The sequence below is a fragment of the Aptenodytes patagonicus genome, chromosome 1 (genome assembly GCF_965638725.1).
Source record: "Aptenodytes patagonicus chromosome 1, bAptPat1.pri.cur, whole genome shotgun sequence".
In the NCBI taxonomy this organism is placed as follows: domain Eukaryota; kingdom Metazoa; phylum Chordata; class Aves; order Sphenisciformes; family Spheniscidae; genus Aptenodytes; species Aptenodytes patagonicus.
Window position 1 is genome coordinate 76,697,286 of NC_134949.1, and position 138,488 is coordinate 76,835,773.

The following is a 138,488-nucleotide window of genomic DNA, read 5'->3' on the forward strand; positions in this document are numbered from 1 at the left end:
ATAAGGAATTCCCTGCGCAACACTCGGCGCTAGTATCAAAAGGGTGTCTTACTCCTTTCCTGGGATGCTTTAATTACCTCTTTGGCAAAAATGAAGCAGGATCTTTATGGGAAATCTGCCTCCCAAAACATCAACCAGCGATACAGATCTTAAAACATCTCTGGCTATATCCTCAAGATTTCCACATAAATGTAAGGATGTGCTTAAATGTTTTACTGAATTAAAGTCCCTACCCTTCTCCAGCAATGTGCGAAGGAAGGATTGACTGAAGGTGAATAAAACACAAATTATTTAGGATTACACATAATGTAACGAAGTTAGGAAGCAACTGGGGTGGGCACTGAGAGCGAGGAACTGACCATCACAGCAGAGACATCCTACAAGAGCACAAAGTCATGTCCTTGGCTGGTACAATTTAGCATCACTCCATAATATCTTCCTAACCAATTTTCTGGAGAAACAAGGCATCTTGTTCTTTCAATATAGCTCAAAGAACAACTAGGCTGCTATGTTACATGGGGTGGTGGTGGTGGGTGGTGGTATTTGTACAATTTTAGCCCTGTTTTATGGCTGGATTTGAGGCTAATTTCCCCCCTTTTTTCTTAAATGACCATTGTCATCTTCCCTGTTGGAGATGGCCTTGGTCAGATTCTACATGTTTATGCAATCCCAGCAATATAGAGATTTGATTTTCTCTTTTTGCCACCACCTCACCTTCCCAAAGAGTTCCATTTTTGATGTGAAAAATCACTCTCAAAAATGTATTTGATGCCCTCCCTGGACATACTGGCTTATCAACCTGTGCAAAAATTACTCTGAAAATTTCACGAACATTATTTTGAAGCAGCAGAAATGTGTTCTCTTCGGTGCCTTCGTTACTAAATTACAAAAGGGAAATAGGAAAAAGAAGACATTAGAATATTAAAAATGCCAATGCTTTTTATAGCTACAAAAGCTCTGTCACAGCCAGCGAGTGAAATACCATGGCAATAGCGAGCATAAACATTTTATGCCTTGTTATGCGTGTTCTGAACGTCTTAGTTATGGCCATCAATTTCTCCTCTATAAAAGGGTGGTTTTCATTCACCAATGTAAACTTTCTAATAGGGGATTATACAGCAAGTGTATAAAAATTATTTGTTGGGTTTGAGAAACTAATTGGCAAGCTAGCTTTCAATAGAAAATGTATGTTTGATGTTCTGGCTCCCAGTTCTGCTGAACACCTGGAGCGGTAAACAATACAAACTCAATGACTTATCAAGTACTTGTTTTCAGTAAACCATTAACTCCTTGAAAAAGGCTTTTCTCCTTCTCGCAATAACTTCCCAGGTCATATAGTTTCAGTCGTTTCCCAGATCACTCGCCTTCCTTCGTAAGAGTCCCTGAGAAGCCTGGATTTTGAGAAAGGAACTTCCATGAGTTTTATAGCTCTTGTTGTGTTTACAGGCTTCATGAACAAAGGAAGCAGCGGTATTCTGAGCTGCTTCTGAGCTGATCCCAAGTACTTCTTGGGATCTTTACAGGAATATTTGGTTAAATATTTGCAACAAACAATCTACCTGGAAAACACATTCCTTTTTCCTGCTTTTAAGTTGTCTGCTGACACTCTTGAAAGTCATAGTAAAAAATACTTAGTGCAAACAGATCTCATCCAGTAGATTGCAGGAGGACTGGTCATCAGCACCATTCCTTTCTCCCAGAGGTATCCTTCCAGTGTTGGGTTTTTTCAGTTTCTGAAGGTGAAGGGGGGTGTGTATGTAGCTGATGATGTAAACCACATGCTCCCCAAGAGATTCACCTATTTCTTCCTAACCATACCTAATTTTATGTTGTGCTTAAGGTCTTTCTCACAGACTGCTTGGCACCTCTTCCTGTCTGAAAGAGCATAAAAAGGCATAGATGCAGGTCAGAACTAGAAGCGACGACCTTCTGTGTCCAGACGACTTTTTCAGCAGGAACTTTACATCTTGCCAGGTGTGCTTACAAAAAACATACTCAGTGGTATAAAGCCATGAAGGAATATGTGATCATAACCCAAAATCCAGACCCACTGGAAATATTTGTAGAAACATCCCCGAACCCAAATCCTGCAAATACTTATATGCTTGCATTTAAATTGAAGCATGTGTATGCTCTTGAAAGTGTTCTTCATGTAGCATCAATGTAGAGTCACGTGGAAGCAAAATCCTGCTCTCATCTAAAGGATCGGGATTTAACACCAAAAAAACAAAAAGAGAAAGCATGCTACACTCGAAAGCCCACAAGAGGAATGGTACGGGAATACTGTTAAAATGGTGATAACACAACCAACCCAAAAAGTTCTCTTGATGAGACTCTTCTTTAAATGACCAGTGTGTCCTGATCTCTGAACCTGGTGCACAGGCAGTTTTGAAAAGGCCACCAGCCCAGGGAAGAGCTGGGAATGACTACTGCTGCTCTGCTGCTGCTGCTGGTGGCTGAGAGCAGACCCAGCGCAAATGTTCGTAGACAGTGAAAAATGTCCGTGAATCACAGCTCTGAAGTTCATTTTCAAATAGGTTTGGCCGTTTTTTTAGAAACGGTCATTTTTCCTATTCCAAGTTGCATAAACACAAAACTGATTAAAACTCCTTATTCAAAACTTTCTGCCCAAAATAGCCGCCTGCTTAGGAGTCTTTGCTGCTCTGAGGTTTTTTTTCCGGGGAATTTTCCATCATCAAAACCCAAAACAGAAACAATAGAAAACACTGCCGGCTTTCCACATTTCAGTTAAAAATAAGCACCAAAGGCATTCTTGCTTCTCCCAGAAACAATAGAAAAATCTCAGGGAAAACAAAAAAATCCCCCCATGCCTATGTCCCAGCCAGAGTTCTCACTGGTCCTCCTCCTTCGGGACCAGAGCTCTCCCCCAGCTCCTGCAGCTCTCCCTCCGGCGGGACCCCGGCTCCCTCCCGGCCGGCCGGCCGCCCGGGGTGCGGGCTCCCTGGCCGCACGCCCCCGCCCCGCCCCGCCCCGGGACCGGCCCCGCGGCCCGCCCCGAACTCCCACCGCCCCCGCCGGCACCCGCTGCTCCCGCATGCTTTATCGGCCGGTCCCAGGGACTCCTCTGGGGGGTTTATTTTTAGGGAAGGCTGTAGCGCCTCTCCTTTAAAAGGCTGCTGCCGCTGCCTGCCTCGCTGCCTGCCCGCCCGCCCCCGGCGGCAGGGGAGGAGGACGCGGCGCGGACGCGCCCTCGCTCGGACCGGCGGCGGGGAGCAGCGGCGGCGGCGCTGGCGGCGGGGGGCAGCGGGCGGCTGCGGCTTTAAGAGCTCCCACAATGCCGTGCTGGCGTCCCAGTTCCGTTACATGTCTCTCCCGGTGAAGGGGAGCGAGGGAGAGGCAGGAAGGAGGCGGGGGCGGCCGCTCCAGGCGGAGGGCACCCACGCGCGGCCGGGCGAGAGGCGGCGGCGGTGGTGGTTGCTTGGCGGGGCCGGGGGAGGAGCGGGGCGCCCCGGAGGGCCGGGCCGAGCCGAGCCCCCGGGCGCTGCGCCGCGGGCCGGCCGCGCCGCCCCCCGCGGGGCGCGAGGCGGAGCCGGCGGCCGTTGGGGCCGTTGGCGCTGCCCGGGGAGCCGCCGCGGGACGGGCGCCGAGCCGCCGCCGGGAGAGCGGTAAGTGCGCGGCCAACTCCGGCGCGGTCTCGTCCCGCCGGAGCCCGTCCTCCTCCCTTTCCCCCGCTGCCCTGCTCGCTTCTCGCCCTCCCCAGTTGCAGCCCCTCTCCCGCAGCCCACCCGGCTCCGCGTCCCGCCCCGGTCTCTTCTCCTCCTCGGCGTCTTTCGGTTCGTCCCCGCTGCGGGGTTTGTGACCCTTCTCTGCCGCCTCTCCCCCCTTGCCTCCTTCTCCCCTCTGCTTGCACTCGCCAACTTTCCCGTCCGTGTTGCCCGTTTCCCATCTCCCCTCGGATTTCAGTTTTGGGTGGGGTTTTAGGGTTTTTTGCGTTTTCGGCTCTCCCGTTCCCCCTTACGCGTCTCCCCTGCCCGCTCGCACTCGTTCCTGTCTCTTCGCTTCTTCCTTCGCTACTTCCCCAGCTCCCTCCAGCTTTCCCTCTCTCCTGGCATTTTGTCTTTCTCCTTCCTTCGGGCATCGTGTGGAAAAGTAAGGAGTATTTCTCTGTGTCCTTGAGGAAGGGAGTTCAGAAGCTACTTTTCTTACACAGGGAAATCTTTGTAGTAGTTTTCTCCCCCTCCCCCCCCCCCCCCAAGAAAATTAAACCTGTTTTTCTTTTTTTCTTTTTTCTTTTTTTTTTTTTTTTTTGCGACGTGGACTGTTTGTTTTAGTCTTTTTTTTCCCCTTCGCCAGACAGTACCGATTTGTTTCACGATTAATCTCTCATATTCCTGCCCCAACCCCTCCCTCCCTCCCTCTTTCCCCCAGTAAGAAAAAAGATTAAAAGAAAATCTGTTTTGCCAGGAGGGAATGTATGAGATTTGTTGTGTTTTGTTTTTTTTTTTGGGGGGGGGAGTATTGATGAGAAAAGCTTAAGCAAATACAGTACGGTAGGACAATACAGAGGCATGAACTTTAAAGGGTAGGAAAATGGATTCTGCTCCTTGGTTTATGCAGCTCTAAACTATTGTTGGGAAGGTCTGGTCCAGGGTCCGGTTTGGGGTTGTAGTACTCCAGTGTGTGCCAACATTTTTGTGTTCAGCAAAGTGGCGTTTTAATATGCCGACAGAGCAGCGTGCTAAATTGCGGTTCAATATTGCTTGTGGGTTTCATCAGTGTGGAAAATCAGAAGGAGGGAAGGTTACAGATTTCGGCGTCCCCTTCAGAATTACACCTGTCACACTTCTCATTTCAAGACTGCAGATATATCAGAGGTTGATATATTAACAAAATTGCTGGAAACCGCTTACATCCGTGTCAAAAAGTGCTGTCGTGTGGTTTATGGAGTCTGGTTCAGACCTCACAAGCTTCTGCCTCAGCTCTATTCAGCATCACATGTTAAAATTAAGTATGTGCCGGGCTGTGGAGAGCAAGTAAATCAATTGCCTAATGATTTCTGCAAAGACACCTGTTTAAGGGTTTTCAAGCTCCCAGTTAATTGTGTTTGGTAGTGGTGTGACTGTGTGAAGTGATGTAAAAAGTAAGGAGCTATGTCTTTTTCAGTAGAGAATATGTAGTTCATGAATAAAATGTCAACTTTCTAGGTCAGAGGGAGACTGTGGATGTTGGTTGTGTTGCATTACCTCTGTTGATAGATACCATTCCAGAAGACCACAAGGTTATGGGGCTAAATTGCAAATTAAGTAAGCCCTACTTTTTTTCCTCTCTCTTTAAAGAAGAGAGAAAATACCGCTTCGGATTGAATTTTGTTTGATGATATCTAATTAGAAAGTAGGCTAGACATTAAACTAGAAGTACTTCTCTTTGTATCTTATAGCAAAACATTATTTGATATGTGATGAATTGCTGAGGGAACTGAAATGACTGCTTGGCATTTGCAGTGTTTAGTTATGTGCCTTTTAGGACAACTGAGAGAGTTAAGGTAGTTCACTTCTTACACTTAAGTAATCTCTCTGTCCTTCTCCTTCCCCACCCCCGCAAGCCCAACAGAATTTGAGTTGTTTGAATTAATCTTCTTTTTTATCTTTGGTGGAGGTGAAAAACTTCGGGATAGGGGGAAATAAAAGGAGAAGAATAACAAGTCATATTAGCAAGAAGTTTGTCTTTTAAAACATTACCTTGGACTGTTTCTGAAAACACCACCAATAATTCTAAAGAGCCAAATTAAGTTGATTAGCATCGCTTTTTAAAATCCTTTTGAGGGAAGCCCTGAAAAGGATCATGTTAGATAGAAAGAAGGAGATTTAGTTGTTGAAATGCAGAGCTGAGGATGGTGGGTTTGGTTCCTGCTTCTGCCATCGCATGGCAGTATGACCTCTGCCTAAGCTGCCTTCCTGCCTGCACCTCATAGGATATGGGGATTTTCCTGAATCTCTGTTAAGTGCTTTTACACGTGATTTTAAGAATAATTACGTGTAAATGTATTACTCCTTGTTTAGTTGTGCTTTTGAATGCTGGTCGGGTGGTAGTTTTGCTTGCGCTAATATTCATTCTTCGAAAGTTGTAACGTATAACTCTTGATCATCACCATTTATTTTGAGCAGCATAAGATTTTTTTTTGCATTGCTGTAATGGTTTTGAGACTAGAGTTATTTTTATCCCCTGTATATCTCTGACAATATCGGTGCATACTGCTTCTGTGGTACCTTAACAGTCTGCGTCAAGCTGAATTTGAAGGGTACTGTCGGCCTCTCCAGAAAGAAACTATTAAATTGAATTGCAGGGTGGAAAACTGTCTTGTGGGGACTGGGCTGAGGACCCCCCTCAGCGTGATGTGTGCAGTCCTGGTATTTTTTTTTGTGAGCTCTGTAATTATGAGATTGGTTTAGTACACGTGGGGTTTTTTGTTGTTGTTGCTTTCTAATTTTAAGTTTTTGCCTGGGTTTTTAAGTCTTTAAGATCTCTATCTTGAAATTAAATGTTGTGTGGTTTTCTAGGGCTTTTTTGAAAGCTCAGGTTTTCTATTTTTTTTTTTTTCATGCTGGGGTTGGGACTTTACAGTGCAATGGGATGTATTGTAATCTCAATGCCTGCCTTCCTGTAATGTTTGAGACTTGTAAACTTTGTAAATACAAGGCCCTACCCTGTGGCAGGTAGTTCTCTCTCTCCAGTGAAAATGAGACTTGATTCTGTAGAGGCTTGCTATTAGGCAGTTGTATCAGCTTTGGGTTATAACTTACTGTCCTCTTGCATATGCACATAGCTAGCTCTGTGCTTCTGAATCTGGACAGTTAGTCTAGTTTCAAATTCAGTTTCATAAATAACTGATTCTTTCTATCCTTCCTAACCCCCTTCAAAGTGTATGGTGATCTCACAGCTTTGACAAGAATAGTTTTCCTGGCTGATGAGAGGATATTCATGTTTTCTCCTGTTACTGTTCTGAGGACTGTATGTCATCTTTCTCTGTACTGATAAAGCATGGGGAGGGGGGAGACTGGCCTGCGTGTGCTGAGTGGTGCCGTGCTGCTGCTTCTCTCTCCAGTTCATTACCTGTGAAGTTGTGATCACAGAACTTGTCCTGCTTGGGAAAGAAAGGTGGGTCTGAGCTGTAGCTTACAGGGTCACATCTGCCACGGGGACTGCAGCCTGGGCCCTTCTGGGCTGTTACTTCCCTTGGATCTCTGTAAGCATGTAGTTGTCTTTGTGATAACATAAATATGGAGAGCGGTGAATATATCCGAGAGGACTTGAGGACATAGGCACTATAAGCTTTTCAGATGGGAAGCACTTGAAAAATCTGCTTAATTCACCTTTTTACTTTTGAGTGACTCCTTAAAGGGGGGAGGATTCTGTTTACTTTCCTGTAGTACTTGGAAAAAGGCCTTACCCACAACAAAAGACATTGTAATGCTTTCTATAGTCCAGGATTATTGAACAAAAGCGTCTTGCTGTGCAATATTGTTGCTGCGCTCAATGTTGTATGATAACACATGTTTCTCAGCTGTTGTTGATTCCTCAGTGGCACAGACTTCAAAGGAATGTGCTGAAAGAGAGCTGTGGCCAGAGAAAAGAAGAGTTTGGTTCCAGTGGCCTGTACCATCCATCTGTTTAAATACTTTGCTGAACTATTCCAGAGTGTTCAGGCATCCAGTTAGGGGTGACAAGCAGTTACAGTTGGGAATGGAACTACCTAGCGAAGGCTTAAATGCTACTCCCCCTCTGTGAGTCAGAGCGCCCCTGACGTCCCAGCCAGTGAGAAGAGATAAGGCTCATCATTTAGGGTATCTTTCAACATGACATTGTCTAATTCCTAATGCTATTGAGGATTTATTTATTTTTACTCTATGCTATCTTTAGCACAAGAAGGGAAGAATGGTAATGAGGACAGAAGGTCATCTCTGTAGTCTCCTTTTTCTATGTAACAAACTACACCTGTAATTTAAATGAATAAATATATATGTATTAGTGAATACTTTTTCCCCCAAAACACATGGGACAGTTAACAGATGACTCAAGGGTTTGCAAAGGTAGCAATATACATTACTGAATTAGTTTTAGTTCCAAAACATTACTAGTAAAGTCCTCTATATTGAAAGATTGGAGCCAATTACGTTGTGCTATTTCAGAATGGGTTTGGGGAAATATTCCACAATTCAGTCCACAGTAACAGATTAAAAAAAAAAACTGTGTATACCTATATATATAAACCCTGTATTGGGTGCTACCAATGCCTAGTACTATAACTTATGTTTTTACTTAAATTCTGATATTGGAGATCACTGTGCAAGACAGGTCTCAACTTGTGGTTGCCAACTGAATCTTAAAATCATGGCCTGTGTGCTCTCCATAGTCCCAGATACTGGAACTCAGAGGAGAGTATTAACAGAGAGACTACAAGTAAACTGTTGATAACCTGTAAAGATCCTTGAAGTTTTTTTGTGTGGGACTGACATTCCTTTTGAGGATTGGGACGAGTACTGTAGATAGAGTAACGTGTGTTTCAGTTAAGAGGGTTTAACCTTCTTTATGAATGGAAAATGATGATGCAGATGGACTAAGAGGATATCTGAGCTTTGATAAATTGTGAGGCACTCCAGGATTTGTTTTTCACCTGAAAACAAGCAGCACAACTCTAAAGGTAAGCTGAACGTTGTCCTCTGCTGTAGTATTACTCCTGCCTTTGTACTGTGATGTGACATTTATGCCTTTGAAAGGATAGTTCTTTCTCCCAGTGTCGTGATGGTTTTTTGGTATTTTGAGTCATCGGATTTTAATGCCTTACTAGTTCTTTGAGCGGAAAGGGGAGGGAAAATTCTAGAAATGTGTAATGTAACTGACTTCCATCCAGCTTCTGCCTTTGCTCCAGGGTTGACATTGTAGTTTGAATTCATTTACTTGCTTTGAAAGCTGTACTAGGTGTAACCTTGCATCTTACTTCTCTTACTGCAACAGTACCTGATGTGTTTCCAGCATGCACCTTGCTGTGTCTCTGGATCATCCAGTTTTAAAATGGTGAGGCAGTGTTGGTGCTTTCTTTTTATTGTATGCTTCCCTTTAATCTTAAGAGCTGTAACTTCTTTTTGTTTCAACTCAACGGAAAGTCTTTTGCTAAAAGATTTTTGGACTCCTGAAGTGTTTGTCAATGTTTTCAAGCTGTTATTCAGAGGGGGTTTGGAGTTTCCGGAGCAACCTTTTGAAACTTTATGTTTTATCGTCAGTCAGCAGTTTCATGAGCACGGATAAGGAAAGGCTGATGTTTTGTGTCTATGCCAAAGTGGGGAGACAGTGTGGCTTTAGGAGTTGGAGAGTCTGTTCTTGTCACTGGACTGCTTGGGGATCTTCAACAGATCGTATCTGCTTTCTCTCCTCTCCCTTCCCCTCCCTCCTGCCATGCCTGTACTGATTGTGATCACCTCCTTTTAAGTAAACTGAGATTGAGAGTAAAGCATTCTTTGTTGCTTTCTAAGAAGTAGGTATTTTGTTGTCAGTTTGTTTCTTAATATTAAGCTTAAAGCCATAGAAAAGCTGCATATAATTTGGCAATTAGTGAATTTATAGCTATTATCCAGTAGATTAATACTAATGTTAACTCTGACTAGTGTGGCATTAAGTGAACAATATAAAGAAAGCAGTTTCTGATGCAAATAGAGGGGAGAGTACTCTTGGAGGCTCAAATCCCCCAGTTCTGTAATAAATTGCACCTTTTTTGGCCAGTACTTCTTAAAGACTTGTAAGATTCTTGGAGATCCTTGTCTTGCTTCTCATGCTTCTATGTGACATGTGAAGGAAAGACAGACAGTAAGGAACTCATCAGATGTCTGCACATATCAAACTCTTCCTGGAGAAGAAAGTAAGAAGATGCCACAGCTAATAATATTTAAAAGTCGATATTAGGAAGCAAGATACTAAATGCTTAAATGTGCCTTTGCAGCTTATGGCTGGCAATATTAACTAGCTCTACTACCTGGAATAACTGGCATCCGGAGAGAAACATATGGCAGTAGTGGAATGCCCTTGTCCTTGCTCATCAGAAAGTGATTGTGTGGCTTTTTAAAACATGTTCTCACTCATCAGAACTGCTCCCTCCATGTTGGGGGTGTGTGTGCTTGCTTTGGGCTTCATCCATGGCTCCAAGTCAATCAAAGCCTTTGCACTGGTTTCATTGGGAGCAAGGACAGAAACTTCAATGAATAAGCTGTGTGTTTGAGACTATGTATTTCAAGTAGCGGAATCAGCACTGATGAGCAACAGGACTAACAAGGAACAGTTGCTGAATACAATGCAATGCTTTCAAGCATTGCATTGGGATTGGAATTGGTAACCTGATACTCCAAAGAGATAACAAAGGCTATTTATCATACAAGGGAACACTGATTTTTTTTGCTTTGAAGGAACTGGTAAATAACGTAGTAAAGTCTTCCATCAGAACTCATTCTAGTGAACAAGATCTGTCAGAAAATGACTGAATTAACAAGAATTTACAAAGTAATCTGAATAGAAAAGTAATTTTCTGTCTTATTACCAGTGTTCTTTCACTGCAATTCCTGTATTTTCTTACCTGTTTACCTGCTCACCTCATGTCCTGTGAATTTAGCCTTTGTTTCAAACTGAGGTATAACAAAGTGCTTGGGCTTTTCTTCCAAGAATGGAAGACTTAAGGGGATGACGAAATATGTGCAAAGTTGATATAACAAATATGGTATGTGACTGTTCCCTTGTTTCCCAGGAACAGACCAGAAGGCAACCAACTTGATTACAGAACACAGCAGTGGTACACGGGTTTAAGCTGTTATGTGTGAGATTGTGGAGAACTCTCTTCAGAGGCCTTTTAATACAAGTAGGATGGGCATCTGCAAGGGTGATCTGGTGCAAGAAAACTCAGTCCAACCTCGTAACTCAAGAATTAAGATAATATTCTACCTCAGGCCTGTGGCTTGCTAGCAGGAAAAGCTGACTTCTTGACTCCTTTGTGTTTTTACTTAAGCAGAGGAACCTGCAGGCAAGGCAAGAAGATAAAGGGAACACACCTTCAAGAGGTGATATGTGCTATGGAAGAAGACTTGATTGTGAGTTTGCTGTTGGTGAACTGAAGTTCTATGCACAATGGGTCGTGTTCCATAGCAAAAGTAAAGGGAAGAGGCTCACCTTGCCTAGGTAGGGTGGGAGGGACCTGGGCTCTCCCCAGCAGCCAAGAATCACACTTCAAAAAGTACTCAAGTGGTGGTTTTGGTTTACTTAAACTTTTAGCAAGACAGAAATTTTTTTGGGTGTTTGGTCTCTTAGGACTTGCTTGTCTTCTGTTTGTGATGCATTGCAAAACAACTCATCAGCAATGATTTGTTACTGTAGTATTCAGAGGCTTTGAATGAGATCCCGACCTCTACTGCTAGGCTCTGTGTGAGTGCTGGTGAGATGAGCACTCCCCTCCTGTCGTGGCCGGAACGGATGGCTGGTGAGAGCCTTGGCGTGACCTGTCCACGTGGCACAGCAGGGGTGAGCTGGAAACGCAGTGTGGGTCTGCTGCCTTCCAGACCAGTGTCCCCCTCAGAGGCCCCCTCAGTCACTGGCCTGTGTCATCTGTTGCGGGTGTCTCTGTAGTCCAGAATATCCTCTCCTGGTCTGTCTTGCCAGATGTTGAATTTGCAATGTGCCTGTTAAAATATGGGGCTCACTCTCAATCTGATGTTGCCAGTTTCCCACTGCACCTGCTTTCATTCTGTTAACACTTTCAATTAGTGAATTGTTTGTGTGCTCTGTATATCTGATGGCACTGCCACTTTTCTGCTCTGCCATATGGCTTCCTGAATACTTGTTCGTGAACTAGTGGCTTTCTAGGTGTTTCTTTGGTTGCAGTGCAAGCACTTGCTTTTTGATTGGGGGGGTGGGGAAGATACTGGGACTTCATCCTCTTCATTTCTCACAGCTGCAGATAGAGGCATTCCTCTAATTCCTCTGCTGCCGAGCTGTTTGGAGCCAGGGGTGGGGGGGATGCTTGCTTTGCTGTTTCTTTGTCCTGGAGTTGGGTTTAACTTACACGGAGCACCTGTCCTGTTGTGCTCCTGACATCCTGTCAGTACTCATTCCCTCTGCTCCCTGGGAGATAGCGTGTTTGTTTCTGGCAGCTCTCTGCTTCACCCTTATAGGAAACCCCAGCCAGGAATTTTCTAGAACTCTTCCCTTCCCTCTCCTTGTCCTTCACTGACCTCTAACCACGTTTTTATCTTTCTTAACAAGATTCTTGGTTTCATTTATCTACTGCTTTTCCCTTCACTCTTCAGCTTTGATTATTTTTCCAGCAGCTGCTTAGAAACATTAACCATTACAGATGTGTAAAACAGTCAAATTCCTTAGGTTTTTTTTTAGCTTGACTCTAATACTAAAATGCCTATGGCAGGTAAATATTTTCTATGTACGCTACTTGTCATGACAAAAATATCTATCCTCAGCAGAGGGCAAGGAACTGCAGTGGCTATATTTCCATATTACGATATACCAATATTACCTGTTGTAAGAGCCCTATGTTTCCCTCCCTGAGCATAAACCACTACTACAGTAAGGGCATGTAAGTTCAAACTTTGTTTTGTGTAGTAAATGTTAATGACTTAAAATGTATTTACACACTGTAAGATAAAAATGTGACATAAGCAGAAGGAAATGGCAAATGTACTTTGCTGTCTTAGGCTTATGGCTTCCTAACTGCTTGAGAAATGCTGTGTCACCTCTAGACAATATTATTTTGTTCTAAAAGACTTAAATCATTTACTTCAACTTTGAAAAAACATACTTGCTTTAATTATGTGGATAGCAGAGAAGAGGATGACTGGATTTATTTAAATATATGCAGCAAGGGTATCTTTTCCTATTTTGTAGTGCCCTTCATGCTTGTCATTCTAAATGCATATGCAAAAGCCTAAATAATTAGAAGTCTATATGCTTTCTGACAGTGATTACTTTAATAGTCCATAATGATCTCTGGACAAACTGTATTTTTACTTTGGAAGACAACATTTCAAATTAACCTCCATTATCTTCAGCTTGACTAATATGAATGAGAATAGCATTCAATGTATACACTATTTTTAAGAGTACCCTTCTTATTCCTCACGTGGACATAAAACATGTGGCAGGCAGAAGACAGTTTTGCTATAATGGAGTGCAAAATTAAACAAGAGGGAAGATTGTGCTGTAGTATCTGAAATGCCTTCCCTACATTCCTGCTGTAAAATGTTCTCTGACATGAAAAAGGTGGGTAATGGCTTCCCAGCTTTCCATCAGATGGGGTATATCTCATCATCCCCCAGTTTTGAGAATGGATCCTATTGCTCAATAGAGTGACATGGGTAGGTGGCTTCTGTGCCACAATGCTTCCCTCATGCACCATGACCCATGTGGAATCCCAAGCCCAACAGGACTTCTGTTTCAGCTGTGGGGCTTACAAGAAGAGGTTGGCTTCTGAGACCCACAGTTAGGAAATGGAGCTAACAGAAGTTTGGACACCATCTGAAACTGGGATCTCTGGAAAAAAAGAAAAAACAGTAGTGGGGTTTTTTTTTTTTTAGATCAGTGGATGGTGTTATCTGAATCCCTTTTGATGATCATAAAAAGTGTGATGCCACGATGTGTAACACTACTGTTGAGTCTCTTACTTCCTGGGATTTCAAGTACTGGGCAGATGAGAATTTCTCTGGTTTGATTTTAATACTGAGAGGGCAGCTGTCTCAGATGCTTCATTTGTAGTACAAACCTTAGTACAAGATTACAGGGCAAACTTCCTTTGGATATCCACCACTACTTCTCAGCAGCTTTTTTTGTGAAAATGTAAAAGGTATAGCTACTAATAACTAATTAGACCTGAAACCAGCAGCTGATACATGTATGTCCCATCCTGAGTCAAGGAGACTGTTAGCAATCCCAGCAAGATGTTGCTGTAATGAAGTCCTGCTCTGCAAACAAGTACTTGATTAACTTGTGTGTCAACGTGACCACTTCTGTCAGTATTCTGAAATGCTTAACAGCAGGTTGCTATTCTGAAGTTGCAAAGGCATAGATGTAAAGTTATGATGGTCAAACAAGGTGCCACCTATGAGCATAATTGTTAGTAACCATGCCTGTGTGCTGTGGCTGTCACATCAGTCAGGGAAAACTTCTGTAAAAGATGTTAAGCTTACCTGATTTACCTAGCACCTTGAGTGAGATAATAGCATGCACATAGCATCTCTGCTAGCAAGAAGCTCAAGCAAAGAGAAATCTAAAACTTCATGTTCTTATGGCGTACTTAACAACAGTACTTTATGAATGACCTTTTAAGGAACAAGTGCCAAAGGAAAGGTTCATCTTGTAAGTGGACACAGCTATGTCAAAAGTGCTAACTAGAAGACTGTATTTATGTTACAAGCTTGTTAATTGGTTTCGGAGGTAGTGGTAAATTGTTAGTTTGCCTTGTTGATCCTAGCAGTTGCGAAGTGTGCATGTAAAGTGGAATCTAAGAGTTGGTACCTAGATGCCGTGTAGCAAATAAGAAACTACTGGCTACTCTTATAGCATCTTTTCCTACAACTCCTACTTTAGCTTTCCCTACAAAACAGTAACTGTAATGACCAGTGCTCTAATACTGTTAGAGCATACAGAGCTTTTTTTTTTATGAGGCTTTGTGTGTTTTTATGCCTGATGGAATTTCAAAATAATCTTACTGTGTGTCCAGTGTTACTATCTTGCTCTGTGGTGTGTTCCATGTCTTACTGACTTCTGCAGCCAGTTTTAATAAAGTCAGTCCTGTGCTTGTTGTAGTGTCATTAGAAAAATGGAAATAGCTGTATGGCCCAACATGGGTCACAGAATCATAGAATAATTTGGGCTGGAAGGGACCTCTAATCCAATCTAGTCCAATCCCCCCTGCCATGGGCAGGGATATCTTCAACTAGACCAGGTTGCTCAGAGCCCCGTCCAACCTGACCTTGAATGTTTCCAGGGATGGGGTATCTACCACCTCTCTGGGTAACCTGTCCCAGTGCTTCACCACCCTCAGCATAAAAAAAATCTCTTCCTTATATCTAGTCTAAATCTACCCCCCTTTAGTTTAAAGCCATTCCCCCTTGTCCTGTCACAACAAGCCCTGCTAGAAAGTCTGCCGCCAACTTTTTTATAAGCCCCCTTGAAGTACTGATAGGCTGCAAGAAGGTCTTCCCCGAAGCCTTCTCTTCGCCAGGCTGAACAACCCCAACTCTCTCAGCCTTTCTTCATGGGAGAGGTGTTCCATCCCCCTGATCATTTTCGTGGCCCTCTTCTGGACCCGCTCCAACAGGTCCGTGTCTTTCTTATGCTGAGGGCTCCAGAGCTGGACGCAGTACGCCAGGTGGGGTCTCACCAGAGCAGAGTAGAGGGGCAGAATCACCTCCCTTGACCGGCTGGCCACACTTCTTTTGATGCAGCCCAGGATACAAGTGGCCTTCTGGGCTGTGAGCACACATTGCCGGCTCATGTCCAGCTTTTCATCCACCAGTACCCCCAAGTCCTACTTGGCAGGGCTGCTCTCAATCCCTTCACCCCCCAGCCTGTATTGATACTGGGGGCTGCCCTGACCCAGGTGCAGGACCTTGCACTTGGCCTTGTTAAACCTCATGAGGTTCACATGGGCCCACTTCTCCAGTTTGTCCAGGTCCCTCTGGATGGCATCCCGTCCCTCTGGCCTGTCGACTGCGCCACTCAGCTTGGTGTCATCTGCAAACTTGCTGAGGGTGCACTCGATCCCACTGTCTAGGTCATTGATGAAGATATTAAACAGTACCGGTCCCAATACGGACCCCTGCGGGATGCCACTCGTCACCCATCTCCATCTGGACATTGAGCCATTGACCACTACCCTCTGGATGCGACCATCTAACCAATTCCTCACCCACCGGACAGTCCACCCATCAAATCCATACCTCTCCAGTTTAGAGAGAAGGATGTTGTGGGGGACCTTGTCAAAGGCCTTACAGAGGTCCAGAGAGATGACATGTGATGCCCATCTACAAGAAGGGCCGGAAGGGGGATCTGGGGAACTGCAGGCCTGTCTGCCTGACCTCGGTGCCGGGGAGGATGGAGTGGTTCATCTTGAGGGCGCTTGCAAGGCATGTGCGGGACAACCAAGGGATCAGGCCCAGCCAGCACGGGTTCATGAAAGGCAGGTCCTGCTTGACCAACCTGATCTCCTTCTATGACCAGGTGACCTGCCTAGTGGATGAGGGAAAGGCTGTGGATGTGGTCTACCTGGACTTCAGCAAGGCCTTTGACACCGTCTCCCACAGCATTCTCCTAGAGAAGCTGGCAGCTCACAGCTTAGACAGATGTACTCTGCGCTGGGTCAAAAACTGGCTGGACGGCCGGGCCCAGAGAGTTGTGGTGAATGGAGTTACATCCAGTTGGCGGCCGGTCACGAGTGGTGTTCCCCAGGGCTCAGTTTTGGGGCCAGTCTTGTTCAATATCTTTATTGATGATCTGGATGAGGGGATTGAGTGCTCCCTCAGTAAGTTTGCAGACGACACCAAGTTGGGTGGGAGCGTTGACCTGCTCGAGGGTAGAAAGGCTCTGCAGAGGGACCTGGACAGGCTGGATCGATGGGCCGAGGCCAACTGTATGAGATTCAACAAGGCCAAGTGCCGGGTCCTGCACTTGGGTCACAACAACCCCATGCAGCGCTACAGGCTTGGGGAAGAGTGGCTGGAAAGCTGCCTGTTGGAAAAGGACCTGGGGGTGCTGGTCGACAGCCGGCTGAACATGAGCCGGCAGTGTGCCCAGGTGGCCAAGAAGGCCAATGGCATCCTGGCCTGTATCAGAAATAGCGTGGCCAGCAGGAGTAGGGAAGTGATCGTGCCCCTGTACTCGGCACTGGTGAGGCCGCACCTCGAATACTGTGTTCAGTTTTGGGCCCCTCACTACAAGAAGGATGTTGAGGTGCTGGAGCGTGTCCAGAGAAGGGCAACGAAGCTGGTGAGGGGTCTGGAGAACAAGTCTTATGAGGAGCGGCTGAGGGAACTGGGGTTGTTTAGCCTGGAGAACAGGAGGCTGAGGGGAGACCTCATCGCTCTCTACAACTACCTGAAAGGAGGTTGTAGCGAGGTGGGTGTCAGTCTCTTCTCCCAAGTAACAAGCAATAGGACGAGAGGAAACGGCCTCAAGTTATGCCAGGGGAGGTTTAGATTGGACGTGAGGAAAAATGTCTTTCCTGAAAGAGTGGTGAAACATTGGAACAGGCTGCCCAGGGAAGTGGTTGAGTCCCCATCCCTGGAAGTATTTAAAAGATGTGTAGATGAGGTGCTTAGGGACATGGTTTAGTGGGCATGGTGGTGTTGGGTCGACGGTTGGACTCGATGATCTTAGAGGTCTTTTCTAACCTTAATGATTCTATGATTCTGTGATTCTATGACATCTGTAGCCCTTCCTGTGTCCACTGATGTAGTCACTCCATCATAGAAGGCCGCTAGGTTAGTCAGGCAGGACTAACCTCACGTCCTGTGGTGTGACTGACCTCAGGTCCTTTCTGCTAAACTTCAACTAAATGTTGAAGTGAGACATTAAAACCAAGGCAAATTTAGTGAGTATTTTGACTTCTGTGCATTTCTGTAGCCCTTTTTAAAAAAAAAGTCTTGATCATATGATTTCCTGCAATGGGTTTATTCCTGATGTTGAGAATTAATACAGATTTTCGAAGAGATCACAAATTAAAGAACCAACAATACTAACCTACAAGCTTTTACTGTTTGTTTGGGGTTTTAAGTCCATATAGTAGCAAATTGATGAGAGTACCCTTTGAGAAATTCTTTAACAACAGTTTTACAGGAAGAACTTTAGGTTCTATTTTGCTATGGTGAGCCCATGATTGGCGTGTCTGCCTGGTTACCTTGTACTGTTTAGCACTCTTGAGATGCAGATGGTTTCTGTTAATCTCAAAGGCATTACTCACATTGACCCCTGTGGATGTATTGAGATATGTTTTTTCCGTGTTTTGTTCATGTGACTTAATTTCACTAAAATGAAGGCCAAGCATGTCTGTGAAATTTGTCTGTAACAATATTGTTTGCACTGCTAGTACTTATTTACTCAGACCAATTTGAGAATATGTGAACCTGAGGCAGGGCTTGAATATGTCTGAACTGGTGACTTGTGTCTACATTTGCCTCTTACGTAAATTTCAGGTTTTTTGGTTCAATTCCCAGTTATTTCAAAATTTCTATCAAATAAAAGTAAGCATGTTAATTAAATAAGACTTATATTGATGACTCTGCTGATGTGGAATATAATACCTTAATCCAAAATGAACTTTTTGGAGGATTGTAAACATATATGGTGAATCTTTGCATAAGCTTCAACAGCATGAGTTGCCTGGGAGACTTTGAGGAAGAATCATCCTTAGGAGGTGAGTGGAACATTCTTCTCTGGCTAAACTGGATTCCCTTACCCGGCAGCACTTGTCCTTTGTACTACTTGGTGGGAGCACAAGGATCTCTCCGCAGTCTCCTGTGCTGTAGGAAGCCCTCAGGAAAGAAGCCTGCCTTCTGACCTTCTGTGCTGCTGTTGGAGAACTGTGTGGTACCAAGTTGCCTGCCTCTTACACTCTTGCCTTTTCTGGTTTGGTCTTGAGAGCAGGCTGGGAAGAGGAGATGCAGTTTGTGATTATGGGCTAACGCTCAAAGATAGATACCCTGCTGGCTGTGTTTCTTTGTCTTTTCTATTTTTTAAAATTAATTCTTGCCAGGTTTTGGTCAATGAGTATTGAAACTCAAAACATCTCAAGTCACCTATTTTTTATCTTTCTTATACCTCCTGGGATTTGTATATGACGTGAGCTGCTTTGTGCACATTTAACAGATGTGGGGATTTTATTTGAAAAGAAAAAAAGCTTAAAGTATGGATTTATGTAGGCCTATAAAAATGTGTTACTTTGTCAGCTTATGCTGTTAAAAAATATACTATATGTAAGAATAAATATGTTGGTCTTCATGTGAGATGCTCTTACATTTCGTCAATAAATGCTGAAGCTTATTTGAAGCATCACAAATGTAGGTGGTAGAGAATGAGGTAAACAGTGATTCGGTGCAAGTCTATTAGAACCATCATCCCCAAACAAATATTGTAACACAGATCACTTCTTATGTAAGTTTGCTTTTGTGTGTTTGCTTATTTGGGTTTGTCTGTGGTAACTGATTAGCATTGTATCTTGAACTGGGGAAAAGCAGTGGAATTGTGACAATTCACATTAAAAACTAATGTGCAAACTTATTTACATAGTCATCCATATGAAATTCCAGTTGACTTATTCCACTTAAAGACACTGGTCCCAGGCTGTGAGAAACCCAGTTGCTTTTTTTTAATGAGTCAACACTAGTCTTCTGAGACTCGACTTCAACTCTGCCTGTATAGATTTACTCATGACTCACTTGTAAGTGAACATGACTTGATTAAAAATGTATTAAGCATTAATAACAGGGGATACTTTTTGGACTTTAAGAAAAGTTTTTAGAATGTTTTGGAAAACTGGAGTAAATCAGTGGCTCTGAATTTCATTAACTGTAAAGGTATTTAATGAAGAAAAAGATCAAGATTTGTCACTGGCTTAGGGCTAATCTGAGTGAGTGATCTCTGAACCATGTTGTTATTAATGACCATATGTAAAGAATCAGAGGCTTTCATTTTGTAGAGAAGCATCTTCATCCTTTGAGTCAGTTTTCAAGACCCAGCTGGTGAAAGCAACCTGGTCTGAATTGACTGTTGGTCTTGCTTTGAGCAGGAAGCTGGACTCCTGCGGGTCCTTCTAGCCTGAAGGATTCTGTCATTTTGTTTATTTTCTTTTTTAAGAGGTGTTTGTACCACACAACCACCTTCAGCTGTAATGGGATTGTCTTGCTAACACTTCAGCAATTAAAGCAGAGGTGTAAATAAATCCTTGCTCTTAAGTGATTTTTTTTTTAATAACATTTTTTGCTTACCTTTATAGCACTTCTACCGGATAAATACAGAACATCTAGGACTTTCTCTGCATCTCTTTTTCTGGCCACTGCAGAATCTTTGTTAAAGAGATGGAGTAGGGCAAGTTGATGTGACCTTTCTCTAAATTCTAGGGTAAGTTCTCAGCTTTTCAGAGCTGAATTTTATATGGAATGTAATGATTCTGTACTTGAATGCAGCAGGCAAACAAACTGTGCTTTAGGGAAACTTGTCACAGAGGTATAATATATTGAAATTCCCTATGAATTATTTAATAAAAAAAGGCTATAAACTGAATGAACATTAGAGATGATAACGCAAAATCTATTGACTAAGAAGAAAAATAAATCTTTTATTCAGGATACTTCTGACAAAACTTGATTTATACATTCACCTGAAGAGACCTATAATGAGGAGTTAAAAATACAAACTTTTTTTATCGGAAAGGAGCAATGAGATCTGTCTCTTACTTGGTGTGCGTGCGTACTTGAGTAAGGTGCATATGTAAAAAACAAATGCCCGATAATGGATGCAGGAGTTCAGGTCTGCTTGTTCACATACCACTTCCTTTGTAAAAGGAATAGTAGAGTGGCTGTTCCTTTGTATATTTAGACTTCTGCAGCCCATGTCACAGATAAGCCTGTAATTCACTGATGATAATTCTGAGACTTACAGAAACATCCCATTCTGGCCCCAATATGATAAATCAAGCTTCAGCTACAAGCTTTGAAGGGGGAGCAGAAGAACAGATTTTTAATGAAGTTGAGGAGGAATAATTGATTAATACCCTGTGCTTCACTGGATGCTATATCACCAGAATTTTCTTCTTGAAATTAAATCCTTGATCAAACCGTTCTACTGTCACTTTATTTGTTGAGGCAAAGGGTTCGCCTTCGGTTCAAGTACTGACTTACAAATTTTATACAGTTGATAAAATGTATCAACTCAATGTATCCTCAAGTATGTTGAGGAGGTTGCTTGGTGTACCTTTTTCATGGAAACCTTATTTTCTTACTTTCAATTACCTGATTTTTTTTCTGGTAAAACAGTGCTAGAAAATGCTATCAAGAGAAAGGGGGGAAAGTTAATTCTTCACAATTTTACTTATAGATGAAGTAATCTTGCAAGAAGGCAATAGTAGACGGAACAGAAATGGATGAAACTTTACAGGAGTAAGAACACAAAAGAAACTCGCTAAATGGTCACTTGTGCAAAAATACTCAGCAACTAAAGCATCAGTTCTTAGAAAGTTTGGCAAATACCCGAGCATCACAGCATGTGTTTAGTTACTTATGTATAGGCACCTGAATTTCAAAATCTTGAGTTTCTTAATTTAAAAATCAGTAAATTAAAAGTTAATTTAATAGAACCTACACTGTGAGTCAGGGGGAGATTTAAAGGGAAATCTCAGGATAGTGGTATATTCTGGCATCCTCTGCTGATTGTTTAGTCGTATGCATCAATAGTTACCCTAATTATAACTTCTATTTTCTAAATCAAGATTAGATAGTGATTTGGAGTCACTGCGGTGTCTCAGAATGGTTTCTTGAGGAATTTTTGGTATCTCTTGCTCCCTGATTTTGGTAAAAAGGTAAGACTTGATCTAAGTGCTTGCTAGCTTGTGTTGGAAGCTCATAGTTTAGCTCCTTAGTTTATTCACTAAAAAGCAGTGTATTATGAAGAAGTGAAAAGTGACTGACTATTGAAATTTGAGCATGGGACTCTTGAATATGCACACATTATGCTGATTCCAAAGTCAGTGGCCTGATACCAGTTCAGGTGGGCTGCGGTGGAACTGAGCCACTGCTAAGTACTTTCACAAATACGATCATCTGTGCTGCGGAAAGCCGGTGTGCAGTGAACACAGGTTATTGTGTGCAGGAGTGAGAGGACACGTAAATTGCTCTATATCTGTGTATTGCTTGGATTTGATTTTGGGATTTTCTTGTAGAAGATGGATGGGAATAGAAGAGTTAATTGTAGTAGGCCCTGTGTCTATAGGGATGTGTAGTTGCAATACTTTCATTTAGAGTTGAAATAAACATTATAGTACTTCAGTGCTACCAGCCTTACAATAATATGCAGGCTCATTGCCAGAGCTGTTGTAAAAGCAGTTGTACCAGCTTTCATAAGAAGGTCTTGGAGGTCAGTTAAGTGTCTGCCTGGGACCAGTAAGCCCTTATTACTGACTATGTTGTGGAAGTAGGACGTACTAGATCTTGGAGAGCCTACTGTAGTAGTAGCGGTTGCAAACCATAGTATTCATGATCTTGGAGGCAACGTGCATGGAAATGCACTGGTATTATTGGAAACAGTTTTCTAGATGGCAAAGGTTGTTTAAAGATCTGGGAACTCTGAGCTTGTAAAATATTTATGTAGCATACTTTGGCTATCTTTTAGCCACTTGTGTTGGTAGTCTGCTGAAACAAATGGCTTCTTGATGGTGTGTTTCTCTTAAAGGGATCAATTGATTAAAGCGTTTGTTAATTCACTAGTCAAGCAATACCTATAAATCCTGTCTTTTGATATAACTTTAAATAACAGAGCATTTGTGTGCTTGTATATATCTTTCTGAAAGAGGAAAAGAAGCTTCCATACTTCACAGCAACTGTACTTTAAAAATACCCATCATTGCCTATGGAACGCTTTCTAACTGTGTCTTTTCACATAAGAATTTTGCACTTCCTTTACAGTGACAATTTGCAGTAGAACAGCATGCTTTATTTTTGGCAATCTTCTTAAAAGGGCCTAGATTAAGATCTCTGACCTACAGTTGTTGTAAATAGAAGTCTTTTTGTTATAAAGCCTTTTAAAGTTGTTACCTTTTTGTGTTAATTGATTAAAATATGTACTGTGTTGGCCCAAGTTCCTCTTGCTAATTGGATAAAATGAAACCAGAGACTAGATATAAAAATCAACAATATAACTTCCTTGTTGGGAAGGTTGACTATTATTTTGATAGGCTCTGTTTGCCTGTTGTGGGCATGTATATATGTGTGTTCTAGCCCCGAGACCCCTGAGACTGACATCCTGCTTTACTAGGTCTGTCTGTCTAAATGTTACAGAACAGATGGTTAATTCAAAAACAAGAGTATTAAAGCTGAGTAGCTAAATCTGATCTAAAAATGAGGTTGCCAAAACAAGCTGCTGTATTTGATGTAGCTGCTGAATTGGTCTTTTATTTGATACAAAGGCAAACCTCAGTCTAATGTCTAAATGCAAAGAGGTTGGTCATTTCAAAATTTTTTCAGCTTTTAATTTCTCTCAGAACGTATAACTTCAAGCAGTAAGTTGCTTATATATTGTAGGGCTCCCAGAAGATAAAAAGGCTTATTTCAAATCCATTGTTTTTTCTGGGCTTATCACTGTGGTCCTGGGTTCTAAAAGTAACAAAGACAAATTGCAGCAGTGGAATAAGGCTGACACCCGATTTTCAACTTGCCATGATTTGTGCTTTTTTTTTTTTTCCTATTTAGGTGATCAGTGAAATGAGAAGAAAAAAGCAAATTGTTAGAAGAAAGCATTATTGTGTTTACAGGCAAATTCTTTCTCTTGTTGTCAACAAACAGGATAGATAATTTGAGACAGGTATTGTGCCAGAAGAAGCCTTTAGATGATCTAATCCAACCTGCACACTACAGATCTGAGTTATCTCTGGACTGGGCCTAATTGTAAATGAATCTACATGCATGTGTACTGATACAAAAGGGATTAAAGCATTTATTTTCTGCATTCATCCTGTTGGGATTATTTCTTAGGGACACCATTTCACACTAACCCGCTTTCCTACTTTCAGATGAAACAGATGAGCAGACTGATGCTGTTTATCTCAGCCCTTGGGGGTTTAAATACTTACGATTCTTCTATGAGCTGCTGGAAGTTATAGTCACTTTTCAGGAATCTCTGACCTTGCAATCCATTTTTCTATGGTGGATTGAGTATTTGATCTTAAAAAGAGTTCTGTATGTGACTTTTGGGGGGTTATTTTTCACTTATGTGATGCTGTAAGATGAGCTATTACATTTTTTAGGAATACTTTATCTCAAATCTTAACGCGTGACATAAAGGTAGCTTGATCATTGTGTAAAAGTTGGAGAAAGCAGTGAAGTTATTTGTATATGCTTCTGCCTTGATAAATGCCTTTAAAGTTAAAAAAATCAGGCTTTCAAATCTTTATTTGCTTTTGCTGGTTCTTCTAATGTTTAACTGTGTATGAAAGGTGTCAGGCGAACAGGTGGAAACTGGATCCTTCCATCTGTTCAATTTACACTGCAAGTTTTGTGGGTAGAATTGCACTTGCTGGGTAAGAATCTAAAATCTCAACTTCTTGTGGGGTAACCCACTATTTGCTGTAGAGAGGACATTGCTTTACTTGGCTGCATTTTTAAATGCTAGGTGAAATCTTGATTTCCATGGGGCTTTTGGGTTTTTCTTAGAAGAATGAGTTGGTTTTGGTTCTTTTAAAATTCTGCTTCTCCTAACTGGCCTCAAGACCCTTTTATTTCAGGGACTTTGACAGCTCTGTTGAAGCTATCGGCCATATCCTCAGGCTTCTGGAAGTGATGGTCTTGAGAGGGGGAGTCATTTGAAATACCATCTATTTGTCTGCTGATCTGTGATTAGGGCATAGGGTTAGATGTTCATACCTCAAGTTCTTGGTCACAACTTGAAATGGCCCCTTCAAACCTGGTGAAAGAACAAAGTTCAGGAACTAGAGAAACCTTGGCGAAGCTTGGAGAAAGCAATACATCAGGGAAGAAATTGGCAGAGGCACCAAAGTGACTGAGAGCAGATGGAGTGTTGTCATCAGTTGCAAAATCAGTGTAAATACTTCCAGAAAATTACTCTTTCTCTGCTCTTGCCAAACACAAGGAACAGGAGCCATAAATACCATTGGCAAATTGTTTTAGCTGCCAGTGAGCATCCTGCAGTTGTAATCAACAAGTTGGAATTCTCCCTTGCAGTGCTGGGCAACGGCTGCTGCGGAAATGTTGCATTAGTGGTGATAAAATACACCTTTTTGGTTCTTGCCTAAAGACAATGGATTTTCACAGTTGTCACAGTTCTGTTGCTGTGCTATTCTGGTGGGTTATATCAACAGTAAAAATGAGATCTGCCCCCCCCCCCCCAGATTGTTCCTTGTGGTTGTGTTGTATGGTACGACTTTCCTGGTTTAGTGTGGTTCTGTGCTGGGCTGTAAGTTATTTCATATGTATTACCATTGCATAACTGGTAACCGATCTGTCCTCCCAAATGCGCAGTTTTGGGATCCTGTCATGTTTATAAAATGTGTCTGGCTGGCTGCCACTAAATTGACCACTATGGTGCATGGTTTATAAGGGGATGGCTACCTCTAAATGAAAATGAGCCACAAGGCATGATGAGTTACTAGATCACTAATGTATGAGACGTGTGTCTCTCTTGAACCCTTGTTACCCAGGAAAATGAATGTTGGAGTAGAGAATGTAAGATGGAGAGTGTTTGGTTTTAATTTCTGAAATCTCTGTTTGTACTGATCCAAATTCCATTTCCATGGAAACTGGAAGTTTAGTACTCTCGCTTGTCAACTTCAGCTGCTGGCTGGCTTTGGGGAGACTAAATTGTTCCCTTACACTAAACCTTTCAGAATTGAGAGTCATGTTGGTATATTAGCACCATGTATTTTGTGGAGACTGAGAAATTATAACTAGAATTACTTCATGCATTTAATTTCTGAGAGATGCTTAACTTTAACTGCTTACAGATCAGAGATCTAAACGTTCAGAGCTCGTGACAGGTTATTTAATTGTTGAATTGTCACGTACATGATTTATAAGATCATAGTTTCTTTCCTGATGGGGTGGTTTCTTCATTATGGTGTAGTTTTACAGATTATGAAGCAAACCCAATTCTTTTATTAGCTGACTGTGCAGTAATGCAGGTGTCCTCTCTTGCCTTGTACCAGCCGTGGAATGCTGTGCATGCGTCAGCTACAGCAACAATTTACACCTAAAGATATCATGAATCTGCACTCTAAGTGACTCTGGGGCTCAACTGCACTACCTCATTATGAAAATTTTCTAACTTCTGGTTATGCTCTTGCCAGCAAGATGGAGCTCCCAGGCCTAGTCTGCGTGGAGTTTATAATGGCAGAGCGGCTATGCCAAATCCAGGGGGGAAGTAGGTGAAGGCTTAACTTTCTGGAAGAAGCCCTGAAGGAACTGATGGCTCTCCCTGCTTCGAAGTGGAATAGGGCTGTTGAGAAGATCATGGAGAATATAAAAAATGTACCACTATATTGTGTTCAAGACAAGAGTTGATAGGAGAAACTTAGAATCCTTTGGTTGATCAGTAAGTGTTCTCTATTGTGAGAAGGTAACTTTTCTGTTCTTGAAGCTTTGGCTGATTGAGTGAAACTTTTTTTTCCTAATAACTTAGACATACTTTATCAGCGTTCCACTTTCTCTTAGAGCTGCTTTGGGGAGCATTATAATCACTACAATTACTATTTGAAAGCAAGTACTCTTTATAGATTGGCACTTCTGTATTTCTGCAACTTGTACCGTTCACTTTAATGTACAAGAACATGACACAGTAAAAGTATATTGAGTGTATGGGGAAACAGCATTATGTTAGAGATTTGTAGCCAGAAATGTGTTCGCTTACTCCTTCTTCGGTGTAGAATAGATAGTAGTGTAAAATAGTAGTGTAGTAGTGCCTGTGTGGGCTATTAACTCTATATGTTTGGGTCCTGATTCTGCATGTAGAACAGCTTCACCAGAAACACTGATGCCGATTTGGCTTCCAACAGGTGCACTAAACTTCAAGTCCTCTTCTCTGTAGGTAGGTATTTGAGGCTTAAAATATTCAGTTGTCAGTCAGGGCAGGTGACCTGCTTCCACGTAGGTGATGTATTCTGTGAGCACAGCTGGCATGCAGGCTGTGCTGGATGTGTATGAACAGAAACAAGGTTGCAGAAAGAGCTCCTCTCAGTTTTTTGTGCAGTAATATGGCGGTTTGAAAGAACATAAACTGTTTTGGTAGGTAAATAGTACTACTTTTAAAATAAAAAAGTTAAAACTTTCAGCTTTCTAAATAAGCTACAGCAAGGTGCCATTTTGATTTCAAAAAATGACTAAGGTGGTTCTGAAGCAGTGCCTGAGATCTTAGCTTAGCAGAGATGTCTCCCAAACATTTAAGAAAAAATTGTTTGCACTTAAGAACTTAGATCTAATTTTGTGCATTTTAGGGTTTCTTTTATCTGACAGAAGTATCAGTTTGTTCATTAGTATATTTTTTCCTTTAATGATCATGAGGTCAGTAAACTAAGTAGTATCAGGAGTGAAAAGGGAGAATCATTTGATTTGGACATACTCTTCTGTCATCAGCTGAAATCTTCTGGAGATCTGTCTTCCTGCCTGGATGCCCGTTTTAATTCCAGATTTTACTGTGCTTGCTTGTTTAGGTGCAGTATAGCAGGCTTGTTTAAGGGGACATTGTCTTGGGAACTGGCAACATCGCTGCTGTGATGGCCTTGTCCGTTGTCTCTTGAGGTAGGAGGTTCCAGGTTCATTCTAAAATATGAGGGACTCTTCCCCTGCTGTGATGGCTGGAATTCAGTTGGAATTTGCCAATATAAAACCAGGAGCTGGTAGCAAAAAAAGACATGCGGTTTTCTTAGAACATAGATACAGGGTTGGGGGAGAAAGAGCCAGAAGTAACCATAATTGAATAATTTCGTTGCTACCTGTAAAGACTAGGTGTAGCCAAGAAATCTTGTTTGTATTAAGAAGTTTGCCTTATGTTTGAAACGTGTTGCCATAATGATTTTTTGGGAATGACTTTTGTTTTCTGTTCCAGCAGTCAGTAAGTCTAAAAGCTAAAGATGAGTATTAAGAAGGTACACGTACAAGGTAAACCTTTACTTGGGGAAAATACTCCCAAATTACCTGCAGCTAAATGCAGAAACAGTAAGTAACTGTTGGAGCTGTAACAATGGAGCTTCTAATCTTCTTTAAAACGTTACTTGAAGAGGTGCTTTAACATACAAAAATGCTTTCCTCCTGCTGGTGTTTCTTATCTTGCACATGAATTTAAATGAATAAATATGAAAACCTCAAGTAAACTTAAGCACAACTTCTCTTCATGTGTAGCAGGTGTTATTTAAAGGGCCAAGCCAGGATATCTGTGTGCCCAGTCAGGCAATTATTCAGCTGCTGCTTATCTGAGTGAGGAGGTTATTCAGCTGCTTGTTTCATCCCTGGTGTTCAGTTCTCCCATGATTACTTGACTTCTCTCCACTTATATAGGTTACAGATTTAAAGAAAAATTTTAAATCAGTAACAGTGGAAAAGATGAGTATTATTGCATAAAAGCCTTGTGTGATGCAAGTTTATTGTAACTGACTGATTCAAAATCTTGTGAGGTTTCATTCCTCTCACAAGTGGGAATAATCTTACATTGTTCTCACTGAAAATGGTTTTCTGTCCATGTTGTACAATGGTCATGCAGTTTGAGCGTAACAGGTGATGTTTACCAGGGATTTTGTTATTTATGCTTTGTTCAGTGTATGTAGAAAGCTAAGATGCAGGTAAACAACTTCAGAAATACATAAATGCTGAACTTTTTTCCTTTTTTCCACCTCCATGTAATATGACTAGATAATAGACATAAACATAATCATATATAAACATAATAAATAAGATAATCTGGTTTCTGGTGCTATTAGTCAGTTGTTGATACCTGTAAATATCTATCCCCTCCGCCCAGAATCTAAGAGTTAAGATTCTCATTCATGTCATTCTTGGACGTAATTTGCTTACCAATAGTCACGCTATTTACATTATACTACTTATTTTTAGAAGGCTCAAGGAGTTATGTTGTAATTGAATTACTGTGAAGAGTGATCTGATCCATTATCTACCACATAGTCAGGCCTGGTCAAATGGCTTTTAATGGCATTAAATAATAACCTCATTAGTACTAGGAATATACATGTTTTCCCCAGAATCATAGTTTGTTAAGAATCACAAGCACATAAAAAACTAGCAGCATCTCATAGTCTTGTACTGTAACACAGCTGAATGCGAAGGAAAGCACTCGAGCTGCTCTGGGTCGTAAACATTTGGCCATTCTGTCCCTAAAGTAGATAGGGGCTTATACTTGGCTGTAACTGATTTTACTTTGTATGAGGACTTATGTACTATGCTATCAGTAAAAGCAGACAAAATTAAAAAGCTCTTTCATGCCTCTTGTGTTTCTCGTAACATGCAAATGTTAGTAGTGGCAGACCTGCAGTTATATTTGCTTTCAGAAGAAGATGGTGACTTCTAACTCTCATCTTGAAGAGATGAAAAGCTCCTTTCGCTGAAGACAGTAGCACCAGTTCATTCACACCTTGGATTAAAAAACTGGTTTTGTCTTGGTGACTTAGCTCTAAATCTTATGTTTCTAAGACTTATGTAGACCATAAACCATGCTATGAAAATAACTTTTGGTTGGCTTTTCAACTAATATACATAAGAAGCCAATTCTGAAGTCCTTAGAATAGTAATTGTGGTTGGTTTATGAGCGTACTTCTTAAACTGATGGATTTCCCTTGCACCCCTTTATAACAATGTACACTTCTATGTGTGTAGTTCCAGGTTTATTTTAGGCAATATGTATTTAATTAATGTAGTTGGCTAATAGAATCAACCTCTGTGCCCCAAATGATATTTCCTTTTGGTGTCTTAATAGCTATTCTGAGGTATTGTGTCCTGTTATGTTTTTAATGTGAAACATTCTTAGAGCTTAATATTGATGTCATCACTGCTTAGTCTGTTCTCCTTCATAGGGAATACAGATCTGGGATTTTCCCTTCTGTAACTGCATTGTAACTTGCCTTATGGGGTGCTTCATATTTGCTTTCACATGATGCAGTAGACCAAGGGCCAGCAATGTTGATTCTGTACTTTCAAGGGATGACTGTTTTGATATGTATCTGATGTAAGCAGTGAACTGGATTGCATGTGGATTACTTCTTTCTGCTGCAAATGGAAATAAAATATTTCATCTTGCCCCTTCCTACAGCAACAACAACTAAAATAGGGTGAATGATGATGAACAGATCCTAATTTGCGGTTTATCCAATGAGCCATTTGGCTACAGCGTACTGATAGGCACACCTTTCATGTTTTTGAGATGGCCGGCATTTTGTTTAGAAGAATGACATACTGTACTTTTACATGCTGCCCAGCGTTTTGCACATGGTTTAAGTTTAATGATTTGTTCTTTATTTTGTTTTGCCTGCAACTCACTTTAACATTTCCTGGAAGGTATTCCAGAATGGAGTAGCTGTGGGGAGAGCTATGTGTGCTTGTCAAAGACACCTCATTTGTATGGCCTTGAAGACTCGTGTTGCTGTCTGTGAAAGGCAACTCTGCAAGTTAAGAATGAACTGGTTTGCAGTTTCAGTAGTCATGGAGATCTGCGTCCAGACATTTACGAGGGCTGAGGCGTATTTGGTGACAAACACTTAAGTTACCTTCTCCAGCTTGGTCCGTGTTGACCTCTCCAGTAAGAGACTAGCAGCACTTTCCTGTATCTTCCAATTTCTGTGACCTTCTGCAGAACATTGCAAGGTTCTCAGCTTGGTTTTAGGTGAGGCTTTTTGTAGGTATGTATTATTGCTGCGATTTTAAATGAGAATAGGTGGTGGTCTACGTATATGAGGAACTTTTCTGAACTCTGCATTCAGTCTAATTTTTGTGTTTCTTTTTGGATAAAACATGCACAAGAGAGATTTCTGGATACATTGATTTATTTTGGTGAATGAACTTTCAATTCTGAATGATGCAATGAAAGCAAATATTTGCAAGGCGAAATGATGGTGTAGGTGTGTTTTACTCTTCAGGTTTCCCTGTGAGGCTGCCATCTATGCCTTAGGTTTGCCATAGATGAAGTCTGCTGCTATGATCAAGGGCTTTTCTAGGACATAAGATGCTACAATATTAAATATTGTGGAAGTTTTGTGCATACATATGAATTATATTTGTATTTCAGCTATGGAGTAATATCCAATGGATGATGTACTCTTATAGTCAAGTGACATCAGTCTCGCTTTTATTGCATTAGTCAGGTAATGTAAGCCAATTTCAATTAATGTTGGGTAGGAACAAGCTTGAAACAGAATAACTTTTCAGTTGGATTGCTACTAGCTTGCCATGCTGGCAGTACTACTGCAAAAATGAAATAATTGTTGGTCTGTCAATGGTAAACTGCCAAGAAAATGCTGATGCTGATTTTAATGCATTTAAAAAATTTAACAATTATGTAACAGCATATTAACAATTACTTATTAACACTGCAGCTTTGGTAGCTTGGGAGGCTTCACTCTAAAAATTGATTTTTTTAATTTTTTTTTTTTAATTTTGTTTCCAAGAAGCAAACATTAAGAATATGGGTTTTGAGTTGTATGGTTGTTTTTTTTTTTTGTGTGTGTGAATATGATAACTTAGTGAAATGTCTTAGCTGTGAAATCTCTTTTTTTTATTATAAAGAGTTCTTTTGGAGGTGACTGAACCAATGTTTTTGTCCTATCTTACTTCCATCTTAAAAATATTTTGTGTAACAAAGAAATAATTGCATGATGATGCCTGGTCACTTTTTATGAAATCTAATAATTGCTCTCATACAGGGTATTAAGTCCTATGCAAAGTATGTGCTTTCCTCCATCAAATTAATCTCAAGGGCAAGAAGGACAAAAATGACTGGAATAAAGAGTAGAGAAATAAGATTTTTATTTTCAAATGAAAAAAACAAGCAATGTCCTTTCTAAAATGTATCTGAGAAATGAAAGTGAATAATAAGGGTGTCTGGGCATATTAATGCTGGTGGGGTTTGATGTTTTTTCCTCTGCTACGCATCAAATATAGATAACTCTTGTTGCTGCTAATCCTCTGTTGGACATAGCCTTAAAAAATTTAGCTACGCCTTCTAAAGATCTGGACTACTTAAACTTTAATTCCTCTTCTGAAAGTTTTTCTGTTGAAACAAAAAAGTAATGTTTTGCTCTGCTATTGGCTGGGTGGCTGCAGACAGCCCTTTTTGCCTTCTAGTGGAGAAGGCACAGCGAGTACGAGCATGCACCCAATGTGCGGGGAGGGTGGGACTCCTGATGTGTTTTGCTGAAGACCTAGATATCAAAAGCATCTCTTCTTTCCATCAGTTGAAAAGTTGCTCCAGGTTGTATAATGCTTTGCTGTCTAGGTGAACTCTGCTGTAGCCGGGAGTGCATCACTTCCACACTGTCACTGGTGGTGCCTTATGCCACTGGGCTCTCACATCTGCCTGGTGAACGCTTGAAGAAAAGCTAGTTTTTGCCTTCTGCAAATACCACCAGCACAGTGGGGTGCGGAGATATCTTAATTTCTGAAGTAGTATGCTCTCCATATGCTACGTAAAATCTTTTAAAGTTTTTTTGTTGTTGTTTTTTTGTGTGCAGTGTTGTAAAAGCTGTGGGTCAGCTATTAGATTTTTCTGTCAATTCTAGCAGTCTATTACTTGCGGTAAGGGAAGACTTGCTCCTGAAAATGCTGATAAAAGGCTGTGCTAAGCAGTGAATGCAGTCACATTTGATTTCTGTGTAGCACAGGTTTGAAAGCCAGTGGTCTTGCATTGCTTTGTTTATTGTTGTTTTTTCCCCCTCATTTCATTTCTGAATGCCTCCTGTGAAAGTTTTTAAAATCTTACTGAATGCTTTGCCGACTATGTTTTTCTAGTCCTTTTGTGGGAATTATTAGCTTTCCTGTGATAATCATATCATACATAGAGAATTACTTGAAAACTACTTACCTGGCCTTTGTATCTTTTGTTTTTCTTACAGTCCTGCCTGCCTTGCAGATCTGGACTAACACAAAGAACAATTAGCTACAGTGTTCCTGAAAGAAATTTGGCGAAGGAAGCTAGTACTGACCTAAACTGTTGGATTTTTGGGAGCAAAATATGTCTTTTATGTCAAATGATACACTTTGGTTGCAAGTTAAAGGTGCTTCTGCCCAACAGCGTTACCCATTCTTTCTTTAGCACAAAGCGTCCACTTGGCAAGTCAAGATTATTAAATAGCGTTGCTGCCCTTGTAGCTGGTTTGTAGAACTTCACTCCAAAAATTATCTACTTAGCAGTAGTTTCAGTTAAACTCTGGTATTGGAAATACAGAGAAGTCTCAACACAGGCAGTTGGTGCTATGGCAGAAAACCACCTTTCATTCTACAATATAGAATTATTTAGCTGTAGTCCATCAGGTGAAAAATCAATCATCTTTTGTGCTTCTGTCTGCAAAGAGAATGCTTAATCACTGCAGCTGAATGTAATTTCATGTGCAACTGGTGTGTTATATCACAAAAAGAGCTATAGGTTGATACTTTTCTTCTTTCGTGGAGCTGAATAAAATTTTCATTGCTATAGATGTATTTCTTCTTTCCAACTGAAGAGATTGTCTGAACTTGGACATCTTTCAGTGATTATAAACAGCAATAGCTAGTAAAGATGTTTGAATGTCGGTTTTAACTCAAACAATTAAGATGTCATTAATGTATTGAAAAGTGGCCCATTTTCTAGCTGTAAAGTGGTATTTTCACTTAATATTTGGTTAATCTTGGAGACTGTGTAAATGTACTTTAAAGCTTTTGATAGTTTTAAACCGTAAACATGCTAATACTAAGTCAAATGAGTTGGTGCATTCTTAACATAATACTTAATCCTTAATATTAATAACTGAGTTGTAGCTGTGTTTTTTCACAAAGCATTTATTTAAAGAGGAAGCAGTATAGGTTTTCACTTGATGAGGCAACAAGAAGCACACGATAGAAGAAAAACAAATGCAGACCCTCTGGGGATATTTGTACTCTTTCTTCCCAATGGAGGTTTAGGTGTCTATATGGCAATTCCATAAGGACCACTTAAGGGCATTATTGAGGCTCTTGTGGGCATTACGACTCCCTGTTTGATTTGGAAATGGGTGCTATCAATGGGGTAATTACTGTTTTGTGCTGGTCTCTGGAAGTAGAATTGTCTCATGTCACTGTGGGAATTAGCGTAGGGAAGAAGGAACTGGACAAATTCACGTTCAGTATGTGTCTTGAGTAAATATGAAAACCTTTGTGTGTGAATTCTTTTGTTCTTTTGTCTACAGAAGATCATAAACTAGAAATCGGGGAGCATTTAAAAGTACAGCAAAACGTGATCAAGTGATTTGTGTAAATGGTGAAAAGAACAGTGTGCAGGTGAATAAAAGCACCTTCTCTAGCGTGTGGTACACCAGTGATGTAGGACAACAACAGATTTCTTTGGAAATGCTGTCAATACTGCTCACTGCTCCTTATTGCTCTTACAGAATCATAGAATCATTTAGGTTGGAAAAGACCTTTAAGGTAGAGTCCAACCGTAAACCTAATATTGCCAAGTCCACCACTAAACCATGTCCCTAAGCACCATGTCTACATGTCTTTTAAATACCTCCGGGGTGGTGACTCAACCACTTCCCTGGGCAGCCTGTTCCAGTGCTTGACAATCCTTTTCGGTGAAGAATTCTTTCCTAATATCCAATCTAAACCTCCCCTGGCGCAACTTGAGGCCATTTTCTCTCATCCTATCACTTGTTACCTGGGAAAAGAGACCAACACCCACCTCTCTACAACCTCCTTTCAGGTAGTTGTAGAGAGCAAGAAGGTCTCCCCTCAGCCTCCTTTTCTCCAGGCTAAACAACCCCAGTTCCCTCAGCCGCTCCTCGTAAGACTCATGCTCTAGACCCTTCACCAGTTTCGTTGCTCTTCTTTGGATGCGCTCCAGCACTTCAATGTCTTTCTTGTAGCGAGGGGCCCAGTCTTGCAGCATTATAAACTGCTTTAACCTTGGAAGAAGTGAATCTGAATTATGGGTAAAGGCCTACTGATGGGGAAAAAAAAAAGAATGGTATTATAAGAAGAGGGGATAGAGGTGGTGAAGTATCCTTCAACCAGAGAAGTTATCTTCTTGGAATACAGGGGTGAAGTACCTGTCTTACTATGTTATCTCTGTAGCATTTCAAAAGAGACTTGAGAGGCTAAGGATTGTGACACACTTGAGTTACAATAGTTTAACAAGCTAATATGCATCTGCTGAGCTGTGGTAACTTTGTGCAGGTTCTTACCCATTCTCATTCAAGTTAAAATGCTTTGGTATAAACTTCTTTGCTTGCCTTTAAGCTAGTATATTTTACCTCATACTTAGAGGGCCGAATCTGGCAACTGCTAGCTCATTAATGCTCTGCCTTCTTAAGCTTGGTGTTTGTCTCGATGCATAGCAAGTTAAAGTCATTTGGAAACTTCACATGTCTTTAGGTTAAGTCTTTGAATGTGAGCCTGTAGCCCTTTCTAATCTGCCTTCTTAGTGAAAAAGTCCAAAGAAATCTTGGCTAGTGTTCATATAGTTCATACCATGGTTCCACTGTGAAACTGCTCGTGGTTAAGCTGTTAAACTCTTGCTGCAGTGTCTACATGCAGTTGGGAGCCTTACTCTGGCCACTGTGTCAGATGGGGTACTAGGTTAGCTGAATATGTGATCTGACCTACAGCTAGCTTTTCTTGTGTTGTTACTGGCAAAAGTAAGCAGTTAGTGTTTAAGGTAGAGCTTCTCCCTTAATTTCTTGTTTTGAAACCTTTAGGCCAAGGATAGTTGAAACACTCTGGTTTCAACCCAGCGCTGACTGAAACACCAGTGCTGTGCTCAGTTGCATATTACCTTTAGCAGGAATTATATTTGTGACCTCAGTTAAATTCTTATCCTGTCAAGTTCTTATCACCTTCAGTTGGAGCAAGACCAGCATCTTGTGTGGCGTAGTGACCATGCACACACAATATCAAAGACTCCTTTCTAAAAGAGAAGAGAAAAATAAAGTGCAACGAGATAGGAATGAGGGTTTTGAGTAACAGATGGGAGTCGAACAGGGGAACAATGAATCAGACTAATTTAATGCTGCTGATATTAGCCAAAAATGCTTGAAGCATATTGAAGGAAGATATTGACTCTATTTAAAGTAGTAAAGCCAGATAGATCTATCAGTTGGGAAATGTTTTATCGTCATTTTCTCTTCATTGTTGGAATCTGCTGGTTTAAGTCCATTTGCAGTGAGGTTTACCTAGTGAAGGAATAGGCTGATTAGCTTGTAAGGCAGCATGCAAGAAAGGATCTTTTCTCTCTTCTCCAATTTGAAAGCCTCCAAAGACTTTTCAGTAGAGATGAGCCCAGGCGTTAAACACTTACACTTGCTTATAACTATAGCTGTATGTGTTTTGCTCTGGTGGGGACTGTGGAAGGGAAGTTGTATATTTACTAGTGGTCTATTTCCAAAGTTTTGCAGTATCAAATGCTGGTGTAAGTCTTGCTTATAATGCAGTATTTGAACTGGCTGTCATGGGAAAGCAATCCTATCATGGGATAGCTCAGGTCTGGGGGTACCTTTTCGTTCAAGTAATTTCATTTGTTTCCACTTGGTATCTTAAGATCCTTTCATTAAGTCATATGAAGCATAAAGGGGAAAAATCACATTTTCATCAAATAATTTGCAAAGAGGTAGCACTGTACTGCAGCTTTGTGATGAAGAGTTTGGTCACTATGGAACTCTTGTACTCATAGTTTGGTTGTTTCTATGTCACGACTGTCTGGTGTACTCATAGTGCTACTGTTTGGATGTAGTAGCAAGATAGTATTTTTAAATGGGTTGGGATTATACTTTTCTTTTTCTAGAAACAAGCTGTGCATCTCTTATGCTCTAAAAGCTTTTTAACTCTTCCTGTAGTGTTTGTCATTTTCCAAGAAGGTCAAAACATCCTATTCAGCCTCTTTTGTCTCTGATATTTTCCATTTCAAAAACTGTTTCATTGTTTGTGGATGTTGGTTTTGAAAATATGCACACTTTGCCATTGACTATTTTGAAAGTTTTTTATGTAGATGGATTCCATTTGCCCTCAAGGAAGAAGCTATCCTAAGGCCTTAATTAGCTGTTTCTTGGTTTTCATTGAAATCCTGGAAACTGCAAGTGAGGGCTCATCAGAATTAGTGTAATTTGCATGGGATCTGAATCAGTGTTAACTAAAAACATCTCCAAATCTTGGGATGCTAATTTCATTTTTCTTCTGATCTGTTCCTCTCAGCTATATGCTGGCTGAGGAGGAATTAGATTTGTAATACCTTATCAAAAATGTTTGCAATTTTGCAAACAAAAAAATAACTAGGTTTGGGGAGGAGGGGAGGGGAATTTATTAAACCGTGTCTAGATGTAGTTGAAAAAAGAGCGTTGATAAAAACACATAAAAAGTTGGCAAAGTAGTGACTCATCAAAACAAACAGACTTATTTTCATATATTAGCAGATCTGGACGGCGTATTTTTGGTCACTTGGCTTCAGGTCTCCCTTGACTGAGCAGTACTCTGAAGCCGGTGAGGATCTTCAGATCCCAACGCAGATTCGGGGGTGGGTGTTTGGAACTGCTTCTTTCACCCCCCTCTAAGGGTCTTCACATTTTTTTGGGAATTGGCCACACCTATTGAAGCCTTATGCGTTCCATGAAGCATGTTGTTGCGGTGAAGGAGTAAAACTTTCCATGTGCTGGTATTTACATGTTGGCACATTAACATTGCGATACATCTTTACAGCATGCTTGCCTTGTGAGTATTTGCAGCTTTTTGGCTTTGAACTGCAGAAGTTTGATTAACAGCTGTAGTGCGTGTGTACCTCCCACACGTTGTTACAGTGCATGGGACCTTTTCAAAGGGAATTTGAGGGGTTTGCTGGCCAGTGCTCTAAATCAAGAGAGACATTGCCAAAGAAGTCTGAAAGCAGCATAACAGACATGACAGGCTTTATTGCTGCTTTTCTCTTTATCTTGATTCTTTTTTTGTTTGTTCTGCTAATGGCAGCAGGATCTGAATCCTGCTTTTGAACTTTGAAGAAAAGCTTTCCATTTCCTCTGGCCTATGTTGAGTGCTTAATTTTAAGTAATGAGTCTGGTCCCCTCCCCCAAAAAAAAGGTAAATCGTTGTTCAACTGTAAGGAAAGGTCTTTGAATATAAGTGGTGACTTCTGCCTTAGCCTGACTCTGGAGGTAACATGAGGATTTCATTAGTCAGTTAGAAAAATCTAAAAAAGAAAGGATTTCCTGACTTGAAGTTCTCATGAAGAAAAGGCTTTGGGGATATGAAAGTTGTTTCTATTTCCACTGTTCCAACGCTTGGAGAGTCTGGTTAGCCTAAGCTTTATTATATGTATTTTCACTTTGCTATACAACATACTTTTTAACCAACCCATTATCTTCTTTATTGTAACATACCTTTTTGTGGTTACTTTCTTTTTTATTTGACCTAATAATCTTGAGCAGTCATCTATAAAAATAGCTTCTCCCTGTCTCCCATCCCATGCCTTGCATTTACCCAAAAGTGTATATCCACTGATTTTTTTTATCTTTTTCAGAGAATTAAAGTACTGAATGGTAGGTTGTGTAAGAAAACTTGTTTTTAGTGTTTTCATTATAGCCACAATTAATTATTTGCATTTAACAACCACAGCGGTTTGAGATGTGCAGAGATTGATTTAAAAGTGACAGCACCAGCCCGTACCATAAGCTGAACTGTAGAACCTCTTACAGGAGAGCAGAAGCAGTGAGCTAGTAATCTGCCATGTTCGGTTTTATTTTTTCGTAGTGATGTTATACTTATAAAAATGTAACAACTTATGATCCATCTTAAACTTTTGCTTAAATTAATGCCATCTACATACATTTAGAGTTTGTTTAGCTTCATAGAAATATCTTCAGGGTTGGGTTCTCCCCCCCCCCCCCCCCCCCGTAGACAGAATATCTTGAGATTTGTCTCTTTTTTTTGCCTTTGAGATGAGCAGCCTGATATTTTCTCTAGTCAATTACTGAACACATCTGATTTTTCTATACTTTTGAGTTAGGATCTTTAAAATTAGCCCTGTGGTTTCTTGGTTGTGGTTCCCCCCACCCCCACCCACCCAAGTGAGTTAAGATGTAATTGTCATCCTAGGTGATCAAAAGACATAGTCATCCTGTTGTTGCAAACTAGGAACTAAATCCAGACATGTTTTCATTAATTGTAAACCTAATGTAATTTTGGACTGTAAAATGTTGCTTTCTTGGTTACTAGTGGCCTTTTAAATGTTGATTTATGTTGCCAATGACACAAACTAGGTTTTGTAGTAGACAAAGCAAAAACTTTCTATTTACCTTTATACTATCAAATAAATAAATTGCAAAGACTTTAATGGCATAAATTGCATCTTGGGCATTTCCTGGTAGCTGGTGCTTAGTTGGCCCTGGTTCTACCAGGTGGTAATTAACTACCACTAAGTCTCTAACTAGAGATCATCATTACTTCTGAAACTGTTGTGGGAGTCTTGATTGCTTTCGACAAGGTTTCTCCTAAGTTAATATCTTTACTGAGACAAATGCTATGGCTTTACTTACTGCTGTTTGAGATAGAGGTAATGGCTTGTGATAGAGAAATAAATTTTTCTCCATCTCTCACATTTGTCTCACACTTGCACCTATGCAAGGTCCAAGTATACTTGAAATTCATTGCGCTGGGAGGATTGCTTCCAGAGGGTTGATTAAACTTCTTTTGAAAGAGTGCAGCAAAACCAGCAAAAATCAGCTTTCTGGTTGTCTTCCATTGACTCATTGCTGATTGCAAGGAAAGAAATAGGTAGTTTGGATTCTATTGACTACATGATGAAGTAAGAAATTAAAGCTCCAAACAAAAAGAAATCTATGATTATATAATAGCTGTTATAAAATGTTTATTCCTTTGATTAGTAACAATTAAGAAATGGTGTATTATAATCCCACTAATAATGTTTCCTCACATACTTGGGGAGGGGGGACGTGACAACACAGGACACGCAGCTGTTGGTTGAAGGTCTGATGGAGGATACTCATTTTCAGCAAGGACAAATGCTTGTGGAGGAAGCTAGAAATCTGCAAGCTTTCAGGCCCAACTTTGCTCTCTGCAGGTGTCATCTGTGACTGTTTTTACAGCCATGAAATGCGTAACAGCTGTATACTTCAGTATTTTACCTATTATAATTCAGTGTGTGCTTTCAGTTAGAGACATTTGAAGTTCATTTTATAGAAGCTGACTACTTGCAGACACAAGTTACCTGAGACTGCTACTTAACAAACTTGCTGTATTATTCTTATACTGAAATTGAGTTACTTTGAGTGTGTTCCGACATATACAACAAAATGACATGTTGTCTTCTACTTTTTCACGTGTCAGCACAAAAAACCCTAAACTACTGAGGCTTTTTCAAAACTTCTTTTGAAATAAAGATCTCTTAACATATTGATGATAACATAAAAAGTCTATTTGGCCCTTGAGCACTTTAACTTTGCCTTGTCTGCAAATGACACAACCAAGAGGTGGGCTTTCTGGCATCTTTCATGACTGGAAATTTTCTGTCTTGGTGTAGTCCTTTTCTTGTAGATGAACACTGGCAAGCACAGGGAGGAATTCACTGGCTCTTTTTATCCTTTTAATAGGATATTCATATTTCTGATATATTCAGAAATATCCTGAATTTCTAGGATATTCATATCCTATGAAATAGCTTGCACTGTAGTTTCATTGGCTTGTGTGTATTGCTGGACTGTTTGTGTGCTTTTGGCTCTTATAAATCTGGATTTGATTCCTGACCTTGATTTGGTTCACTATAAATTGAGGGGTGCCATGTGAGGCAGGAAGAAATGGAGCGGGTAGAGAGAATGGTACAATTTTTGGCTGCAGAGCTGACTTCTGCTTTAAAGTGTGAATGGAACTATGTGCATTTGAAATAGGAAAAGATGTGTTTGTGGAATCAAATGTGAAGGCTGTAGTCCACTGCATGCAAGATGGTAATCACAAAAGAAAGCACTGAAGGCCTTTAGAAAAGGCCCAGGTTTCCTCTTTCTCCTGCCAGTTTTTGCCGGTACTGAGCACTGTCTTTACTTAGGTGCTTCACTTTGTCCTGTGCAATTCTAAGAAGGCTGGAATCGGGAGGTTATTAGGAGTGGCTTATAACCCTTTTTGCCAAGGAAGGGTAACTGAAGTTAACCTTTAAACCCTCTGGGAAATCACTGTTTTGGATGAGAACTTTCTTGTATTGAAAGGGTTAGTTGGAAATGCAGAGCGACGTCTAACGTTCCTGCTAATGTTAAAGACAAAACTGACTTGAAACTGGATTTTTTTGTTGGTTTGGGTTAATGCTAAACTGAACCAATTTGATTTTACAAATAATCTGCAGTGGCTGTTTAATTCTGATATCTTAATTATTTTCTGTTCCTGATGTGGATTCTGCAAACTAACTTACGTCAGTGCTCATATAAAAACAGGCTAAATCATCATACAAAATGATGCTGTGTAAACAACCTATGGAAGCAGAAAAGAACGGCCTTTGCTTGCAAAGATGACAGCAGCCTATCAGGATCTTTTTTAATAGAACAGGCTGTCGAGAACTGACTATAAATTGCGATGATGTGGAAATAGAAATTGTCTGGCAATGCCTAAAATGTGAAGAATTGTTTCCTCAAGAATTGTAATATCGACTGTTTGAGGGAACTGAAGGGACTGTTGGATTCTGTCTGTATTGTGAAGACAGGCTGCATGCTAAACTACTGCTTTGCCACTAGTTCAGTCGTTATGCTGGTTGGGTCACATGCTGAGTGGCTAAGGAAGAGAAATTGGGTTTTATTCTTCATTAGTTTTACTTGCATGCATGCCCTTAACTACACTAAGGCAAGTAAAACAATTTATTTCCAGTTTTTTTCAGTTACTGTCAACCAGACTTATCCTTAAGGAAAGAAATTAAAGCAAATGCCACATCATTGTGCTACCATTTTTATATGTTACCGATGTGCTACCATTTTTATGTTGCCTGAATACCTGGATGACTTGTCCAAATATACTTTTTCAGAGATGTGCATTGTTAATGCACATGTTTTAACTTGAATTGTTCTTTTAAAATGTCTTCCTATGGTTCTAACTGCTAGGATTAATGACAACAGGAGCTAACTCAACACACTTTCTGGTAACCTACAATCCAAACAGGTCAGTGGATATGTGATTACACAGACCTAATGCCTATTTCTGCTAAACACTGCTTGACTGTACTACCTCAGTCTCTTTTTCTTTAAATATGCTTTCTCATACATGCTTTTCAGAGAATCAATGCAAAATATTTAGTCATATGTAGGCAAGGCAAGAGTTTGATGCTGTTTGAAGAATTAATAGTCAAGGGTGAAACTGTACAGTTTGTTTCAAATAATAAGGCAGGCATGTAAAGTGGTGGAGCTGCTCGTTGTACTTTAAATGTACAGAGCAGACTTGGGTTGATCGTGAGCAAAAAAGACTATCAGCAAAAAAGAAATTTTCAACAACAAAGCAAATTCTTGCTATGACTTCACACCTTCTCTATTGCTGTGTTTGGTAATTTTCTTGTGAGGTGAGCCTGAATGCATCTAACTACAGCAGTATGTTTTCTAACAGAGGTCTCTGATCAGCAATCTGCAGGAACCTTTGCGCTTCTGAGACTGCTGAAGGAAACAGACAAAAGCATGCCTCCTATCAGTAAGCATAACGTTGCAATGACTGCTGTCTTAAGAAAAAACTTGCTGACAAGCAGAAGAGAAAATTGCTGGGGTTTTTTGCTATTACTCTAGTGTTCTTCCAAATGGAGTTGCGCAGAATGTGCAAGGAGATGAGGGAGTAGTGTAGTACGTGCACAGTCTGTGGATGAGTCTTGATGGCTCTCTGTTGTATCAGCATACCCTTTTGATCTTGGGTTAATTGTTACCGTGGGCTTTAAGGATAGGTTTTGCCAAGTAAAATGTTAGTAGTTTGAAGGAAGAGAAAACAATGTGCCCTACCTGTAAGTATTCTACTTTACATGATGATGTCCTCTTAGCTTATGTGTTGGGGCTCTCTTGAATATGTTGTTTAAACAAAAAGAAAATAAATCACTTCAAGTGTTTTTCTTTCCCTTTCTCAACAACTGGAACTCTAAAGGTTTAAAACTATATTAAATGAGTTCAAGCCTGTTGTTCCTGGAAAGCAAAGTATGGAAAGCAAATGCCCTTCACATACTTGCAAGGAGAAAACTGACAGGCAGAACTCTTAAGATCATGGTCAAGACATTTTTTTTTTTATATCAAGCTGCTTTATTATTTTCATTTAATTCTTTTTGGTTTATATATCAACATGGTTTTTGTAGCACTTGCTTTTCAACACTTCAGTAGAGCTTAAAGAACTAGGATACCATGTTTGTGGAGTGAAGAGGGAGTGATTTATGATTGGATTTGAAGAGATCATTATCCAATTTTTTTCTCTTCCTGAGAAAAGCTAAATAGTAGTAACAAAGAGGTGACTTCTTTTCTGACTGATATAGAAAAGGATGTTAATGCTGTTGCTCCTGCTAACAGAGGGTATAGTTTAAAAAACAAACACGCACAAAACTACATGGGAATCGTAAGCTGCTCACTCAGATGTGACCACAGGCTAGTGGTAACATAGGCAGGACTTGAGTGTTCCAGACAAAATGGACACAAGCAGCCATGGGACTGAATGATGCAGTGAAGTCAGGGTTGGACGATTACTCCATCAATTCTGTTTAAGGAGTTAGGTTGCTCTGGGGAAGAGGGGGAATAAACTTTTTTGATCTTGCTGTGACTGGCTACCTTCTACAGTCAAGTGAAGACATGAACAAGTGACTACAGTCAGTGAAGACATGAACAGGTTGATGCTCCTTATATTCTCCTAATAATGTGTCTTGCTTCCAGTTTGGATCAGTCTTTTCCCCATAGGTAAGAGCAGTAGCCAAAATAGGCTGATACAGATACTGTTACTTTGGGAGCACATGCTGTTTATCAATAGGGTCAGAAAGGACAGAATAGTGAGCTAGCAGGAGGGAGAACTACCTTCTCTCCACTGGTATACCCCTAAATTTTCTTGTTGACCTTTCTTACATTCCGACACTTGATGGGAAGACACCATCTCGCACCTGCAGACTTTCATACAACAGGCTTTTTAATGAGACTTCAATCAAGGATGCTTCTTGCACTAACTGATAACAGGGAAGCTTTTCCTTGCTAGGAGCCAGACACCAATCCCAGATTTATTTTTACATAGGTCATTATATAGCTGCTGAAGGATAACTTTTGATTAACAGTGATGAGAAGATAATTGGGACCATCTGACCCGAATGTGGTGGAAGGCCTCCCTAGCTCGCAGCACCTGATCTTCCTCACTACTCTGTCCAAAACAAACATACCTTTCACCACTACCTCAAGGCATTTACAAATCCATCTGTACTTTGGATATGATGGTGTATATTTTTAGATTGTGACCTCAAGGCTAATAATTCATAGTGGTAGGCTACATGTGATGTCTGCGGTCTTTCAGAATTGTCATTACGTTGATAGCAACATAAGCTAACATTTTGTATTTCCCATTATCCCAAAGAACTGACCAAAACATTCTAACCTTGTTAAAACTACAGATGTGTCTCCTTGGAGATAATGACTCAATCTTTTGAGATTACTCTTTCCATACTTTTTTCCTTTATGGATAATTGCTGCTTAACTTCAAAAAAGACAGAAAAGGCTTTCATTTTAAAGATTTCCTGCTTGTAATCAAGGATGCTGCTTTCCTGTTTTGTTTTTTTTTTAAAAAAAAAGGACTTTTGAAAAGCCAACTTCATTCCTTTTTTAATGCTGTTTCTCCACAAGGTCTTTTTTAGTGTCATAAACTGCTTTGTGTTTCTCCTCGTGTTGAACTTCATTTCAACAGAGGATTACTTTAGCTTCACGTGAGTTGGGACACAGTTTTGGTCATCCACTAAGCTATAGAACATCTGTGAAGCAAATAAAACATGATTTAAGGTAAAAAGATTTGTTACCATGCCAATCCTATTTTCCTTCTATGTGAGTGGAAGGGTTGCAGTTGCTTTAGAAATGTTTGACTGAAAGAGACCACCTGAATTTGGAAGTAATTTCTTGTTCTTCCCAGTCTTCCTCCTGCACTGCAGACTATTGAGCAATAAAAGTTTAGTCAAAGAAGTTTTGGAAAAAACATCAGTGGGAACAGATCCTCAAAACAGACACTTTGCATTTTCATATTGTCTAAAGTGGTGACTGACACATCAACCTTGTTCAGTTTGCTTTTGTTGGTAATGCCATCATATACTCAGATGATGAATTGTCTTTGGTTCTCCCTTCTTCCATCATCACTAGGAAACCCCTTTCTTCTTTTCTGCATAGGCTTCAAGGTGTGAGGCAAATAGTTGCTTGGGATAGGCAGGGATAACATAGACTCCACATGCGTCTCAAAGCGACATCTGAGAGTACAAGAATGGTCTGATGTTGCAAAAAAGCTGTTGCAAGCAAAGAAAATTAGGTCTTTGTTTCTTTTGTTATCTTTTCTGTGCTCTTGAATTCTCAGCCTCGTACCCTCTTTGAGCCTATTGATCGAATAGGAAGAAAGGGAAGGCTTTGCCATACTTTCACTTCTTTATGTGCTTGCCCAACAGCGTATATATATTCTTTATGAACAGAATTTTACCCTGCAGCAGTGTGAAGCTGGCATACTCCTGTGCCCACTGGCACAGAGCAGAAGAACTGAAACTGAGCAGTCTCTCAAGTTTATGTTTGGTTTGGTGAAGCAATGAGCCTTGCTTAGGTTTGGTTTTAATTCTTTGCTCCCCTCTCCCACAGGAGAACGGGATCTTCCCACCTGCTAGAAAGGGAGTTTCCCACCTACAAGAGCTAGAAATCTTACTCATCTTTCTGTGTTTCCTCCCTACCATGGAGTTCCTTGCATGTGCAGTGTTTATTTCCTCATGATCTGAGACTAACATGATCACCTGCATGATTTTACCAGTTTGGAGCTGCCAAACAGATTATGTAGCTTATTGTGTGAAATTGGTCATCTTGGTTCACCTTGCTAAGAAATCTGGCCTCTGGGGAAGTCCTTAGAATAGAATCATAGAATAGAATCATAGAATCATTGAGGTTGGAAAAGACCTCTAAGATCATCGAGTTCAACCGTCAACCCACAATCCTTTATTGTGGCATCTCTTAAAAGAAGCTCTTCCTTTCAGCTGCTTGTGGCCTACTTCTGGCATTTGCATGCGTGCGTCTCCTCAGAGCCTTGTAGGAACAGAAATGACTTTTAATGCCTCTCTTGTTCTACCTACTTCTATTAATTAAAAAAAAAAAAAGGTAGCTTTTGTTACTTTGTTTCTTCACACAGTATGTTAGGGAGCCAAGGCAGCAATTTATACTGTATCCCTACTAATAGATCCAATAAGGCTGGACCCCTTTCTTGTTGACTTGACTGACTTCTCTGTATTCCTGTATCTTTTTGCATTTTAACATGTCAGGAATCTCCTTCTACAAGTACGTACTGGAATTGGGGCTCCAGTCTACACGGCTGCAGTGTGAGAACAAAGAAGGCTTTAGTATTTTCCTTGGGACTTCCATAAAATAAAATATATAAAACATCTCCATTAAAGTGTCTGAATTGATGAAGGGAAGAGGAAAAAAAAAAAAAGCCTTTTCCTCCAACAGTGGCTTGATTAATGGATTTATTGTTTGTACAGATTTTGTCAGGAAGCCATATGGCTTGAGGAAAACGAAAAGGAAGTGGCTGATGTTGAGAATCTGATTTAATAAGGGTCCCTAAGGACAGAATGTGGCTCTTATCCTTACTCCTTCCCACTCAGTTTGCAAAGTGGTCTGAGAAGAGCTTTAGTGCTTCAATAGAACTAAAGATAATGCGGCTCTGTCTGAGTGGAAGTGTTGGTCCTTACTGCTGGATCAGCATTTCCATTCTCAGGTTAAAAATCCACTATTCTTTGCCTGTTGTGCAAACTATTCTGGAGTAGTTAACAAGGAACAGTAACTCAAATGTTTACAACTTGTGTCTTGGCAGTTGGTCAGTTTGCAATAGATGAAGACAACTTTAGCATCTTGAAGCTGAGCTCTCATAGTTTGGGGTGAGACGATATTTCTCTCCTCTCTACCTCTCCCTCCCCAGCAAAATTCAAGCATGTATGTCTCTGGATTAACTGAGTAACCATCTGTATCCTACAACCAGATTTATTTTCCTAATCTAGCATGTATATATGGGGACTGATAAGTAACTGGGGCTCAAGCACTGGTGACTTAACCTTTATGTGGTGGGTTAAATGAATGTTCAGCATTATCTACAACTGTTTGACCCTAGTTATGACTACATGGTGAATAAACCCGAGCAGAGAATCTAAAGCAATGTTCTATAATGTAACTGCAAGCAAATATATTAAGGATGTTTAACAAGCACTTCTTCCTTGTATGAAATTACATCTTCTCAGCTGAGAGGCATAAACTCACCAAAAACTGGTTATGGTCATTTCAGAGCTAAAGTAAAAGGCTCATGTGAACCATTGGTAATTGTTAGTGGGTTCACAGAGTGGAAAGCACAAAACATCACAAAAGCATTTTCTGACAACTTGGGAATTTAATGAATATTGGTTTGTGAATGAAAGCTATGTATTCAGCTGGTGGTGGTGAAAACGATTTGATATGTGCCTGAGATCTCTGGAGCTCCTGAATGTCCTATTTTGAAGTTTTTGGCCATAATGAAAGAAGTAATTACTCCTATAGGGCTTCGATGCATAGTGCGTGTGGTCTAGTATTTTACAACAGGCCAGTCTTTTCTTTCCAGATCTTTAAGAGGTTTTTATTGTTTTCTGGACCCTTATGACATGCTTACGCTGGAGTTGGTGCTTATTGAATCTTTTCATGTAGCTCTGACAGCTACTAGGAGAAAAACAGTTTGTCTTGACAAAGTTCAATGGCTGACAACAGTGAAAGAGGAGACACTAAAAGACTAGAGGAAAGTCTTCCTGACTTAGATCTATTCTTCTATGCTTCTGTCAGACTGTAAAGTTCCCATTTAGTGTTATGCATAATAGGTATGTTCCTTTAAAATTTTATTCAGAAAGTCTTTGGTGGTGAAGGTTTAAAAATAACGACTTCTCACATGTTCTCCTTGGCTATGACATAATATTAGGCAATGTTTGTAAGTCTGTCACAATGATGCTGTTAAACATCATTGTAGTAAGCATCCCTTCCAAGCTGATTAATATTAGTCTTAATCAGCAGTTTGGGATTTGTTACCCTTTGCCTAGTTTGTTTGACTTCTTATACATGCATTGGCCGTGATTCACTACTGCAAGGGAGTCAGGGTATGCAGTTTGAGAGCACTTGGAGGTTTTTATGTCTGGAAGACCTCCAGTTGGAGGATTATTTTCCTTAAAAAGAAAATTAGAAAAGAATATTGTGAAATAATCTCCTATATTTACAATTTAGCAGTGGTAGATGCTCGTGACTACCTAATACAGTGCTTAGTTTTTCCTAATGTTCTGGAAAGCTGTTGAAATGTTGTTTACCACACTTAGTTATTTATAGCAGGAAAATGTCACACCAGGTATAAGAGCTAGCAAATTAAGTGCAGTATTCCACATTTCTTTTGAACTAACTTTTAAAAAATAAAAAAACTACTTGTATGTAGCAGGCTGTTATATATCCATATCTATAGGGGCTAGGTGAACACTGTGTTTTTCCAAATCATTAAAGGGAGGAGGGGGAATAGGACCTTTACCCTCAAAACTACCAAGAAGGTAGTTTTACTACTGTATAACAATGTTTCAATTTTTTCTTCTAGCAACTGACCTTGTCAGCAGAGTTGACACCTATGCCTGGAGTAGCAGATTGCGCTAAGCCCACTGCCTAAGCAGACGTCTCTGGCTGTCTTCATCTGCAGGTAAGAAGTTATGACCAAAAAACTTCAAATAAGAGTTTTCCTTCTCACTTCTGAAAGTACTTGCACATAAAATATGCCAAGAACTCTAAAGCTTAAAGAACTTCATAAATAGATATTCATCACTCCCCCTTTCTTGCTAAGGTTAGAAAGCTGAGCAAGATCCTAGCTCCCCTGCTCTGTGCAACATCTGTTCTCTCAAAACAGTTGCATTCTGGAGCAGGCCTGCAGTGGTCCTGCCAAATTTCTCTCTCCTGTGGTGATGTGATCTCCATGTATATGCCCCCTCTAGCTGTGTAAGAGGGAGCCCCAAGGCTAATCTATCACTGGGGAATGTGCCCTGACTGAGAGGAGACTCTTGTCCCTGACTCCTCTAGTTGTCAGGTCATCTTGGGCAGCAGCTCTCAGTGCCAGCAACAGCTGGTAGGTGACTTGTAAGTCAGGCAATCAGCTGTGGCTGCACATGGGTTTGGGGATTGCAGGCTGCAGCTGCCTCTTGGATTGTGCTGTAGATGTGCTATGAGCAGAGGGCCCCAATCCCCTTTGGTTTGATAGAGTTCTTGACTTTATTTGGGGAGGGGGGCATTTTCTTTTTTCTTTTTTTTTTTTTCTTTTTTCTTCAAATAGTAGTTCTGCAGGAGAAGTGCTGTGACTGTGTAAAACACCCCCACCAACCCTGCAGCCCAGCTGTTTCACATTCTTAATGTGAGCGTACGCTTAAAACACAATGCTGGATATAAGGAGATGTCCTTGGCTCGGCAAGTCAGACATTGCCAAAAATCCAAAAGAGATGTCAGGAAAAGAAAACAGTAGCAGATAATGTTTTTCCTGACAATGTGATTAATTTTTGATATAGTAGAAATATCAGAACTTATATTTTTATAGCATTGAATTCTATACTGTCAGATTAGGCATTGGTGTTACTTTTCATATTGCTTTGATTTTTGAGTCCTCTGTTTATGATGTAAATGAAGTTGGTGAAGCAAGTGGGGGAAATTCACTCTGCTAATGTGTTCTGGAGTCTGAGCAGAATGCAGTTTCTTCTCTGGCTTGTCACTATTTACAGACCTTGCTTAAAGCTAATTTGTCTTACGTACATATGTCAGCTTTTAAGTGGTAGACTTCTATACCAATCACATCTCCTTCTGCATTTTTATGTATAGAATACCATTCTACAACTCCTTCTATTGCAAATAAAATATTTTGTAGTAGTATTCTACTGATAATTGAAGCAGGTGAGGGAGCAATATAACTAAACAGAATAAAATACTTTAGTCATTTGCCAAAATGATAGCTTGTCTCATGTTTAAGTTCTGTGTATCAGAAGTACAGGCAACATAAATGTACAGCAGCTTTTTCTTACTACAGGGAAGGCTGAAGCATACCGTCATTGGTGGTTCTTCCAGCCCTGTAAGGATAGGCAGTAATATTGTATGACTGAAAGTATTTACTTTCATTGTCCTTAATATAGTGTAGAATGTTAACTAGTAGAAATATATACACACATATATAAAATGCACTCTGTATACTATATAGGAGCTTTGCTGAAGTGTAGCACGCGTGTGTGTGTATGCATATATACGTGTACAGCATTAAAAATGCTGTGTTGTCTTGGAGTCTAGCTTTAGAGACTGACACTGTCTTAAGTTGTCTTGTATTTGGGAGGTCTTTTTGGTTATTCATTAAAGTACTTTCAGTCTCATATTCTCGGCATGTTATGTATCTCTTTAATATAAAGGAGTCGATCATTTCTAAAGCAGACATTTCCAGACTATAATTGCTGCCCGCAACTGACAACATATTCTTGCTAAAGAATATGATGATTCTGTATGGTGGAGTAATACCAGCAGTGAAGATAGTCCTGTTGACTAAAACAGCATGCAGAATTTGTAAAGACACTGGTCTCTTATTTTTCCCAGGTGGCGTTTAGCCAGAGCGCATATATATATATGTTAACCTGTAACTCCAGGAAACTGAGAATGTGATGGTATCGAGTCAGGTTTTCTTCTGCCAAGTTAAAATACTGTATTTGTTGTGACTATTATTTGAGTAAATTCCTTTCAGTGGAGCAAGTCTGTGGCTAGCTGCCAGGTGACTAGAGTGTTACTCCTTTATTTGTCACTTTGAAACAAGCCATGTGAGTTAATGCTCTTTGAATGATTTTATTGTATGACAACAGGAGGTATGTGCTTGCTGAAAATTCGTCAAGATGGTGCTTGCCCATCCTCACATGGGGATGTGAGGATTTACCTTCATTCACTTACTTACCTTCATTTGTTTTGAATAAACCATTTTTTTTTTCTTCATAAGCATCACTAGTTGTTATGTGCCTTCATTTGCTGTCTGTTTTGGGGCACAAGACAAAGGGTCAGCCTGTAGTATGTGCTTTATTAAAACATTTCTTCCCAGCTGAAATCATGGAGTGGTAATAGACTTTTGTACTTTAAAAAAAAAAAAAAATCCACTTTTATTCAGTGTCAATCAATAAATAAAATGACGAAGAAAACCAACATTATACTCATATGTAAATCCGTCGTTCCCACATGTTTTGGATAGTCTTCGCAGTCTGGTTCCCTCATCTCAGAGGGAAGGCAGTAGAACTGAAAAATGCTTAGAGGAGGGTAGTAAGGATGATGAGAGATGTGAGCAATTCAGCAAGCTAGGATTTTTCAGTCCAAAAGAAAAACAGCTTAATGTAGGAGGGAAGCCTACAAAATGATGAATGAGATGAAGGCAAACAGGACTTATTTTATTCAGTCTGGCAGCACAAGAACAAGTGGACATCAAATGAAGCTAATAGGAACCTAGTTCAGAACAAACAAAAAGCAGGTAATTCTTCATACCACAAGAATTAGATCTGTGGAATTCCTTGCCATAAAGCTGTGGAGACTGAAGAGTGGAAGAGAAATCCGGTTGAGGCTAATAAATACAAGTCACATCTGTGAGTGCTGGAGTTGGGACCAGTCGGAAGCCAACAGGGCTTTCAGGAGAACTATAAAGTATTCTTGCAGCCTTTTTGTTCTTCCCTAGGCATTTGCTGTGACTCCTTGTTCCTTTTATTTTTATGGGTTAGGAATTTTAATGTCCAACATATTTCTTGTCTTCTAGCTTACTGAGGCAAGGTCTCAATCTTTTCCACAACGGCATCTGTCAAGGTTTCAGGTCCTGCTCCATGTTCCTCCAAAGGGGCACTACCCTTCTCACTTTTGCTGTTTCTTCATGCAAGTCATGTAGGAGAGCTCTCTTTCTTGTGCCGAGACTTTGTAGTTATGTAAACTGTTTCCTTTTGAATGCCATAGTCACAGTTGTAATTGCCTTTGAACTGTTTACTAGCAAAGGTAAGCTGCTGCTAGTCAGAATAAATGTGTTATATATGACCAGATGGTGAAAAATCTTAGTCACCCTCAAGGGTGATGGATTTTCCCTCAGGGGCTTCGAAGATCTACCATGTAAGGTCAGTACCAGTGACCTGCTTAGAGTGATGAATCCCTGTTGGAGACAGACTTACAGGGCTGGATGGACATTTGGTCTTGGTCCAGTATCCCCCTTCTTACTATCTTCGGGTGTTGTAGATTCTCTGGAATTGTCTCTACAGCTTTGAAAAGTATTGGTTCAGGACAAGTTTTTTTCAGTGAAGCAGTAGACGGTCCAGAACCCTTATACTTCTTCATGAAACTTTCAGTTGATAAATTAGAATTTCAGTCATGTCTCTACTTGGTTTCAAAACAGAAAACTTTGAGAATTTTTTTTCTTCTTCCACTACTTAAACTTTAAATATGAAAAGTGGACAAAAACAGACCTGCTTGAGAATTATAGACTTACTTTTTCTTTGAAGTTCAATGTAGGTCTAACGGCTCTCTAAATTGATTTTAAGTCGCACAGAGTCTTAAATACAGTTGACAAAACCTTTGTTTTGAGAGACACTTCAGGGGCTTTCACTAGTAGTACACTACATTTTTTTGAGTAGTGATGTTACATTTTCTGGGAAGCTTAATAAGCAACAAAACCAGACTTTGGTGTTTGAGCATTGCGTCTTAATTTGTGTCCTCCAGCTGTGAGTAACTGCTGGAGTGTTTTGTGGCCTGCGTTTTTCATGAAGTAGACATCTTTGACCTTCCTGAGCTGGAGAGATACTTCTGCTACTGGCTGGACTGAAAAACCTGAGTGTACTCCCTTCCAGAACCATATTTCTGCCATGTAAGCAGGGTGGAATTTCTTTTTCATCTGAATGTCCCAGGTCACGAATCAGAAAAGATCTCATTCATTGATCTCGTGATTTTCCCCCTTCATCTTTGCTGCTAGTATCTACTGAAAGAAATGAAGAGACGGGACAAGTTCCTGGGTGCTCTCTGAAAGGGTGTCTGGTTCAGGGAGAGTTTTTCTCTGACATGCCAGGAGGTTCTGGTTGAGGTGAGAAATAATCTCAAAGGAAATGTGCTGCCTCTCACATTTTCACTGCTTCTCTTGCACGTTTCAACTTACTATGTATACACCTTTCTCATACTGTCTTTGAATTGAGTCAGTACAGAAAAAAAACAAGATTGCTTTGGCAATGTTATCACTGGGATCCTTGAATTTTGCTGCATTCTTTGGATTACAATAAATACTTTTCATCTCTTCTGTCTCTCTGTTCCCCACTCTGGAGTTGAACACTGCACAATGTACCTCTTGTGTTCCCTTGCTATCTGTGTTGCAGCTCTTTAATGACCTTGCACTTGTTCAGACTGGTGGGATAGCATAGCTGAAGTTGAAGGTACTGTGATGTGTGCATCTGTTTCTTTCCTTTTCCTCACTTATTCACATTTTTATTACATGTAGCTTCTTGCTTTCTCATTTAAGGCTTCTTTTCCTTCCCTTTCTTATTGTCCTACGTAAATCTGTCCTTACGTAAAACTCAGATCTTATATCCAGATCTAAGTGGTTTGCTTACATTTGCAGCACCAGTACTTCAAGTTTCTGGAATGCATTTAAAGTTGAATACTATGACTGTGCTTCTGAGGAAATATACTGGTCTTAAGTTTAAAAAGAATATAAAATTCTGCCGGTGGTTTTTCAGAATTGGGATTCATCGTTTTCTTGCCAACCGAGGGCAAACTGAAAATGGAATGTAAGTGGAGACAGTATGTCTGGAAACAAGGACAGAAGTATTGATAATAAATGACGGGGAGGGTGGTGCGTGGAAATGCTACTTACATGAAGAGACAGGAAAGCCTAACTTTTCTGCTTCAAAAATGTTTGATTCTTTCTTTACTACTTGAGACATGGGTTGCTGCATCTAAGCCCTGGGTGTGGCAGGCAAACCTTTTCATACTTTTTTCAAGAATTTATTGAGCTTTGGCAAGGCTTGCATCCTCTCACTGCTCCGCTTGCTGGGTTGGCTTTCTCTGTAGAGCAGTAAAAAGAATGGGATCACGTGTTTCCTGTGGACTCTAACTGTAAATTTAAAGTTAACCTGACTGACCTTTTTGAGGTCATAGTTTGTTTTTATTAACGTATTGATCACGAGGGAATTCTGCAATATTCTAATCTTTGTAGTAGCAAGATGTAGAAGACCTCACCTGATGCGTGTTTAATGATACACAGTCATTAAACATTTGAGAGGAAAAATATGTGCATATTACCCAACTGCTAACAACAGCTCAAAGTTTTTCCGCATGATGTTTGCGTAGCAGTAAATAAAAATGTAGTTTTCCCAGCCTGCAACTGCAAAGATAGTATTGATTTTTGCACTAATTGCGATGCATGTTAGTCATTTCTCCCTCTGGCAGGAAAGAAACTGCTTTTTGGAGGCATGTCATTCTGATAGAATCTTTTCTCTTTTTTCCACAAAGCTTTGGCAATTCTGTAGACTGCTTCCTACAAAGGATAGCTTCACAATGTTTAAAAATGAGAATTTCTAGGTGTTAAAGAAATAAAAGTTTACCTTTTGAATTTTAGTTGTTAAGGAGACATGCTTTAGTAATTGATATCTTGAAGTGAGGAAGAAAAAATAGCAGCTAAATGGAGTCAAATTTAAAGTCTTATCTCATTCATCAAATCTGCAAAAATCTCACAAATACCTTCAGGTTAATATTCAGATCATTCGTCACTAAATAGGAAGAGGAACGTGGATGCCTGTCTTACTTCACTCTTTAAGTCTAGCTTTGTACTTTTAAAATTAATTTCAGACTTTTGTATAACCTTTCCTAGGTCTGAGAAGGCTTCTAATTGAAGTCTTAAAGCTTCTCCAGGAAGCTGTAGAACCACACAGCTTGTCGCAGAGCTGGCCAAGTCTGGCACCTGTCACTTGTAACAGGATTATTACATTTTGGACAAAGCATCCCTTTGAATTCCATAGCAAGGCTTTGTTTATTCACCAAAAAAGACTGAAAGCCCATGTGCTTTCAAACAAAACCAAAAGGTTAAGATTCCAGATTTCTTCTAAAAACAAATATCCTGTGGTTATGTGTGTCTCTTTGTGCTCGGTGAGGAAATTATTATTTTCGGAGTGGTCTTTTTCAGTTCACCAGCAAAGTCCTTTTCAAAACACAAAAATTAAAAATTAAGGGGTTTTTTTTTAACCCCCCCACCCCCTTTTCTTTTTGAGCAAAATCAAACTTTTCAGCTTTTTGTTTCACCCCCAGGCTTTCCCATCAATTTGGATTATCAGTAAGAAAGGGAAGCAAAGGGTTAGACTGCCGGAATTCATTGCATTATATTTTTGTTTAACAGATCAGTGGTGAGTGCACTTCTAAATAAGGTTCAAGCCTCTCCCTTGCCAGAAGGCTTTTGAACAGGATTTCCTAAGCTGAATCTTCTCAGTTTGGTACACTGAGACAGTTTGCTTCTCTCTCTCTTGACGGCTGTATCTCCAGGAGATTCCTGGGGTTCAAAGTCCCTGTTGCAGGGAACACCTTAGTCGTGCACGCGAAATGAGAGGGTGTCTGGAATGGTTTTCCTCAAAATCCTGTAGCCTGATGATTAGCACAGTTTCTTGGGGCATGGGAGATCCTCATCTCGGTTTTTTAATTTTTTGATAAAGATCTCTTAAACCAGGGTGTTGGCAAGGATCTGGTATATGCACTTCTGCATTTACGGTATTTCACTAAGTAAAACTATGTAGTTTTAGCACAAGTACTCGACCTGAAGTCAGAACATAGTTCAGGAGGTTTATAACTTTATTTCAGTTCTGCTCTGATTTGGAGAAAGGTTGTATTTTTAAAGATGTTTGTAGTCAGATCCTTGCTTTCAAAAGTCATTATGTATATGCTTAATTTTCCTGTGAATCTACTAGTATGTACGAAGCAAAGCATGTGTTCAAGCCTCTTTAGGCTTATGGCTCTCTCTTTGTGTTCACGAGTGGAAAATAAGGTCTTGTAAACCATGATGATCTTCATAGATTATGCAGTAAAGATTGGCAATGTGTCTTCTCTTACCATATGCAAGAACCTTACTTGCAAAGTACAAACTCCAACACTGTTATACTAATTTAGTATCATAATACATATCACCAGTAGTTTGCTGTGATTAGTTGAAACAGGGATACCTTATTCTGGAGCATGCTTGGACAATAGATGCTTAATTTTGTTGGCAACCTTTTTGATGTAAAAGGTAAAAAGAGAGTAACTAAAACATAGCTACCGTGTGTATGCTTACTCTTCTTCCCCATGCTGGAAAAAGTTATGAGATGTTACTTAGATGTTCTTAGAACCTGTCTATCCAAACAGGAAAACGTGTAACTAATGACTCTGTTCAAACAGGGTTTTCGGTAAATGGGGAGAGGAGTGACTGTACAGTGATGTTCATTTGTGGATAGGTTTGGATTTTTTTTCTCTGAAAATAATGCTCTACCATATGTTTTTAACTTGGTTTAGAAATGTAAGACTTCAGAAATGCACTTCATTTCAAGAGGCTCAGACAGGGTCAGATAGCTGTAATAGTACTTGAAGAGAAAATGCTGTTAGTGTGCTTCCTATAACACAAACAAACAAATTGTTTTGATCATTGCTTCTGGTCAGTTAATTATATAAACATCAGAAGACTTGCATCTGAAGTAGATACACAGTCAGGAAGCTGAAACGTGTTATTCTACTGAGGGTCTTGTAAGGATGAAGCTTATTTACCATTTTCAAGTATTTCCAAGTAAAATCTAGAATAGACGGCAGAAGCTTGCTAGAATTTTAAATATAGAAACAAAGGCTTTATTCAAGCAACTTAATGTAGCAATTAATATGGCCTTGGCATTTCAGTGTAACCAGCGATGATAATGTTTTTTCACATCAGATGTCTTGGAAAAATGAGAGTTGTTCAGTTTTGGGGCTGGGGAGTGGTGTGGCAGTGGCTTGTTTCCCAGCTAGCTATAAACACCATCTGCAGTCTGTGTGGCCTGTGCGTCTCCTCCCTTCCACGTGACTGCACTCTCCAGCCCTTTCTTTGAAGTCATGGCATACAAGTGAATGCAAGAACCATGAGATATATTAAAATATCTCTCTTGTTAACTTGTGGTGTTGGCTTAGTTCTCCACTCACTCTCTCAGTAAACCTGTATGATTTTCTTGACTTCAGTACGTGAGCCATGTTAAGGGTGAAGTACTAATTGTACTTCGTCGTTGCTGAAAGCAATCTGGCAGTCCCATGTCTAAAGTGTAGGCTACTTTCTGCTGTGCCATATGTTAGTGATGCATTTATTGCTATGTTTTGCTGGTCAATGTGCTTGTGCGTGCTCTAGCTCAGCTCCTGATTTCACCTATGTGTAGACAGTGCAAGCTGGAGTTATAAATAAATGTACATGGTAGTACAGACTCTCAAACTAAGATGTGACAAAAATACTTTTGCAAATTTGTTAGGTTGCTTTATGTGTGTGTTAACAGGGTTGTTTCAGCCACGAGAAGTATCTTTGCCAAATGTAGTGTTATCAGAGATTTTTCAGAAGGGTTTGTGTAATTTATTTATTGAATCTGAAAAACAACACAATGTGGGAGTCCTTGTCAGATAAAGTCATAAATCTTTGCCTACTATTCAGAACGTGCAACCTATGTAATTCCCTATCCCCTACATGTACTTTTCTCACCTTTGTCACATAATCATAGAAAGTATTGGCTGGAAGGGTCCTTGGGAGGTCATGTAGTCCAACATCCTGCTTAAACAGAACCATCACCAACACAGTATAAAATCAACTGTGGATTTGGTCTGGCCACGTCTTGAAAACCTACAGGGGTGGAAGTTTTCACAACCAGCGTGGCTAGCCTGTTCCAGGACTGCCCTACCCTTCCAGAAAAGAAGTTTTTCCTAATATCCGTTTTGAATCTCCATGCTATCCCTGGTCTTCAGAGCTCTTTGGATGCTGGTTGGAATGCTCTGTTCTCCCACCCTAGCATGCTGGGGTCCTGGGGGAGTTAATACTCTAATTTCCAAACAAAAGTGTCTTAAGACACTTCTCTCATCTCGGTAATGGCTAAACCAAAATACTAGAAGTAGTGCTGCTAACCTAGCTTCTGATGAATATATATAATGAAAGCTTTTTGGTAAGATTTAAGGCTATTTTAGACCTTGGTATTGAAATCTACTTTAGAATTTGGTGAGGAAAAGAAATCGCCCTTCTTGTTTATTTTGTATCTGAAAGACTAACCTTGTAGTAAAAAGTACAGTGGTTTTATTAGAAGAAAACAAGGGAAAAGGACATCAGCAGTGTATTGTGTAGTTAACAGTCTCTAGTTCAATCTTTTCAATATACCCTTAAAGAGTTTCCTTAGAGGGTTGGGGTTTTTTTGGGGCAGCAAGGGGCAGGGAGTGAATCTTTGCTGTTTTCATAGCTAAAGAACCTCCTATTTTCTTCACTGAAGCATAGCTCTGCAAAATACAAAACTTAAATGTGAATGCAGGGAACCCCTAGAAAAATAACTTGTAAGTAGCAATAGTTTCCATCTCACAGCTCGTGTGGTCTGAGATAGGAGAAAATACAGATTTCTGTGAGTAACATACTAAACTTTCCATTTTCAGTTCCATAGTGGGTATTTAAATCTTACCCTATGTATAGTTGATGCAAAAGCAATGGCTGAACTGAAAAGAGAATTTTATCTAGAAAATATAGGCGGTAATGCAGTTTTACAGTGGAATCTCAAATGCCTTTACTTTCCTGGGAGATGTGTCAAAAGTACCTACAGAATTACTTAAATCACCAACTTCTCTTTGTTATCTCAGTGCCAGTAACACATTATAGAAGTGCTTTACAGGTAAAGAAAAATAGAGGTTTTAAAATAACATGGAAAGGGACCTGTATGTCATATTCTATCATAAGTGGTTTAGATTCTCTTTTTACTGTGACATGTAAAGTCTATTCTGTTAGTCAGAGATTCTAAACTGAATCCATCACTTTTTTAATTTCCTTATCTCAGATCTGAGATATGCATAGCATTATTAAAATATGCTCTTGAGCTGCAGTAGACCCCTTTCCAGGGGTATAAAAGCATGTGCATACATTATAATAGCATTACCTTTTCCTAGGTATACCAGCAACACTTTACCTGCTAAGTTTGCACAGAAATTTAGGAATAATGAGATAAAGTTCTTACTAGTCAAATGGACGTGGTATCCACTCACTTGAAAGCTTGTAGGAAGGTACAAGATGGTGGTGTGGGTTTTTTTTTTTAAATAAAAGAAAGTAGCAATAGTTTTCTCCTAAAGAGTGTTTCTAAAACTGCCATCTGCCTTTCTGTATGAAACCACAGAGGTAAACTGGAGGTTGAGCTGTGTATATGTCTTGATAAGCTTGGGCAAGTGGTTCTGATACTGAATTCCCTAGTTTTAAGCTGGGAGGATTTGAGCACTGCAGTGTTCCCTTAGCAGTTTTGTTTGGTTTTCATTACATTCACTTCACTATTTAACAAAACTTTTGTCTCTCAATACTTTATCCTACACTCCGTGCTAGCTGACATCTGACATTTGGCCTACTTGGATTGATTCCTCTCATAAGAGAGAGGAAGGTTGTGCCTGTTTGACAGTTTTAGATGATAAGCTCCACTGGCAGTGATTTATGCTGAACTGGATTTGAATTGAATTAAGGTTTCCTATTTTTAATTAGGCTTTACACTGTGTTTTAGCGTTTTGCATTTTCTTCGGCTTTCTCTTGCTGCAATGAGCAAATATCTGTGCGTAATTAGTCATTAGAACCTGTTAGCTGATTTTTATGTTCTCTCAGGAGTCACGCAGGGGATTTGGAGTGTGGAGTTTGGAGTTTTTTTGAGTGCCAATGCTGGCTAAATATTGAGACTGTAGATTGACCTCTGTAAGAGGTTTCCTGTAGTCTCTACACAGGTATTGCCCTAGGCCAATTAAAGGATCTCCGAGCCTGAAGTTCATTCTACACCTTCACTGGTGCAATTCTAGTCTCCTTCCACGTGTTCTTGCAGTGAGCTGGCACTAATGCCACAGGACGTAAGTAGGTTAAAGTTTTGTGCAGATCTCATAAGCTCTGTGTTCATGAAAATTTCTTTGTACTGGACTATTTCAAAAGTTTTAGGGGGAATTCATTGTCTTTTAGCGAGTGTGGAAATAATGTTGTTCTGTGGTAGACTCCCTCCATTTGAGAAAACAAGTGCTTTCTACCACTGTGTTTGGGCCAAGGCAACATCCTTGGCACTTCTGCCTGACAGAGAGAATTTCAAGGTTAAAACTAACCATAGATTAGATAACTAGGGTTGGGCTTCAAGGCAAAGCCCTGTTTCATAAAATACTTGAAGGGCAACTTGACCTCTGCAAGCAAGTTTTAAAAAAAAAACAAAAAAAAAAACCAAAAAGAAAAGACTGGAGCCTGAACATTATCTACCAATTATATTGTACTGCAATCTACATTTCCTCTCATCTTGCAACATCACAAGAAGAAGAGTTAGCGGAAGAAATCCTAATAATCCTGTTAGCGTAACAGGACGGAAGGTTTAACTGTTCTGACTGCTTCCTGGATGCTGAGATCAGAACTTACTAACAGTTTCTGGTGCTGATTCATTTGAACAGTCAGTCTTACTTGATCCACGACTTAAAAGTTGCTTCAGGTAAGCTAAACTGACTGTTTAACTCCCCGGTTAATATGCATGTGTTTGTATTAACCTGCCCTTATACGTTGACAGGCAATAAGAATGATAGAGCAATTTAGGATGGAGAAAACTTCTGGGACTGGACTAGGTGATCCAGCACTTGTCCAAAGCATGTCTTAAAATGAAGCTGATTCACTGTTTTGCTTTGGAATGTGCTTTCTTCAAAATTTGTTGTCCCTGTGGTATATTAAAATATTGAAAATCTACAAGATTATCAGTTAATTAGGTTTTCAGTTTATTGTTTAGTGTGAAGGTGTGTGTGTCTTGCGGCTTTCTTTCCTCCCTTGGGTTAATGCTTTCAGAATACTAAATGATTGGGGTTTTTTTAATAAAAGTTCAACTTTCATTTTTTTTCTATTATTGAATAACCCATGCAGGGATATACATCTGGTCCTGGTTTTAGTCACTGTTGGTCTTTTAGAGTGTTTAAAAGAGATGTCTTTTGTGTTTCATCCTCCACAAGTTAATCTAATATTCACCCGGTGGTACTGTACTGGAGACCCTTATGCACACTTTTTTCTCTGTGCTTTGGGAAACATGCAGTGTGAGCTTCCTGAGTTCTCATCTTTGCTGCCAGGACTGTGTCCTTTCATTTCTATGAAAGGATTTTTTTTTTTTAATCCAAACTGTGCAAGCAGTATTAAGAACTGAAAATTGTTCCATACCATAAGAATGCCTTTAATTACCAGATTTATAGAGCTAAAATCCCTCTTGCTTTTTCTACAGTCTCACGTACGTTGTTTTTTTGGCTTTCTAACAGCAAGAGGAACGATACATGTCCTCATCTAACATAGATACTTATCTGAAAGTGAAAGATGGGTTTTGAGGCCCTTCAAAGAAAGATGAGTCTAGAACCCTGCCCTCCTGCTTCATGGATAAATCCTCTGAGCTACTACATACAGTCTCCTCCTCATCCCCGAGTCTAGTATTCAAATCCAAAGGAAAGAATTTGGTACTAGAATTCCTGAGAAGGACTTTGAGCTGTGAATGTTTTGCATAGCGCAGCTCCTCCTCCTCACCCAGCCTGACTGAAGAGCCTGAATGCAAGAGATGTGTTTGGAGGTTCAACTGTCTCTGGGGAGTTTGGCCACACTGCGACTCAGTGGCTGTCCCTGAATATTTACCTCTGTCCTTTTTGCTGGACTGAGTAGGGAGCCCTGGCGCTGCAGGTTTTATGAAGTCCATTGCTGGAGCCCAGAAAGAATGTAGCAGTGTCCAGCATACCTGTGAGGAAGTCTTGCTCTTGGTCTGTCTTTATCAGAGAATATAACCCTACAGAGTTGCTTCCAGTCAATGTCATTCATTGCTGTCTTAAATACTGCTTTAGAAAGCTTTCCTATCCATTCTGGAAGTTGAAGTACTGTCAGCTGAAGTTTGGTTTCAAGCTTGAAACCATGCTGCTCAGATTTCTGTTCTGATGCTGTTGTTCTAAATATTCTTCTTCATAGTGCTCATGCAGCAATATATTTGTTCAGATGCAAAGGTAAGAACTCATACCCCCATTTGCTTTTGCATTTCTGCAAGCATAATATTTGAGGGGTGGTGGCACATGGAAGAAAGCATTACAACTCAGGCAGGGCTAGTATCTGATCTTTTTTCCTGCAGGTTTTCGCAGCATATTTATCCCTAAAAGTATGTTTTGACAGAGCACAGCAGTTATTGTGCAGCTGACAGTGGATTACAATATTGTTTGTTTAGGATTCAGAAGCCTAGTATTAGATTGCTTCTTGTCAGCAAAGTGCAGGATATACCACATGGTGTTTGCACATGGAAACAGTCTGACCCCAGCCCTAGCAGTGGAATTCAGATGAAGTGATACTGTTTTCTAGCTTTTTTTTAATTTCTCTGGTAAAAGGCATGAGATGTACGAGTATAGCTTTATGCCGTAGTTGAACGTGCCTTAACTTTGTGAAAGCAAAGATTTCGGAAATAGCTTGGATGTATTATACTCTATCTTTGGATATACCGAGTATTAAAGCACTACTAAAGCAAGAAAGTATATTACTAACACTGAAAGCTCTCAAGTTTTGTTAGTTCAGCCTAAATGTTTGTTTCCTGTATCTAGGATCCCAGCGAGCTTTTGTAAGTGGAAGGACTGCAAATAGTTGAACAAGCAGGGCTTCAGCTCCAAAGTTATTTTTAATTAAAGGCTTTCTCTTCTGTGGGCTACTCCCACATAGAGGGTTGGAAACTCCTAAGTTTCCATGCGTAGAAATTTTCTTTATTCCCCCGGGAGGACGGCAGACTTGACCACCTACAAAGGATGCAGATATTGCAGTGAAAGCAGACTGCTTCCTCTCCAGGCAGAGATTGGCTGGGAATGAAAATAAAAGCTGAAAGTTTTGATTGTACTTTTCTTGCAATCCATGTGCAACATGATTTCATTTTACAGAGAAATCCAAACTACTGCTATTTACTATTGACTGTGCTGGTTGCGCACACACAGATGAATTCTCAGGCAATGATAGTAGCTGTTCCAGGTCAAAGTTTAGGCTGGTCAGTATGTCAAGGAGGGAATTGCACTCAAATTCAGGTTACTGTGAAAACGCATTAAAAGTGACCTTACCGTGATGTTTAGGTCAGGGGGCTGGATTTCTTCCATTGAGAGCAGATTTAATCTTTTCTTTTCAAAATGTTGCTGAACTATATTGCTTCAAAAAGAGGAAACCAATCAAAACTTTGTGATTGGAACATTGTGAAGAGCTTGTTCTTTTCATATCAGTATCAGTGTAGCTGTCACGGTCCATTTGGATCCCTCAAATTTATAGGACAACATACTCTGTAAAATAAACTTTATTTTATGAGCTCATTAGGAAAGAAATACACACAACAAACAAAGGCTCAGTCCCCTTTGTACAGACTAGTCTAACACATGAATTCACTAATTCATGACTTAATTAATGAGGTTTCTAACTCACAAGTTCTCTAATTCATAACTTGCAACTCGTAACTTGTAACTTGTGCACCTATGAGCAAAATAGTTACGTAGCCGATGGTGACAGTGCTCCTCCTTTCTCTTCTGTCATGGTGTAGGCATCCCCTGTATCACACCGGAAAGCACAAAAGCCTCAGCAGTCTAGCTGCTGTTGGATCTGCTTCAAAAGCTTTTTGGGTAAGCTGACGTATTTATACCTTCCAGCTAGGAAGTTTGGTCTATACTGTTTCCACAAGTTAGCAGATTCTGAAGAAACTACCAGACAACCAGCATGCGAGGATTATGGCTGCAGGAGACAGCAAGCCGCAGATGATAATGGCTGCATATTGACCTTTGGCTCTTTCTGGCCACCGTGTCCTGCCTACATGTTGCCCTCGCTTTGACCTAATAGTACTGCTTCCAGCATACATCAGGCCTTAGCATGAGCTGTGTGTTAACCAAAATCTGAGCAGGAGTTGAGTGAACAGTCACACTAGCTTGTAGACAGCAGAGCTGAAAGTGTCATCTAGGGGCTCGGGGACAGTCTGGGATCTTCCCATTCCCAGTTGGAAGGCTGCTGCCTTGCAATCCTGCCTCTTCCAGTGCCTTTCCCTCAGAGATGTGCAGCTGCATCTCTGCAGAACATGGCTGTTTCTGAATAGTAATACCTTTCAAAGGACTTCAGCATAGGGTGCCTTTATGTGCACAACTTACTACTTATGCAAGAACATTCCACTCTAAAATGATAAAGGTTTGAGCAATCCGGTTCTCCTGGTTTTGAATGGATATGGATACATTGAGAAGCAGGATCATGAAATGCAAAGCACTGCCATTGCAAATTCTGTTACAATGCCCAATTTGCCATGCTTGATTTCTAGCAGATAACCATTAAATTATTGTAACCATCCTAGTACATTCTCTGTATAGTATCCAATAGACTTTATACTAAAGTTAATCATAACAACTGCATGTGTTGTCTGTACATCTGTCAAGCTGCAGGATATGTTTCCAATTACTATATTCCTTTATTCTGCTATTGTGGAGGTTGCTCAGCTCTGTCTATGCCAATGGCTGCATTGTTTATGCCGTAGAAGAAAGGAAGAAGAAAAGGAGAAGGGGGAGGATCATGATGACTTAAATTAGTGTTGGTTCCAGAACCTTGTTCTTTGCGTATTGGACTTTGTTACAATGCAGCATTTTGTGAGGAAGGACAGTGACACTAGAAGCTGTTCCTATAACTGAGATGCGGAGGAGAGAAGAAAGCAGCAGCAGGAGGAGGAGGGTTCTTTAGGTGACTAAATTGCCAGGGGTTCCTTGGAAAACTTGAAGTTCACGCATTTAAACAATTAACACAAAGATTGTTTGCCCTTAGAATGAAAATATGCAGTGAAAACCTTAAGCAAAATAAAAACAGAAGATGGGGATCTTAGCAAATGAGATCAAAATCTTGAGTCATTGGAGTACATCTGTTTTGGGCCACTCCATTTGAGGTGTTTGAAGTGATCGAAGTTGCAGAGCTTGAGGCCTCAGCACTTTCTGGAAATTAAAGCCCCTTGCACATATGAAACACATAGAAACATGTGCTACATGAATAATCTTAAATTAGTTGCTATTGAAACTATAGGCTTTTATTGTCACCTCTTCAGTAATGCAGATGTCCCAAGGACTTGCACGGTTCTGGTTTTTGTTTGTTTGGGTTTTTTAAGCTGGCCTGCATTATATGCATATAATGTAAAACTATTGTACTCTGTTTTGCACGGAAAACCAAGAAAACTCGATATACAACCGTGCTAAAGATGTCCAAACTGCAGAATGTTGAACTGTTCCCCAGGATTGCTAATGCCTAATACCTGCTTTAGAGGAATGGATACCTTGGATATGGATACCTTTTTGATAATGATGCTTAGAAGCACACGGGTAATTTGGACGTTGATGTTTAATATGGCTTTTCAGTTTGCTCATTAAAAAAAATAAAACTTTAGTTCTTTTTTCTGATATATTATACTTATGTAATTGTTTTTTAATTTAAATGTAATGTTTTGGATGTCTGGACTCATTAATGTTTTATATTTTGGATCATTTTAGGTGTTTATTTGCTCACTATCTTACAATTAGCAGAAACTTTCTGTGGGCACTTCCCCCTGAGTCCTTTCCAGGATTTAGATTGCTTGCTAGGTAATTGTGCTTAATAAGCCATTCTGGCCTCCTAATGTTACCCAGGTATGGTACACTTCCATAGCTGCATATCAGTAAAGATTAGAAATCCCAGCAACCACTTCTCATTTAAAAGAAAACTGGCCAGGCTCTTTCTGTTAAGATCTGTTGCAAAGCTCTAAATCCTTAACCCTGTCTATTAACTCATTCACTGCTGCTAATGGCTAATAGCTCTCCAGACTACGCAGCCTCCATGTTTCTGTGGAGAGGAGGAGTCCACAGAAGTGGATACTATTTTTTAAGTTTGGTAAGAAAGAGCAGTGGAAACTAAAAATGTCCTAATTGGATCTTCTGATTTTTTTTTTCTGTTTCAAAAAAGAAACGCAAGCTGGACTTTGTACTTCATAAGCAGTATGATGGTAGCGCGGAGAGTACATGAGCACTTCAGCTCTTATCAAAGTGTTACTGAGTGGCTGAGGTGCTGTTTTGTTGAACTTGGACTGGATGTTCTTCAGTACCAATGCCTGGCATCCCAGGCATCTCATAATTAAGTTCAGAGACATATGGTGAAGATCCACTGTGATGGGAGGAATGATGCTAAAATTCCTTCTGGTGGGACAAATGTACTCCCAAAAGTTGCCAATCCTCTGGGTGCTTTCCACGAGCTCTTTAAACAGATCTCTCTTTGTCCTGGCCTCTCTAAAAGGCAACAGAACCCCCTAAAAGAAGGTACACCATGCCCAAGGTGTTTGTAGGGCACATGGAGATGAGTAGAGTAAGATCGGTTATCATGAAAAGCAGTAGGGTCACAACATGCCACCTGTTGATCCATTGTGTTTTGGTAAGCACTGTGCCCGAGTAGGCTAAGGGAGAATTTGAAGGAGGATACTCATAGAATCATAGAATCATTAAGGTTGGAAGAGACCTCTAAGATCATCGAGTCCAACCGTCAACCCAAAACCACCATGCCCACTAAACCATGTCCCTAAGCGCCACATCTACACATCTTTTAAATGCTTCCAGGGATGGGGACTCCACCACTTCCCTGGGCAGCCTGTTCCAATGTTTCACCACTCTTTCAGTAAAGAAATTTTTCCTCATGTCCAATCTAAACCTCCCCTGGCACAACTTGAGGCCATTTCCTCTCGTCCTATCGCTTGTTACTTGGGGGAAGAGACCGACACCCACCTCTCTACAACATCCTTTCAGGTAGTTGTGGAGAGCGATGAGGTCTCCCCTCAGCCTCCTTTTCTCCAGGCTAAACAACCCCAGTTCCCTCAGCCCCTCCTCATAAGACTTGTTCTCTAGACCCTTCACCAGCTTCGTTGCCCTTCTCTGGACACGTTCCAGCACCTCAATGTCCTTCTTGTAATGAGGGGCCCAAAACTGAACACAGTATTCGAGGTGCGGCCTCACCAGTGCCGAGTACAGGGGGACGATCACTTCCCTGATCTGAATACTGAGGAGATTTAACCAGTAACTTGATGGAGTTTCTCTTCTATGCGCATGTCTGAGGCAACTTTTGCAAATGAACCGTAAAGCTCTACAGTTCACTTGGAAAAATGTATGAGAAATAAGAAGGGTGGAGGTAAGTGTGGAAGGGCTTCCTGAATGAAAATAAGTAGATCACATATAATGTACTAGAGAAAGGGGAGGGCTACTTTGCGTGCTCTGCTTTTGGTAAGACTGCTGACTCCAGAAAACTGTCCTGACATCATCATTCTGGGCAAATGGACAAGATGGGAATGCTGAGGGTGCAGTGAGGGGGAAGATGCAGTCATTAAGACTTGAGATGAAAGCCTGTAACTGCATGGCCTGTAATGAAAGGCTGTATCTCAGAAGGTACACAATGTAGACAGTGTCTGAAAATATGGGGGGGAATCAATAAGTGGGAAGTGGTGCTGGCTTAAAAATTGTTGCAACAGAGAGAGAAGGTAGGAACAGGAAAATGAAAACATAATTTTTTTTCTTGCTATATTAAATTTGACCTAACATCCATTTTCCATTGGTATTGCAGACTATGACTTTTGTTTAATCATTGTCAATTTTTTGGCATAGCATCCAGTTTTTCCTGAAGAGCTCTTTGTTAGGTCATTCTATGAATGCCATATGTGATCTTTATAAGACTGCTTCCCAAGTGGAAATATGTTTATAGTAACGTTACTCATCTCTACACTTCTTGCCCTCCCTCCCCCTCCCCCCCCCATGAGTTTTGGATTTCTTAGGTGAGTTTAGCCAAACTTAAAGAGAATTAGTGGTTTAGAAAGTATGAAGCTCGTAACACTTTCCCTAAAATTATCAGCTGAATAGAGCAGAGATACCTAAGTATACTCACCTGCTGAGGTGGTATTGCAGTTCCACACCCATTTTGAGACAGTGTGGCCAGCTGGGCAAAGTGGTGTAGACTTCGGTTGGAGCTGGCTGTAGCACCGCCACAGCACTGAAAGCAGGGCTAGGGGAATTAAGTAATGCAGTTAGAGTATTTTAGTCCATAAGCTATTGTTGTGTATTATGATTACCTCAGATTTTGCTCTAATAAATTACCCAAGCTCACAATTGTCTAGAGAGGGGAAATACTTACGTGATCCAGCTGAGTCCTATAAATAGAGAATAGAAGAAGCAAAGAAGTTCTTTTGTACTTGGGGAAATATGGAAGTAAGCATAGTCAAGTGTAAATTTTAGAAAGGGATGGGTTCCCCCCACTCATTTCTCTTACTTGCCTTAACTGTTTGAAGACTCCTTGTAGAAACGTGTTCTGTTCTGTCTTGCAGACTTTTCTAGGTTGCCAGGAGAGTGACTGGAAATTTCTTAGATAATGTGTAATGAATAATGTAGCTGCTCTCTGAATAAAGCTTTGAGATTATAATTTTTTAAAAACAGTTATGCTGATTAAGTTGAAAGTGCCTCACCTTATTTCTGTTTCAGGAATTGCATTTAATTACAGTGAGATTTCTTTTCAGTAGTCATGTAGTACCATGGCTTTAAACCATATACTTAATTGACTTCTAAGGCTTCAGCTAATTCAAATTTAAATAGATATTTCAATTGTCAGATGTATTTTATTTTCTGCATCCTTTGGTGCAAGCATGGAAGTGGAGAAATGGGCTCATTTGCATGCAGCTTTCTCAAAAATATAGTGGAAGAGAGTGTTGTGTTTTGGTCCATATCTTGAAATGTGGGAAGTATAATAAGGTTTTTGTATGTTTTCCTGAGCTTTATGAAATTTGCCCTCAGTTCACATTTGGAGTCCAAGGAACACCTCACTTTGACAGCTGTGACTCAGGGTGGCTGTAGTCAAATGACAAAGCACAGCAAATGTTGCACGTGGGCTTGACTGAAGTGGAAAGAACAGATTTGGCACTACAAAACCAAGAGTTAAGCCAGTTCTTGCCAAAATGGAGCAGATGACCTCATTGCCGTTAGTGTAAATATTGGCAATTGCACACAAATGTCTTCAATCAATCCCTCAACTGGCTGTAAGTGTTTGCAGACAAACCGTAAGGGGAGAGGGAAACGTTGAATGGGTGGGGCCATGTCTTCCTTGAAACCAGCAGAGAGAATGACCCATTTTCTCCGCTTTGAAGCTGGGGCATCTAGAGGTGTAAGGCAACTTTGAAGTAAGCTGTGTGTATTGTAGCTTTCATGTAAATTTTTCTCCTACAATGAAATAGCTTGCTTATTCTTCTGCTCTTTATTTTGTTTTCTTTCACTCCCACACAGCATTTAGACCATATTAGAGATGTACAAATGTGACTTCCACTTAATGTTGTTGTTATTAATAAAGTTGTGGTTGCTGTTTTCTCAAATGTGCTACATGTTTGATACTAATGAAGAACAAATACTTATGGGGCTTTGGAAGACATTACAGTGTGGTAAATATATGCCTGTTGACTTGAGAAGATGAATCATGATATGTTTATTTAATGCATATGACTTTTTTGAGCTGTTTGTCACAGAATTTGTATGCAATGCAGTCTCCTTTGCTAACATATCTGGAAAAGGATATTCTTCTTCCACCGAATAAAATGCATCCCCGCTGCTAATTGTCTTAACCTCTGCCATGCTGCTATCAACTATCCAACCTTTCCTAGAACAGTGGTGAACAGTGAGGCTTTTATATGATGGGTCCATTCAGTCCTGCCTCTCTAGTAGGACTGTGATGTTTCATATTGATAACTTTGTCAGGAGCTGGAATACAGAGTGAGGAAAAGGAGTGCTTCGTGTAAAACCACCTACAGATGATACTTTAGTCCTAATCCTGAAACAGATTCAAGGTTGGGATTTAGTGATTAAGCCTGCTTGAACTGGATTCAGACTTGAATCAAAATAAATCCTATCTGTCTCAAGAGCTGAAAGTAAGCGCTGCATGGGATATTGTTTTGGTTTGCTGGTACATATCCTAAATATAATGATCTTAACTCAAGTTTTAAACTTCTGCTTTGAAATTGTCTTACTGAAATCTAGTTAGTAGAAGCAAAGATCCTTGGGACTCTCTGACTTGAGTGCTATCACTATCGCCGTTAGGTTTTTGTACCTCAAGTCTATGTGGAGTTCAGATGCTTTTTATATCTAATCTTATGGAAAGGAGAGTACTAATTTCAGAGTTGTTGTTCCTGTTGAATTAATTCAAGTGTGAGAGTGTGAAACTTACCGTTAAAAATGCAAGGTTATGTTCTTAGCAGTGACCAAATAAAAAGAAACTTCAATAAGCCATCTGTTTCATTAGGTCACCTGCTGGTTTGTTTTCTTTCAAACATTTTGTGGTGATTTGAAAATGTTCTGGAACACAGTTGGGTCAAGCCATGTGGCTTCAAAATTGTGAGTCAAGATACAAGGTGTTGCGGACTGTGGTGGGTTTTGAAGGCATTAGCACTCCAGCCATCAATATGTATTCATGGCAGCGGGTTGGAACTTCATTTTCTGTGAAGATATGTGAATTTTAGACACAATCTGGGATCTTCATGATCCAGATCTTCATGAGGTAGCTTTCTAGCTACCTCATCTCCTGTACTGCAGCTCCCAAACTGGTGAATCCTGTTTTGTGCTGCAGTTAAATCATTGCTAAACGGTATCTTGGGTTTCTTCAGTTTGTTACGTGTAATCATGAGCCAGCTTAATGAAGATAACTGATGATAGTGGAGGAAGAGCACTGATGCCCTGTTAATGAATTTGGGGGTGATCTTGGTATACCAGTGTGGCCTTCAGCTTGCTTGGTAAAGGTCACCAGGGACAGTAAAGACTTGGATTCAGCCTCCATCTCTCTTGTTGACTAGGGGGAAAAAAAAGGGGGAGGAGGGGAAGAGTCAGGTTGTACTGAGGCCTTTGAGATAAGTCATTTGTTTCTGTGTATCTGAAAAGGAAACAAATTACATATTCGACAAAGATGGCTTAGAACAGCAGACAGTGAAAAATCAAGAGATGCAAGGGTTGAGATTAAAATATTGTGAGAGAAGAAGATGCCCTAAAGACAAACACATTTCCTGAAGTCAGAGATCAGACTGAGAATTAAAATAAAATACTGAAGTTACAAGTGTAATTTTCAAGGTGGAACAATTATTTAATTTCAACTAATAACTTATTTGATAGTTGCCATTAATAAAATTTATCTTTAAAAGAGATGACAAAAGGTGTGGATGAATTTTTTGCCTGCGCTTATCACTCCCCCAACCCCAAAAGAAAACAGGTTAATAATTCTTTCTGGCCAGTTCTCACCAATACAAAGAGAAGAGAGGCTTTCAATTTGATTTTTCTGTGCTGTAAAGATTGTAGCTCAAGGAGTGGTGGGCGATATTCTGTAATCGGGGAAAATATCAACTCTAGCTTCCCCTGCTTCAAAACAATGTTTCTCTTCCTCATTTTTCCCCACTGTATTGTTAGCTGCATTGCACAAGGAGAAACTGCAAAGCAAGCAACAGCTCCTGGACTAGACAGTTGAGGGTTCTTGGATGCAAGTCAACTAGTAATTTGCCTAGGAAACTGTGGCTTTGGGACTTCTGGGGAATTCTAGATTATCTGGAGGCAAGATTTCTAGCAGCCATTGTTGCTAGAAACAACCTCTTGTAGTTCAGAGTTTATATTAACTCACATTGGTGCTGTCCTGTCCTGCCACAGGTAGCGTGTGTATACATAGTTTGTGTGTGTCTTGGGTAACACTTGTGGCATCTGGATTTTGGCCTGTTTCACACAGACATGCGTTAGACCATCTCTTGGCCAGTCATAACGTGAGGAAAATTCCTTGGTGCTTAAACTCTCTCTCAAGCTCGTTCTCAACACTGTCATCTTCATGGTTGTGGGACCTTTGGTTTGTTTGTTTTAAGCAGTGCTTATTATCTCTGAGCACTCTTCTGGAACAGCAAAAGAATAACACTGCACAAGAGGAAATCACTTAATCCCACTAAAAAAATTGGATGCTACCTTTGTATAAACACTTTTTAAAGAAAGTCGTGCACTGATTTCAAAACTACAACCTGTTCCTTTCTAATAAAATTTTGTGTGCAAAAGATTTACGCTTGATATTTTGACTTGAACCTGCCATGAAAGGTTTTTGCCCATTTATTGATGGGAAGCAGTGTATCTTGTAGGTATTTCTCCTTCATCAGTCCAAGGGAGGAGGCTTTTTGGTAAATACTAGTTAGCTTGTTTCCAGTAGCCAATTCTGTATTTGCAGTCATCTTCATCTGGAAAATGTTACTTTGCTCTATACCAGGATTCCTATGTTAGGGAGGATCTGCCAAATGCCTCCCTGTTCACAGGGGGTACTGTCACACTTTTCTAGATGGTTTATAAGCTCTTTCTGAGGAGCTGAACTGGCTTATTTGTACTTGGGTGGTTTTGGGGTTTTTCTGCTTTTTCAATCAAGCCTTGCTTGCACTAACTGTTCTTAATAACAGCTTCCAACCTGGGTGGAACAAGCTGCCTCTTTGTCCAGAGCCCTATCTGGTATCATAATAGGGAAGGGTCTAGGGGCACAACTTGGCCATAGTGCACAGAGAATGAGAAATAAAGGGAAAGTGCTAAACTCTAGATGATGTTTGGTTATAGCTAATTATGAATGAAAGTGTGCTCACTTTTAAGTACACCAAACAGCATGCGGATTATTTGTTGGAGGAACAGAAAGTTGCTGAAGTGGTTGGTCAAAATTCTGCAGTTGGCTTCAGCTTCAGCAGAATTTTAGCCCTGATTAGAGGTGCACGCTGCTTTTGGATGATGTGAACCTTCTAAAGATTAGAAACAAGGTGAAATCAACGTCTTAATTTTAGCTCTCAGGGTTCTCATGACTTAACACTTATGTCAAGGATAGATAGGTTTTGCAAACATCTGCTTGGAATATCTCTTTTTCTTAAATACAAGAAAAGCCCATTGCACTTTGTCAGTTCTGCCTGTCTTCTATGAAGTTGCAGCCTTTTTGTAGTTTGTAAACTAGCTGTGAAGAGGTAGCTAAATAGTAGCATATATATGTATGTGTGTATATATGCTGGATTTTTTTACACTTAAAAACTGAACAAATGTCTGAAAGAGTAAGATATCATCAGCCGATTAGGTTAAAAGGAGAATTTAGGGAAAATTTGATTAATGTATGGCAAACAATGTGATTGAGGAGGCTTCAGGCAAGGTAGTGGAGAACAAAAAGCACATGGGAGAGAGGTGGGGGGAGGAAGTAGATGGGGATGTCAAATTTCAGATGCTTGGATCCGATCAGAAATACCTGTCACTATGGAGCTGATCACTGAAAAACTGGGGGGGGGGAAGCTGTGATCAGAGGCATGCTATGGCTTGTGTGCTTCTGCTCAGTAAATTAGCTTTGCATTCCTATTCCAAATCATTGCTAACATAAGAAGTTATGCATAAGGTGAACTGGTTTTGAACTTACGGGATTGTGAAACCTCAAGTGAGCTTTTCTCCCTCTACCCCTTTCCATTGGCTTCAGAGAAAAATTTGTATGGTATTGGAGGTAAGGGTTATTTTGCGTTCTCTACTGCAAAAGCATGGTGTGCGTTCTGTATGCAAACTTAATTTGAAAAACGTTTTCGGAGCTGTCAGAATGGCCCTCAGTGGAAAGGCAAAGAAGCTATTAATGGTACGTGAGTTAACTGTCAGCAAATAAAGAACCAAATACATAGAAAGGAAAACCAAATGCTAATAAAAAGGTGTTATAGATTTATAACTGGGAAGCAGAGATAGGCGTATGGCCAAAAGATTTTCTGGTTTTCAGACCTCTCTGTAAACTTCTACTGCATAGTCCTAGAAACCAAACCAATCCTAGATTTTTTTTTTTTTACTTATTATAGACTAGCTTTGCTTAGAAACTATAATGAGACACAGTGATTACAGCACATAGATCTTACTCATCTGATGTCTGTGTATGTACTGTTTTCAGTGACAGGTCCCTGAAAGAATCCCATTAGCACTTGTGGGGCACGCAGTCCTTTAATTCAGCCCTGTGTATTGGTCTGACAGAAGCACATACTGCAGGCTGCTTTTATTGTTTTGCTATCACTATTTAGCCTATTAAAACTACTTGCCCTGTAAGAAAATGAATGGGAATATTTCCCCCGAGCTCAGACGGTTTCAAAGACACTTTGTTCGGATCATTTGCCACTTTGGTGAATGTTGTTTTTAGAATTGGAAGTGTCAGCAAATATTTCGTTATTAAATGATGCCTCCCTTTAGTCTTTTTTTTTTTATTTTTTAAAGATGGACAGTAGGAGAACAGATGACCAAAACTGATCTGCACTGAACGCAAGACTGTACGTTGTGTGCTGACTGGGGGGAAAAAATGCACTTGCTGGCTTGCTAAATTGAGATAATACTTTGGATGTTGACAGACAGAGAAACAATTAGAGCTGTCGGATGCTTTGCTGACGTGTGCGTTGTCACATGGAGAGATGGCTTGTTTTGTGCCAGTAAATGTGAACTGTTCAACTCTCAGCAAGATATTAAGTTAATTAATTAAGTTCCTTACGGCTGGGCTTGGAATGTGAGGTCTGTTTATTTGTGAAGACAACTGGTCCAGGAATAAACCACGGAGGTCACTGATGGGACCTGTTAGGTGTTTTCTCAATTGCTGTTATATTACAGGCTAGTAAAAGACTTTCTTCTCCTTAGTTTATTGGTACATTAAAACGGTGTTACCTGACTGAAGTGTTTCTGTATTTGTACACTGTTAATACTTGTGCGGATAGTAGTTTTCTTTGAAGTATGTCACTTTATGTGGGAAAATGTTTATTTAAACTTTTTGATTTCTTTGGGTTTGCAGGTGCTTACTAATGTCTCAGAAGACTCTACTTCTGTAGACACTGGTATTCTTAAAAGCTATCACTTTTTTGTTGATTAATTATACCAGCATATTGGAAATCTGGTTTTACTTATACATTTGGACTTATTCATGTTTCTTTTGTTTTCTAAATGGGTACATCTGGACAGGGGTTTCGGGGTGCGTGCTCTGCTGACTTTCAGCAGACTTGCTTAGTGCTTCTCCACTAAAGCTTGACCTGTCAATGTGGTGTGCCTGCTCTGGCTCTAAACGGGCTTTGAGGTGTGTCGCTGCTGACTGCCACAGCTTGTCAGGTGAAGATCAGTGTGTCTTCTGGATCATGTGTCGGTATTTGTCAGCTGCAGAATGAAGTATTTGGTTGTAGAAGGGAAATCATATATCTGCTCTAGCTTGAGGGCTGCACTAGTACATCTTTTTGATGCAGAAAGAGATGTTCACTTCACCAGGAGAAAGCAGCTCTGAGAAAGCAGCTCTGATTAGACTGTAAAACATGAACTGTACTAAATATTTGCTTCCCGAGTTTTTCCTGCATCGTTTCTGCCTCCACGTGCAGTTCTGTTAAATCCATCAGCATCATCAGATTCCATGTTTCTTGTGTAACCCTACTCTGCTTGTCCTTACTAATCTTCTCTAAATAACTTTCAGATTTCTTTTACTCTATTCCTGTGTTACCCATTTTCCTAGTACTTAATTCTTCAAAAATATTGTCTTTAGTTTTATTACTTTATCCATATTGGATTACCTGAATACATGAGCTTCCTTTATTGTATTATCGTGGTGTATTTTTCCTCTATCTGCTTAAATAACCCAGCGCTCTCATTAGTTTTTTGGGGTGGGTTTTTGTGTGTGTGTGTTTTGGTGGTGGTGGTGGTGTTTTTTGTTTTGTTTTTTTGTTTGTTTGGGTTTTTTTAAGAAAAATCACCATTATTGGTGGTTTGGTTTTTGGTTTTGTTTTAGGGTGGGGTTTTTTTAATTCTTAAGACAAGTCTTCTTGGAGTTGTTACTCTGAAATTTATGAAATTCAGCATCTCAGCAGTTCCAGCTAGAAATTAATTTTTGTGAGCCATGATGCTGGTGGATCTCTTTATGCAGAAGAAAAGCAGCTCCTACAAAAGCTGTGCCCATAGCAAAACCACTAGAGTTCAGAACAGTAATTAAGCTAGAAGTTAACACCAGATAAACCTTGAGCGGCTTGACTGTTGGTAACAAGACAGCAGAGGGCAAATGGCTGATTGCGAAGTCCTAACCTCGCTCCCTAGGTTTCTAACTTTATTTCTATGCTTCAAAGTTTTCCCGGTATTTGAGTGCAGAAAGAGATTTTTGGACTCATGGGATGTTTTCTGTTTCAGAAGAAAGCAACCCTCTGAACATTTTTTCCATTTACAAACTTTGGGAATTTTCTTTTTTAAAATTAAATTGGGAGCTAGTACACCATACTAGCTGGTATGACTTTGGTGTTATTTCAGCGAAGGCAGTAGAACCATGCTCAAAAGCGAGAACTGGCTAGACTGGATGGTATGGCTTGCTTTTTGGTTTAGTATCATTGCAGTGCCTATGGAAAAACCCAGGATAAACTTTAGCCAAAGTCTGTTTCCTTACAGAACCAGCACAGTGTTGGCAGGAGTGAAACCATCTCTACAACACTTTCCCTGATGCATCTCCTTGTTTTAGAGAAAGAAAGAAGCAATCTCTCTGCTTGCTTTCCTTTCTGGGTTTTCCAGTGCTGGTACTAAATGCACAGGTTTGTTGGGACCAAGAACCTTCAGCTGCTTCTGTATGGAGAGCAAGGTTGGACTCTCACGGATGGCTGTAATTAAAAACATTTCCCCCTTGTGCTCCTGCGCCACTACCTGCTAGGAATTATTGAACAAACACTGAAAGTGTCTATAACCAGTCCCTTGAGACATCTAGGCAGTATGTAAAGGAAGAGGGGCACCTGTTACTGGAAACTGTTACGAGTTTACTCCAGAGTGTGTGTTTAATGCTATTTCTTTTGGTGCTTTTTTGGTGATAACTTTGAATATTTTAGGAAATAAACAGTAATGAAACTTCTGGTAAGTCTACAGAATGGGTAGATATTGCTAAAGCAAGGGATGTTTGATTCCTGTTATTATTTTTAAAGCAAGGAGGCTGCGTTGCCTCTTCTACCCAATAGATGTTAAGGTGAATTTGTTAACTTTTTACATCTGTAATGCCTCACTATAAACACCAGGATTTTTTTTCTCTTCTAGCTGCTGAGAGAAGTCTGCTGCATTCTCTCTGGTGTAGCCGCAAGTATGACTTGACTGATTTGCATTCATGGCTCTTGGATGATCTGGTGAACCATGGAGCTCAAAGTATGGGTGGATGGAGTCCAGAGAATTGTGTGTGGGGTCACCGAAGTCACAACATGCCAGGAGGTTGTAATAGCCCTTGCTCAGGCCATTGGTAAGTAACTCTGTCAGTTAGGTATCTGGGAACTGGGGTGAAACTTTTTTTTATTAAGCTAAACCGAGGGGAGGTGGGGTTGCACTGAATGTCAGTAGAGCATGAACATATAATGCACAGTGGGATAACCTTGCAGTGTAAACTTGCAGCCTTTGATTTTTAACCTGCCAGAGAGAGATTAAAAAGAAAGAAAAGAAATGCTTTGAACTCTATAAACTTCCATTCAGTACAAATTTATTCTCTAAATAATAATATGCTGCTGTTTGTCATTGTAAATACAGCCTGGACTAAGGAAGGTACTAACTGTCAATGTTTTGAGTACCAAAGAAATATAAAAGTAGTGCAAAATAATTGGTTGGCTTTCACAAACTAATGATGTTCATTGAAATTATACGCATTGTAAGTATCCCTAGCTGTACTGCGAATAGTATAGATCAATGAAATAGATCCTTCAAGCTCTCCTCTTACTCCTGCAGGCCACATAACTCGGTAGTAATGAAAGCATAACTTGAAGTCTGTTCAGTGTTAGCTATTTGCTGAACAGTTTAGTGAAAAAAAAAAAAAAAAATCTTTCAGGTTCCACTACAAGAAAGAACATTCCTTCAGTCTTGTCAGATCTTTCTCAGTGATTGAAAGCATCCTGAATAAGCCTCAACTTCATCCCTTCAGTGCTTCCTATGCTGAATCTTTGCTAAAATTTTATAATTGGCTTTACATACTATTTAAATTTAGGCATTAAAACCTATGTCTTACCTAAAATTAAATTCATAATTTAAGGGCTAGCTTTTGCATTTGTCAATATTCCAGCAGTTTTGCAAGATTGTATTAGCAGTCTGACTCAATTGCAAAATAATAATTTTCTAATAAAAACCAACTTAGGGCCATGAATGTCAACTAGATAGTCTACCTATAAGCATGAAGTCAATTTCTCTGAATTTCTGTGATGTTTATTTATTTAAATGTGTACTTCTGAACATCATTTCCATATACTTTCATCTGATGGAGTAGAAGACTGGCACTTTTTTTATTTTATATCTTAAGGGGATCGAACACAATGCTAGCATGTGTATACTCTGTCTATATGCATCAAATACCTTTTAAAGTTTCATTTAAAAATTGTAGAAAGTCAGTACGCCTCTAAAATCTTGTATTCAATGGTTAACTGTTAAGTGTGCTTTTACTGTTTGTGTTAGTTGCAGCTTTTCATTTAATGCTAATTGATTTATGAATTGCTTGCTTCCGTACCTCATTTTCTGCCTATAGGTTTTTTTAAGACACAGTTATGTTAGTACGATTATTTCCTAGTAATGATTAAGAAGTGTAACGTATTTAGAAAAAATAAATAAATAAACTGGTTGTGATAGACTTCTGTTCTTTACTTTGCTTTCAATATCTCTTTCATCCTGTTTCCTTTGCCTCCTCCCCCAAAACAAAAAATGTCAGACTCCCAGTTCTAGACAGTAATTTAATGTTCTCCCGTGTAATTACTCTTTGTTTTTTCTGTATCCTCAGTTATTAGCCTGAACTCTGAAAAGACTCCATCAGTCTTGGAAACGCACACAGTTTTTGTCAACTCAGCAGACTTCCTTTTTTGTAACACGTCATCAGTTCATCTGGGGCATGCGACTCTGGTTCCATGCGGAGATAAATTTCAGTTGCAACCAGAGCCAAATTAAGATAATCCTTTGGAAATTCCTTCCTGAGGCAAATATGCTCTCTAGAAAACACCTAGAGTAATTGAGCTCCAGTTTCTCACTGGAGCTGCTAGGACAATATTAAACACCATATAAATTACACTTGTGTGTCTTTGGCAGATAGGGCTTTCCCAACCCTCCTGTCAGGCCATTCATCAGAAAAGCAACCACATGCCTGCCCCTTTGATTTGGCTATAGGTACCAGCTTACCAGGCATATTTGTCCCTCGAATTTGAATGGGAATCTATTAAAATGTATCCCTCTAGCTCTCACCTGACATTTGGTGGTGGAAAGTAGCCAGTCTTAGTTGGCTTCCTCCTTGGTTGGCTCTGATCTTATTTTCCACTTTGCAGTCTGGCTCCTTCAGCAGTCGCATAGCTTAGCAGGACTCAGTATTATTTTGTCTGTCTGTCTGGTCTGTCTGCAAAGTTTTTGAGATGCTCCTTTTGTTTTATTGTGTCTTACAGTTTATTGCTAGGTCCTTGACTTAAAAAATACAACACAGACACACAATGCAGTCTTCTTCACTGAGCCTGAAATATGAACTGCAATAGGTGTATCATTTGTGATGAAGTGCAGTGTCTGGAATATCTGCAAATTAACTTACTTTATAGCCGTATCCACTGAAGAAAACACAAGCCGAAGATACTTGGATTAAGACATCCATAGTTCAAGAAGCTTCTCATGGACAAACTGAAGGTGCCTCTATTCTAGAGATATGGAAAGTAAAGCTTTACAATGTATTTCAAAAATAGGAAAATCAAAATTATTATAGAATGGGCTGTGTTTGGAAGGCACCTCTGAACATCTTCTAGTCCAACTCTGCTGCTCAAAGCAGGCACAGCTAGAGCAGGTTGCTCAGGACCATCTGCAGTCGGGTTTTGAGTATGGCCAAGTATGGAGACTCCACCACCTCTCTGGGCCACCTGTTCCGGTGTTCAGTCACCCTTGCAGTAAGAGGTTTTTTTCCTTATGTTTAAATGGCATTTCTTGTATTTCAAGAAATTTCTTTTGCTGTCAAATGCAGGGCCACGTCTCCTGATCTCCCACTGTGATAAGAGCAACAAAAAGGTTTCCATCTATTTACTTTCCAACTCTCCCCTCATGTCATGGAAATTCAGTAATAACTTTCTTCAGGATACTAAAGTATTCTTCCCCCTCACCCAGATGCAAAGACAAAGACTTATGTTCTAGGGCTATTTTAGCCAAACAAAAATAGTAAGTCGTGCTGGGTTATGCCCCGTTGTAGGAGGTTCTGTCCCATACCCAAAGTGTAGCCTAATCCTTTGGCAGTGGAGTTCTGTCACTTAATTTGCCTGGCTAATGCTCTTTGACCTATTCCTTACAAATTGGCATCTGCCACTATTGACTCTTTCAGTGGAAAGGCCTGCATGTGTCTCTTCCTTTGAGGTTGTACTCCTGATGGATAACATTTGTGTTACCTGTTCTTGTGCTATGATCTGCTTCCCCTGTTGCCCATCTCTTGATCGTTGAGGAATAGGAACTGATTCTACTCCAAGTTTCTGTACAAATTAGGTTTTTTTAACTTCTTGTTTGGCTTGAGGTTAAAGGGTTTGAATTAAGTCTCAAATAAACCTCATTCTTTAAAACGAAAAGAGAGACAGTTGTCTCTTTCAGGGATCCCAGCAAAGCTTGTTTTAAAAATACATGTATATATTTTAATGAATGTGAGAGAGAATAATATCAATTGGATGTAATTTTGGATACTGTAATTGATTGTGTCTCTAAATTAGAATGAGTTAGAAATGCCTTAGCTGGAGGGAGGGTCTCTGGAATTCTGTTCAAGACAGGCATAAAACTATCCAGTTACAAGTTTCCAGAGAGTGAAATCACCTCCCACTGGGATCTTGAGGAACACTTCATATTACCTTTTATGAGTTTTATCCAGGGCTGCTTTATTTCTTTTTTTTTTTTTAGCTCAGGCTGCTTGCAAATTACAAAGAGGAAGATTTGGCCTTATAATACAAATAAGAGAAGTGATCATTTCATAATGAGAAACTAAGCCCTCACCAAAATGTAAAAATATACCACAGCACACAGTTTAAATGGAGAACCATGAGTCTTGTTTTAAAAATATTTTTGCCAGGAGAGATGAGCTAGATTTTATCACATCCATCATTGTCTATTTTTAAAATGTATATTTCACAGCAAATTCTGCCTGTTTTTCTGCTTCTACTAGCTTTTCTGTGCATTCTGTGAAAATCATGCTAGAATGGCTTCATATAAATGTTGCTTGCTCATTTTGATTCCTTTTCTTAATTTGGGCAACTGAAAAACAAGTAAAAAAAAAGTTATTGATACTTTTCAATTGTACGTATGATGAGATAGTTGGTGAATCCAGTCAGGGGTCTGTTTTGCAAAGTACTATATGGACTTAATAGTCGAATGTGTGTGAGCGTAGTGGCTTCTCTCAAACTCATTGTAATACTGAGGGGAAAAACAGATGGTATCTTAAAAGAAAGTGAGCTAATCATGGTAGCTGATAGTTTAGGCAAATGTAGTTTTGCTACGGAAGATTTCTTTTTTTTAAATTGGCTTTTACTTGTTTTCCATTCAAATCTAAAAAATAAAAATCTTCCAAAGGAACATGGTGATGAATAGCGCAGTCACAAATATACTTGCCCTGTTTCTTCAGAAGTGTTCTCCCAGTTCCAGCCCCTGTGAGGATTTTTACTGCACTTACTGTGATTTCTTTTCCCTCTGGAGACTAGAGTGCATCTTCTGTACTCAGAATGACATGTTTGTTTCCTAGAAAGACAATATTTCAGTCCAGAGACGTGAAGCTTGAATTTCTTACCAACGTGCGCTTTTGTTTTCTGCCCTCTCCATAATTTTCTGTGGCAAATAATTAAAATGGCAGACTTGCTTTAAATAGTGCTGTGGATTTTGGTTTTCTGGCTGTAGCACAATATCAGGAGAATATGAGCAACACTTCACTGAACAAGAAGTACAGCTGTGTCTTTTTAAAATTAAACAAATGCAGCTGTCAATTTTTTTATTGCAGTTGAGTATTTTTCCTCAAAGATAAATGGGGTGTATTTATGAAAATAAAGCACAGATTTGTTCCTGCTGTTTCAAACATGCATTACAGCGTTGTAAGGCTCAGCCAGAGTAGTATCTGGAAAAATGACACCACTTCATTGTTGTGTCTTCTTATGTTCGTCCCTTCCTCCAAATAATTTCTGCTAAAGCAAGTGCCAGAGCTGGCTGTCAGACACTTTGAGAGAGAGAAAAGAGTCTGGGGTTGAATTGAATCATAGTGCTGAGTCTGAAGAGGATTAGAAAAAGGGAACAATTCTTGTTGTGTACAAACTAAAGTTTTTAAACACTGAATTAATCATGTAGTTTACTGCTAAGAATCACTTAAAATTTGTGTTATTTTTGACCCCAAAATTTCATTCTCTGCTGCTTCAAATAGCAACATTAAGAGGGCTAATAAGAAGTACAAGAAAGCTGCATGCTGTGGTGATCCCATGGTGTGATCATATAAACTTTCTGGTTCAGAAATCTAGTGACAGTAACCTTGCTGAAAGGCATGGTGCTTGAGTGGGATGATTTGTTGCCACCTTTAATGATGTGGTATGTCTAGCGTAGCTGTGGCATGTGCGCTGAGACCTGGGCTGCTTTATCTGCTTTGCCTTGTCTTGCTGTTTGACCGCAGCCAAACTGCTCCTCCGCGTTGTTTTACCTATTTAGGAAATGAGTCTAAAATAAGTGCGGTACCTCGGGGTGCTTAGGCAAAAGGCAGTTAAAAGGATGAAATGACTGTAAGTGCTTTGTTTTGTCAGATTATGATAAACTCTTGTATACACTTTTTTTGAGCGAAAGGATAATAGTAATAAACTAAGACTTCAGTCCTGATAAAGACGCATAATCACCTTGTGAGCACAGCTGGACCTAGTGAACTAAGCAGACTGCTCTCACTGTCGTTAGACTTGGGCCTGTATATCTCTGTGGGCATGTTTTCCTAGGACTGGACCCCTCCTCTGATTTTCCTTGTTCTCTATGGTATGCATACACGCGTGTGCAAAATACGGCATGAGTTAAGAAATCTGAGTAACACAAACTCTAACCTCTATTTTAAAGGGTTTTTTACTCTTAATCTTTCTTGGGTATTTAATGAGTTCTCAGGTAGCTAGAATGCTATTTTTTTAAATTGCTACGGATGTTAACTTAAGTATCACGTAATGAATGAAATGTCAGCTTCGTATTTCAAAGATACTGAGTTCAAATCATACTGGGATTATTAAAATTGCCAGCAATTACTTTTCTATCAGTGCTGTTAAAGATTCAGGAGTTACTGCTGTCACCCCTTTGGTAAGGCAGAGTATTTTCTCCCACGTTTCACATGTTAAGAGTTCTTACAAGATTTTACCCATGTAAAATTATTTTTCTTTTGTATTGCCTTGTTAAGGAAGACAGCATCCAGTTGCCTAGGGCTAGAGGGCTATCTCTGGGAAACCAAGGTGGTCAGAAAGCTGTATCCAGGCTGGGGAGTAGGTACATTTGTCAGTGGCCCCCTGGGGCAGTCTGGGTTTGGCTTGAACATGTGTTGGAATACCTGGCTTTACCTCCATGGAAACCTGCACGCAGACAGGCAACAGTATGTATATTCTCACTATGCACTGTTGTGAGTTTGGCGTGCTAATTCAGATTTAGCTCAAGAGCAAGACTAGTACAGCTTCCTTTTAAGTTTGGCTGTCTTAAAACTTGCGTGTAAGACAGAGGTTGCATTTTCTTTTTTCAGACTCTGTCCAGAGTGCCACCTTGCAGGGAAGGTCTTTGGCACAGCTGCTGTGCAGCAGCAGAGGTGGTGGGGTCCCTGAGAAAAATGGGAGCTAAGAGTATGCCTGCCAGAGAGCAACTCCCCTGGCACCAAGAGCATCCTGGCAGTCTTGGGGAAAGAGGAGAAACTGGGAGCAAGACCGCATGAGCTCTAGTGACAAAGGCCTGCTCTTGCCCAGCCTAGCCCCTTCGCTAGGGAAGGAGAGGTACCTCCATGTTTAAGACTGCTCATCTAGCCACCTTTCCCAGAAATAGTATGAGACCAGGGCAGTGACTCACCTGCTTCCATCAACTCACTGCTGTAGGTCCTGGCTGTGAAGCATGGGAGACACTTAATGAAAGATGGATCTTACTTGGTGCTTGAAATAAACTTTTGTAGCCTGACTGGAAAGATAAGGCACAGATAAGTTTTTACATGGTGTATCGTGCTACCTGCATACAAAAAAAATGTAGTGCCTGTCCCTGAAATGCTTTGCATGTAGAAGGTGATGCTCTTTTGGGAGGGAGAAAACAGATGAATCATTTCTGTCCTGAAAAACAGTATTGACGACCTGAGGTTACAGTCCTGCCAAAAGTGTTGCATGAGAAACACTGCTACTGCAACTTTCCTTTGGAATTTCATTTTGACTTTTGGCAGCAGCAATAGTCGCTCTTGTCTACTGTGTCAGCTGCAAATATTAAAGCATATAGAGAAGCTTAAAGTGAATAATAGTTATATGGGTCCTACTACCTTCATGGAGTGTAGTTTAAAAGTCCGCCTCTTGAGAGTCTAAAAAAAATGTTCAATTACCTTGTTCCTATATTTCATTAGTTTAATCACCGTTCATTGTAATGGAATCTGTGTTTAAATTACCAAATTACATCAATCCCAAACTAAGACTACAGTGGTTGGGCACATGACATGGGCACTTGGGTCCAGAGCTTGCTGTTTCGCTGTGCAGCAGAGGAGTGGCTGATCCAGGATATTGGCTGTAGTTAGCTCTTTAATGTCTCATTGATCAAGCGATAACCAGTGGGATTAGAGCCGGGTTCAATCCACTCGTGACAGCTAGTTGCAGGCTATCAGAACATCGGTGTTCTAGAGTCCACATATTTCCTTTTTTTCATCTCTTTCTCACTTTTAAAATAAAAGATTGTTTTGAAGATGTTCCTGTATTAATAGAACTTGTGATAAGTTTGTATGCTTAGGTAGCTGTAGGTGTAAACTTAACCTGTTAACCTTGTGTCGTGGTTTAACCCCAGCCGGCAAGTGAGCACCACACAGCCGCTTGCTCACTCCCCCCACCCCAGTGGGATGGGGGAGAGAATCAGAAGAGCAAAAGTGAGAAAACTCGTGGGTTGAGATAAGAACAGTTTAATAATTGAAACAAAATAAAGTAAAATAGTAACAATAATAATAATAACAATAATAATAGAAGAGTATACAAAACAAGTGATGCAGAATGCAGTTGCTCACCACCCGCCAACCGATGCCCAGCCAGTCCCCGAGCAGCGGTCACTGCCCCCTGGCCAACTCCCCCAGTTCATGTACTGCGCATGACGTCACATGGTATGGAATATCCCTTTGGCCAGTTGGGGTCAGCTGTCCTGGCTGTGCCCCCTCCCAGCTTCTTGTGCACCTCCAGCCTTCTCAGTTGGTAGAGCATGGGAAGCTGAAAAGTCTTTGACTTCATATAAGCACTGCTCAGCAACAACTAAAACATCGGTGTGTTATCAGCATTCTCCTCCTAAATCCAAAACACAGCACTGCACCAGCTACTAGGAAGAAAATTAACTCTATCCCAGCAGAAACCAGGACACCCTGACACTGGCCCTTTGTGCAGATGCAGTGTGCTTTATATATGTAAATATATACCTGCTTCTGTTATAGCTTGTCATTCGCTGTCTTGAGAAACAGATACAAATTCTTGGTGATTGTTTTGAGGTGGTAGTATTATGGTCCATGTGGGTCAGCACAGATGTTAATGAGAAGTAGCTAGCCAGTGAATGGGGTGTAGAGGCTCTGTGCTTCTCTCCAGCCCCTGAATTGCTGTTTTCTGAAGAGAGAATTCTGTCATTAGTTTTGAATTAACTCATTCACCCTTTCATTTGTGAATTAATCCCTTCTAACACAAGCAAACACCACAGTTGTGGTTGTCCAGGTATTGTTAATCTGTCATACATAGCCTGAATACAGTAAACCTAGGTAATGATCTCGGATAAGGACAGCTTTGTTTTAGACTAATACTGAACTCTGGGTGTGGTTGTTGAACTGTATTAAGTATTACTTCTACAAAACTCTTTTATATGGATCTGGAGTGCTGAGTTCATTATTTAGGACTGCATGTTGATTTGGACCCCTAAGCTAAGATGGAAGTAGTTCTTGGCGAGTGCCTCAATTTCTTAATTCACTTTTGGTCGAGATTGTTAGCTTTATTCCCCTCCCTCATTTTCTTTTTTTGCCTCTTGTTATGTTTCTTTTAAGTAGTGCATTTAATAGCAAAGTGAATAGAAATTGCATGCTGATCACTCCCCTAGTGGTACGTACTCTTGTTTACAATTTCAAGACTTCTTTGAACTTGGCTGTTTCTGACAGAACAAGAGCATTAGTAGCATTACCATGATTACAAGCTGAAAGCTTTTCAAATTAGCAAAATAGAGTGGTAAAATGCAACCTTTGTCGTGGGTTCTGTGGTATATTTTTTACTTCATTTTTCTTCTCCGGGATTTTATTGTTAGTATGCTATGGCAAACAGGACTAGGTTTATTTTTCCTATAATAACACTGATGCCTACTACAAACTATAAATCTTCACGGATCAATGAACAGTATTGTGGGTTGGCAAAAATCTCTGACTTTGTATCTTGGCGTAGTAAACTTGTTTTTGAAGTACTTTATTACAATAAACTTTAAATCTGTTTCTGAGAGTGTTGGCCAAGCATGTTGGTATGCTGATAGATTCCCCCCTCCCCTTTCTTTTTTTTTTCCCCAGTGCTTACCTCAAGCCTTTTATTTATAAGGCATTTGGGGGGGTGGGTTGCTGTTCCTGTGCTGCTTGCCTTGTTTTGCTGACTTCTATCAGTCAAATCTTCATGTACTCTTTGAGCTCTCACTCCTAACTTGGAAGTGAACATGGACTTTTTGGTCTCTTACTTGGCCAGCTAACTGCCGCTAGTATGACCCAGCGGCCAAAGCAGCCTGTTTTCTAGGCGGTGCCTGTACAGCTGATTTTTGTTGTTGTTGTTCTTTGCATGAAGAGCTAATTGTGAGAAAGTGAGATCAGAGGAACCATTTCCAACACAGTAGCTGTATCCCAGGGAGCTCTTTATAAGGCTGGTCTGAGAATATCAGATTTTAGGGGGCCGCATAGTGTGTTAATCACCACAGTGGAGCTTGTCTCCTACAAATTTGAGGTGGGGAGTCTGTGCGAGTGTTGTGGTTGGAGGCCGGAGGCAGATCTCCAGCCTGAGATTAAGATATTTTTGTTCCTTTGGGAAAAGTGCAGTGGTTGGGCGGGCGGCGTAAGGAAAGAAAATGCATCAAATGGGTTACCGCTGATAACTACATTTATGCCAACTCCCCCACTCTATAGTTGCATATATGACAGGTATTTTAGGCATTAATGTGCTGAAATAAATCCTCATTTGAATGACGATCTATCATGGAAATGGATATACATAACGCATTAAAATAGCTAACGATGTTTTTAAGGTTAATGGCAACTGTGGAGCTGTTCAGAAATTCATCAGGATCCCATGCTTTAAAAGCAGTTGATCTTTCACTTCTTTTTATAAACAATGTTGTGGCTTTTAAGTGAAGTCCCTTTCATGGTAAGGGAAACTTCTGCATTTGGAGAATGCTGTATCTCAGAGTAGTAAGAGTGTTTAGAAAAAACTAATAATAGTGGAAAACCTCAAATGCTGTATTTTTGTAGCATTCGAAGCATCCTATAAGGGGTCTCAGAGGAAAAAGACTGCTAAGCTGAATTTAAGTATGTTTGGTAGCAGCACGAATGGAGCTGTAGACATAAGTTGTATTTCCCCCTACCCTAAAAGTAAACCATATTGCATTCATTGTACAGCTAGTTGTCAATATAGAGGTCAGAAAACATCACGGCAGTTACTAAAGGATTCAAACTTCTTCCTGAGGGCTGTGTACCCCAGGGGGGACTTGTGAGCTGCTGTTACAGATGAGGAGTCTGTGCAGGGAGCCCAAGTTGCTCGTCTCCAATTCAGGCAGCCTCTGCCACTCTCGTCCCTGTGTTCTGCGCCGTGAAGGTTTGTCACATCAGCAGCGCTGCCACGGGCCATGTCAGCAGGCATAATGCTGCTGTGGCCTTGAGCCGGCTTCACCCGGTGTCTCAGCTGACTAGGGGGGACGGACAAGATGGCGAACTAATGCTCGGTCAGTCATTAGCAGTTGCCTCTCTGATCGATGATACAATTTAAAAGCAAATACATCGTCTCCAAATTTTGATTTTTTTCTATGTGGCTGTGTAAAAGTTGCGGAACTCTTTCTATTCTTGGGTTTTTTTCTCTGGAGATGTATATTTGATGTATTTCTTTGCTAGATACCAGCATCGCTAGGCCACTTGCTTTAATTTCGGTGACTTCAAATTCAAAGCCGCGGAGCTGTGCAGTTTCACTCGTGTGTGCAATGTAAATCAGACCTCGCTTGTTCAGTTACTGCTGTATGCGGGGAGGAGAGGATTTTCCGGAGATAACTCACCTTTGAGATAGGTAACGTGTAGACACTGTGCTCGGCTCGGTGAATGAAGGAGCAGGCGTTACCGTGGCGTGAGAAGAAGGCGCTAAGAACCGCGCTGCTCCGTCTGCGGGAGGGCAGTGCCCGCTCGCACCAACACCTCTGAGGTGACTCGGCGGCGCAGCGCGCGGGCCCTGCCTACGCGGTTTCCCCTCTCCTCGCAGCAGCTCCTCGCAGGCTCCCAGCCGCCCACGCCCACGCCCACACGCGCACCCCCCCGCTCCCCGGCCAACCGAGCGAGCGGCCCGCTTGAGCGCGGCGCTGGGCGGCCGCCGGGGGGCGCCCGCGGCCCGCGCCGGCCCCGCCTGCTGCCCGGCGCTGGCGCTGTCCGGCAGCGCCCCCTGGCGGGCCGCCCGGCTGACGGCTGTGCTTGCCTTGCAGGTCGTACCGGCAGGTACACGCTGATCGAGAAATGGCGGGACACGGAGAGGCACCTGGCACCGCACGAAAACCCCATCGTGTCGCTGAACAAGTGGGGGCAGTACGCGAGCGACGTGCAGCTGATCCTGCGCCGCACCGGGCCCTCTCTGAGCGAGAGGCCGACTTCGGACAGCGTGGCTCGCATCCCAGAGAGGACTCTGTACCGGCAAAGCTTACCTCCCCTGGCCAAGCTGAGGCCTCCCAGCGACAAATCCATGAAGAGGAGGGAGCCGAAAAGGAAATCCCTCACCTTCACCGGGGGGGCCAAAGGGCTAATGGACATCTTTGGGAAAAGCAAGGAATCCGAGTTCAAGCAAAAGGTGCTCAACAACTGTAAAACAACAGCGGATGAGTTGAAGAAATTGATCCACCTCCAGACAGAGAAACTTCAGTGCATTGAAAAACAGCTGGAGTCCAGCGAAGCCGAGATCCGCTACTGGGAACAAAAGTATAACTCCAGCCTGGAAGAAGAAATCCTCAAGCTAGAGCAGAAGATCAAAAGGAACGAAGTGGAGATCGAAGAGGAAGAGTTCTGGGAAAACGAGCTGCAGATTGAACAGGAGAACGAAAAACAGCTGAAGGAGCAGCTGCAGGAGATGAGGCAGAGGATCCTGGAGTGTGAGAGCAAGCTGAAGGACTACATGTCTCAGATCCACAACATGGAAAGCGGCCTTGAAGCAGAGAAGTTGCAGCGGGAAGTTCAAGAGTCCCAAGTGAATGAAGAAGAGGTCAAGGAAAAGATCGAGAAGGTGAAGGGTGAAATTGATATTCAGGGCCAGCAGAGTCTGAGATTGGAAAATGGCATTAAAGCTGTAGAAAGGTCTTTGGGCCAAGCTACCAAACGGTTACAGGTAAGAATGTCCTTTTTATCCATAGCAACGAAAAGTCAAAGACCTGACTGTAACAAATTTCTCTTACATAGATTTGGAGCCCCTGAAAGAAAACAAGAGAAAGTTTCCACAGTGAATTTGGATAAAAGGAAGAAAGCGTTGCTTTCATTTTCAAATTGCATTTCAGATTTTTTTTGAAGAGCAGACAATTTTCATTTCAGCTGTGTGTATTTTACTCATTCAAACCATCTGAAAAGAAAAACAGTAGTTAGTTCTTTGTCTCAAGATAAACCAGCAGACGTTTTGGTGGATGTGTTCCTGGCCATTCAAATGGAAGGCCTGGGTGGCCTGCAGGGTTAGCGCCGAGTGCCACACCACCTTTCACTTACTCACATGCCGGCTCAGTTTCTTTCCCATCGGTTACAGCTTTGGTTTGCTACCGTTCCCTGACTGCCTGGTGACCTCTGAGGAATCACTTGAAGCGTATGTTCACCATGCAGTGGTCCATGACAGAGAAACACCAGAGCTAATATCAGCCAAACTAGCTGAGGGCAGTGTGGCTGCACCCACGGCAATGCACCTGTCCACCTCGCCCTGCTGAGAGGGAGTGCTCGCTGGCTCCAGTGAGGTGCTGCTGTGCTAGTGGGGTCTGGGCTTTTTTACACCTCAGACAAATAATATCTCCTGCATGAACAATAGGACATTTAGGGCTAGCGGGGGATTGTTGTACTGCTGGGTGCTAAACGGGCGCATAGTGCTCTCAGCCCAATACCTTTAAAAGTATTAATCTTCAAACCCCTGTTGATTGGGGTTAGATATCTTGAGGATTAAGGTCCTAGATCTTGGCAGCTGAGTGCTTCATATTGTTAAATTTCAGGGAAATTTGCACCATCATAGCCTTGTCTGAGGCTAAACTTCTGACTCTTGCTAGGTTTGTCTGCCAGCAAAATAGGTGAATTAAAAAGAACAGTCCAAAAGCAGCACCTGGATAGATGGATGTATAGCTAAAATAACTGTTAGCTTACAGGGCTTTTGGTTTAAAGAATAGCATCTCGCTTTTCCTGTCTGACTTGCTGGTGTTCAGGATTTTATTTTCTTTACACTTCAGGCGTTTGTGGCACATGTGTCAAAAGAGAATCCAGTCTCTGGTTCCTTGCTAAAGTTAATGATATCGCTTGGAACTTGATAGAGCATGAAAGAATAAATATAAATGGAAATCCAGCTCCTAGCTGGATGAGGTGAAGGAAAGATTGTGGCTCCTGGGATTTTAATGTGCCACGTAAGATAGGACTGAGGCACCACACATCAGTTTGAGTTGTGATTCTTGCCGTATTCCTGGGATTCACAGTTACTGTGTTCCAGTGCTGCAGTTGCAGTAAGGTGATTCTGCTGTGAATATGTAAAGGGATTTTGCGTCCTTACTCCTGAGCACCTAGAACCATGCCAGTATAAGCTGTTTTTACTAAATCAGAAGGGAAAAAAATGTAATCTTTTTATCCAAAGCAAAATGGTTGAAAACTGTAAGCAGTTTTGGCTGTATTTATCTATCCTAAGTTTCCAGACACACTATGCTTAAGGATTTGCACTAACAGAAAGCATCAAGTCCTCTTTATATATTTTACCTAACCTCGGTAACACTCAATGAGGCTATGATTGAGTTCAGAATCTTTCCCGCTTTTTCGTAGGCTAAGGTTTCACTTTCTCAGGAAAGTTCCCGTTAAATTCAGATCTTCCAAGCTTGTTCTAAACCTAAAGGTGCACTAATCTGGAAGTCCAGGAGAAAATAAGCTCTGCTCTGTATTATACAGTTTTGCGGGGAGGAAATAGAGAAGTATTTTCTTGCATGCTGAAAGTTAAATATTCATAGAACTGCTGATTTGAAACTAGAAAAGTTGAGCATGGGTGTTTTTATAGACCTTTCAGTAAGGAAGGAAAGAAAATTTTGGTTCACTAGATTTCAAGTGATAAGAACGGGAAGGCGGCATTTTTTAGTAGCATGTGAGAAATTTCTGGTAATTTGTCCTACCCCTTCTCCTTCATTCCTTTTCTCAAGCCGCCTCAATAACATTACTTTCCAACAATATGAGGCTGTGTTCAGTTAAGGATCAGATGCAGCACTCTGCTCTCCCTGTTTCTAGAGAAAGATTTTAAATGCAAAAAAACCCCAAAATCCCACCCTTTTTCAGTTAAAAGATCTCACTAAAGTTTCACAATTAGATACTAAATTTAAAGAGCTTAAACCAGTAGGATTTGGGGTGATACTTAACATTTTTACCTTATTTCCTGCGAAAGTTGAAAAATGTCAAGAACAAGTTATTTATGATGTTAGTTCTGCCAACCTGCGTATTTCAGTCATTCAGGTTTTTTAAAAAAACTGACTTCCCTTCAGTAGCAACTTTGTTACAATCTCATAAAACATGGAGCTGTAGAATTAACATTGTAGTAAGTGAAGACAGTTGAGAATTTCCTGTGTCCCAGGTGCCCAGTTGTAGAGTCTAATAGGCCTAAAACAAATTGAAGAGTTTTTCTGTAGAGTTGTCTTAAAATTTGGAGGTGGCCTGGTTTCCATGTCTCAGTCCGGTTTCTCTGAAGGCTCGTAGCCCATGAATGGAAACACAAGTCTAGCACGGGAAGCTGAGCCCAACCACATGATACACGTTGACTGAACAGGTCACACACACACAGGAGTGGCAAAGCAATTGGCATTTAAAAGGTCCTAATTTAGAGATCAGATCAGTTGTGTTAATTTTCTTACTAACTGTTGAATTCAGCCTCAGCTGTGACCTTACTGCAAGTTTAAAATGAATAAGGGCTGTGCTGTTGGGGCGTGTTCCTAGAACAGATCCAAAACTATTCTCCCCCAATCCTTGTGTGAGTTCATGTATAATTCTGCTTACACAAGATAATTAGGGAAAAGAAGGTTGACCCAACCTCCATCTCTTGCCGAAATGAAGACGTGGCAGTATGCACCACGTGGAAATGCCCACAGACTGGGCTGGCATGGTACCTGTGCAGCTAGCTCATCCCCTCTGTGGTCAAATAGGTGAAGCCCATCCTGGCTGTGGAAGAGTGCTGCATGCAGCTGCCTGCTAACGAAGCTGAATCGGGGCAGGGAGGGGAATAATTGTAGTCTAAGACTGTCGTAATCTATCGGAGCTGTAGGTTTTGTATATCATGCTAGAATTACAGAGCATTGAGGAAGACCCTAAATGATCATCTCCTGCGCTTGTGAAGGGGTGGTGAACCAGCCAGGATTTGGCCTCATAGTACAAAACACCGTACGCGTGCAGAGAGTTCTGTCCATAAAAATTTACACTCTAAATAGAAAACGCAAAGAGCAAGAAGAGAAGGGAGTTATTCTCCTTTTAGGAACAGAAGAACTAAATGAGCTGTCCAAGTCATGCTGGACACTTCTGGCAAAGCTAAGATTTGGTGCCAGACTGATGCTCAGCTGATGTATTTTTTCAGAGTGCTCACTATTACCTTTATTTGCTCACATCTGTTGTGCCAAAATTTTTCTCAGGTAATATGAGAAACATCTGCTCGTCATCCAAGAAGCAAAATAAACAAACCAGTAGTAACCCCTAATAAGTAATGGCGAGTGTTGATTCGCTTTCTAAATTATGAGAGTGAAATACCTTTCAACTCTTATGTTTACACTTGAATTTAAAAATCGAAGGCTTTCCCATCAAAAGGAGACGCGTTAGTTGCCCACTTGCAAATAGAGTCTCGAAAGGCTGCTTTGTGCTCGCTGCTGCTCAGCAGATGTTTTCTCTTTCCTCGCAGGACAGGGAACAAGAACTGGAGCAACTGACAAAGGAGCTGCGACAGGTCAATCTCCAACAGTTCATCCAGCAAACAGGAACGAAGGTCACGGTGCTGCCAGCAGACCCCGTTGAGGTGGAGGCCCCGCATGTGGAGCTCGAGAGAGGTGCAGTGCTCAGAATGCTTTTGGCGGGTGGGAGAAGGGGATGGCAATGCATTTACCTGCTGCGTTAATGCTAGCACTTGTACATCAAGTGAATGCCCTGTCAGAGAAGTTAGAAAAATATTAAGCAAGCACAGTGTCAAATATTTCTTTTCATTCCAAGGGTTTAGCAAGCTATAAATAAAGCGCAGCATGTCAGTAACGTCTCTCCCACTGTGCCTGGGCATGTGTTTGTCCCATCAGTAACCCATTAGGCCAGTAGCTTTCAAGTGTGGCCACCGTGGCTGCAGGCATGTAAGCTGGCACGCAGCACGACTGCATGTCTGACATTGCTGTTCATCTGGGTTCTTCCTCTTCTGGGGGGATGTGTTGTCAAAGTAGGAAAAGGAATGTGTCTGGATCTCGAGAAATCCCAGACAGCAGCCGCACGGGAATCGGAGCTAATCCAGCTGGGCTGCCAGCCATCCAGAAGTCCTGCACAGATGGCTGTTACGGCGTGTGCAAATTGACTTTGCCCCTAGTGAGATCAGTGCATTCTGCACATGCCCACGTCTGAATTCAGAATTTCCTGGGCAGAAACACGGGAGCACTTTGAATGCGTGTCACAACTGTGGCACAAGCGGAAACTCCTTTGCTGTGGCTCAGCCTCTGCTGTGGCATGCTTTACCCAGTACCCTGCTTGCAAGGGGCCTGTTTCTCTCAGCATTCTCCTTAGCTGGTTCTGTCCATCCTCTCAGAAAACTTTCTAACCAAAAGGCATTGGGAGGGTAGGGAGGTGGGGGGAGAAGAAAAGACAACCAGGCCTTAAATGTCAGCACGTGCATGAAGTTTCTCTTTCAAGTGGGCAGGAAGCTGGAGCTTCGAGTTACATATAGGTACAGGCTCTTTCTGCACATTGCTGTGTAAATGTATTGCATGTATCCGTGTGCATGTTCCTCGTGGGAGGGTAATTACATTGAGTAGGTATATCTTTCTGCTGTGAAATGAGTAGAAGGTGTGCACCTTGGATCTCATCACTTCCTAGTCAGGCATTTGAATTTTTTGTTGCGTGCGGCATTAGTTTTTCTATAGTGCACTAAGCGCACGCTGCACTAAGCAGGAAGAAGAGAGGTGTTCTACAGGCATCACCCTTGGTGATGACTTTTCTAACTGCCCTTTTTCTTGTGCAGAGCCAACATTTCAGTCCGGGTCACTGAAGCGCCCTGGCTCGTCGAGGCAACTCCCCAGTAACCTTCGGATTCTACAGAATCCCCTGTCGTCTGGTTTTAACCCGGAGGGCATTTATGTATGACAGTACATACCTCTTCTGGAGGGGACGTAGCAAGGTACCCTGGACAAGATACACCTTTGTTTTATTCTGCCAATGATGAATGGAAGAAGATTTTTTTTTTTTTAATTTTATTTTTTTTGTTAAGCCACCATGTATTTTTTCTTCTTCCTCCAACACACCACTTGGAGCCATACCCTGTGCACTGATGCTAAAGAGACAGAGGAACTGTCTCGATCCGTAATTGGCAAGGATGAACTTGCTCTCAATACAGCTAGAGTGCAAAAGCCTTCATTTGTTTTTGCCACTTTAGAAGTGTTTGGGAAAGTACTGTTCCATATATAGGCGTAAATAAAAGACTGAGGGTGAAGGAAACCATGTATGCAACTTACCTGAGGTTTAATTTATTCCCTTTAATCAATGGACGTGTGAATGTTGACCTTTTATATTTTTGTTTTTAACTTGTGAATAATCACGTATGGCTGTATGTCAGTCTGACAAGGTGACTTTAATTTGCGTGTACAACCATCCACCATTTGATCACGTACAACAACTTGCAATGCAGAGTTCTGTGGAGTGCTGAACCTTTAAAATGGTTTCTCACCACTGACTTTGTTAATTTCTGTTGTGGGTCATAATACGTCATGTTCCATCCATTGCTACCTTTTAAGGCTTGCAAAGTGAGCTTGTGGGATTTACTTGCTGTTGAATTTGCCTTGAATGAAGCACCTAGTGTTCAAGAGATTTATGGAATTTAAACCTTGGTAAAAATATTTCCAGCATATGATTGAGGATGCACTAGTTAGATGATATTTTATTATATAGAATGTATATTTGAAATATTTTGCCACATTGTATATGCCTTTTGAGAAAAGAACAATGTAAGAAGTTGTCTTCATATATCTTACCAAAAGAGAGCAGGAGGCTTTCACTGTGTGTGATTTTGTACTTTATTTTTTCCACTAGCCATTACAGTGTTCTTGTTTTGCAGTAAATCTTGTTGTTGGAGGAGAAAAAAAAACACAGAACAAATGAGCATTCTCCTCCAGCCTTCCAAAATTCACTCAAGTTTTGTGGAGGGAAGAAACCTGGCAGAGTCCCATGAAGTCAATAGCAGAGCTTCTACTGACTTGAGTGGGGCCGGGATTTCATTCCGGGACCCTGGTGTTAAATGGCAGACGTTCAGCCCCTTTGAAAGATGTATTGTTGCTCAGCCACTTACAGAATATAAAGCTTACAAACAGGAAATTCACAGGTTTGGTAGTAGTTTTTTACAAAAAAGGCGAAAAGAAAACATTATTGTATCTTGATGTCACTCTAATGCAGTCAAAGCTAAGCAAGGATTAGACAAAATGGCTTCCACGCAGAAAGTAAGACACTACCAAGTAGCGTGTTGGTTACAGGCCTTGAAATTAGATTGCTGAATTCGACACCAAGTTTGTAGAGAAAGTGACTGGCATCAGTGGGACACTTTGTATACGTTAGGAGGCTGGCCTCATGGACAAGTTAAAGAAGGGATGGGCCTTACCTAGTTGCATTTGGATTTCCTGTTCTAACAGCAACTCATACCGTCCTCTCCACCTTTGAGATCCCCTTGACACGAGAGGGGGTCACCGTGCTTTCAGGCAGTGGCAAAATGACAGAACTCCTGATGTCTTTGGTCGGGTCAGGATTTTACCACTGGTAGGAAACTCCAAGCTTTTTACCATAGCAAATACTTAAGAATTCTTAACTCCTAGCATCCTCTTGTGTTGATTTACTGACGTGCAGATAAACGTTAATTGAAGTTTCCTTTTTTTAAAAAGGAGCTTCCTGACAAATGGAAGTTTTATAAGATACAGTAGAAGATGAAGGACTCTTGAGTGTTTAATGCATTTTTTTCCCTTTCCACTTATTAATGGCATCATATATTCTAAAAATGCTGCTGTATTCAGACTAACAGCAACAGATAAGGCTGTGAATATATAAAGGACCTTTCTAAATGGATTCTGAATTTTTACTGTTTAACTTATCAGGTCTTTCCCCCCCCCCCCCCCCCTTGTGAGCAAACTGGAAAATGAGATGTTCCTACCTGAGGAATCTTTGCAGTGCTCACAGATTTTACTGTTAGTTTATCACAGTTCTGTGCTCATGTTTACTGTGCCCGTAACTTTTTATTAAAAAAAAAAAAAAAAAAGATTGTGTGTGTGTATATATATATATATAAAAAGTGTAAAATATACATAGTTTGGGGACAATATCTGTCCAAGGTACTTGAGCATATATGCCTTACATTTTGGGTTCAATTTACAGAAACAAAATGGCCCTCTCCAGTGAATATCTTGCATCTTCAGCACCTCTTGGTGTTAGAGAACTGAGGCACTCAGCACCTTGCGAAGTCTGGCCCAAATTATGCTGCATGGGGGTGGGGAGAAACACAAGGAAAAGCCTGTTGCAGTTTCAGTCTTGTACTGAGATGAAGTATTTTTACGGCAGATCAGCATACTTACCCAGTTAATGTTTTTGTCATACTTTGTGACTGGTCCATCTCCCACAGATGTCAGTTTGAGCTGAACTGGGCTCTTGCTTCATAAAAACTGCTCTCTTTCTCTGCCAGGTTATTCTTTAAGATGGAGGGAGGAGGAAAAGGATTGAAAGGAAGGGGAAGAGCAGCTTTGGAGGGCTTGAGTTATGGCTTTGTAATAGAATCAAGGAAGGAATTTGCCATTTAAGTTAAAAAATAGCATCTGCTGATTGCAGCAGCTGTTTGACAGAGGGGCCAGCCAGGAGCTGGCTCAGGAGCGGCCACTGCATCATCGTTGAGTGGACCCTCCTTGTCAGGGCTTTAGCACATGTCAAGGTGATCTGAAAACCGTTTACAGCTTCAGCCACTGTTGTGGCAAAGGAGAGGCTTTGGTATCCAAACCTGTCATTTGTGAGACAGTGACAAATTCCCCTGCCCCCACCGTGCTCCTCTTGCTTATTGAATTTCACCCAGGTTAAAGTTCTGTAGCATTTTCACCCTCTCTGTAAATAAACCAAAAATAAATGGCATGCCCTTGCATTAAATGTGAATTGAACAATGTATTACAGTTATAAAAATTCCTCACATTATGGCGTTAAGAGTTTTGCTTCTGATCAACTGCAGAACCTCACTTTTTCTTCACAAATGTAGAAAAATTCATTTTCAGAAGTGTTTCAAACCTACTTATGGGGCATTAGCAGAAAGGAAGCTACACATACTGATTTTAACAAGTGCCATATTATTTACTGGCCAGCATGATAAAAATGGGGTTTTTTTGCTTGCGTTAAATAGTTGAATACACAAGCACTATTTTCCAGTGCACAGGGAATTTATATGGAGAACTCCTGTAATTTATTACTAATGGAAATTAACTGTTACCTCTCTCATCCATGAGGGTACAGTTTATTTTTGCCGGTGATGCTATGTTGTTGGGGGGAAAGGCGGGGGGTTGACCGTTTGAAAAGCCGGTAGGTTAAGGCGAAGGTAAACATTCTGAATGCCCGAGCAAGGGAGAAACCCAAGTCCCACTTTGAAAAGTCAGCTAGGAACCTGCCTCCCCTTATCTTTCAGTGGGACTTAGGTTCCCAAGTGCCTGAATTGCTTCTGGAAATGGTATGTTAGCTTTGAGATGACTTGCTTTTCTAAACCCTAGCAAGTTGGAAGGAAGTTCTTGAAGAGGAGAACTACCACTAGCATTAGCAATATGCAAACATACTTTCATTGTGAGGTAAGAGGGAAAAGATCCTTTAGTGAAATAAAAATCTCCTCTTGGGGCAATAATTGCCTTGTTTTTAGCGTGAAGAGTATTGCATTATTTTAGTGAACTGGGATCATATGAGTTTGAGCAAAAAAACGGATCTTGTAATTTTTAGTGAGTTATCTTGAAGCATATAAATTCCTGATGTGCATTAACTTGAGTGAATTGGGCCTTAATGATCCATGTAAATAACAAAACTGTATTCAGATATTTTTTCCAGAAAATAGTCTCTAATGGTCTGTACTGTATTAAAATAAGTGTCAAAGTATTACTTTTATATTACACCTTTTTTTTTTTTTTTAGAACATTGAAACATGCATGTTTATTCTATTTGCTACAGTATTTTAATGTTTTGGATGAAGGCCATCGGTTGTATGGAGATGACAAAACAATCATTCTGTCTATTTATTCAGTATTGCTGCTTAAAGTTTTCAAAATAAAGCTTTCAATGCTAATATAGTGACTGATTGAAAGCTGTTCTAGCTCTCTTCAGATGTTTTTTTTTTATGTTTATAGAAAACTAAATAAGTGAAACTCGGTATATAAACTGTTAATACCAGCAAAGAATTATTGCAATAATATTGTGGGGAGGGTGCGGGGGTAAGTGTGTGTAGTATATACATAAATGTATGCATGCAGTGAATGCGTTTAGGTCTCAAGTAAATGGAGTGCTGAAGAATGTTCAAGTCCTTTGTGGTCTTGCAAGCAGCTTACACACGCGATCAAACACTGGTTAGTGCTTCATACCAGCGTGCAGCGCTTGTGAGGGGCAGAACAAGCAGAGGTGGTCACAAAGGATCAGCTCGGAGCCCTTTGAACCAAGTGGGATTTAAGCACATTCTTGAGTATTCCATAGATGTGTTTCTGAATTGGGCCAAAAGCATGTTCTGATACAAAAATCTTTCAGTTGCAGCAAGGATGCCTTGTTTCAAGCATAGCTGGTAGTTCTGAGGTGGATCAAGTATGCCTGCTGTATTTGTAAAGGGTATGAAAATGCAGAGAACGCTAACCCTGATGGTCACCCCGTGAAACTACTAACTAGGGGTTCTGACTGGAAGATTTGAGTTGCTGACGCTTTAACCTAGAGAAGCAATGCAAACTAACTGTGAAAACACGAGTGAGGATTCTATTACTGCTCTGCTTCAATGCAAGATGAAAATCTGTATTATATGTAACTATATTTTTTGTCATTTAAAAAGCTTCTATTTTTTATTATTCTCATGAATGGTTGACAAAAGATATTGGATATGCTCCCATACAATAAACTCCCCTCTGAAACTCTGGGTCTTTACAGTTCATGGTTTGCTGGAATTGCAGCGTACATCTCGCGCACATCTCGTGACACAGCTACTGGAACTCTGCGTGTCAAACAACACTGAGCCTGAAAGCAGGCCAAGGTAATGCTCGGTGTGTCTAGAGCTCAAACGCTTTCGGAAATGGCCGTGTGTCGAGCATCAGGACACAATGAACACTCCTAAATGGCAATTTACTTGGAGGCGTGCGACATACAACGGGTTGGTGTGGGGACTCTATGGAAGACAAGAGAGGTCCTCTACCATAAAGTGTGCACATGCTGTATTTTAATCAGATATAGCCCAGGAACTGTAAGAGAATGGAGTAGCTTGTTTTCAACTGAGGAACTGTTACTGAGATTAGTATTAATCCTGAAAAGATACAATTGGTCAGCGACCCAGAGGAAGTGTAACTTAAAGCAGAGGCAGGGGTTTGTTTGGAGATGATCTGGGAGAGGAATTGAATGTACAGAATCTTCACACAACAAACACCAGGCACAAGATGCTTCAGGGAGCAGGATGAAATTAAGCTTTGAACAAGGAACTGAAGATCCGATTCAGGCTTAGTCCTTGTGCTGAAGACCGGAGGGCCTGTGAAGATCGCTTGAGATCATTTGAGTTAATCAAGGCAGGGAACTTGCCACAGCTGGGGACTTGTGATTTCAGCCATCCAAATGCAGTCCTTAGTCTAATATCCCAACAAATGGCTTTTCCTAAGCCTACTGGAGCCTAATCTCATTAGATGTGAGGAGAAATGAGCTAACAGTAGTAGCACTGTTGACTGGCGATAAGACAAAGAATGTCATGAGCTTCGCTGAAACCCTAGCACGTGGCATTCGTATTGGCAGGACCACGCAAGTTGTAGAGGACCTCTGCTCCTGAGAAGGTACCCTTTTCTGCTTCTGTGCAAGTCAACTGGCTGGGTTTTGTGGTAAATAAGGTTTCCCAGCATGCTCAGTAGAGCCGGGGGTACAGCTAATGGTTCTGATCTTTTGCTTTGCCTTTAAAGAACAAAGTGGTATATTTCTGTGTGACTGCCGCAGCACTAACTAGCTCAGTGTAACTGGACCTCTAATGAGTTGCAAAACCAAGACCAGATCAATGGTCCGTTTCGTTTAGAAGCTGTACTGAGTTCTTCTGCCTGTCACATCTTTGTCACCTAGGTGGTATTTCTCTATAATCCCAATTTTTAATGATTGTTTCAACTAAGTTGTCTAATATCTGAATTAGGGCACAATAAGCAACAGTCCCCATTATTGCCTTTCTTGAAAATGATATATTTTCTACCTTTGGTATTGTAGCTAGTGTTAATGAGTGTTTTCTAGGTCAGCCGCTGCTTCATCATTAACTTTCTCCAGAAATATTGGATGTAGACAATCTCACTGGGTCTGTTTTTCCAGGTGGGTATGCAGTGTACTTTTTTTGCATCCTTTGCAGCGAGTTCCTTGTTCTGTGTGCTGTCAGGTCAGCACACTGTGGGGCTGATTTCTTAAACACGAGCTACTGTCCGGTGGGTGACTTGAAAAGAGCCTCTTCAGCATGTGCTAGTGCAACAAGGAACTCGATGCAAACAGAGATGATGATAAACTTAACTGAGCAACCTTACCACTTGTCTGATCAACTCAGACGTTGCCAGTGTCCTCATGCCACTTCTGGTGGGTCTGTCTGTGCCTCCCCCAGGCAAGAAACCTCCTTGCTGTCATATAGACAGCCCTGGTGTTTCTCTCCTGTGAATGTGTGTTTGCTCTGCACTGACTCCTGGCTAAGACAGGCGTCCATCCCTTGTGCAAACTGAAGTTTGATTTCTAGAGAGGCTTTTCTGATCTGAATCCCTGGCTATAGAAAGGCTGCAGGGATCTCTGCAATCTCTTGTGGAGTGCGAGAGCGTCATCACAGTATCGTCACACTTTTTGGTTCAGTCATCCAGAAGTTGAAGGAGGTGAAATACAGCTACGGCAGAATGGGTCTTCAGCTGCGAGAGCTGGCAGTTGGGTGTTAATCTCCAGTATTTGCGTCGGTCCACACGGGTTAAGTATATGAGACTTTGTTATCTGTTTCCAGTCCTCTGAGTCACAGGTATATCAAGGAGCAGCAGAGCTATGAAAACAGTGTGAAGTCCAATCAGCAGGATGGATTCCTGTACAGTAACACGCTGATGAATGGGATTTGGCCTGCAACAGTTATAAGCTATGTCCTACACCCCTGTCTCATAATGCAATTACTTTATTAATTACCTATGTATTGGCTTGTTCCCCAATAGCATGCTTTCATATATACTGTTCCTGCAAAATAGAGAATGATGCTATTGTTCAAGCTATAGTTTTCCCTTTCTGTGCATCTTTTTTGCATATGCTATTTTGTGCCTATTGTTTCAGCTACGTACTTTGTCTTGCTTTACCCCTCTGCAGAAGGAGGAAGGCAATAAGTAACTGAAAGAATTAGTGAGAAAATGCAATATAAAAGACCTAATATTCAATCCTGGGTCAAGGTGGAGGGAAGAAAAGTTTTCTATGATTTCTTTTTAATGAGCAAAAGTTTGAAGAAAAATATTCAGAAGAGCTCCAGCTGGGCTTATGAAAGGTCCACTTAAAAAACCCCTTATCCAATGAAACACAAATGAGTGCCAAGAGTTACCTGCCTGGGTGTTTTAAAAGGGAAGGCTTCTTGTTAAAACAAAAAAAAAAGGGGGGGGGGGGGAGGCAGAGGGAGGGGGGAAGTACACGGAGTAAAACACCTTTAACCTGATTCGTATTTGCCCTGAAGTTCCTTTCACTACCTGTGTGATGGAAAGTTAAAGGAAGCATCCAGCTTTAGAGCCAGTGACGTGGTATCACAGGGTACCACCAGTAGCTGTTGCTAAATTAAAATTCAGGCCAGCCTTTAAGTGGGGAATAAGTGGAATTTCTTTGTTGTTGCCTATGAAGCTTCTCAAAAATTAGTACCTGTCACAACCTGCAATAGCATATCCCTTTTATCAGGTGTACCAAACTGCTTTTCATTAAATGTTATGTGCCCAGAAAAGATGATTTGACTTTAGCAGTCACAATCGACCTGAGGTGAACTTTGATCAATGAGGTAGAACTGCCCCTTCTGGAAAGCTGAAGAGAAACCCGAGAACAGCAGCCAACCTTTAACTACGCTTTGTTGCTACAAAGTTGTCTTAACTGTTCTCTTGACCTAGCAAATCTGCATCGTGGTTACCAGGACTATGACCTGGATTCCCCATTGTCATGTAGTTTCTCTCATGTACAAAACGAGCATGGACAAGACAGCGACACGGCTAAATGAGAAGGGTAACGATGTCCATTAGCTGTACAGCTGGTGTGAAAGGTTACGCTAGATGCAGGGCACCAGATAATCTTGCCCTCTCAACTCTGTCACATCACTGCAATTACAACAAGGTCTACACGAGAGGGCAGCAATACATGCCGGCATGCCTGGAGCAGCATAGCCGTGCAGCTAGTTGAAAAGCAGGTTTTATAGGCATATGTAGCACATGACAGAGAATCGTGTAAAATACGCAGCATTCCATCTTTAAGTATTATTGTGTCCTTTCTGAAAGAGCATATTTGTAAAGAACCACGTCCTAGTCACAGCGTGTGTGTAGCTGACGCACACATGATGCAGTTTCTGTGAGGAGGGCTCAGGCTTGGTAGCTTTCTGAAACCTGTACAGATGTGGGTCGAAGCATTCCATTTTAGAGATTATCCTGTGCCTGGCGTATTTGCCTGGGACTGGGAAGCTCTTGTTTCGTTTCCCAGCTCTGCCACAGATTTCCTGTGTGTGACCTTGGGCAAGCTACTACAATCCCTCTGGACTGGAGTCCCCCAGCTGTAAGCTTGAGATAATACTGCTTCATCCCCTTTGACTTTGTCTATATATACTGCAAGCCCTGTGGGGAACAGCATCTCGTTTCCTATTTGGCAAATGGTGCTTAGCGCAATGTGGCCCCGATCTTGGCTGTGCCATCTAGGTACTATTGCAGTGAAGCATATTTTTATATCGTACCGAGAGGATGACAAGAAGTCACTCTGAGTTAGTTTTACGTTACGGTGAGAGCAAGATGCAGACATGCTGAGGGAAGCTGGAGGTTTCTGAAGGTGAATTCTTGTTTAGTTTAAATGGATTTATTTTTCTAAAGGGGCAAAAAGGAAAGGCAAGTAAAGGAATAAGACTTTCTCATTTCAACTTCTGCTCAACACTATTCTTCTTGCAAAGCGATGCTATTACAAGAGGCAGCCTAAATCCTTTTGCAAGTGCTATGTGGGAGTGTGTTGTACCTAATCGATAGAAACGATTGACTGATCAGGCTGAGATTTCCTTGGTGTGGTCCTAAATGTTCCAGTGTTTCCACAAGTCTGATGATGTTCTAACACTGTGCAAGCAACTAGTAATCCACCGTGACAGGCTGCTATTTCACGGCAGTCCGTGGATGCCTAAGTGCTCTTTGGTATTAGGGGCTGAAGAGATGAAGCGCGCAAGGGTTAGAATTATAGGAGGGTGCCTTTCTTTGGTTGTTTCCTGATTCCAAAGTGTTTTCTACATGCTCTCAATAAATTTAATTAACAAACACCTCAGCTGCACTTACTCTGGAGACCTGCACAGAATGAGCACCCTTCAGCATGCCCAAGCACAGAGACTCAACCCCACTGCTCAGTTCTGAGACTAAAGATCATTTTAAGATGTTGCCATCTGAACTCATTTAGGTAATAATTAGTGCAGCTGCTGGCATTTGATGAGGCAATGAATAATCAGTCCAACGGCATCTTATCTCACGTCCTGCTCAATAAAGTTCTTGCTGCTACCTTTGTCCGTGGTCATCTGAGGAACTGTACAGCAGGAAGCACCTACTTCTAGGAACACATCTCTCCTTTGCTAGGAAAAATGGACTTGGCCTGCCCCAGGCGTGCAGTCACACAGGACAAGCACGTACTTTGGGTGCTGTGAGCAACTGCAAAACCAGGCTCAGTAGCCTGAGAAGCGTGAGTACCCAGTGAAATTGGTTGTTTGACATCTCTTTGTTCATTGTTGGAACACAGCCTAAAATTCCCAAGAAATAAAAACTATCTTCTTACGTTACTATCATTGAATAACAATGATCCCAAGCATATACATTTTTTTATATGTGCACACACACATATATGTATGTAGTCAAGTCATTAGATATCATTATCCCTTTTGTCATCTTGGGAAACTAAGGCCCAGGGAGGTGAAGGGCCTTCACAGAAGGAGTACATGCCCTTCATCTCCATGTACCTACTTTTGTATATGGATCTTTCACTAAAAAGTCTGTTCTGATCAGACAGAAATACAGCGTTGTCCAACAACGGTTCAGTCAGGCTGGAGGGCCATCTGGCCTAGCATTCAGCCTTTAGCTCTATAGCAAGAGCTGAATGGGCACAGGCGGCTCAATAGTAAAGAGTACCCTGGTCTGGAGTTACCGAAATAACCTACTTGGAGGGGAAGCTTTCCCTAACCCTTCAGTCAGAGGTTAAACCTCTTCCTGATAGCAGAGGATTTATCTCCCTTCCAAACTAAGCAATCTAAGCACTTCAAAAGAAGTGACTCTTAATCTCTCCTTTTGCAAGCGTTGCGCCAGGTTCGACCAATAAAGCTTTTACCTGTGAGATCTAATGAGTCTGTTTTAAACTTAAAGCTTTACTCTGCAAAATGAGTGTCTTCATCTCCATTGATTTTAGCACACTGGTTTCAGCATATGCAGAAGGAGTTCAGCTCCTTGCAGAATTAAGCCCATTTGTTTTAAGTTCTTTGGCGGGGACTGCAAAGCGGGGAAGTCAAAATTAACACCAATAATAACAAGCTATTCTATGATAAAGTGTCAGGTTTGTGTTTTCTTGTAGTGCAGATCATCAAGACTCCAGTTACCTCCATCAGTTTTTCACCTTTGATATGTACATTATTCTTAAAACTCTGAACTAAGAATAAGGGAAATCTTCCTGGCGTTGTTCTGTCTCATTTTGGCTATAGAAATGCACATGCTGTCTGATGCACAGCAGATGGACTCACTGCATTTCACTGCCTCCATGTCTGATTAAAGCTGAAGGTGAAAAGGTAACTGAGGGGTATTACTAAAAGGAACTCCATCTGAGCAATGCAATTCTGGAGTGGCTGTGTTTGGGGTTAAAACTTTGAGTCTGTTCTGATTTCTTCTTCAGGTAACTGTACTTAGCTTATTGCTTCTCTTGTCAGCATATGCAAGTTACCTGTTTTGCTAGAAAAGCCGTGCAGCAAAACTAGAAAGAGCCAACTGTGATTATATTTAGATTTGAAGCCACCCAAGAAGCTACAGTGGTTTGAAACCATACACCCAAAAAAGTTGGCATTTCACAGTGGTGTTCCTGCTACGGTTCACTACTGCGTGGCTGAATGGCAGCTTCAGCTACCTCGCGGTACTGATAACGGGGACAGAGCAGAAGGAAAAAAGGGTTCTCGGCTGTGCAGCACGCAGTTGTGAGGCAGTGGTTCTGAACGGCCTTTCTGCTCCTCCTGGCCCAGCCAGAAGCTTGAGACTCTCCTGTAACGTGGAGGTGCCTTCAGTCAAAGGGGCAGGCGTGCATCTTGAAGGCACTGTCACATGGACTCATTGGGAGCATCTGGGGAAAGGGAGGAGATCCCCTCTTCACAAGCTTGGACAAATACAAATGATTTGACTATACCCGCTAGGGAAAATGCTAGGGTAGCCCTAAACTACTAGCGTGCCATTCCAGACCAGGCAGCTTTGTTCCTGGAGAAGGTATAGATCATCTCAGAGTAAAGCAAAAGGAAGGGAGGTGCAGTACCTTCTCACTGACTTGACAAGCAACTGAATTGCCCTCTACCCCTTTGAATGTATTGCCCTGGGGTTGCTAAACTCAAGCAACCCCATGACATTACTGTGTACTTTTAAAAACAGTTATTGCAGACTCAGCATGTTCAGCAACCGCAGCAAACAGCTTGGAAATACCTTCTGGGCCTGGCGGGACACTGATGGGAGCACGCTTCCCATGGATGGCTCCTGGGGCATGGCACACAGATTACTCTCAAAGGTCATTTTAAATAACTGTACTTACCTCGTAATTTACAACACCGGAATTGGCCCCATGACCAGTTGTGTTAGGCATTTTGCAAAGCTACTTCATGTTTTGCAGACAGATGGATATATCTTTACTTTCTTATTTCTCTGCTCTGTAGAACAAATTGCAACCCAAGCATACAACTTCTCTCTGTTGTGCCGAGGAGCAGGAACACGTGCAGCCCGGGTTTACACAATCACATTTTTCTTTACAGATGGACTAGGAGTGCCTACAAGGATTGTCCAATGACGGCAGCTCGTTAGGCCACGGTAGCTCCTTCTCTCTCAGATGTCAGGAGATGTTGAAGGATGCACAGGCAGCCTTAACTCTGACCCTTACCCACACACATTCCCATACTCTTCAGTTACCTTGGTAGCATCTGTAATAAGCAGTTCTTGCCTATTCTACACACCTTTTCTATTTTTTAAGCAGTCTGATATTAAACAGTTTTTTCCTACTCGTGTTGATACATACCCCTCTACAGATGCCTCCTTCCTGACTTCACTCTGGAAACTGAAGTCCCGGTTGTAGCGCATTCAGCATGACAGACCCAGCAAACTGCCTCTATGTCAAAATCAGGGCATCTGTAAGAGTTTGCAGTACTGGAAAAGAACAAACCAACCCCGCGTTCGTGCTTTCAGTCCCCTAACACATAGCAGCTTCTCTCTAGAACAACAGAGGGCACCGCTCTTCACACAAAAAGCTGCAGCTGGAAGAGGAGCAGCCCTGCATTTGAATAATAGTTTGGTAACTAGAACATTTCTTTCTCTGTACGTGATTGGGATTGAATATTCTTCCTCCAAGGAGGTTCACCTCTGCATCTCCCGCTCCCTGTGGGAAGGCCCTGGCCAAAAGCTGTTCTCAGAGATGCGTATGCTGTTTCTTTTGTGGATCTTGTCCTAGTTTGCACAGAATAATTAGGCAGTCACTTACTGGGAAATACCTTTAGCCTATTGATTAGGGTCTTCACTTGGGGGAAGAGGAAACCAGAGTGCCAGTTCCTACCCCAGCTCCTGTGAAGGTTTTTGGGTTTTTTTCCAGTGGGTCTGTAATGTAAAATGCATAAACATGCTGTAAAGCAGGGCTGGAATCTAGGTTTCCCCTCTCAGATGACTGCGTTATCTTCCGATTGTTCTGTGCTGTCCAACAGGTGCCTCCAGCTCCAGCCTCCCCTGCCACCTGGTGAGTGCTGCCACCGCCGACAGTTTTGAAATAAAGATAGCAAATCTAGTTTAGCTGTTGAAAAACACACTGATTTATGCATCTACCTCTGTGAAAGGCTTTCGGGCCAAGATCCGAGTAGAAGGCAGTGAAATCATCCGAGGCCCAGAGCGGGCAGGGGGTACAGATGTGTCCTATTAACTAGTTTGTATGGCTCTCTTCTGGTCCCACCAGCTGTGGTGAATTCATGTCCCAGGCAGCTGTCCGCAGGGTGGCTGTGGCTCTCACGCAGAACCCCATGGCTCTTGTGTCCAGACTGTGTCATGTGAGCAGCAGCAGGGTTATGCTGCGGCCAGGACCGATGACTGCTCTGGGCCCCTTGGCTGCAGTAGGAAACAAACAAGCAAGAGCTGCTGCGGCTGGTATCAATGCCTTTCCCTGGCCCAAGGAGGAGGGTCCACAGGATGCCATTCACGGTCCTCCCACCTTGGGCTTTCCGAGGTATGTCTCGGAAGCACACGTACGTGGGGGGACTGGGTACATGACAGGCAGGGTAAGGGAGGACTGGCAGCTCCTAAATAAATAAAAAGTTCAGGTATATAAAACGTGTAGCAGATTCTGCTTGGGGGTTAAGCCCTCCTGGTGCTGAAGTCCTTTTGTGAAGCTACGAAAAGGCTGGGGCATTTGAAAGCTAGTCTGGTTTTCCAGCGGTATCAGCTGTGCTAAGAAAAGGTCTTGCCTTCCCCTACAGACCATGCTTCGCTTATATCCATAGACCTTCACAGTAACAACATTACTATTTAAGAAGAATCAAAGTGAAAAAACAGCCTCTACTAAGGAGTTCCCCTATCATGGTTTATTAGCCCTCCAGCTGATGCCTTCAAGGGCTACAAACCTCTTGGTCTTTGTTATTTTCTGTACAAGAAAGCAGAATTGGTCCATACCTGCATAATATTGCATTCTGTTTGCTCAAAATGCATTGAGCAAACCTCTTGAATGCCAGGGCTCCAGATCCAACTTGTTTTAAACCTTGAATGCTGCCCCCAGGCAGTGCTAAAACTTACCATCTCCCCTAATCTGCAGTGACATTGCTGGCGTTATTAGCTCTACAGACACAGTCCAAAGGCCACGAGTGCCACTTCACCGCACGTACATGGTACGCTCAGGGGGTGCTTGAAGGGACAAAGGCAAATTCAGTTTCCTCGTAAGACCGCCAAGCCACGAAGCCCACACGGGGCTGCCAACACCCGATTGATCCCTGTAACGGGTTTGCCAGCCCGGCCAGGGGTTCCGAGTGAAGCTGTACCCGCCCCGGGTGAGCCCTGAACCCGCGGACGTTTGTCCCGCGGCGGCGCTTTCCCGGCTGCGTGCACCGGCAGCCGCCCCCGTTCGCCCCGGGCGGGCGGAGGCCGGCGGGGCCCGCAGCCGCCGTCAGCCGACGAGAGGCACCGCCCGCGGGGCAGTCCCTCGCCCGGAGCCGCCTCGGCAGCCAGCCAGCAGCGCGGCGACCGGGGCCCGGCCAGGGCGGCGGCGGCCGTTTGCTCAGGGGAGTCGCCACTCGCCGCCACGGGGCCGGCGGCCGCTAAGCCTGAGGTAACGCCCGCGCTCCCCCGCCGGTGCGGGCCGCCCCCAGCGCCCGGGCGGCGGCTCCGCGAGGAGGGGCGCGACCTCCCCAACTGCCAACGGCCGCTGCGGGCCGCGGGAGGGGCGGGCCCGCAGCCCTGCGCCGTTGCCGGGAGACGGGGACGGCCACGGCCCCGCCCCCCTCGCGCTTCCCCCCCCTCACCGGCGCGGCCCGCGCGCACGTGCCGGGCAGCGTGCGCGGGGTCACGTGGGCGCGCGCGTGACGGCCGTGACGGCGGCGGCGGCGGCGCGAGGCTGCTGTTGGTGCCTCCGGCCGCCTCAGGGGCGGCCGCGCGCTTCGGACAGCGGCGAGCCGGAGCGGCGGGGCAGCTTTACCGCCAGGCGACCTGCTGAGGCGGCTCTCGGCGCGATCCCGGCGATCCCACGCGGAGCCCTGTGGGGCTCAGAGCGAGCCCCGGTCGCGGTGTTCTCCTCTGTGGCGGACCTGCCTCCGGGCAGGTCCGATCCCATTCTTCCGCGGCAAACCAACTGTTGCCGGCCTTCTGGGCGCCGGTGCGAAACTCTAAAGGGAATGCAGACAGTTCTGTGACAAAATGACCTGAACGACTTCTTTCCCCGCTCCGGTTGTGTGCCTGTGTCTCCCAGAATTGTCATCCAGCCCTAACGCGTGTGTACAAGCACTGGCTTTTAAAACCAGAGGTAGGCGCGCAGACAGCCACGCACTCAGAAGTACCGCTGGGCTGCTTTACTTCTTCTACCGTCTGCACAAACGCAGATTAGCTAAGTCAGTCTCTTTCTTTTCAAGGATAACATAAAATAGAATTTCCGTGTTTAGGTGGGCTGTTCTTCTCAGCCTCTTTGGTCACTTGCAGAATAAGAGAGTTCAACCTGCACGTGAAAAAAAGACATTCTGTTTCTCTGGCTGCTACTCCTGCAAACACATTTGGAGATCTTGCTGCCAAGAAAAGCTTTTTTTCTGCATCTCAGGCTGCCTTATTGTTACAGAGTCTGCCCTCGGTGGCTTATGATTGTTTCCATTTGTTTTTGATGGAGATACTCATATTCCAGCCAAGGAGAAAAGCAGGTCCTGCAGCTGGAACCTAGGGCCCAGTCTTACAACCTTTACTGGAAGCTGTGATCGCCATACCACAGAAATCCTAATCGGGGTCACTACTCACAGGATCCAAACCTGAAGTCAATTCAGTGGGCTCTAACCAAGTTTGAAGCCCTTAATGCTGTAACTAGTACCATGCAGATGAACTACGGCTCCTCTGTAGATGGGCTTCTTCGCAAACAAGGTTATGTGTAAGCAAAGCTGCGTGCCTGCCTGCTGCCAAGTGCAGGGCTAGAGCCTTAGCAATTTTGTCGATGAAGTACAGTGAGAATAGAATTCACATCAGTATCTGTCAGCTCAGTTGGCTCTGTAGTGCGGGTATTACTCCAAACACACTCGGGGAGCCAATTTTCTGCTGAGTAAGAAGGTGCCATATTTACATAGCTCTTTTCCTGAGGTGGTTGTTTAGAAATTGCTCAGTTGTGAGAGTGACCTGGCCACAAGGGTTTCTTTTTTGGTAACTGGTTCTCCAGGTTTTGGTCTGGATGGAAGCGTTTTAGAACGAGAGCTAGACTCACCTTTGAGCTCTGAGAGCAAAACAAGCGAGATGAAATTAGGAGTAGCTTCCCTTTTCTGGCTGGGGGGCTGCAATCGTGCAGACAGCAATGCCCAGCAGATGTCTGCAGTCAGGGAACTGCTGATATCGGGGGACTGAGGGGACCAATTCCCGAAGCACTCACCAAAGACTTGCGCTAGTTCGTATCGTGTAGTTTCTGTTAGATCAAGCACCTCACTGTGATAAACGGTGAGGGGGAAGGGAATGTGGATGTGCTTCTAATAAGGAACAAATCTGCATTTCTAATTTGATCCCAGAAGATCTCAGCTGAGGTCAAAAAATCTGTAAAGAGTAGTGAAAATCAGTGCACCTGCTTTTAAACTAAAGCAGGACAAATGGGGACAGGGAAATATATATATATTTTAAAAATATACAAATTTGATATATATATATATTAAAAATATATAAAAGTAAAAAACCCCCCAAACAACCACAGGCCTTTATGGAGGCAGGAAAAAGAACTCTCCCTGGCCCCCGTGACCCAGTAGAGCTGCCTGGGACCACAGTCCCTGCTTTTTGAAACACAGGGTCACGTCTTCCCGCCTGTCCCAGGCGTGACCTGCCTCCTCCGGGGCGCGGTGGGAGTGCCAGGCAGGAAGAGGCATGCTTGCACCCCAGGAAAGGGCAGCAGCGGCAGCAGCAGGTGCACTGCCACTGGGTGCCCGGTGAGTTCAGTGAGGCAGAACAGCTTCTGCTGCTCGGCCTGGGGCAGGGCAGCTCCGTGCAGCCCGCGGCACTGCTGTAATTGAGGCTGCGATGAGTTTAGTGTTTGTGACAGCTTGACAGCCCCGGAGACTGAAATGCCGTAGCCACAGGAAGGATGCAGAGGGTGAAGTGACAGTGGCAGCTCACCCTTGCTCACGCCCAGCCCACACGTGCCTAGGACTTGCATGGCCGCTGCTAGTGGCAGGTGAGCCACTGGCTTCTCTCTGCTGCTTTGCAGTGAGCTACTGAGACTGCAGTATAACCAGAGATAGTAAATAGAGATTCAGACTTTCTTGAGTGAAACTGGCTCTAAAACAATCCAAGTCTTTTTTTGCGGAGAGGAAATTTGGCATTTTTGTTACTTGCTTTCTTTGAGGTCATGCTTTCAAGTTCACTTCTGCAACTAGCAGGCAGGAAACTTCTCAAAGAAGGCAGAGATCACATGACTCCAGCAGCTGGTGTCTGAAAGGAAAAGGAAATACGTTGCCAGACCCAGGGCACAGGGCAGACTGTGGGTTTACCGGTGCTGAAACAGACATTGCGCACAGTCCCCGGGTTTGCTGGATGTCGAAGACATTCAGTCTGCCCTGACTAGAAGTGACAATTAAACAAACAAGCCCCAAAACATAGGCTTAGGACCTACTCCAAAGCCCATTACGCTCGAGGAAAGGACTCACATTGACCTAGTTGGTAGGTCAGGCCTTTCTTAAACAGGGCTGATAGTCAATTTGAGTCCTATAACTGCACAAACATAAAACTTTCATTGCCTTCAGTGGGAGGTACATGATATTACCTTCCATTGGCTTAACAATCTCAACCGTGTTTGTTTAACACACTATAACAGAGCCTTTCATGCCACTATAATATACTGGATAAATAAGACCTGTTTTCAAAGTTTATTGCTTAAGAAAATACATTTGCCAGCTTACATCCCTTATCTTGTGGTTTACGAGAAAATAGAGTATGTACTCGAGTGTGTACAGCAAATGTAGCACCCGGTCCTGCACGCTTAGCGCTTGAGCAGTGCAGATGAGAGTCCATATATCGTAGAGTTATAGAAAGTAGGCAGGAAATAACAAGCGTTGATAACACATATTTGCACGTAAGTGAATGTCTATTTAAGCCTGTCAGGCTCTTGTCCGTTGCTTCTATGATTTTTTTAACCTCGAGAAAATAACGAAACGTGATTTAGGCTCCAAAGGGATCTGAGGAAGCCTGGAATTTAATAATTAAAGCTGACGGTAGGGTCCCTCCTGTCATTTGCCCTTTGCCTCCGGCAGCAGTGGGTTCTCAGCCTCAATTACAAACCTTTTTTTTCCACGTGTTTGCTTTTGTTAGGCATTGGTATTATCTGAACGCACATATTTTGTCTTTATGTTTTATGCAATAAAATTTAATAGACTCCAGTGATGCTGCAACTTGGCATGAAGTCATTTGGCACGTTTGATTCAAGGGCTAATAAAAATAAGCCTTCCTGTTATTGTACATGGTAAATACTGAAATTGATAAAACCCTATAAGGATCTAGGTTTATAGCCCAATGGAATCTAAGCTGATTCATATTCCCAAAGGCTGGAAATTTGAAAAAGACATAAAGCCTGGCCCACGCTCAGGTTTCAAACCACCCAAGTTGTTCACGAGGGGTACGGTTTTTTTGAAAAGCGCTCGTGGCTCCACCCTTTCTGTGCATATAATAAAATGGTAGGGAGGGCTTCGTGCTCAGCAAGGCCGATTCCCTCCCTGGTATGAGGAGTTGGAGTATATGAGCACGTTCGTCCCAGTGTAACTCTGGCCACGTAGCAAGCGTTAAGCCGTTTAAGTATGCGGGTCAAAGTAAAGTGGCTGGCGAGTTGCCGAGTTGAAGGGTTGAAGCTAGTTCACTTTTGTTCCTGTGATAACGCAAGGCGCAGAACAGGACGGAAAGACGACTGAAGTCAGACGCAGGTCTTTCCATTACCTGTGATAAGCTTTGATTTCAGCCCACAAATAATTGACTTCAGCAGGTATACTGATGCAATGTAGCGGCCTTTGGTCCATTATCATCACTTTATGGAAAAAGCACTTCTGTGTGTCCACTGGTATGTGTACAGATAGCCTTCCCATTTCTCTTTCTAGTAGGAATTAATTTTACTAGGGCTTCCGTGTGAAAAGCGTATACCTATTTCTTAACAATCCCATTTGAACAGTTTAAAAGGAGCGCTTATTTTTCGCCCAATGTATAATTCCTCCTATATTTCAAAGGACTGCTGGAATCAACACGCGTCTTTCTTAGGAGTTTTCTGTTACATTTGCGTTGCGACTTCATTCATTGTCAGCGCGGCTCCGAGGACAGTCACCGGTATAGAAGAACCAGTAGAGGGAGCACGAAACGCTTCCTTTGTATTTCTCTCTTACATAAACATTGGCTACTGTTTGAGGGTTTTCTTCGCTTTATTTCTCTGGAACAGGAAGAATTTTTGAAAGAAAAGGTGATCCGCGGCTCAGATATTAAATCTGTGGAAGTCTTTAGGGTGCTGCATTTCCATGCTGTGAATTACTTGCCCGTTTCCACCGCTCTATTCCCCCTCCTGCTCTCCTCCCCCCTCCCCCCCCAATGTTCAGTTTTCCCCGAGGATTTCCAAGCCGGGACATACATCATTCCTCCAGAGTTTATGATACATCATTGGATTGTCATACAAGTCGTGAAGTTTGCTCATGGTGAACAAAGATAGCTTCCACGCAGCACCAGGGCTGTAAAGTGTTGATTTTTAAGATAGTATTTTGCAAAAAGAAGAGGAAAAAAGTAGATGTCGGGAAGAAACATGCGTGTTCCACCGTGCATGCTCTACACCTTGCTTTGTGAAACGTGCATCTCTTAGAACAGAGTTTGCTAAAGTGAGTTAAAGGAAACCAAGCAAATTCGAACCCAGATTAGAAATGTGAAAAGGCATTAAATGATTATCATCAGCCACACAATCATACATTTTGAAGCTCAATGCAGCCATTATTATGTATTATCGTAAGATTTTTAATTAGTAGACAACCCCGTTTTGTGTATTAAAGTTTTTATTCCTTAGTAAGAATTTTTTTAATCACAAAATAGTGTGGAAATATTTAGATAATAGAATTCATGGAGTGCTGGAAAATACTGAATATAAAGATTGATCTCTAATATATCACGTACTAAACTGTTCTAAACCAGCTGGTTTCTTGCAGACAGGATTTATTTTTTTAATAATTTAAGACAGCGTAAGCTTGTATCAAGCATAAGCGTTGTAACAAAAGTGCAACTTTTTCAGCAAATCCTCCCAAAAGATATTTAACTCAAAATATCATTAACACATATTTTCTCCCTACAAAAATAGCATGTCAGACATCATTAATTGGATGTATTAACAACTATTTACATACAGCCACTCTGTAGGCTAGTAAGATTTTTTTGTAACGTTGTTTAAACACAGCGTTTGAGGCAAACAGTAGCAACAGCAGCAGCAGATGCACCAAACGGACTGACAGACCCCGGATACGTACTCGCTCCTCGCCAGGCTGTTGTGTCTCACCTCTTACATAACATTCAAGTGAGATTTCTCACAGTGCTACCTTGGCAACAAACTAAAAATATCTAGGCAAGGTCTTGGTTTAAGCCTTATTATAAAAGCTTTATCTGTGCGATTATCTGGCGTCTGGTTTGTCTCCAGAAAGGGGAAATCGCGGCATTTGAGCATGGGACGAGGGGAGAATCCATATGGGAAACTTACCCCAACTGGTCTAACCGTTTCCGATTGCACGGTGAGGCGTTCACCCACGGCCTCCAGTTTGTGTCATTCGGAATTTAGGATAAAATGAGTTCAGGCTGACGAGTCGCTCTGTGTTTTCTTGGGGGAGAGAGGGGCGGTTCTTTTTGTAGTTCAGTGCAGAAACATTCATTTTATACAGCAAGGTTCGGGGGAAAATCTCTCGGGACTATACTGAATTAAATAAAGACAGGGTGAGAACAAATGCACTTGCCACACCTGTATACTTTTGCCGAAAGAAAATTATAAAATAGACACAGGGTTACACGATGGGTCTGACCCTCCTTCCCTTGCACACCCAAAACTCGCTGGAGCCAGCGGCATCCCCGGGTGCTCAAGGCACTGCAGGTTTGGGCTCAGGGTCCATCCGTCCTCCCTCCGGTTCTCAATAAAGTGCTAGCACAGGTGCCGGGGTCTGCCCTTCTTCCCCCGCCTCGCCGCCCCCCGCCCTCACCCTGAACCCACCCAGGTCTCCCGGACAACAAGTGCAAGTTCCCAAGTGGGACTTAGGGACACTGTATAAACCCATTCCAAATAAGGTGCAACATTTAAGTTACCTTATAGAGAGAAAAAAAAAAGTGTCCTTACTATTTTTTCTTCCTTCTTCCTTTTTTTTTTTTTCCTTAACGTATTTATGCATTTATAAAGCCGAACATTAAAAAAATACTGAGTAGCAAATTTTATCCTTGACGGTCCTCTGCGGGGGCAGCACCGGGACCAGCCGCCTCGGCAGCGGGGCGCGGGGCTCCCCGCGGGGGCGGCCGCCTCCCCGGGCCGGGCCCCGGCACCCCGCGGCCGCCAGCTCCCGGCTCGGCCCGGCCCGGCCCCGGCCACCCCTTGCAGACGCCGCCCTGCCCTCCGCAGGAAACCGGGGGTGCAGGTGCCGGCCCGACGGCCCCTCCCCGCCCCGCGGCGGGGCGGCCAGCCCGAGGGGAGGGCAGCGGCGGCGGGGAGCCCGTGCGGGCTCCCGGCCGCCGGCGTCTCACGGGCCCTCGGCGCCGGGCTCCTCGGCGGCTGCGGCCTCGGCCTCCTCGCCGGGCTCGGCGGCGGCGGCCAGCCCGGCGGCGGCAGCGAAGGGGTGCGGGAGGTGGGGCGCTGGGGGCAGCCCGGCGGCGGCGGCCGCCTTCTCGGCGGGGCCGAGCACCGAGGAGAGGCAGGGGAAAGAGGCGGCGGCGGCGGCCGCGGCGGCGGCTGCCTGGGCCGGGATGCCCGGGTAGAGGAGAGGGATGGGGGCGGCGGGGTAGAGATACTTCTCCAGGCTGCCTTTATCCAGGAAGGGCTGCATGTAGGCGGCGGCGGCGGAAGGGGAGATGAAGTAGAAGGGCAGGCAGAAAGGGGCCGCCGCCGGCGGCTGTCCGAAGGGGGCCCCGCCGCCGCCCGCACCCAGGGCCATCAGCGAGCCCAGCAGGGCGGCGTCGGGTCTCACCAGCGCTGCCGCCGCCGCCGCCGCCGCCGCCGCCTCGGCGCCCCGCGCCGCCAGCCCCGGCGGGCCGGGCAGGGGGCTGCCGCCGCGGTCCAGCTTCAGCCGCTTGGGCGCGGGGGGCGCCTCGTCCCCCGAGGGCTCCTGCTTGATGGCCAGGGCGGGCAGCGCCCCCCCGGCCGCCGCGGGGCCGCGCTCGGGGCGCACCTCGCCCTCCCCGCCGTAGCCGCTGTCCGTGTCCGTGTCGGTCTCGGCGCTGAGCTCGGCGGCGTGAGTCCGCTGGATGACGGGCACGCAGTTAGCCTGGCCCTCCGGCTTGTGGCCCGGCGCGCAGGGGGGGGCGGGCGGGGAGACAGAGGAGGAGGATGAGGATCCCTTGCTGAGGGGGCCCGGCGGCGGGGAGAGGAGCTGGGGACCGGGGAGGAACTGCGAGGAGATGGAGTGCAGGTGGCCGAGGAGCTGGGCGCATCGCTGCTCGCGGGGTGTCCAGCTCTCGAAGCGGGAGAGGTACTGCAGCACTTCCTTGGCGCACGTCTGAAAGCCCGAGTGGAAGGCGTCCAGGTCGGCCTGCACGGGAGACTTCATGGACCGCTCCCCTGCGGGGGAGACCAAGAGGGGACAGCGTTTGCCCGCGGCTCCGGCGTGGGGTGCCCCGCACCGCGCCTCCTCCCTCCCGCCCCCGCGGCGGCGCCCCCCGGGGCCCGCTTACCGTTCTGCAAAGCGATGATCTTCTGGTGCTGCTGCTCCGTTAAGGCTGTTAGCGCTTTCAAGTGTTTCAAAGTCAATTCCAGCACCACCGCTTTCTCCAGGTGCCCCAGCGTCTGCAAAGGCAAGGGGAGGGGGCGGCTCGGCTACCTCCCGGCACGCTCGGCCGCCGCCAAACGCCGCCTCCGTAACTTCGGGGAAACTGGTCCCCGAGGGGCGTTACGGCCAGGGCCGCCGCCGCGGGCGGGCGGGCGGGCAGGCAGGCAGCCCGGCGTCCCGCGCCCCCGCCGCCCCGGGGGCTGCGCAGCGGGCAGGCTGCCGGCGCCTGCATCTGCCTGTACGCATACGCTCCTCTGCACCTTACCGTCAATTTCAGATGCTCGGGCAGTAAATCCTTCAGCTGGGCAATGCATTCGTTAATCCTGTCTCGCCTCTTCTTTTCTATCAGTCTATGTGGCAGTTTGTACGTTTCCTAATTAGCAAAATCCGGAAAAGCCAAGCGTTAGGCAGAGTCCCTCGGAACGACGATCAAAACCAAAACAAATGTCATGCCGACCACATGCCGCGCAAATTATCGCCAAGGCACCGCTCTCCCCGCCGTGCCAGCTCGCTCGTAAACCCGCTTGCAATTCGGGGGGGGAAGTGAAAAGCGCAGCCCCCGGGGACGCTCTTGGGGGTGAACCTGCGCTGTAAAATTCAGCGACCCCCAATTAGGCGCGTAAGGGAGAACAGCCCCAGAAACTTACTCTTACCTTGCTCTCGTCCCTCTTCACGCCTCTTTTGGGTTTGCACATATACAGGGAGGGGTAGTCCAGCCTGGAGGAAAACACAAAGATCCAGCACCGGCAAGAGCGAGAGCTAGCCTAGCACCTCCTCGAGTGGGCGAACGGACCCCGGGCGCCGCGCGGGGAGCCGAGCGCTCTGCCCGAAGGGCCGGGCGAGGGACCGCCCGGGTCCGCCCGCGGAGGGAGGCGAGCCCCGCGCCCCGCCGGGGAGCCGGCTCTGCTTCCAGCGCTTCAGAGCACTTTCTCAAGAAGACGAAACGCCGTGGAGACGCGAGACGGAGATACTGCCCCGGCGCCTTACCCTATAAAATCCCTATGCTCCAGCAGCTGCCTCTCCGGCAAGCGGGAGATTCCTTCATCCATGTCTGGCAGCGGCCGATGTTTCGTCGCTGCTTCCGATCGAGCCCGCGGGATGCCGAGATCAGTCTTCGGAGATCCGCGAGCGACGCTGTGCACATGCAGCCCTCCGTCCCCCTCTCCCGTGCAGTGGCGAAAGTGTTGCGGCGGCTCGTCCCCCCTGCCTCCGCCGCTGCCGCTCCCCCTGCCCGCCTCGCTCCCGCTCCCCGCGCGCACGCCCGCAGCACACGCCGCGCCGCGAGTTTGCACCCGCCGCCGCCGCGCCGCGCCGTGCCTGCCCGCGGGGCACGCGCGCCGCCAGCCAGCCCCGCACCCGGCTCACGTGCGGCGAGCGCCGGGCGGGCGGGGGGCGGGGCCGGGGGGCGGGGCGGGCGGGACCGAGGCGGGGGGGGGGGGGGCCTCCGCGGGCTGCCGGGGGGGGTCCCCGCCGCCGGCGCGGGGGCCGCCCTGCCAGACACCGGCTTTCCCCCGTGTTATTGCTATTGCCGTTATCGTTAGCATCGTCGTTGTTATTGCCATCATTACTGTCGCTACTGTTGTATTTTTATTATTTTTATAATTTTGTTTTTATTATTTTTGTAATTTTATTTTCGTTATTTTATTTGCATTTGGGGAGGAGAGCCGCCCGTGGAAAACGTGCCCGCGGGGGATGGAGCCCCTGTCCTCGGGGCGCGCCGGCTGCCCGTGAGGCAAAGCGACTCCCACACAAGGCGGGGGGGGGGGGGGGGGGCAGCCGCCAAGCCTCTCCCTGGAGGGCGGGCAGGGGCTCACGTTCGCTATACGTTTTATACGCATTTACGGATGCGTGGGCACGAACACGCGGACACGCGTGTTTTTCGCGGTGCGGCAGTGGCAGCCCGGGGCGCGGGGCGCTCCCTGTCTCGGCGCCGCCGTGCCGCAGCTCTCGCCCCCCGCTGATACCGCCCGGCCGCCGCTGCTCCCGGCGGCTCTCCCGCCCGACCTTTGGACGGGAGCCGGATCTGCCTGCAACGCCAGACCGCGGCAATATGGTTTCTTACATCCATACGGAGATACATGTATGCATACATACATAAAAATAGGTATACATATAATACAAGCATATCTGTATTTTGACGCTGCCCTCCCGACGGGCAGCCCGCATCCCTGCGGGGCGCAGGGGGTGACATTGGGAGAGGATTTGCAACGGTGCGGCGTGACCGGCCGCGGCAGCCCCGGGACGGGGCGGGGCGGGGCGGGGCGGGAACCCCCCCGGCGCCCCCGCCCTCGTCCCTGCGCGCCGGGCGCGTCCGCGCAGCCCCCGCTCCCCGCCGGCGGCGGGACCGACAGCCGCCTCCCTAATCCCGTCTCACACTGGTACGAGCACAGGGCCGGCAACGTGACCCGACCTGCTGCCACATCACTGCCGCCGGCAGCACCGGGCGGCCCTGCCCCGCCGCCCCCCGCCAGCAAGCGCCGGCACCCGGCGGCACCGGGCACCCCCCAGCTCGGGGTACCGGGCGCCACGACCCTCCAGCCCCGGGCAGCGGGCAGCCCGCCAGGACCCCCTGCCAGCGGAAAGGGGGGGGGCGCTGCTGCCCCGAGGAGATGGGATGGTCTGCCCCGTGCCCCGTGCCCCGTGCCCCGTGCCCCGTGCCCCGTGCCCCGTGCCCCGTGCCCCGTGCCGAGGCGCTGTCTGTGTGTGCGCGTGTGTCCCTGCGCGCGTGCTGTGCGTGCACGCCGGCGCGGCATGTGCGGCCCTGCAACGTGCGGGGTGTGCGGGGTGCGGGGTGTGCAGCGGCCCCGTCCCCGCGTGCTGTGCGGGGGGAGAGGAGCGCCCCCCCCCGCGCCCCCCCCCCCCCCCCCCCCCCCGACACAGGGCCGGGCTGGCGGCTTTCTCGCCGGTGTTCCCGGCGGGAAGTGTCAGCGGGGGCGACCCACAGGGATGTGTTTGTCCCCCCCTGCCAGCCCTGACCGCTTGCCTTTCGTTTGGTTCAGCTTTGCTCCCTCCCTTCCGCGGGCTCCGGCTCCCGGAGGTGCGTGACCCCCGATCCCGGCGCGCGCTGAGGAAAGGGGCAGTTTTCGGGCTCCCACAGCAGCTGGGAGGGAAGTACCCCGATAGACAGAAAGCACCTCCCCGCCAGCCAAAAGAGAGACAAGAGCCTCACACCGTTCCTTTCTAACGACCGTGCTTTACAGGTAATCTTATCAGGAGGGTAACTCGTGATTCCTGCATGCGGGGGGCTGCTGAAACCACACTGCCCGTATGTAAAGTGCGAATGAGGTTTTAGGAGCAGCGAAGGCTCTGATGAGGTGTTGGAGGCTCCTGCTTGGCAGGCAGGCAGGCAAGTGGCACTGCAGGCTTATACAGCTCTTTCCCTGTTAACCTGATGACATTTTCACACTGTCGGTGCAACTAAACTGGGGGCTAAAAATAAACAACATAAACGTATGCCACGTGCCTATAGGTTATATTTTGGGAGCGTCAGAAGGAGAGGCTTGTGGACCGCTGCAGAGGTTGTTGGGAGAATCTGCTGCTGGTGAGAAAAGCAAACTGTTCCATAGGCTGGACTATATAGACTGCTCCCGCGGGAAGGGGGATTGCAGGCTGCAAGTGAAACTTGCGGGGTGTCGGCATGTGCCAGCAGTAGCTAGCCATGCAGGGTGGCATTGGTTGCCCCGAGTTGGGCATCCATGTTGGACATCTAAGATGGAGCTACGGGCTCTCTCGCTAGTCAGTGGAGAGGAACAAGCACCTTCAGCATGAAATTCCTCTCCTCCTGACCGGACTGGTCTTTGAGAAAGCATCAAGAAAACCGGAGGCACAGCCCAAATAAAAGAAGGAGCTTAACCCTGAGATAGATAAAGCACATGGAGACCTTTTGGGGGAGTGCTGACTCAAAGGGAGCTTGAACTCTGAAAGAAAAGAGTTTCCTGCAGCTGATTCCTCCCATGGGCAGGAAAGCAGGGCTTTGCATGGTTTCTGTAGCTAATATACGGGGTGGGGAGCAGGGGGCGAACATTTCTGGAGCACCTCCTTGTGGAGCACCTGGAGAATTTATGGAACATCTTTGCCAGCTTCATCCTCTCTGGAACAACCTGCAAATCTTCAAATTATGGAAACAATGTCCAGAGTGAGACTCAGCTTCTAGGAGAAGTCCTAATTCTGGGATTCCTCTGGAACCAAGCGGGAACGGAAATTGAAAATGACCAAAAGATGCAAAGCATGAGCCGAGACAGCTGGAGACTTTGCAAAAGGAGTTCAAGCAACATCTGGAAACTTCTAAGAGAGGTTTATAAGAGGTCACCTGCAGACAAGGATAAAAGGCTTCAGTGTCCAGAGAGAGTGCGAAATTCTCCTGGAAGATTCCCAGTTTAAAATTGCAAGATGGATCAAAGAGGTGATCAGCAGCATGACTATCATGGAAAAGAATGTTTTCCAGAAAATAAGAGGCACAAGAAAAGCTTTGGCCAATTTACAAGCCAAGATGAACCACAGCAAAGAGTTAAGAAATGAAAAAATCACTCAGAAAAGGAAATCAAAGGTTTGCAGGTCACCACTGGAAAAAACAGCCTCCTGCTGTAGACAAGGGCTAGCCAGAACACCACCTACTACCAAACACTCTCCACCATTTTCAGTCTGCAGGAGAAAGGGATCAGACTGTCTGTCCCAGCTGAGTCAGTATAAAAGCCACGGTCTTTGAGGAGAATACATCTGGGAGGTTTATTCAACTCAGTCCATAACCACGGTGTAAGGGAATGGCTCTGAAATAGGGTGCCTAGGAGCCAACTTGATGGGTTCAGCTCTTACGGCGGTGAGAACTTGCCTTCAGGAAACAAGATTGAATTATCTAGGCTGGCTGTATGACTAGAATCAACCATCAAATTAGAGAGAGCTGGTCAGCCATGTGCTACAAAGTGGGGGACAAAGAGAATTCCGCTGAAGGATCTGGATCATTTTGGTTGAATAACAAGATATTACTGAAGACTTCCAGGGTGAATTGGACATTGACCTATTAACAGATTTTCAATTATGGGATGACCAGATTGAAACCAGGGGAAAAAATGAAACGAGAGCACATAAAAACCTGAGCTGGGTCAGAAAAAAGGTCCAGCTGTCCCGGAGTCCAACAGGAGATGCCTCGAGAGGAGCAGACGAACAGAGCATGCATGTAATGAAAGCTCCCCAGGCCCAGTCTCCCAGCTCCCGGTGGCCCGCGGTGCAGAGACTTCCTGAGCCAGAAATGATATCTCTCTGTTTAATGGGAAGCCAAAGACACCGTGAGAGGCAGAGGAATTTGCCAAGGTGCTTAAAGCATGGGCTGCAGCAGAGCATTGGGCCAAGAAGCAGACACTGGTGAGAAGTTGGTCAGTCACCGGGAGTCCTGTCAGTGCAGCTCTGTGGCTAACGCAGACAGAAGAAAAGAGAACTTTCTGTTTCACAGAGTGCCACAGGTACCTAATGTATGTAAAACAAGAGGGACAGCGGCCATGCAAAAACGCAGCTGAATTCAGAAGCAGAAATAAAATAACCTGACTGTGGGAAGGTGGTGGGCCAAGACAAGACACAATGTGCAACGAAGCCTTCGCAGTATTGCAAAATGGGGAAATGGGGGTAGATCTAGCTTGGGGGGCAGAGTCAGGACCACATTTTTGTGCAGGACTGTTACAAAAACCTTACAAGGGGGACATTAGTCACAGAGGCACTCCTAGGCCATGTGAAGTGGGTGATATTAACAGAGATGGCCCAAAGTCTACCAGACCAGCCAAGCTAGACCAGCACTTGGGCTAATGGTGGCCGAACTAATCAGCTTGAAATGGATAGTGGTGACAGGAGAGCGTAGACACTTCCAAACCTGGGAAAGTCAGATTGGTGAAACTGGAGCAAAAAGTCAGGCATGGTGTTGTCAGGCGTGATGTTGTCCTCAGTGCCCTGTGGCTGTAACTGTGTGATAAGCACCAGGAACTGTGCCTTACCCATCAGTTTGGAAATTCCCTTAAAGACGTGTTTCAAGCGAAGCAAACTATTTGCAGGTAGCTGGTCTGCAACGAAAAGCTGTCCTGCCTCCCCGGGGCAGTAAAAAATAAAGGTGACTCCACTCTGAGGTCACTTCCAGCCCTGTCTGATGGGAGGGTCTGAAACCTACCTGGAGACCTGGAGCCTTCAGAGACTCTTACCCAACAGGTCAGTCAGATCTTGTGGATGTGAAACAGAAATGATCCCCATCTCTCTGCTGGATGTTTTCCAGGAGCAGCAACCAGGAACAAGTAAAACACCCTTTCCCCTAAGTCCCCCCTCTGAAGTCACTGGAAAGAAGCTGTGTCTGTGAATGAAGATACCTTGGATGATACCATTTGGGTCAGTTTGGTTATTCACAATAGATCCGAAAGCTGTATATTGACAGGCAGAAGCAGAGCTGAAAGATGGAGAAAATTGCTTTCTCAGTGAAGCCAAATCTGGCAATTTAGTGGTGGTCAGGGGCTTACGTAATGCACTAGCTAGAGGCTGCTGGGGAAGGTATGGCACGCCACGCCAACAGGAGGCCTTGGATGGCCTCAGCCTTTCAAGAGGACTGATGTGCTTAGGCTATTTATGGGTGCATGCTGAGACCTTTGAACAAGAAGTGGTAGGTGCAGTTACACACGGCTTGTGATAAGTTCAAGGCTGACAGTCTGTAACTGGTCCCAAAGGAAAGGGAGTTGTTCCAAAAGCAGGTAACATGTGTCCGCCACACAACTGGTGATGGGGAATTTCCACTGAAAAAAACAAAACTGAGACTGCATGGAGCTGGCCCGCTCCCCAGCCACTCGCGGAGGTGGAGGTCGGTAGGACTCTGCTCCTGTTACAGAAGGTTTGTTTGTAGATTTGCTAACATTGCAAAACCTTGCACAGGCAAGGTGACGGAGAGCATTTCAGTGGCCAACAGAATGAGATTTAGCAGTTTCAACTAGTGCAATTCTTGCCAGTGGTTAAATTTACTGATAAGTTTTGTTGGTATTTGCGCAGGAGGAACACTGTAGTAAGAGTAGGCCATGACTCCCTGCAATAGCTCACTCTCTGGGCCTAGGAATCCCAAATGCAATTTGCCCAAGTATTAAGGAAAATGGCAATTTTGCAACTGCATAGTTAACTACACGTCTGGGCATAAATGGAGTAGCAGTGATGCCTAGTCCAGGCAGCAGCTTTGGGGCTCAGTGCAAGCAATGTCATGGATGCGAAATGGAAGAGTTGATTCTTCAAGGGGATGAATGGAGAGAAGGAGATGCTTGTTTCCTCTCTTACAACTTGTAGATGGGCAAATGCTTCTAGTTCACCCAGGAGAACCGAGGAAGGGCAATGCCAGGGAGGGAGTGTGGGCTCCTGAACGAGTTCACGCCGGAAGGTGCATCACAGAAAGGATCCCAGTAGGATGCAACTAGAAAATGAGCTGGGAAACTCAACTGTCCTGGAATGAGGTATACCTCTGGAGCACAATGGAGTGTATCTTTGGAGTACCAAGGGAAAGGCATTCTGGTCATGGTGAGAAAGTTTGGAGTTAAAGGTGAAATACTGCATAAAAGTTATAGTGCATGGAAACAACCTATAGAGCACCTTGTTAGGTGATGTCTGGAGCAGGAAGTTTTGAGATTATTATTTTAAAACCGGCAAATGTTTTGAACCATACTGGGTTTCTATACATCTCCAAAAAGCCTTAGCTAAGCTAAGGGAAAAATCCTATTGGGTAAGATTCAGGAAGGATGTAGAAAATGTATGCAGGAGATGAATGCCCCTATTGCAAATAACGGTCCCACAGAAACACAGGGAGACACCATGAAATAATATCTGGCAGAGTCATTTCATTAATGGGCTGCGTTGCCTGATGTTCTTGGGTTTCTGTCTGAAGCAGATTCTGGGAGCTGCAGACTATTTCACAAAATGCCCTGAAGCTTGTCTGTTAGGACACTAGTACCAGATGCCCAAGTGAAAGACGTCCTCTCCCTCCAAGTCCTAGGAGGTATGGGAGGATTGCACAAAGCTCGAGGGAGAAACACTGAATCCAGAACATTTCAGCAGATCTGTGAGGTGATTGAGATCCCTAAAACATCTCCATGTGACCACAGCCTGAAGGGTTGGTGGGATGTTTTTTTGCAGGCTCTTCCAGTCAACTGGTTTGCTCCTCAGAACTGCATCAAGTAGTAAGACCCAGCATATTCCAGTCCTTTTGAAGGCCTCAGGAGTAGCAAAGGACTTCCTCACCGTTTTGGTGAAAACCTAAGGACTCCAGCATGCCTTTTTATGGAGTTTCAGGAGAAGAACAGAGAGTTTTGGATCATGCATAGAAGCACATGTTCCTTTTTTTTTTTTTTTTTGTAAGTGGAAATCTGGGATATTTTACAGTTTTAGAAAAAACAGAGTGTGAATCTTAAAAAGGATAAACCTAGAGCAACATTGTAGGACTTGCTGTATGAGGGCATACAGTACTGACCTGGATATTTATGGTGGTGTACAGGGTACCGTGGGGTCCTGAAACAAAATCCCATGCTATCACAAGGCCCATTAGAAAATGTACTAGGGAAAAACTTACTGGGGAAACAAAACTTCAGGGTTTCGCTCTTCCTCTGCTCTTCCCTCACTGCAAACGTAGTTGTGAAAAGCCGAGGCTGGAGAAGTTGAAGCACAAATCCCCTTCCTCCCCACTAGCACCAAATGGGCAGAAATTTGCAGGCAGCCTGCAGGCACACTGAATGCACCTCGAGAGCACTCTGTGAGTGGCTGCCTGGAAGGGAATCAAGGAGCAGAAAACTACAAGAAAGGGAAGTACAAATATTTTGGATTAGCGATAGGAAAATACCTTACTGAAGTGTACTGTGTAATTACAGGTAAGTAAGAATGTGTCATTCATCACTTCTTAAATGATTTTCCCTTGTTCTCTGCGTGGTACGTTTATTAGAGCCTTGTCATTCTGAGCTCCTTCAGGATAAAGGAGGTGGCTGAGTCCTGCTAAATCCAAGGGTGCAGGACAGGCAGGACAGTCGCCCTCCTCTATGAAACAGTAACCGCCCCATCCCAGACACTTGGCTGCGGACAGGTAAGCCTAGTGAGAGTTTTTGGGAATAAGTGCTACTCAGAGCAGGCTGGCTCTGAGCAAAGACCCAGGCTCTTGTCGTACGAGTCCTCCTGGGTTCAGAGAAGAAGACTCGGTGTGTTTTTTATGAACCAGGACCCTAGTGAGAGAGCCTCTAAATTCATAATCAGTTTCTCCTCTTAATTGGGATAATCTTCAAGAACCCAAAGTTTTGATTTACCTTTAGGGGCAGAAGACATAATAGCGCTTTCTCTGTCTCTTTCATCATAGACCTTCTGCTTAAGATTGTCCTCAGGCCATCCTGCCTGTCCTCTTGCTACACAACAAGGGTGCATAAGGGTGTACAGGTCTGGAAGGTACTGGAGTGTCGAGCCTTTTAACTGGAAGGACAGGAGGAGATATCAGGAGATCTGTTGGTGTCTGTCTGATTCTGTCACCACCCCAGATCTCCCTGGAGTATGCAAGCAAGGAAAAGGCAAGCTGAACTATTCCTTGCTGGCTGAGGATGGGTACCAACTGCAGTCAAGCCCCAGCCCATAAGCAGGACTGTACAGAGCTCAGCACAGACACTCAAGAAAAAGGACAGGCGCGTTCGATGATCACTAAAAATCTGTTGGACCAGAGGGAAGGATAAGACAGCCCTTGGACCCATCCTAGCTTGTCAGGAAGTATCCAGGATATCACTGGACCTTGCACCAACTGGGAAATACCCCCTTTGACCATTGTGCCCGAATTCCCTGCTCCCTCTGGAGTGCCCTTTGCTCCCGGACCAGATGGCAGTGATGGTCGCCTGTGCCAGTGGTGCTCCCTGGGGTGTGCAGCGCCATGGAGAGCTGCCCCATGGTGTGCGGGGCTCTGAAGCACTCACAAATCCTGCTTGGCAAGGGTTGCTTGCCTGCAGTGTTATTCGCCCCCCCCTTTCCTTCACCAGGCTGCTGCTGCAGCCTAGGCTTGAGCACTGGCTCTGTGCAGTGCCTGGCTGTGTGCGAGCAGTGGCGGTGGCAGGCCTGGCAAGCCTCCCTTCTTCACAGGGAGACTCTCCTCCCCTCGGATGAGCAGGTTTCCAGACAGCTCCCTTTTATGAGGACGGATTTCAGCAAGGCTCTAAAAAACCACCCTCGTTTAACTCCTCTCCCAGTCTTGTTTTCTGTGTCCTGCTGGGGAGGTATTGCATGACCCCCTTTAAGCTGTCGGCAGCCAGGCTTTCAACGTGGCAAGGGGGCCGGGCTGTGTCTGGGCAAATGTTTTCTTTCTGCGGTCAGAAAGCAGGGCTGGGCAAAGGCGCCGTGCCCGAGGCACATCCTGACAATGAGCCCCTGCCCACCCAGGCCATGCTGGGTCCCGATCTCCCACGTCGATGGCAGGGACAGCAAGGATGGCAGTGACCTTGGGTCTTCCCCAGGGGCAGCGCTTTTCCCTCGGGAGCAGCAGGGACCCTCACGCTGTTGGGGAGGAGCCCTCCCTGGTGGGGAGGAACAGAGGGGTGCCAGGAAGAGAGCCCGGGGTGCGTCGGCAGGATGGGGACACGCTTGTGCCACCCACACAGCCCACTTCTGAGGCACGCTGGCACCCGCTGTCTCCGGCAGCTTGGCTCAGTGTTGATGCCCTGCTAAAAGGTGGCGGGCAGCCTGTGCATCTCAGCATGGGGACCCCTGCTCTCAGGCAGACATTGTTGAGGTTGCAATTGCATCATTCCCCCCACACACATGCACATACCCCACAACCATGAAGGTCCCAATCATCTTTTAATAAAAATACCTTACATCCCAAGCCCCAAGCACAAACCTGCCGTGCCTGCTGGTGGCCTTGGCAAAGAGCAGAGAATTAAATCACCAAACCCAGGGCCATGCTTCGGCATGTACCCATTAAAGCTCATGAATTTATGTCAGGGTTGGAAAAGGTCCATGGTATGGAAAGGTCAGTTGTTTTATTGTCCTTTACTGTCCTGAACAAGGTGCAAGGAGGAAGCAATAGGTCGGAGAGGTGCAGGACTCCTAGAAGTGAGCAGGTGAGGCGTGACGTCCAAGCCAGGGAAAGCAGTGGGCGATGCTTGTCATACCTCCTTGCATTCAGAGCAGGGTGGGCAGCAGGTCCCTGCAAATCTCCTCTGCTGCAAGGAGAGGAAGGCATGCAGCCATTTCACTGCTTTCCTTGAACTTTACTCTGCGACTTTTCTAAAACAGCCGTGGCCAAAGTTCAGCCCACGGAGCTCTGCACAGTGGTCCAGGCTTTTGTGAGGAGGTCTTGCTTGTGGGCTTTGCCATACAGCACAAGCCCCTCTTTAAAACCCCCAGTGTGTGAAGTCTCGAGCAAGGCAATAAGGCCTTGACCAAAACGGTGCTCCCTGAAGAGCAGAGGCACCGTGAGGTACAAATACCTGCACTTGCCCTGTAAGCTGAGCTGAGGTGGTGGAAGTTTGGCTGGGCGAGCAGTCAGGCAAGCAGGACTGCTACCACATCCTCGTTCCCCAGCCCCACAAACCTAATGGTGAAGGAGACAAGAAAGCTTGGATTTTTTTATTACTTTCCCATTTTGCAGATTAATATTATAATTCATGTTCTTTTTTTTTGGTTTTAAACACCTTTTCTTGGTGTAGCCAAAACCATTTAGAGGAGTTTCCCGAGGCATCTGTACGCCGGGGAGCTGTTGGGGGTTTGGCTGTCCCATAACACTGGCTCTGCAGGAGGGGGACAGGAACTGGGTGCTGGCAGCGGTGTAATGGCAAGTGCCTGCAGCAGGACAGTACGTCTCCTTCAAGTCTACATCTTCTGTGGGGCCGAAACAGACCAAAGTGGCACCAGTCCATCCACTCCCAGGAACGCTACCCACAATGGCTGGTTTTTTAGCCTCATTTCTGGGGTTGTCCACTGGAAGAGTCTCCTCTAAGCACTTGGATGCAGCTCAATGTGACAAAGTCCATGCTGGCAGTTTGAGATCCTACTAGCACCAGCAGCTGATGCCAGAATCAGGCAAATTTCAGACCTGTATCCCCATGCCTGTAGAGTTCAGGCCAGCTGAGAAGTAGAGACTTTCTCAGCAGAGGGAGGCAAAAGACCCCTAGATGCCTTGTTGACATTAATCACCCTGCTTATGCCACTGGCAGCTGAAACCGTGGCAGTGTGAGAGCTGGTGGCAGTTTCCAGCCTGGTCCTGCATGCAACATGGTGCCTTAGGGATCTATAATCAAAGTTTTGATTATTAGGGCAAAATTGGTCATAAAGAGGAAATAGAATGAAATAAAATGAAAGTGCAGCTATCAGCTTCCCTTGAGTTTAACTTGATCTATTTTAATTTAAATGGAAAACGTCACACAGCTTATCTATAACACTTTAAAGCACTAGTCAGGAACATACTGCCAACGCTAGATAGTGGCACGTTTTAGCAGCAGTATGATGGACATAAAGTTCTTTAACACGCATGGAAAACCAAACCTCAAATGCTCTGCTAAGAAAAACATTTGGGACTCATGAAGAAAGTACGGAGCTAGGGGCAGGAAGAAATGCACACTGCCTAGCGCAGCATCTCGTTGTGTATCTTGGCATCTTTTTACCTGTTTCTGAAAGTTTCTAATGGCAAGAATAGAAAACATCTATTGCAAAGATGCTGTGAGGCAAGTTCATGCACGTGAGGCGTTTCGAAACCCCCGGGAGCCTTGCCCAGCCATCATACGGTGACCTCAGGCAGGGGGTAAACGAGACAAGCTCCTGATGTCCCTTCATCAAAATGACCGGAGCAGCTTCACTTGAGTGCAACTTGTGCCGCGGCTCCCGAGAGCAAAAGCTCTCAAGCCGACAGTCTTCTCCTAGATTGTTTTTATGTTCATGACAGACTGCAAGTGGAATAAAATTCCCCCCCCCGCCCCCCCCCCCCCCGGCCCTAGGCAAAGGCTTTGGAGAGGCGCATGGGGTTTGTGCTTTGGGAAATGCCCCCTCAGGCGGAGCTGGTGCCCAGCTGACGCAGAGCGTCCCCGTCTCCTTGTGCTGTGGCCCTGGGAAGGCAAACCTCTTCCAGCTCCCAATGGTGTGCTCAAGTTCCCACTCGACATGGAGAGCGCCGAGGATGGTGCGGAGAGCGCTGCTTTGATGGCCTGGCATTGATATCAAAGCCAGGTACACAGCCTTATTTCCCACTCAAGGCAGCTGCAGGACGGCGCCTCTTTCCTCTGGAGGGGGAAGCTCGCGCACGGGGCAGGAAGCCATCATGGAACAGCCAGCTCAGGAAGGGGCCGGGGCCAAGATTTTGTTTTTAACCTGTTTCTTGTTTATTTAAACCTTTGAGGAAGACGAATAAAAGCAGCCACTGACAGAGGCTGGCTGTGTCGCAATCGGAGCTGCGTGCGCTGGCTGAGTCGTGGCGGCGGCAGCAAAGGCAGCCTGTGTGATGGCAGAAACTGCCTCTCTGGTCGTTCGTCAGCCTCGCAGACCCACCAGCATCTTGTGCAGGAGCCAGGGTGCTCAAGGCAGGTATCCTGAGCACATCCGCATCAAGCCAGCAGCCATTCGATGCTGCTGCTTTAGCTGGCCGCAGGAGAGTTGTGCTGCCTGCCAGGCAGCAGTTCGAGATCAGGGCTTTGAAGCTGCCCAGTTCTCTGCTGAAGGAGAAATTAGAGGTGCTGATATTCTTGTCCTGGTTATTTTGTGCGGAACAGGTAAAAGTAACTTGTTCCCCATTGCAGAGAGGCATCGGTCCCGGATGGATTTGCCCCTGGGGCTGATCAAGACCTCACCTCTGCCGCCTGCTAGTGCTGCCCGTGCCGCAGGGCTTGCTGCCTCCTGCCCTGAAAGCGGCTGTCTTACAGACTTTCTGGCCCTCTGTGCAGCACCAAGAGACATAACACTGCCACGTATTTGATGCTGCACGTGGGACGGCAACAGATTTCCCATGCTCAGCCATTTTTGTTGCTGTTCACATTTCCCCCACATCGTTCATGCTCCCCAATTCAGGCTCCTGGTTTTGCTAAGGGCAAATTCCCGCTCCATCAAAGCAATGCTTGCCAGTGAGACCAGTGGCCGAGATATATATCTGCCTCCTCTCCCCCATCTGAACTGGCTGCCACCTCCCCTGGCTGTGATTCCACGGTGCACCGGTTTGGGAGCGCGCTAGTTTGGGAGCGCACTGGTTTGGTCCCACAGTGCACTGGTTTGGGAGCGCACTGGTTTGGGAATCGCAAGCTGTTCCCACTGGCTGCTACAGGAGGTCCCGGCTGTATGGGACTGGCAGCCGGACCCAGGACTGGGATCGCTGGGCTTGAAATTGAACCAGAATTTGGCTGTAGAGCTGGGAGATAAACACAGTTTCCTATTGCAGAAAATGTAGGTTAGGTAGAGGTATCTTTCTAGGTTGTTTCTAAAGGGCAGAGGATGAATGCCTGTTTGAAGTTATCCCAATTTTTAAAAAGGTAAATAAGATGTAAAAATTGGATTAAGTGAGAGCATGACCACGGGGAGGGTCTGACTGGGGGCTGGGGTCGGAGTACGGTGCATGGAATAAAGTGAGAGCGTTGTGGGTTTGGATCCTCTAACTTTCATCAGTAGGAGCTACCTTCTCCTGTTAATCTTATTTTAAGAGGACCCATAAGGGACTCGGTTTAACCCATGTGGGCCTGTGCATTTCAAAGAGCTCTAAGCCAATGTTAGGATGAATTTCTGAAATGCCCTGTCCCCTTAAGAGAATAGATGGACATGCCCTAATCTATTTGTAATTGTCCTTCCAAGTTTGCTTAAAAAGTAACTGAAGACATTACAAAAATCCAGCTGACCAAAAAAAACAGCTCTGGCCAGACATTTCAGGCTAAGCTAATGCAATTATCATTCTTATCCATATTGTCATGCAGTTAGTCCCGCTGAGCCTAGCGCTCAACTGATTTTTCATCATAAATTCTCTTTGTTCCTCTTCAAGTATTACTCCTGATTAAGGGCTGCGATTTGAGAAATTTAATGTCAGATTTTAAAGTGACAGTTGATTTTTCTTTTAGCAAGTTTGTTTTGTATGGATAAGCTTTTACATTGCATTGACATATTTTTGACTCCTTTTTACTTTTTGGTTTCCTTTGTAGATACTCTTCTTAATTTCTCTGAAAAGATTGTAGAGCTTGTGCTCTCAGTGAGGGTAATAAACCCTCTTGCAGGTGTTACTGTGCATGGGGGGAAGATGTGAAATGGAAGCAGGCACCAGGAATGCAAATTCCCGCTGCAATTTAGGTCACATGTCCAAAGGGAATTATAATTCCTCACATGCTTTCTCACGCAGCAGGATGCGGGAGCAGAGGGATTGCTGCCGTGGACCAGGATCCCAGCTCATCTACTCCCCTGTCTTGTCTCTGAAGGTACCCAACTGCCAAGTGCTGTAAAGCCAGAACGAGAAACACCAGAATGGCCAATTATAACTTGCCTATAGGAGAATATTTTCCTAACCCCAGGCATTTATCACTCGGCATGTCCCCTGAAGAGCTCTGGTTTATATCCCTTCTGCATGATTATCTCAAATGAAGTAACCCCGGAGATATCCACAACCTTTATAAATGCCCATGCATTTTTTTCAGACCTCCTGAACTCTCCGCCTCAGCAATCTCCTGTGGCAGCAAATCCCAATCTTGCGATGCACTGCCGAACACATCCCTGTTCCTCTGACCATTCACTGCTCATTTTTAAAATCAATTCAAACATTCCCGTTTCCTTCTACTGAACAATAAACTGGACTTTCTTGCGCCAGCCTCCCTTGGGCTTTGCTCTCTGCTCTCTGTATCTGTCTGTCAGTACCACCTTTATTAATATTCCCTTCCACTCCCTGGTCCACCTTTGCACAAGAGCTTTCCCATCATCTTGAGCAGGAATCTTTTTGGCCCTTGAGGAACAAAACTGCCTGCCCTCCTGGGCATCCCTCTCCCACCTTTACCGGTGGCTCACCAAGACTGCAGATGTGGTATGAATTATTTTGAGGTCCGGGCATGGGGAGTTGCGCTATAGATACAACCATGCTGAAATCAGGAGCTGTCTCAGCTGAGTTACTAATAAGATTTGCTCTTGTTACTCTGATCCAGGAGAAGACCTACAGCAGGGACCTCAGCCAGGGTCTGGCAGATCCTTCCTGCAACTTCTATTCCACCCTGGCAAGGCCAGACCTCCCCCCTCACCTTCCCCGTGCCACTGAGGCCATTGACCTGCCCGTGTCAGCACTGCTAACACAGCTGCACGAGGCCTCACTTGCACCAGAGAACTCATTTTTCAGTAGAAAAATGTAGCCTGAGAATCCGTGGTTGTGAGCAGCAGTGCGGGCAGCGGGCAATCTGCTCTCAGCTGCGTTGGCTGATAGAACAGGTGTAAAAAGAGGAGCCAGAGTAGGAGAGGGATTTTAAGAGCAATTACAGCTATCAGAGAGACCAAAAAAACCCCAAAAACCTAGCACAGACATGGTATTGTGGCACATCAAGAGCAATGGGAGTGGGGATTCGGTTGGTAGCGTCCCTTTGGAGATGCCTGTGAGAGCGAAAGCAGATCATTCAAGTGTCCCCAGTTCAGCTGCCCAGAGAAGATCTCCTGGGCCCTAGACACCGTGCAAAGCTGGCAGGGAGCTGCCAGAAAACACCACTTCCACTGCAGAGGAGGCCCTCTTGTTCCCCATTTAGGCTGCTTATAGATGCATGAGACAAAAGGTTGTTTTTCCTTTTGCCTTGTAGTTTAAGCTCAAGGTTTGATACTCCCGGAGCAGTGGATGTCCAAGGGCACAACTCCCCGTGACTGTGCCCATGTAAAATGGCCTGTGCTGGCAGGAGGCGGATGACAGTCAGAGATACCACTGACATCATTTTAAGGCTGGGTGAACACATCGCAGCTGGAAAAACACTAAAAAATGGCATTTATACACGTTGTACAGTCAACTGCACTATAGGCAGTGCTGGTAGGAATGCTTGCTTTTCAAGTTATTCAAGACATCCCATTATACAACCCCATTTTCAGTCAACTAAAGCTTTGCCAAACATTTTGAGGTGATTTTTTCCATGCTGTATGGCTGCCTCTGACTTCTTTGAGGGAAAGATCCAGCCAAACGGGCTTGGCCAACACCTGCCACCAAGTGCAAGAGGCAGGGGCAGAAGAAGCTGTTTTGCACCACGCGAGGCATCTCTGGTGACCTTTTCGCTAAACGACTTGAGCATGCCCCTGCTTTGGAGCAGAGATTTGAAATCTGGCAAGAGGGCCAGATGTGTCAGGGATTTGCCATGGGTCTTTCCATCGCCTCCCATCTGGGAAAGCCTCCATGTCCCCATCATCTCCTGGTTGGCTGCGGCACCTCCCAGCTGCTGCCAGTCCCCATGTTGTCTGAGGTGTCTGACCTCTGCCTGGTGCCTCTCGGTTTTACAGCCCCACTAATGAGCCACGGGGCTGTCAGTATGGTGTGAGACCACGGGATTTCTGTCTTTTTGTGACTTGAAAAACTACATCCAGAAAGTTGTGTTAAAAATGATTACAGCCGCACACTGAAATATTGAGAGGTTTAGAAGTGCCAGGATTGAACCGACCTGTGCAAATTCAATTCACTTTCCAAAGCTGGTTTAAAAGAGATCTGTTGCTACTTTCTTCATCCCACACAGCTGGCCTTCCCATCTGAAGTTTCATGTAGTTTTAGTTACGGTGTATTGATAGCCCCCAACCTTTTGTTGCTTTTTTCAATACAGCTCGAAGCGGAAGTGTTTGAAATCAGTTGAGATTTCACAAATGTTGCTTTTGCTGTGTATCCTAAAAGCAATACTCTTCCTTGCATCTTGGGCAGCAATGACATGAAAGAGATGTTTAGGACAGAGACCTAACTTTTGCCATTAGCCCACCAACTTTTATCTGGATACCCGTGAACGCGTGGGCTGGCACAGACAGGGCCCAGCTCCGTGATGCCCTGAATCACAGGATGGCACAGGATGGTCAGTGTGTTTTCGGTCACATGGACCGACCCCATCATAATCATCTCTCTCTGTTGTCTGATTGTTGCCTGTACCAGCACCCTTGTCAACTGATATTTATAAAAGAAATATGTCCAAGAGTTTTCATAGTAACAATGCTACATGAGCAGGCAACTGAAGTTTACGTTTCCTTTGGCATAGTATTTCTAATATACAGCTATTAATTCCTCTATAAGCAGAGGACGTATGCATAAGGGCATGAATGATCTTATTGTAAAGGCACTTGCCTGGGCTCAGATGGCAGGAGTACAACTCCTAGCTCTGCCGCAGACTGCCCGTATGACCTTGAACAGGCCTTGACCCAGCTCACTGGGCATATTTAGGGATGCATGTCCCGTTGGCATTACTTGGAGGTAAGCACCTCCGTACTCTGGTGGATCTGCTACACTGAGGGTCCTCCAGAGAGCCTAAGCTTACAGAATTCAATTGCTCTGTGCCTCAGTTCCTCATTTTAAAATGGCAATACAAGCAGCTCTTGGTCTTTCTAGGGGCACCTTATCAGGCTGTTGAACGATCTTACCTTGATGTCCTGCATTGCAACGTCACAGAGACAGAGGGAAGGTGCTTCCATGCCCCACTCTGCACCAGCTCCTCTTCCTGCAGGTCCCCGTCTGCAGGTTTTCCAAACGTGAGTGCAGCCAGCCTGTTCCTTCAGCCAGTCCACAGATCCCATGTTGTGCATGGCTTTGCTTTGAGGTATCTCAGTCTTCCATTACTCTTGTGTGGCAGAGACTGCACTGTCCTAGCATGAGCTTTCTCTCAATTTCTTTCTCTCATCATCTGGGCGGGCTCTGCCTCTCCCTACATAGCCGGTGCCCTGCACACCCCGTCAGCCTGGGGACTGAGGTCTGTTGCTTTGTTCTTCTCACACCGTGGGACTTTCTATAGAAAGAGAAAGGACCTGGAGAGAAGGCGGAGCCTTCCCGAAGAACAAGCCCACAACTGCAGAACGAGATCTTCTGGAATTAAGGACCATTACCAAATAGTGGGAAAGCCCATGGATGCAGTGAGCTGGGATAAGCTAGAATGGGATAGACGAGAGCCCTGTTTTAACACGGGTCCTAAGGAATGGATAATAAGAAATTAATACTAAGAAACACAGAGGAACTCAGGCAGGAGGGAGTGACACAACAAAACAGTTGCAGCAACTGCATCTTTGACTCTACCATGCTTGTTAGAAGATTATGCTTTCAGTCTTGATCCGTTAATACAGTTTTCCTTTTATTTAGTGTACAGCCCCATGGGTCTCACAGTTATTACCCATGGATGCCCAAGGGATTTGTGCAGGTGAGGAGCTTAACTGTCTTAGGTGTAGTCAATTTTGTGGGTAATACTGATGCAAAGTGAGCAGCATTTGCAGCTAATTAAAATGCTACACTTTAAAATAATTTTTGCTAATTACTAATATTTAGCAGCACTATTTTAACTGCAATTTCCATGTTCCATGGGGATTTGAACTCTGTTAATTTCCCACTGACTCTCTTGGCACCATTTAGCATATCAAAATGACCATGAAATTAAAAAAACTTAGTCATTTTACTTCTCTAGGAATTAATGCTAGCAGTAACAGGAAAAAAATTTGCTGCAGGAAAAATATGACCAAATTTAGGCCCTTCCCCCTTTTTTTCCCCCCAAAATGCAATTATGCTGTAGTGCTGGCTGACCCAGAGGAGCACAGAAGCTGCTCTGGGCACAAGCTGCGTTTGCTCTGCCAGGAGGAGGATGCACAGAGCCACATTTCCCTTGCAAACAACACTGTTGTCCCGTAAGGCTGGGCAGCGAGCTAGTGCTAAATAGCATTCTCTTGGCCTCAAAATGAGTCAGTATCTGTCAAAATCGGTGGCCTGATCTTTTAACTCCCACTCTGGGCACTGG

General features: G+C 43.4%; 2 protein-coding genes across 3 annotated transcripts; one reads left to right on the forward strand and one right to left on the reverse strand.

The window, feature by feature from the left end:
• Positions 1-3,561: 3,561 nt before the first annotated feature.
• RASSF8 (Ras association domain family member 8) lies at positions 3,562-97,369 on the forward strand. Of its 2 annotated transcripts, none has more exons than XM_076343347.1 (6): positions 3,562-3,626; positions 48,735-48,833; positions 77,471-77,666; positions 89,291-90,180; positions 93,946-94,090; positions 95,257-97,369. In XM_076343347.1, the coding sequence occupies exons 3-6, from the start codon at positions 77,564-77,566 to the stop codon at positions 95,376-95,378; spliced, it is 1,260 nt and encodes a 419-aa protein (XP_076199462.1). In that variant the 5' UTR covers positions 3,562-3,626; positions 48,735-48,833; positions 77,471-77,563; the 3' UTR covers positions 95,379-97,369. The 2 variants fall into 2 exon arrangements, with proteins under 2 accessions (XP_076199462.1, XP_076199468.1); XM_076343353.1 differs by lacking the exon at positions 3,562-3,626 and adding an exon at positions 27,481-27,515.
• Positions 97,370-117,354: 19,985 nt separating this feature from the next.
• Positions 117,355-119,782, reverse strand: BHLHE41 (basic helix-loop-helix family member e41). The gene is made up of 5 exons (XM_076328772.1): positions 119,584-119,782; positions 119,250-119,313; positions 118,862-118,969; positions 118,502-118,613; positions 117,355-118,388 (listed from the first exon to the last, which is right to left on the reverse strand). Exons 1-5 carry the CDS (start codon positions 119,643-119,645, stop codon positions 117,355-117,357), a joined length of 1,380 nt encoding a protein of 459 aa, XP_076184887.1. The 5' UTR covers positions 119,646-119,782.
• Between the last annotated feature and the right edge of the window lie 18,706 nt (positions 119,783-138,488).

Bases quoted from the DNA above. Each gene is read 5' to 3' on its own strand.
- RASSF8 (XM_076343347.1), top strand. From the start codon at position 77,564: ATGGAGCTCAAAGTATGGGTGGATGGAGTCCAGAGAATTGTGTGTGGG. The intron at 77,667-89,290 runs GTAAGTAACTCT...CTTGCCTTGCAG, and splicing joins AGCCCTTGCTCAGGCCATTG to GTCGTACCGGCAGGTACACG. The intron at 90,181-93,945 runs GTAAGAATGTCC...CTTTCCTCGCAG, and splicing joins AAGCTACCAAACGGTTACAG to GACAGGGAACAAGAACTGGA.
- BHLHE41 (XM_076328772.1), bottom strand. From the start codon at position 119,645: ATGGATGAAGGAATCTCCCGCTTGCCGGAGAGGCAGCTGCTGGAGCAT. The intron at 119,314-119,583 runs GTAAGGCGCCGG...GTTTTCCTCCAG, and splicing joins GAGCATAGGGATTTTATAGG to GCTGGACTACCCCTCCCTGT. The intron at 118,970-119,249 runs GTAAGAGTAAGT...TTTGCTAATTAG, and splicing joins TGAAGAGGGACGAGAGCAAG to GAAACGTACAAACTGCCACA.